This window comes from Zosterops lateralis, assembly GCF_965231275.1.
Source record: "Zosterops lateralis genome assembly, chromosome: 3".
In the NCBI taxonomy this organism is placed as follows: Eukaryota; Metazoa; Chordata; class Aves; order Passeriformes; family Zosteropidae; genus Zosterops; species Zosterops lateralis.
This window is the reverse complement of record NC_139764.1, coordinates 84,030,688-84,174,866: the sequence shown is the minus strand read 5'-3', so window position 1 is coordinate 84,174,866 and position 144,179 is coordinate 84,030,688. Positions and strand designations below refer to the sequence as shown.

The following is a 144,179-nucleotide window of genomic DNA, read 5'->3' as shown; positions in this document are numbered from 1 at the left end:
AAATGAAAAATCTGAATTCTCAAAAGTTTGTAAGAAAAAGAAAACCCAACATGGATGAATCAATGGCCAAGTAAAATAAGGACACAGGAAAGCCATTTTCTAAACATAGCAGGAGTAAAATGAACAGTGATCTTTGTTCATTACTAAATTAATATGAAATAAGTTTCTGTTTCATAAGGATGTAGTAGGACTCAGGTCCTGCCCTGTTTGACTTAACTTTTTCATCAGTGATCTAGAAACACTTATGTCTTTATTGCCTAAGATTCTTCAGGTGATAGAAACATATAATCTTGATACATGACCAAAAAAAACCACACAAAAGGGCAGTAGAAATCTGGGTTGCTTACAAAGGAGAAAAAAAATACCCTATATGTGATTTGTTATAGACAAGTAGAAATAACGTTTCAGCATAAAAAGAATGTAGTAGTGTGAGATTTATATGGGAAAGTCACAGGTTCTGAGAAATGGGTCATGTCTGTTAGCAAGTTGAGTGCAGGCTACATCTTTAGGTGTGGTACCAATACACACTCGGGATGTAGAAAGGAAGGTATACCAAACAGAACTTGAAAAAATATATCTGACAGTAATTCAATTTCTTTTAGGCATCTTTACTTTAATAGAAACACTGAGAAATTGGACATAACACTGAGAAGAAAGCTTTGAGAATGATTAAAGGATTGAAAGAGTGGCTTGTAGCAAGCCACTCAAAATGTCAATATATTTAGATTATCAAAGAGTAGGTTAAGGAAAAGTCTGTTTTCAGTTCAGTAGCACCTACATAAGAAAGAAAATGTTGCTAATGAAGGATCTTCAGAGTTAGTATAAGAAAACGTGGCTGAAATTTGAGGTAAAAAATTCACAAGAGAAGTAAATTGGAAAATTAAGCAGGCAAGATAATTACATCTGGTATGTCACACAGAGGTGCTAGAGCAGCTCTAGGTATGTCTTTCTAAAAACTTTGATCTTTACCAACTTATACTAGATGGAGAGAAACAAGAAATAGTAACATGTTCTTGGAAGTCCCCTTTATATTGTAGCAAGTCTGATTAGAGGGTCAAAATTATTTTTGATGGCTTTTGAAAATCAGTAGAAGAGTTGTGAATTGCAGAAATATAGATATATATATCTTACACATTTTTTATGAAAAGGATACATTTTTAGAATTTGATAACAACCTTAAAAATTCTCAAAAACAGTGGGCATTTTATTTTTGCAATATTTCTGTCAGAATACCCCAAATTTCTCATTCACTTATTTTTTCATTGAACCCTAGAATCTTGATTATTACTTCCTTATTTTTTACCATTTCTCCTTCCTTTCTTACTCTAATATTCAATAAATTGTTTCAAGGAGAAGAGAGGTGAATTAATACTGACACCACAAATCACTGTGTAAGAAATAAAAAAGTCTCTAATTAAAACATATTTTATCTGTGGAGTTTACTTTTTCTTCATATTGAAAGTAAGTCATTATCCACTATGTCAAGCAATTGCTCATCTGATGAGCCTTGACCTGGAACTCTGATGAAAACATTAAGGGATTTAATGAAACCACAAAATTGGTTCCAGGAATTAGCCATTACATGGAGGAGGGAAAATGCAGATAGCAGTGCAAGACTTTGTAGTTCTCCATGTTACACTGCAGGAAAGTAATCTGGTTTTAGAATGACAGCTCAGCCATAGGATAATTGTACTCTTTAATACACAGAAACTCGGTGCACCTTGCCTGGAAAGAGAAGATTTCGTAACAGTTTAGTCATAGCTATTTTCAGTGACTCAGAGGGTGCAATGACATCCATAAAAACTCCCACAAACTCGGGATCAGCTGTGGAGTTGCTGATGAACTGAGCTATGGAGATTTGTGCCTCACTGCTGCCTGTTTGCCTTGATATGCCATGAAAATTCCTCCAGACTGTAAGAACACTAATATTCCTACTGTGAGCAGAATGACCCAGGTAATTATACGTGGGCTGTGTTTGACATCAATCTGAGAGCTGTTTGGGACTTATTAGTTAAAGAATTAAATGTTGACAGTATAATTAATACTGGTAAAGCATGGGAAATAGGCTCAGTCAAACACAATTTCCTCTTTGATAAGTTCGCAAATTCAGTTATTAAAGATACCACCTACCTGTAATCCATCCAGGCTCCTCAGTAAAAGATATCATTACAGTAAAAAAATATGGAGTACAGTATACTACAAACTACATCTCAGAATGGATTCAAAGTTGTCCAGCAATCCAGTTTTAAACAATTTTCAGTGGAGAATCACTGGTGAATATTCTGCAAGTTTGCCTGTGGACTAAATGCTACCAAAAGTTTTGCAAACAATCTGAAGACAATCCAGAGATCCTTCCCAAAATAAACTTTGGATGATCCCACTATAGTGGGAAATATTGAAGGCTTTTGAGAATGAGTCCAAATAACTCAATATGTAAGCTCATTCATGAGACAAATATTTTCATACACCTAATACATCCTAATATACAGGAACAGAAACTTTAGCCCATACCAAGAAAATGGGTATTTATTGGGCAAATCATGGACTCCACAGGGATTAGGAAGGGTGAAAAGAGGCCACCATGACGAAAAATGCCAGTCTTAGTATTAAGAGAGGACACTGAGCTGTGGCAAAGAGAAACTTTTACACAAGAGACAAGTGAGCCTGGTAAGGGGCTGTTCCACATATACAGAACATGTTTTGGCACAGTGTTGAAATATTAGAAAATGCGCATAAAAGTTTCCCAGTAATGACTGAGAGTGGGAGCAAATGCTCCCCAGTAAAAAGATTTTCAGTATTTTACAGTCTACTGCACTGAGCTTTGTGGCACAGTTCCTGTTGCTTGACCTAATTCTTCAAAAGGTCTCTCTGTGTTTTGTATCAAAAGGGAGTTCGAGAAGCAAATTAACTGCAAAGCGTACATCTCTTATTAGGAAAAAATACTGAGGACTACATCTTCAGCCATTCTGGGAAAGTCATGGCAGGAACCAAGGCAGACAAATTTAAATGGGGAACAAGACAGATTCTTAATGATGAGTCTGCTTGGCTATTGCTAAATATTCTCAGTGGTGGCTTTCCCTCTCTCATTGTATTCACATCAGGTCTTGAAGGCATTTAGGAAAATCACTATATTAAAAAAGGAGCTATTATGGCTTACTGTAAAATGCAGTGGGGAGAAAGCCTTCAGCCTGGTCATACAGGAGGCCACTCTCTAACAATGTAATGCTCACTCTGGCCTCAAATTCGGTACAGTACTGCCACTGATTTAAGCTGTTTGAAAAAGGAGTGATCTGGATGCAGAGAAATTGTGTTTTCCATGATGGGCTAATGAGAATATAAATTCCCCTGATCATTCCCTTGTGTTTTCAGACTGTTATGTCTAGCAGTTATTTTTGAACTCTTGCTAATAGACAAGAAAAGATATAGGGGATTAATCAGAGGAAATTCAGGAGGCTCTTACTATTTCCTCTCCTCTTTATTCCCATAGCAATGACAAAGATGAAGCATCCTCTATAAAAATGCCAGAACTGCTAAATCAGGACTCATGTGAACACATTTTTGCTTAGTGCTGCCCTTGTGCTTCTCCTGCTGTTTATGTGGCTTTTATAATTGAAATTATATTGTTGAAATCATATCTAGCATAAGTTTCATGTTTATTCTTTCTCCCTAAGACTTTGGTCTCAGCCTTCTCTGATAAATGATAGGAAGCAGTACGTTCTCTTCCAGCTATTCAAAAACTCATTCTTCCACATGTGCCCAGACACAGCCATTCACACCATCCCCAGTGCCCTGATCTGTCTTCATTTGTTTGCATCATTAAAAGAAGAGACAGAAGCAGCACCCATATCAATGAGAGGGGTGCAAATGCAACTGCATCAAAAGACATAGAATATTTTACAACAAACTAGAAAGTGCTAATAGAGACTTTATAACATCTACCATGCTCTTTCTCTTCCACTTGGACCTCTGGCAATCTCTGACTGGTTAGGGGGAATGTTCTCTGCTCTGCAGGATCTCTGCCACCGAGGTATTAATGTGTTCGGTCCATTTATTCCGGAATAAGACTTCGTAGGTTGCCTAGGTTCAAAATTGAACTTATGGAATACCTTCTTCAAATGACTGGCTCCATATTTCATACACAATTTCTGCCCTTTCTTCCACTTAGTGAAGCAAGTGGTCATGCACTGGTTGCATCACTCAACCTTCCAATCTACCCAACATTTTGCCAATTTTTACACGAAGGAAAATCAAAGCCTTACTCATGGTCACCCAGCATCAGGTTAAGTCAGGAACTCCTGACTCCCCAAAACATCAGGCATGACAGACACACAGCCTACCATACACTTCTTCTATTCCTAATTTCTCACCCAGGTATAGCACAGAACTCAGCTTGTGAAAAGTTTTGTTTTGAAATTTAAATTAACTCCAGGACCAGTGTGTCCTGTTGCATTTTTGTCGTCTTCCTTTTGTGTTTGATTTTGACTCTGGGAGTTTTACTCTGGTCTGAGGTGACACAAGTTTTGCTGGGCAAGCACAAACATAAATATGATAGCAAAAATTGAAGGTTCCTATTGAGTCCAAATGCCTGCAATTTCCGTTGAAATCAGGAATTCTCAGCATTTTACCAGACAGGGTTCTGTATTTCCACACTACATTCCATAGTCCATTATACAAAATGTCAAATTAATCTTGGAGCATCATTGAAGGACCACTTAGCTAAGAATTTGTATTTGATGCAGCACTAAAGACCTGCTGCAGTGTACTAGATAACAGAGAAGTGTAAACATATAAAAATTCTAACTTTCATATGTAAATAGATGTATGTAAAAAGACTATAGGAAGAAATTTTTTACTATAGTTTTGTTAATACACAATGTGTTTTGTTTCATTTGTGTCACGCTTGCTTTTTTTGTTTGAATCATATCTTCTAAAGTGGTGGAGAAATAAGAACTGCAGAAGATATTTAACAGACCCGATAATTGAAGTTACAGTGTTGGAATTAATAACCAGATTAAAAAAATATATAGTGCTTTATCAGGATGAAAAATTGCATTACCCAGGACCAAACAATTTTCCTTCCCAGAACCCCTCTCAGATGGCAGTGTCATGCTGAGCTGATTTTCCTTGGCATATCAATTTCCATTTTGGTAAAAGAAATTTAGTGGTTGCACCTTGGATCCATCAGACCACTGAAAATTAATGTTATTTTGAAAAAATCCGCCTGACTATGTCTGGTCTGTAACACAGCAGGAAAGGAAAAATTAACAGTTGCAAAAATACATTTCCATTAGCCTAAGTAACAGAAATATGACAGTATCTTAAACACTTCTAGTATATTAAATAGATAATAAATGAGCACTGAACAGTGCTTGTCACCAGTAGAGCAAAGTACTTGCAAGGAAACACCTGAAAAAGAGATTTCCCCTGATCTTTCCCCGTAAGCCCACTTCTCAACAGTGCTCTGTGCTTGTGATGGGGATGTGTTGTTTTTGTAAATGTTGTATTTCAGATGACATATGTGAGTCCTGACCAACTGCATACAGAACTTGGCAAAGGAGTGAGAGGGGAAGTTATTAGCCAGAAAACCAGGACAGATTCCATCTTGGGTAATTTCTCTACATTTGGAAGTACCTTCAGGAAATGAGTTTTCTCTTCTTCACTTCCTGTTCTAAAATAACAAACTGCCTTAAAAAATTGTTGGTGTGGAGCTGGATTGTGTTCTCCCAGAAAAAGATTACTTTCCAAGAACAGGTCTCCTTTAATTTAAGGCATTTCCCATTTGCCATGGAGTGTCCAGGCTGCAGTTTGTCCAGGACTGACCAGTGATGTGCCTGCCTATTCCGGGGGTTTTGCTCTGCAGTGGAGCAGCAGTGTGCCTTGTCCCCCTGCATTTACACGCTCACTGAGCAAAACTGACATGGAATGCAGGAATAAATACAGAAAACACAATCCATGAGGAAGGAAATGTCATATTAGATCCGTATCAGGCCTGGCTTTTGATAGGAAGGGATCATGAAAAATGGCATGAGAAATAAGGTAAGCATGACAGTGAAGGAAAGGGAAGTGAGTGGGAACTCAGGAGTGGGAAAAGGGTAAGAAAAAGCAGTGAAGCTGAAGCAATTTGAGGATGTGAGATGGAGGGCTGGCACTCAAGCCTAAGCAAAATTAAACCATGTTTTTTGAATGCCATTGATTTCCTTTCTGCTCACTGTGGCGATTTTTCAAGTACTGTTACTACCTTGTCTAGCTTTAAAAAGCTCACAATGAAACCCTTAAAAGAATACATTTACAAGAGAGTATCTAGGACATTTTGGGAGCTTTTAAATTGAAGACTTCTACATTAAAACTAGGTTATTCACAATAATTACATGTTAAAATTTTGCAAACCTCTTGTTTCTTCATTCTCATTGCCAAATCTTTTTATATCACAAGGTTTTTATTAATTTAATTGTAGCCTTATGCTAAACTTGTCGTGCATTTCATCTAGCTTTAGTTTCTGGAACAATAGCTTATCTTTTTAACTATGTAGCTTTCACATCCAATTGTAGCACTGAGGAAAAGATGAAGATGCTGAGTTGATCCACAATAATTATATTGTTCTGTTGTAAAGAATCACAAAGCACTCTCCTTGAGTTCCTAAACAAAGACCTACATCTAATTAAATATTAGTAAGACCTGTTAAAGCAGTCAACCTGAAAGCTGGTATCCCCACAAAAATACCTATCTTTGACCTCCACTTTGATCACTGTTATATTAGATGCTTTCTATACAAATTCATGAATTTTCTTTCTAAAATATTGTCCTCCTTTAGGCTTTCCATGATCAGCTAGAACAGTGACTTTCCAGCCAAATTCACTTCAGCCTTTTCCCTCTGCAGCTCACTGCAATTCAAAACTACTTCTTCTATTACCCACTTTCACCAGGCTCTGAAATTTGGTCTATATTCAACATCTCCCTCTGGAGATATCTAATCATGGGTTTAACTGAGAAGAATCAAAACTTCTTTTCCCTGACAAATTCTCAAAGTCTCATTATCTACAGTCCTGCCACTGCCACTGTTCTCGTATTGCTTTGGACATGGCATGATTTATTTTCCTCATTTCTCCCAACATGCAGACCACATTCAAATCCAGCAGAAATTCCTTCTAAAGCAATCATTGTTGCTGCTTTGCACATTGCCATTCAGACCCTCCTCACCTCCCATAACAGCAAAGCCTACAGTAACACCTTTGGTTCCCTTGCCCGTATTACTTTCAAACTATAAAAAGGTAAGACAAAAGCCATGTGTTTCTGAGGCAGCAGCCCAGCTCTCCCATCCTGCTGAAAGTCTTCACAAGTTCCTCCTTCCTGCTGCTGAACTTGAGATTTTACACTGAGGCTTTGCACAGTTTTACCTTGTCCTACTTTAGTGATTTTGTCTTAGAACATGTCACCCTTACAGCTTTCATTATCATGCTACCAGCACTGAAGGCTTCCTTCCCTGTCTCGCTCACAAAAGACTGTAATCTTTGCACATCTCTCCTTGTACATGCTGTGCTCACCCCGTGGTGAGACCATGACCCTGCTTAAAACCTTCTTCAAGACATCACTGTCTTCTGCAGCCTACATGTGTAGCCTTCAAGAAATTGGTCATCCATTGATAGCCAATACACACTGAAGCTGATATTCTTGGTGTTTTCTTACATTATACTTATAGATTCAGACTTAGTCGCCCTGGAAGCATACATTTACTAATGTGCTTTATTTAACCACAGCACTGTGATTATTCAGCTCACTGTGCTCTTTTTCCATCTGGTTCTTCATCCTTACAACTTGTTTTGAATTCCATTTTAAAATTTTGGGACACAGACAATGTCTTCACTTGTATGTATAGTCTTTCTAATTCTAGGGACCTTGTTCCCAGTTGAAGTAAGACTTTGGATGCCATCACATCTCAAATTATATTAAGAAACAACAGTAACAGTGATTATGTTCCAGAGTAAGAAAATTAATAAAAGGATAAGCAGCAAACAGGACTGAAGTCAGAAGTGTGTTGCTGTATAAATAGAAATAAAGTCAAGTCCTAGTTTTCTTATTAGTAGTTAGTAAAAATATTCCAGGATAAGCGATGTCCCACAGCTACTTTCTTAGCAGTGATCAAAGTACTTAGAACAGAAAGACAGACGTATGGCTTTACAGTGGTCATAAGGCTAGGCATATTTTAGTGGTGAATTTCCTAGGGAATTGTTCCAGTTACGATCATTTTTTCATACTCGTAAGATACTTCAGATAATGTTAGGAAGCTGAACTTTAGGAGAACAAATAATACTGAAGCTATGCTATCTTATGCTTAAAGGTATAGAATTTTATGTGTTTTAAAGAAACAAAACTGCTCTGACTAGGTTCTGTGTAGATTTGTTTATGGGAGTAGGCAACTTCCATACAGAGAAATAAGCAGCCCTGTGTCGTGCTTGAGAGGGCACATGTGAGCCAGTGGGACGTTCTGTGGCACTGAGGGACAGCCTCAAGCAAAGAACATTGCTTGCAGCTTTGTCTGCTGGATATTTAAGCGACTAAAACTGCACTAAAAATAGCACAATTGGGATCTAAAACTCATTTTGGCTTAGGCTGTAGCACAGCTGTAGCAGGTTGGAAGGGTAGCCTACAGTCATGCTACCATAACCAGATGGGCAGACACGTGGTGACACAGGAAAGCCCATGCTAGGAATGACAGGCAAATGCAGTAACTGCTTTAAAGGGCAGCAGATAAACAAATGTGTTGCTGAATGTGAGATATAAGTCTGCTTTTCTTTAGGAGAGGTAGTGATGTCTGACGGTTTTAGGTTCTGAAAGCTCTGCTTGCTGCTAGAAGCTAGGGCAGAAGTCACATGCATCCTCAAATATTGGTCCCCTGAACTGAGAGTTTGTCTGTCCTTAAGCTGAAGTATTAGACTTACACCTGAAAATAGTACTTAATCCTGCTTTTCAAGATATTATAAAAGGAAACAAAAGGTTTCAGGCGAACTCCCTTCAAATGGCACCAACATCAGAATTTAGTTTTGCCTTTTTACAGAGCTGCTGTTTCATTGGACAAACAGTTGCAAGCATTTCTCAGACATATTTCTCAGACATATTAAGACATATTAAGCCTTATTAGAATGTAGAATATGCTGAATTGGAAGGTACCCATCAGGATCATGGAGTTCAACTCCTAGCCTTGCACAGGGCGGCCCCAAGAGTCACACCGTGTCCCTGAGAGCACTGTCCAAATGCTTCTTGGATTCTGTCAGTCTTGGGGCTGTGACCACTGCCCTGGGGATCTTGTTCAGTGCCCAACCACCCTCGGGGTGAAGAACTCAACCTAAACCTCACCTGATACAACTTCGGGCCATCCTCTCAAGCCCTGTCCCTGGTCACTACAGAGAAGAGATCAGTGCCTGCCCCTCTTCTTCCCCTGATAAGGAAGTTGTAACTGCAGTGAGGTCTCCTCTCACTCTCCTCTAGGTCAAACAAGCCAAGTGTTCTCAGCTGCTCCTCACACAGTTTCCTCTCAAGGCCCTTCACCATCCTCATTGCCCTCCTTTGGACTGTCTCTGACAGCTCAATGCCTTTTTCATATTGTGATGCCCAGAACTGCACACAGGACTTGAGATGAGGCCTCCCCAGTGCAGACTGCAGAGTATCCTTAAAACTAATCCTTGTGCTTCTTCTCCCAATGAGTTTGCATGTAAATGGTAAACAGGGATTTCCAACCACTGCCTGTGGCTAAGTAAAGCCACTAGCCACACTTTCTAGGGAAATGTCTCTTTCATTATGGCAACTGATATAGTTGAGAAAAATTAGCTGGACAAGCTTGCTAGTAAGTTCTTGTTCAGGTGATGAAGGTTTAGAGGATTCAGGGAACCCTGAAAGGAGAACTAGCCTAGCAAACAGCTTCAAAGAGGGTTTAGTGAGGTGAGACAACTCTGGAGATGTTATGAAAAGGAGCTTCTGTTTGTTCTTCCCATCCACACAACGAGCTCCTAAACCTCCCCAATATCTTTGATTGATAGAGAGTGCAGATGCTGCTTTGTGAGCTTTCTACTTTAACTATAGCCCAGTGATAATTTCTGATGGTAGTTGCTCAGGTTGCTATGGTTTGACCTTTTCTTGCAGATAAAAGTGATAACCAATGTAATTTTAACATTCTATGGTCATTTACTTTAATGATAAAACATACATCTGAAAATAACACCCTAAATAACCGAATATCTATAGAATGCAATTGAAGGCAGTCCAGAGTAAGTATTCTTTATTTTAAAAAAATATATATATTCTTGGTGGGCTTTGTTCTGAAACGTGTGATTTGTTCAACCATGTCCTATCACTTGTTATTATAGGCAAAATTATTAGCCTAGGGACAATAACCTTTTTACAAGACTGTGCATACTGGGTGGAAATTTATTGCTCAATAATAATGAAGCAACTATTTTATAATGTTACCTTTAAATGCCCCTTAGTCAATATTTGCTGACACTGTATTATATCCCATAAATGTATTGCTACATATTGGCAATAAAAGCAAAATTTAGAGAAGACAGTGAATCGCTGGTGTCCGTGTTAAGAAGTAGCTTTCTTTGGTATCACCAGAAAAAGCAGTAAGCATGACAGTATCCCTTTTTATACAAATGTAGAAGTCACTTCTAAGTGATCCCAACTCTGGTAACTCAGCTGGAATGCAGTAGTGGCATCCCTTTGGAGGCAGTGAATGAAGAGAAGCACAGAGCCCGGGAAGGGCTCTGACTAAGAGTTCCACCTGGGCCACCTCCTCTTGCTGTACCAATGTGGGCAAAGGCACTTGTTTCCACACACAGGTCTTGCCTAGCAATTCACATCCTGCTCTGCTGAGGACTATTCACATGCCCTTTCTTCCAAGAAAGTTCCTACAGTTCTCAACACAGGTAAAATGATGCTACCTATTCTTGGTTGTGATATGATACATACAGGAAGAGGCCCCAGCTAAAACTTGTCTCCATTGTGCAAAAATAGCAAATGTGCTTGCCTTCTCTAGAGTCAGAATCTCACAGCCTAACTAGCAATATAGGACGCATTTACATCTCCCCAAAGAAATCCCTTTGCTCCTTATGTCAGAGGCTATTTCATCACAGCTGTGGAAGGATTACAGGCTCAGCTCATTAAAAAACTCTCCCACAAGTCCAAATTACTCTCTGTCCTTGATGCCCAGCTGGACTAGTGACCAACCTCGAGAGGAGTGCAGGAGCTGCTCAAAAGGAAACTCCATGTTTTACTCCTGTGCAGGAGTAGATGTAACTCAGATAGGAAGATTTTTCTCCAGAGATAGCCTTGTTCCAACATAGATTATTTAGCTGCTGTTGACTAATTGTTGCTAATGTTGACTAAATGTTGACTAATCCTGCTGCTGTCACCTCACTGAAAGCCCAGCAGGACCTGGAAGAAAGATGTCACTTTCTCTTTTCTGTTTCTGCTGGACAATATCAAATTACTCTGTTCAGTATTTAGTTCTGCTGTTTGTTTGTTTGTTTGGTTTGTTGGTTGGTTTTTGGATTTTGCAGCTGAATTGTGCAGATTAACCCTGCAAAATGCATGAGATTACTCTGAGATCCACAAACAGAGTGTCTGGCTTGGTTGAGATGTTTTCCTTACCCCACACACTCCCATTAGAGAAGGTAGCAGAAGCTAATGAAGACATGTGTGGGTTTGGATCTCTTTACGTGACTCATGTATAATGGAAGAAAAAGGGGAAAGAGCAAGCCTGTGGAAGCTGCCAAGGCTGATAAATTGTGCAGTGGCCAAGGCAACGTGGGGCTGCCAATTTGCAGAGCTGCTGCATGCACCCTGCCCAAATCTGTGATGGGTGGAGGCTACAGGCATGTTGTCCTATTCTTCCTGCATCCTGGCCATGACAGTGGGTAAATCACTTAGCCATGTGCTTCCCAACTCATTTTCTATTATTTCTTTGGGTCTAGCAATGTTTCTGACCCTGCTTTTGTGCAGTGCCTCTCTTTGTATGGGGCTGTCTCCTTTTAGCTGTCCCTGGATATATAATTTTTTTAAATACATATCATAAAGACAGAAATAGGGGGGGTGGTTTACACATAATAGGAGAAAAACCAGAAGACAGTAAATAATAAAAGTAAAGCAGAAGACTACCCATCATTCTATGTATTTTATTTTAGACTAGGAATTGTAATTTATAATAAAGCAGTAAATTTTTATGAATTCTGGTGGTTTTGTTTCACTACCTATTCAAACTTTTGAAATGGGTTCAGTAAAAAGAGAAACAGAGAAGACAATAATCTATACAAGTGCTAGAAATAAGAGCACAGGGGAGCAGTTCAAAGCTCTACTTCCAGCTGTGCAAAAATGTGGTTTCTGCTACTGCTTTAAATTGGTCGTGGTCGCAGGGCTCAATTCACAGACCAGACCTGTATGCCAGTCCCCAGTCCTGGTTTTATAAACAATTTAACTCTGTTTCCTCTGCTCTTTTCTAGTACCATAAGTAACATCAGTAACCCTTGCTGTCTCCTGTTGTTCTTCCCTCCCACCTATCTAGGACCATTCTTTTCTTTTGCCCAAAACAGTTTTGTCAGTCCCAGGTCTTCCAAATTTCTTTGGAAAATCCCTTTCCCAATTTTGCCAAGCACCTGTCTTAGCAACAGCTCTCATCCCTCATGTCTCCTCCACTCCTATCTCATAATCAACATTACTCAATGGATTGTGCCAAATATGGATTTGAGCCCTTGGCAGGCTCTCTGTCCTTACATATTTGTTTGAGGAGTGTAGTGTATATTTGACAACTTGAAAAATAAAGCAGGTGAACCACAATAATCTATCAAGGCATGATATTTAGAGAATGGAGGGTTGGAAATTTCTCCAAAGCTCTGTGGATTTTACAGGCCACTCTCAAACATAAATTTCATATAGATTTCACAAGGATCTCACTCTGTGTCTGGGGCAGGGCTGAGGGGGTAGCCCACAGCCAGCCTGCATTAAGGACAGGAGAGCTATGGCTCTGGGTGCTAGGAGGCAGCCTCTCCCATTTTAGTGAATTCATTTCAAAAGAAGAAACTCTTGAAAACTGGTTTTTGAACAGCCAAGGGCATGGGATTTCCTCCAGGGAGTGACCCAGCAAGGCAGGGTGCCTCTAGCAACAGGTCTCATAGCTGGAAGTCACCCCCAGATATAATCAAAAACTTTAGCAAATCTGGAATAAGATCTACTCTGGCAGAAAAAAAACAAACAAAAAAAAAACCAACCAAAAAAAACCAAAACCAAACCAAACCAAACCAAAAAACAAACAAACAAACAAACAAACAAAAAACCAAACAAAAACCCAAACAAACAAAAAAACAAAACAAAACAAAACAAAACAAAACAAAACAAAACAAAAAAACAAAAAAAAACCAAAAAAAACACAAACAAACAAACAAACAAAAAAAAACAACAAACAGTAAAACCAGTGACCTTGTAAAAGCAGTCTTGTTTTTACCACGAATATGAAGACAGACCCTTGCTGAACACAGGAGCAAAGAAAAGGATGACATGCTGGATGGTAGCACAGGATGTACCCATGCTGATAAAGTAGTTAAAAAATGGTTTAAACCTTGGCAGCAAAGACGTGAAGAGTTTAATTAACAAACCCAAACCTGTTCTCTTGAGCCAATGGTGAATTCGATATTAAAAATGGAAAAGCTTTCTAGCTTCTGTTGCACTTTCTTGCCATACCAGAGAATGCTTTGATATTTCAATTCCCCATTTTGGCTAAAAGGCCAAGAACCTCAGTGGTATGTTCAAGGAAGCTGCAAGAATAAAAGATCAGTTACAGCATCAATATTTTTGTCCAAAACCTAATCTTTACCCTGTTTCTCTGTAACATCTGTGTGTCAAGTGTAGAGATGAGTGAACCTTGCTCGAATATTTCAGATTTTAAAAAGTACTGGGTTTTAATTTCTGCCAGTTTATGGATGAGCTCTGATAAATCCAAACTGATTTCAAATTACAAAGGTGATTCGAACTTTGAAAGCACTCTAAAATACTCTGCAATAAATAATTCTGTGTCTTCTACCAATGCTCTAAGCCCCCAGGGTCTGTGCAATAACCTTTATTGCACAGATAACCTCCTTTATTCAATCTGCTTCATCCTTCAATGAAGCAGATTAATTTAATAACCTTAATATAGGATATTTTGTTTCTTACTAGTCCCTACAAGTTGGAGTTCTCTATACATAGACCCTAGACAGCGACAAATTGAAAATTCATTCAAAAGCAGAGCAATGGAAAGACCAAGGGAAATCATGACACTCATCAGTTCCTGTGGCAGCTCTGCTGCTCTCTGCACTCAGCAGAGCAGACAGGGGGTCAGATCTGAAGGCATCATTCTCTGAGACAGGCCAAAATGTGCAGGGAAGCTGAAGGCATTGAAGCCTGTGAATTCTTCCTTTAGACATCATACTGTAAAGGAAAAATAATTGAATTAGTCTGAGGCTTGGTTGATGTTGACATTTTCAGTGAGAGGAGTCAACTTACAAGTTTCTGCAACCTTCAGGGCTTGGTGACATAAAGTAGTAGTTTGTTCCTTGCAGTATTTTAGTCACTTAACATTCTAGATATACTTTTTGAAATACCTTGGGATCAAAACCTCTCCCTAGATCAGCATAGGCTCCTAACATAGACAGATATTATTTACTAGTGATGCCCTTTCTTCCAGTCTCACTTCAAAATTAGATGTCTGTTGATAAAAATCCACCAGACTAACAGCTTTATAGACTGCACCCCTTACCCACATGACAAGAATATTGCAAATTGCAGGACCCCAGTCACCCTCCTTGCCACACTATCCAAACAAGGGCTTACCAGGAAGGAGCTGCCTCAGCAGAGAAAAGTTCACTCATTGCAACACTCATTCAATATATAATTGGGTTTTTAAAGGTGTTAATTGGTATTCTAAAGTAAGCAGCAAATTACCTTGAGACTGGAGTTGGAGCAGAAAAATGCTGAAGAGAGCACCAGTTTAAGTATTTAAGTATTTATCTTACCTAACTTGAAATATCTTCACCACAGAGATGAGCTACTTGTCCAGAAGCCCTGCACAGTACAGCGACTAAGCAGAACTCTCTAGAAGGATTTGTGTCATGTAAATTTGATCTAACATACCTTGTTTACATGCAGATACCTACATTGCAATAACTTGAATTTGGACTGATAACATTTCAAATGATATTTAGATAGACAGATTTTTTTCTTACTTTTGCTGGTCCACATCAAAATCAAAGTTATGTGATTACAAAGGAAAAAAATATAGTATGCTGCAATTAAACTGTGCTTTTGTGAGATGCTGTTATTCTGCTTGAAGTACTACACTTCAGAATGGAGAATAATAATAATAATTATAATAAGCAAAAAAGGAATACATTTTGCTGATAGAGTGCCCAGTTTTCAGAATCTTAAACCAGTATTAATATTACTTATTATTCTAATTTTACCTGCAGAGCACAAGTAATTTTCATGCAACTTCATAGACCAATAAAGGTGACAGGCCTTGACTTCAGATCTTAAAATATTAATGAGACTAAACACAGAAAATGTTGACAACAAGTGAAGGATTAAGTGGGGCATGGAAGAAATAGGTCACAACAGTGTAACAACACGAGAGAAGCACTTTGGGGCGGCTACATCTCCTTACTTCTACTTTGGCTCCTCCAGCTACTTTGTATGTGTGAAGACAGTGATAGGAAGAAAAGTCAAAGACCTTGTTCAAGAAGAAAGAATGCCAGAATTGGGATAATCAGTTTCAGGAATTCACCAGTCCCACCTCAAGCCACTGTACCAAATTACTTTCTGAAGAGCTCAAAACAGTGGAACAAGTAAAACTCTGAAGGCATATTAAAGTAAACACTTCACTGTTCCTCTTCTTATTGAAAGAGGTTAAAGCAACTTAAATAGAATTACAATCAATCATTCCCACCCTGATGGACAAATTTCAGTCCAATGTAATTGGAAATGACAGTTGAAAAATCTTGATAAAAGGGACTTAGATGAGAATGCTAACAAAGAGCAGTAAAACCTGGCACATCTAGTGCAATTGTTTTTCCTTTTATCCCCACAGTAATTTTCTAACTCAACTATTGAATTTCTCATAATATCCTAAGGGATGCTGTGAAACCTGATATTCAGCTGTTCTAAAGGAATCCTTGTCTGAAACAAGGATACACTTTCAGTTCATGAACCCAAACCAAGTTTCTTTTTTTGCTTCCAAGTTTTTTTGGACAGTCTTTTCCTCATATAATTTCAAATTACAGATCCATTTCACCTCGGGCTCATAACTATGGTTTCAGGATGTTCTGGGAGAACATGATTGATTAGGTGCCTGACAGAACACATGCTGAATTAAGCAGGACCATCTAACCCCTTTCCAGTTAATTACAGTGTCTTCTGGCATGATTTGTTGATGACTCCACTCACGCAGTACAACAATCCTCTCTTCAAGTCTTTAAGATCACCAGCATTTGTGACCCTTCTACACTGATACCCTTTGAAAGGACCTAAGACTATTGTGAAGGAACACACATATGATCATCAATGAAGGGTGTCGGCATAGGATTACAGATACAGCTTCAATCAAAGGATGCCCAACAGCCTGTCTGATAAGCCGGAATAGTTCTTAGTAGCCAGACAGCCACAGGAAGCAGCAAAGAGGGCAATAGGTGTGTATGAACTGACCATGTGCTGAACACAGCAACAGCACAACCGCAGCTGAACACGGGCCAGGGTGTGCCCATGTGGCCAAGAAGGCCAGTGGCATCCTGGGCTGTGTCAGCAATAGTGTGGCCAGCGGGACCAGGGCAGGGATTGTCCCTCTGTACTTGGCACTGGTGAGGCCACACCTCAAATCCTGTGTCCAGCTCTGGGCCCCTCACTACAAGAAGGACATTGAGATACTGGAGCAAGGCCAGAGAAGGGCAATGGAGCTGGTGAAGGGTCTGGAGCACAAGTCCTGTGGGGAGCAGCTGAGGGAGCTGGAGTTGTTTATGCTGGAGAAAAGGAAGCTCAGGTGAGACCTTATCACTCTCTACAACTGCCTGGTTGTAGCCAAGTAAGAGTCAGCCTTTTTTCTCAGGCAACCTGTGACAGGACAAGAGGGCATGACCTCAAACTGCACCAGGGAAGGTTTAGTTTGGAAACCAGGAAGAATTTATTAATGGAAAATGTTATTAAGCATTGCAATGAACTTCCCAGTGAGGTGGTGGAGTCACCATCCCTGGAGGTGTCCAAGAAATAACTGGATGTCACACTCAGTGCCATGGTCTATTTGACACAGTGTTCAGTCATAAGTTAGACTCAAGGATCTTTGAGGTCTTTTCTGACCTAAATGATCCCGTGATTCTATGATATGTGCAAACTAGGGATAGGATGTAGTGAGAAGACAAGTGACAGGAGAGATGGAACTGATGTGATTAAGGCATAAAACATGTGTATATACTATGCTCCCATATACCACATGGAAAATTGATTACTTGTATGAAGTAGCAGAAATAATGTCTACATTTTTAAGAAGCGAGTGAACAGCAACAATATATTGCTCTATAGAATGAAACCCTACAGCATAAAACAGAGAGATTATACAGTTGTGAATTCTATTCCTTTGTATCTTATATGTTAAAATAAAAACTGGTGAGTGAAATCTGAAACCAAAGCAGCCCACATTGCACAGAATTTCTTGTTGCTATGCATCATTTGTTCATACTGTGATGCGAGGTGTTTTGCACTTAGTGTCAAAAAAGGTGGTAATATTCTCCCACCTTGTAAACATTTAATCAGGCAATAGAACAGATAAGCAAGTGCTGAAGATTAACTAGATTCATATTCCTTTTAAATTCCAGGAGAATACTGTAATGCAGTCCTGTGAAATGGACTGTCCCTGTGATCCTGTTCATGCCTTTATGCTACTGGCTTTGTTCTCAAGCTACCAGGCTGGCTCCTATCCACTTAACCTTGTTTTGAGCACAGTAGTTTGGATTTCACTGGAGCAGGTTGTTGTGGTTTAATCCCAGTCAGCAATAGCCACTCGCTCATTTCCCCTTGGTGGGATGGGGAGAAAATGGGAAGGGTGAAAGTGAGTGTCGGAGTCCAGGGCATCCCTCTGGGTGCCCTGGGAAGGTCACAGACCTTGGTAGAGAGGCCTGGGACCCGAGAAAGAGGGTCTGGGGTCTGTGCAGTGGGGTTTGCCTGGCACAGAGCCCAGGAAGACACCGGCTTTGATTTCAGTCCATGAGAAAAACTTCCAACACAGAGAAGAATTACAAGTCACAAATGTGTAACAGACAGTAGTGTAGTTTATCACCGTGTGGAAAGTTTTGTAGTTTTGGATTTTTAGAATGTAGGTGCAAGGGGACAAGATGGAGGAATTAGGGTGTTGCCCTAAGTTCTTCTTCTTCTCCCTTGGCATCCATTTTCTGTAGTGACGTGGGCACAAGGTAGTTTGAGGGGTTTGGTTTAAAGTAGAAATGACCCTTCTTATATAGGTGCTAGGCATTGGCTCAGAATTGTAAATAAGAGATACATAGTTATCTGTATAAAGGCAGAGCGACCTCCCATCATGGGGGGAGTCGCGTCATGTCCGAGCTGCTGTGAACACTTTGGCCAGACACAAAGAACTTGTAAGATAAGAAATAATAACGTGAGAAACCAAGAAAACCAAGACCTTGAGACTCTGCTTCATTCTCGTGCCAAGCACAGACTCAAAGCCTCCAGAGGCCAGAGAGAGAAAAAGACCCACCAGAACCACCAGCTTGAATCTCAGGTGAGAGAAACCTAAACATGAGAGTGAGAAAACTCATGGGTTGAGATAAAGGCAGTTTAATAGGTAAAACTAAAGCCATGCATGCAAGTGAAACAAATCATTCACCAATCTTGATGGGCAGGCAGGTGTTCAGACATCTCGAGGAAAGCAGGGCACCATCACACCTAATGTGATGTGGGCAGACAACACCATCACTCCAAAGGTCCACCTCTTCCTTCTTGTTCTCCCAGATTTATATGCTGAGCATGACATCAGATAGTGTGGGATAACCTTCTGGTCAGCTGTGGGCAACTCTTCTGGCTGTGTCCCCTCTCAGCTCCCTGTGCACCCCCTCCTCACTAGGTGGGTGGCATAAGGAGCAGAAAAGGCCTTGACTCTCTTTAGGCACTGCTCAGCAATAACTAAAACATCCCTGTTATTACCAGTATTTCCAGCCCAAATCCAGAACACTGAAGAAAATAACTCTATCCCAGCCAAACCCAGCAAGCACGTACTTCAGCAAGTCATTTAGTTCCAACCTGAATGTACCAAGAAATGGAGAAGACATCCTTTCCCTCAAAGTTGTTCCCAAATTATTCATTCAGACTGCTTACAGCTGAGAGTTACCCACTCTAGGTTCCAGCTACCTGTTACTTCTGCTTTCTCTTTCTCTTCAGTAAAAGATCTTTCAGCATCTAATTTATTCCCTTATAAAACTACACTATAATCCTGTTATTTTGAGTGTCTCTTGGATAAACTAAATTCACCAAGCTCTGTGTGAATATCACAAAAGGCTTTTTCAGTAGTCACAAAATATTTTTTGTATGATCTCCAGCATGTTGACATCCTTTAGGAAATGTGGACATTGCAAATAGAATGCAAATAATCTAGATTTGATTGTACAAAACACAGATGTCGTGTCTAATGTAATAGTTCTGGCTCTCTATCCAGTCAACAAAGTGAAATAGACAATGCCAGGAGACAATTATTCCCACTTCTCTCAGGTACCTAGGAATGCTGGATGCCCTGTGAAGGTGTCTAATTGAATGCACAGGATGTCTGAGCAGCTAGTTTAGACTATATTCCTTTTTGTTAAATCATGAGTGCTAGTTGAGATGTGTAGAAACACAAAACTGTACAAATTCTCATATCAAGCAGAGAAGATATCACCACCTACTCATTCTACTACTAATACACTCATCAGCAGAAGTAGATTTTTCCACTTGAAATTTATATTCAAATTGTCCTTTGCTACAAGCACAAAATCCATTTTTAGAGTCACGTTTACAGCATATGTTCACACATTCTGTAAATAAGCCTATGTACTCCCAGCTTCTGGATGTGGGTGGCTGTTCTTTAATTCAGTTGTTACAAAAATTCATGCTGTGTAAAGAAGATCACTTTCTCAGACAGTTCCATCAAGACTTGCTTACCACTGTGCCCTTCTTATTGTCATACATGTTTTGCAACTCTTCCTGCTGGTCTGGGCCTAGAAATGAAATATACACAAGGTTGCAGGGTGCTGCCAGTAACATTCACAGTGATGTCCCTGCTTTCGAAAGATTATAAAATGAAACAGTTCATCTGTTCATAATTCATATGATGTCATATCCCATACTTCTTCAGTTCTGAGAAGTTTAGAAAGAAACAAAGAAACAACCTCACCACTGAAGTTTGCATTTCAGACATTCAGGTCTTTGAAAAGGATCATTATCCCAAATCTGTAAGAGAGGATTTAAATGAGAAGAGGATGAGGAAGTCTCAGATCTGTTGGAATGACGATGATGGTAGGATGGCTTTTCTTAATCTGAAGGTTCATACAGCAAGATCACACTTGTTATGGTCTTGCCCATAGAAAACATCTGCTGAGATAACTCCAGCTTCTTCCACATAGTCCCAGTGGTTTAAGCAGAAAATACCAGAAGCTGCTGCTGTTAAAAATATACTCTGTACAAATAAAGTGGCTTGCAGAACTGTGGCTCCTTTTAAATAATACAGAGGACTAATATTAATCTGACTGCAGCTCCTCACAGATAAGCCTGGAAAAGCTCCTACATTACCACACCAAACTGAAGCTCATTTTGATATGGAAGAAATGTAACAAAAGTGTGCAGAAATGCCACTTCTTAAGTCAGTCTTACTCAGCTATCTGTGTTGAACATCACCACATTCAACGGTGACATTGACAAAGCTCAATAGAACACTACTGAAGCACTTTACATGATTTTTAAAAGTAGTCTCCTCCTCACTGAAAGGATTAAAATTATTTAGATGAACCATTTCTGCTGGAGCAAGAGAAAGATTGCTATGTATCTTATTCTTATTTACTAAATAAAACAGTTTTGCATATAACTTCTTGATGGCAGCTCTTTTTCACATATTACAGAATCACTTTTAAGAAAACAGCTTGTCTTTCAAAATCAAATTTGCCACCGGAGTAGTGTTTTGCTGTTGATTAGAAAGCTAATTCTGTAGAATAGAACTGAAACTGAATGTAAGTGAAAAAAAAATTCAGTTCCTGGTTTTTTGTTTTTTTTTTTAATGGGGCCAGTAATAGTGTTGTTTAGATAAACTGCCAAATTGAGAACATGAATACCTAGATGAATACCTAGATGTCTGAGCTAAAAGGTTTAATCTGCAGTTTAATATTGGGTTCAGTTTTACTGTTGTACTCAGGAGTAGAAAAGACATTGCACTTCATGAAAATGTGTAATGTGACAGGCACAAAGTGACTCTGGAAACATGGAGCATTATTTCAGGCCCTAGTACCTCAAGCCTCTGCTCCCTGCAGCCACTCCCATGCCCAAGATGGCTGAAAGGATGTGTGCAGTCCCCACCCATTCCCATGCAAATTCTACGTTTTTTATTACACAGCGGATCAATCTGGTTTAGAATAAACTGGTGGATTTTGTTTTTAAGTGAATTTGGCTGAAAAAAAGAGCAGTCTTTTTCTGTAGAAATTTTAGAATTTCTTACAGATTCTAAGTGGCTCTGTGTGTCCTGGGAAAAGTATAATGGACAAATGAATTCATCACAGCTTTTGTTGTGGTATGTAAGTAAAATTACCACTAACTGCCAAATCTTTAAATGTCATAATTGGAAACAACCCTACTGCCTACCATTTAATCTACCCTGTGATTCTGCATCCCTGTCTGTGCATGGCAGCAGTTGCTCTACTTTGATGTTGGTCTTCATGACCATGTCAGAGCTAACAAATAATATGAGAAAAGGGCTCTTTAAAAAAATGCTCTTTGGTCGCAAAACAGGGTGACTTTACCCAGTGTGTTGAGTTGACCCTGGATGGGCACCAGATGCTCACCAGGTGCTCTATCACTTCATTTATGAGGTGGACAGGAGACAGAAAATGTAACAGAAGATTCATGGTTCATGATACAGCCAGGGAGAGATCATTCACCAGATTCCTGTGATGGGCAACACAGACTTGGCTTGGGGAATTTAATTTATTATAAGTCAAATCAGAGTAGGGCAAAGAGAAATAAAACCAAATCTTAAAAAACACCTTCCATTCCCGCCCTCCCCCTCTTCTTCCCAGACTTAACTTTGTTCCTGATTTCTCTGCCTCCCCTTTCCCAGTGGTGCAGGGGGATGGGGAATGGGGGCTCTGGTCAGTTTATCACTCCTCAAGGGGGGAAAACTCCTCACAGTTCTTCCCCTGATCCAGCATGGGGTCTCTCCCTTGGGACAGACTCCTCCACGAACTTTTCCATGGGTGCTTCCTACAGGCTGCAGTCCTTCATTAATTGCTTCAGTGGGGGTCTCCCATGGAGTTACAAGTCCTGACAGCAAACCTCCTCCATCATGTGCTCCTCTCCCCATGGGGCAACAGATCCTGCCAGGAGTCTGCTCCTGCAAGGGCTGCCCATGGATCACAGCCTCTTTTGTGCATCCACCTGTGGGTGTGGGTCCCCTCCATGGGCTGCAGGGGAATCTCAGCTGCCTCACCATGGGCTGCAGCATGGGCTGCATCATGGGCTGCCGGGCAACCTCAGCTCTGGCATCAGCCACACCTCCTCTTCCTCTTTCCCTGACCTTAGGGTCTGCAGGGTTATTGCCTTCACATATTCTCACTCCTGTCTCTGGCTGCAATTCTGCAGAAGTTTTTTTTGCCCCTTATCAAATACCTTATTCCAGAGGTGCTACCACTGTCACTGGTGGGCTTGGCCTTGCCTAGCAGTGGGTCCATCTCAGAGCTGGCTGTCATTGGCTCTGTTGAACAGAGGGGGAGGTTTCTAGCATCTTCTCACAGCAGCCACCCCTGAAGCTGTCCCACTACCAAAACCTTACCATGCAAACCAGATACACCCAGAGTGCCCACTGGGAGCCTTGTCTGGAAATGTGCAGTTCGAATGAGCTGAAGCTGTTCCATGAAGCATGCTTAATAACTGAACAACAGAGATGGTCCTCCAGAGGGTGTTCAATTCCCTTGTGTCTGGCTGTGTCTGGCACTCCAGGTGTAGACTGGAGGACCTGAAAAGCAGAATTTCTCCCTGCTGAGCAAAGCTGGATGAAAGAACAAGTACATAACCTGTAGCATGGCTTGATACCTGCTCCCTTAGAAAACTTGGGTTCTAATTTTACTTCCATTAGAATCTGCTCAGACTTACAGAGGACATGTTTTTCATTAAGCCATTTATTAATGTTATTGATTTTGAAGTTCTTAGCTGCTTGTAAGTACTGTCTTATTTGGTTCACAAATAACAGAGACATACACTGTGAGCATTAACTTTTATTTTGAACCTTTATATTAAGTACAGAGACTTTCAGATTATATAGGTGTGTACCTATGGGGATGCTTAATAACATTATCAGACAGCATCCTATCCCTCCTGTTCTATGCTCTAGCTGTGGAGCAAAGGCGTTGTATTTAATATTGAGAACACGGTATTAAAAAGACTGGTTTTAGTGGCTTCAGCATGTGTTAAAAATTAAATTATGCTTTTATTTTAAAGAGACAACAAAGAAATAGCTGTGTGTCCTGGTTTTGGCTAAGGCAGAGTTAATTTTCTCCACAGTAGATGGTATGTGTTTTGGATTTGTGCTGGAAATACTGGTAATAACAGGGATGTTTTGGTTATTGCTGAGCAGTGCCTAAAGAGAGTCAAGGCCTTTTCTGCTCCTCACACCACTCCCCCAGACAGGAGGCTGGGGGTTCACAAGGACTCAGGAGGGGACACAGCCAGAACAGGTGATGCCAGCTACCACAGAGACATCCTATTCCATATGGCATCATGCTCAGCATAGAAAACTGGGGGAAGAACAAGGAAGGGAAGGGATCTTTGGAGTAATAGCATTTGTCTTCCCCAGTCACCATTTCACACAATGGGGGATGGCTGAATGCCTGCCTGCTCTTGGGAATCGATGAATGAACTCTTTGGTTTGCTTTGCTTGCATGTGAGGCTTTTGCTTTACCTGTTAAACTGTCTCTATCTCAACCCACGAGTTTTCTCACTTTTAGCCTTCTGATTCTCTTCCCCATTCCACTGGGGAAAAGTGAGTGAGCGGATGTGGGGCTTTGTTGCCAGCTGGAGTTAAACCGAAACACAGTGACAAAGAAAATATCCCTAGGGAAGCATGTGTGAAATTCCAGATGGAATTGAGAAAGGCAAAATGCAGCTGTCCCAGTCTCACATAAAGGGACTTGAGAGGGTGATATATTCTCATCTTGGTAGCTTTTTCCAGACTTCACTTTGTTCCTCTACACAATTTGTTTCTCCTAGGAAGCCCAGGCATGCAGCAGAGCAGCTATTGTGCCAACACAGGGCAGAAAGACAGTGTTCATCCCAAGAGTTTGAAGATAAGATCTAAAATATATGCATCTATTTATTTAGGCAGGATGTAAAGAGGCAAACCACAAATGTGTACTCTTCCTCACAAACTCTTCCTTAGGGACCCAAAGCTGGCTGAGGCAGCTCTGACCTGTATTACATGCTTTTACAAACAGGCTGGTAAGTATCAGCCACAGACACTTCAGCTCTTCTTGCTGGAGCTCCACACCAAGACCTTGTTTTTCATGCTATTCAACAGCTAATACATGTCCTTCCTGCCCCCAAATTGTCTTTACTCAGTTAGTTACTTTCATTATGAAAAGCTAAGCATGGTTTTTTTTAAATCTTAAATCTATGAATTCACTTGTCAGATGGGTCAACAACAAAAGAAGGTTATGCATGTACAATAATTGGTTTTTGCAGATGAGTCATGCCCTTGATTTTCTTCTGAATGTAGATTGTACTTCAAATATTTTGCTCAGGTTCCTTTGTGCTTTTTTCTGCTACCTGCTGTAAGAGTTAAAAACTCAAATTTCCTTTGATTTAAGCTGTAAACAGACAGTTTAGAATAAAGGAAAGCATTGGGAGACACCAAATGAGCCAGCTTTCTGTCACTCTTTTCAGGCTGATTACAAGTTTCACACTGTGCTATGCGCCCTTGGAGCATTTTACAAAAGATTTAAAATCCGTTGAAAAGGTAAATGAAATTCATCCAGGAAAAAAAAAAGAAAAAAAAAATAAGAAAAAGGAAGGAACATTTTTTTGACAGTCTTTGTTCTACCCAGATAAGGTACTGCTTTGGTGTCATTTACAGTCTCCATGCACAGTTAAGCAGGCTGGCATTCCAAATGGCTTTAATACAGTATCACTGTACTTGGGAGACATCCTAGCCTGCACCAGGCTTTGCAATGTTGGAGTCATTCTCCACTCCAAATGGTTGTTGCTGCTTAATGATTAAAAAAAAAAAAAAAGCTATTTTTCAGCCTTTTCACAAAGCATGCATATTATTTTATGAAAAGTCTCATTAAAAATAGGACTTCAACCATCTTTCATTTGATAGAGCTAAAGACTAAAAAATAACAGAGGTGAAACAAACTGTGTTAATACAATTTTAATCTATGGTTTCTTTTAATCTTCCACACATCTGAGGTAGAATTGCTTCTCCTGAAGAATAAAGCATTCAAATACATATTTTGTGTTTTCCCTGCTGTGTTAATGAATCTGGGCAGGTTCTGAGGAAATTGAATTAGTCTCCTCTTTAAATATTCATTAATTTAAACAGGAGGACTGGAAAATTGGTCACTAGCTATTCAGTAAATAGCACTCTCAAATTGGCTGTCCCTATAATTGCTATGATTTTTTTTTAATAACATTGATTTCTTTATGCAGTGAAATAACATATTGATACAAGCACATTCAGGACCATTAGTATGATTATTGTTCAGCTTTTTTCTGTAGGGCTCCTGCTTAAAAAAAGGATAGCTTGATATGACCTTGTACATATTTTGAGAAGATATTAAATAATGTTTCTCTATCGAACTAGTAGCAAACTTCAGGGAGCCCACAGCCATAAACACTGTAAAGTTTAAAACACAAACGATGTAAGCACATTGGGAGAACCTACACTAAATCCTATTTTAATGAAACAAACTTTTGAATGTATGATCCTTGACTATAGACCTTATGCTATTATTTATTTGCTTTTTAAAATGTGACTTATACTGAGTATACCAATATCACAGACCGGACATATTTCTTTCCCAGAGTTCCTGGACAGAAGTTTATGAACATACCCACAGAGTCTGCAATGGCCAGGGTGTATCCAGGCTGCCACGCCTCTACTGGACAAGTGACAAGCATTTGCAGGGTAAGTCTGAGGTCTCCTCCATGTGTTGGGTTTACTGAGGAAGCATTGACCATCTGTCAAAAAAATGAGCTGTATTGTCTGGCCCCTCACCTTTCAAGCACCAAAGAGCTGAGCTCTGTGTGTGTAAGGGACACCTATGAGCAATTTGGGAAGGATTGGAGAGGTGCCTGTCCAATTTTTTACTTAGCTGGCTTTTTGTTGGTCACTGGCTGCTTTCATACAATGATGAATGATACTGTCCAGTATGTTAAAGGGAAATGTCAGAAGACAAATGAGAAAGACAAATATAAGTTACAAAAATAATCCTATTTCTTAACCTTTACGGGAACACAATTCTTTACTAGCAAAAAGAAAGGAAACAGGAGTGTATACATCCCACCACTATGTTTTCTGTTCTATATATTGTACATATTATGGTCAGCTGCATCTACCCACAACAGCTTCTTCAAGTTCCTGCATAGGAATGTAAACCTTCTTTAACAGCAGCTTTGAACAAGTGGAGGATGGAGGAATGAAATTGAAGCTGAGAAGAAGGTGGGGATTTTGGTGGTTTAGTTTCTGTTGTTGTTTATCATCATCCAACTCTATTGTGGCTGGCAATAACTTAAATTAATCTTCCCCATGTTCAGTATGTTTTGTCCATGATGGTAATTGATGAGTAATTAATTTCCCTGTCCTTATCTCAATCCATGAGCATTATTTTCTCTCCTATCTTGTTGAGGATGGGGAGTGAAAGAGTGGCTGGTTCAGTATCTAGCAGCTGGCCGTGGTCAACCCATGAGATTGGGGTGTGGAGAAAATACAGGATCTTCACTCAGCTAGATATTTAGCACAGGGGATAAAAATGTCCCCAAACAACTCCACTCCACCTCTTTTTAACTAACTCACCTAATCCCTTGCCTCACTTCCCCTGTATGATTATGCTTATGGAGGCAGTGGTTGTATGAATATTCATTTCCTTCTTGTGCTTAGGGTTCTGTTGATGAAGACATGTAGCCTGGTAATGTTTTGAGACACCACCATCAGCCTCAGCTAGAGAACACTGCTGCAAAGCAATGTGGAACCTGAATGTAAAACAAAGCTTCCCAGGTATCTGTGGAAACAGGCAAACCAAGGGGACTATTCATTTCCACAAGCAAAAGTCAATTATCCAAGGCTGGAACTCAGGTAAATGTAGCAGGTTGTGGCATTTTGTTCAGTGGGTGAAAACACTTAACAAAAACTCCTTCCTTGCTTCTAGGGGCTTTCCATGTGATAGGCTGCCCACGTGGCTATAGACAGATAAAAGGCCAGTGCTTTAGAAGTCTGTGAAGATATAGAATGCTGCATTTTGGCAATATCTAGCACAAGCATAGACTAGGTGATTTCTTTCCTCTTTGGAACTGTCCAAGTACAGTTTGAAGCATTTTCAGACTCCTACAATGCTTTTTCATTCAATTTGTCTTCTTTCGGTTAATGGTGTGAGTCTGTTTAGTATTTCTTTACAAGTTATATTTTTAGCCATCTCAGCACTCTTGTTGCTCCACATCATCCTCAAAGCTGAGTACAAAACCTTCGCTTGAGACCTCTAGGTTATCCTTTCAGCATTATTCAGTGTTATTAAGGTTCAGATACTGTAGCTCTACAAATCTATTCATACAGCCTATCACTAAATTACCTGTGCTTAAGGTTTCCTTCATGCTTCTATGAAGGTAGATCTGCTTATTTTTGTTTGTCCTCATATCACAGATAATTCCATTTAGAAGGGACCTTGGGGCTGTTCAGCCTCTGCAAAGAGCCTGTCAGTCTCTTGCTCACTCGTCCTGACAGTGTGCAGCTGCTCACCTCCTCTGCAACTCCTTTGTTTGCCAAAGTTCCCACTGCATGTCCTGCCACAAGGACACCATCACTGTCCCCTATCTGAGCCCCAGGGCAGCAACCAGGCACTGCCTGGTGCCGTGCCTGAGACTTGGTGTCCTTGGTTCTGTGGCATCCTCCCACACAACTCTACCTGGAATGAGGTCTCCAGTATGCTGAAGGTCAGGCTTCCTCCCAGGTAGGAGATCATGTCCCATGGCACCTCACCACTGTCTCGGGATTATATTTATAAAACCTTTTTGGCTTTGGCTACATATACACACCATTTGTATGTTTTAGTTCTTCCAGTTGTCTGAAGAAGGCTTTTTCTACTTCTTCCTGTTCAGGTGGTCTGTAGCAAACATCAATCAGAATGTCATCCATGATGATCTACCTTCTAAGCTTGACCCATAAGCTCTCAGCTGGCTCATCACCCTCTCCAAGACAGAGACAGCTGCACCCTCCTTGCTCTCTCATATAAAGGCAACTCCCAGTTGTTCTGATTTCCTAGAAAATGTATGAGGTCTTGTCCCACCATGCTGTCATGTAGACTGACCTTATTTATGTGTGTTCCATTAGGATAGCCCCATTTCTTCTCCTTTCTGCCTTATGTTGGATACAAGATCTCTTGTCTGTATCACCCCATATCCCTTCCTTGCCAATCACTTCCTCACTTGATTACAGGCAATCATCACCTCTCTCCTCCATCACTTCTAGTGTAAAACTTCTCTTCCCCAGGTTGGCCAGCACATTGGCAAAGACATTTTTTTCCCTGTTTGGTCAGAGGAATCAAATCTCCTCCAAGAAGTTCTTGATCATCAGGAAGGCTTCCAAGGTCTTGAAGACATATCTTTGTTGTTGCCACCAGCTATGCAAACCCTTGTGGACATACAGAATTCCTCCACTCTGCCTCAAGACCTTCCCCTCACTGATGGTACCAAGAATACACTGCTTTGGCCTCCTTGCCCTTGTCTACCAACCTTGGATCCATGTAGTCATGCTTGACAGGCTCCGCGTCTCCTCTGACCTCACTGCTGCCCCCATGGAAGAGCAGCAGGTAAAGGTCCCAAAGCTGACAAGACTTGGGAACCTCTCCACAACACACCAGATCAAAAAGTCCCTAGCAAACCTCCACTACTTGCAGCTTTATCTCCAGGGAGATCCCAGGAGTCTCCCTAAGATCCCAAGATTTCATAGATCTCAAAGCTGAAGGCAGCACCTTCTGTTGGCTGCCTGTGTTACCTGTGTTGTCAGCTATCTCCTGCTCTGGCTCCCTGGCAGTGCACAAGGATGAAGGCAGGAGATTTGTACCTCTGAGGACTTTGGGGCAGTAAGAGAACTCTGGGTGGGAGGAACTGTGCTGGCCCCATCTTTGCCCCAGACCAGAGGAAGAGCCAGGGCCCATATAAAAGGAGAAGAGCTAGGGGGTTTTTGTGAGCCATTTCTTTCACTGTTCACAATCTTTTTTGATTAAAAAGTTATGTTTTTTCTTCCCAGTACCATTTTGATTTGAATGGTTGGCAATCTCTGTTTCCTTGCCTAAAGGAAAAGGATAACCTGATGGGGTGGGGAAGGGCTTCAATAATAAAGTAACATGCCATCATGCCCAATATATTTTTCACTTTGTACAAATGTAGGTGAGAAGCTCCTGCCTTCGAGGCCTGATTGAAATCAGAAAGGAAAACCAAAAATGGTGAAGACTGTAACCTCTTTCCACAACAGAATTGAAAGAACAGATGAAGAACAAATGCATAACATAGTTCAAAGTTTTGAAAAGAGGCAAACAAACTGCAAAAGTGTGGAAAAAATAATTCTGGACTTACTGCATTTAAGTACAGGCTCTATCTGGGATGCGTTGGTACACCACTGATCTCAGAAGGCCTGTTTGGTGAAATGAAACATAGCCAGCCAAGTGCTTGGCTTAGCCTCTGTACTTCTCAAAACACCAGGAGGTATCTCAAGCAAACAAAAATTCAATCAGTGGCTTTCCTACAGCCCAGACAAAACATTTTAAAGGATGAAAATTCTGAAAACCTGGATGCAGAAAGCCCCAGGCTGGCTGTTTGTCTGTTAGTTATGATATGATTTAGACATAAACAGTTGAAGAGATGACCTTATTTTTACTTTGAAAAAGTTATATCAGATATAACTAATTGGAGACTAGAAGCAGGGAAGGGCTTAGAGGCACAGTAATTGTTCTTGTCTGATCAGAACAATCAAAAAGGAATCCCTTAGAGAGATAAATTTAAAATATGAGATGCTTGTGGCACATTGATCATACAACTGATTTTTTTCTGGACATGCCTGGACATTATGCCTAATATATTTAAATACAATCTTGTTACCAGTAATCTGAAGGATTTGTTCTTCTAACTACACATATTATTCTATATAATGGTCATGTTTCCATTTGTCTACTCAACAGCAGCACTTAAAAAAAAAAGATACAACTCTTCTATTATTTCAGGAATAATGGACGTGCTATCTGGCTGTGAAATATCTGTGCTTATAGGAATTTCAGTGTTATGGATCTGAGTGAATGATTGCTAACAAAGATTTTAAATCAAATAATTTTTGTTTCAAGAACACATTGGCCCTCTGTTTAATGGCTGAGGACACATAAGGACCCACTCATTCAGACACTAAGTCTCCTGTGCCATCAAGCCCAGACTACTGAGGCCAAAGAGTGGGAGACCTTTGGGAAGCCCAGCACAGCTGGCTGGGCTAGCACCAGCCTGCCCTCTTCATCCTCTGAAACCTGTCACTAGTCAGAATTTGTGCCTGGGAATGTCTGAGCTGCTGCCGGAAGCTGGGGCTTTGGGTGAGGTCGTCTGATCAGGAAAAAGAGAAGATGCTGCTGTCCACTTTATCTTTCCCTCTGTCTGCATATGCCAGTATTTCTAAAACAGGACCATTTTTATCTCTCTTGCCACTAAATGCAATACAAAGTGAATAAACTTCCAGTTTTGTGATGGAGCATTTCAAAATACCCTTGGGAAATGCATCATAAAGGAACTTCATTAGTATTATACAGCATCATTCAGGAAAAGCCTCTGGGGGGGACAGATCCTGGTGTACACACACAAGACATTCAGAACAGGAGGTGTCCTGTGCCCAGGAAGAATAGCTGGTCTTCCCTTCTTTCATGTGTGCCTTGAGATTTGCTATTTTTTCAGCTACAATGAGATTTCATCAGAGGGACATAAAAACTGGTAAAATGGATTAAGTCAGTGTCAGTCTGAAAAATTCCAAGTCCTTCCTCTTGAACCAGAAGGGCAATATCACTTAATAAGGGAAGAAAGATTTGAAAATGCTTCGTCTCTATGAAGTTTCCTTCCCAGCACTCCTGCTCTGTCAGGACTCTTCTATCACCTTGAGCAAGGGATGCCAAATACATATCTAAACAAAGCACTCATTTCAACAGAGCATTTCCCTCTCAAAATCTTCTGTTGTGCAGGCAACTGCTTTGAGTGGCTGAACTTGTCTGAACCTTGCTCAGGATCCACTCTTTTCCATTTGCCTTCTCAACTGCACAGATACTTTTCAGAGACAAACCCTGATCTTGGAGAGTGGAACAGGGCACTCTAGAGCAGGACTATCCCGGGCACAGGTTGGTTTTGCTCTGGGCCTGTTTGGAGAAGAGTGAAAGTTTCACACAGGCTGTGCCTTCTGACCCCTTTGCAGTTCCACTAGCTGAACCCTCTCTTTTTAATGGATGCACAGCCAGCTCACACTATGTTGGCAGAAACAGCTGAAGTTTCCTTCTTTGCTTCTTGATTTAACTTCACCATGGTGCCTGAGTTAGATACATAAACTTGGTCTTCTCCTTAGTGTCATCTTAACATACTAGTTACTGTGCAGTCTCAATGTTGAAGATATTTCTGTCCCCATTGCAGGCTCTTCTAGAGGGATATCTTATAATATAATATAATATAATATAATATAATATAATATAATATAATATAATGTAATGTAATGTAATATAATATAATATAATGTAATATAATCTGGCCAGTGTCAGATCTTTTCATTCCTCTCTGCTGTTGCTTTTATTGTCCATTTCTGCTAACTAAGGACAGCAAAGCTGGGACCCCTCTCTGTCCTTTTGCTTTTGAGGCATTGCAGTCAGTGCAAGCAGGATATAAAATGTAGTTTTGTCTGCTGCTTAGAAGATGCCACTCCATCTTCTCTGGAATTCATGTCTCACTATGCTATTCCTCAGCCTAAGAGGTTTTGTAATTTGATGTACTACAAATACTAGTGAATCCCAAAAAAGAGAACCAGTATGGAAGAAGGGAGTGAGGGAGTGAGGGAGTGAGGGAGTGAGGGAGTGAGGGAGTGAGGGAGTGAGGGAGTGAGGGAAGGAAGGAAGGAAGGAAGGAAGGAAGGAAGGAAGGAAGGAAGGAAGGAAGGAAGGAAGGAAGGAAGGAAGGAAGGAAGGAAGGAAGGAAGGAAGGAAGGAAGGACTTGAAGTTCTAAGCTTCTCTAATGCCTCTCTAGAAGTAAAAACTTTTGAAAGTAAAAGTAGGATTGCTTGAATTTTCATATAATTATCAGATTGTGGTATCAGAAGAAGAATAATTTATCCTTTGGCTGATCTGAAGAAAGGAAAAATGCATGTTATCCCATTTCAGAGATGAAGAACAGAAACATAAAAGCCTAAACTCTTCCTGTCCCAATTTGAGCTTCCAACTAGGACAGCTGTGTTAGGAACAGCAGTGTTCCCTTTGGTGTTCATGAAGCAAAATAGGCAACCTCAGAGAACAGTTTCCTAAGGCAGCAATCACACTACTTACACAAATATGCTCAACACTGACAACTCACTGTTTTCACAATCACATGTAAGAATCCTGAAATCACAAACTGTCTCAAACCACAAACTGTCTCAAATCAGAAGATTCAAGAAAATGCACTCAGAGGTTCTTCCATTTTCTGCAGCTGTTAGGTAGAGGTGGGTCATAGATTTTCTTAATTAAAAGACTCAAAAAATTTTTTTTTAAACTGCGAGATTCTGGAGGAATCTGATATCTACTGATGTTAAGGTTTTCAGGATAAAATTATGTGCCTCTCACAAGCTTCACACAAGACTAAAGATGGAGAGCTGGCAACTTTATATCTCCTCTCTCCAAATGTTAGATTTGAAATGCCAGTTTTCCAGCAGGGCTTCCCTTGCCTGACTGAAAATGTTTCTGTTGTTGTTTCACGCAGCCAGCCTGACCAATGAAGCGGTAATGCATGGCTGGCCGGCTGGTTTCAGATGCTCCCCCTGCCATGTGTTCCTGCCAAGACTCCACACACAATTCACTCTATTGAAAAGCCAGCTCATTTCCACTTGCAGCCAGCTCTATTCATATTCCTCTCAGAGTTAGTGACAATAAATATTATAAAATCACACAAATCCAGATGGTGTGGGTTGGAGTTGCCAGCTGTTCTTCCACTTGTGAATTGCCTCTCTTGTCCTGCAGCTTGGCTTCCAGAGAAAGCATCTCATCAGTTTCCTATGGTCTCATTGCATTTCTTTACAAGCCATCCCCATCCTAAGATATTTGCAACTTTCACTGTAGATATATATAAAGGAGAGAGAGGCAAAGCAAATTGGAGACAGAAAATCAAAGAATCCTTTACCTCAGAAATTGAGGATTGTTTTTCAAATAATGACCTTAGCCTCTCAACAGCTTCCACAAAAAGAGACAATTTCAAGGGTTCAGCTGGTTTTCACTAATTCTCTCTCACAGGAGACTTACATCTAAAAGAGAAGCAAAGGTTCTCTTATCTTGCCCATACAGTTATCCTTGCAAAATCAGGAGGACAACAGTGCCAAACAAACACAGAAATCAAAATGCTGACATGACCTGTGTGAACAGTACTGTGTAAATCCTAAACATTCTGACAATTACCCTGTTTCTCTGCTCTCAGTTTTTCCATGAGTTTCGACTCTTTGAGCCTGGGGTGGTGTCTGCAGGCCTGATGTGGTCTGCAATTGAGCGGAGCTACCATCCAAACGATCACCAGGGTTGGGAGAAAGGCTGTAACACAGCTATGGTTATCGAGACTGGCATTAACATAGATGTGAACATATGCAACTCCACTAGTTTCATCCTCATATTGGGCTGTCTTCTGTGTCTTTTTGTTGAGAAGAGATGCAGACAAAAGTGAGTGGAAGGCAAGGGAGGTGGGACAAGCCCAAAGTCAAGCAGCAAGAACAAGGAAAACCCAAAGTTTCCCAGTAAGAATAGGGAAAGAGAAACCCTGAGGCCAGAAGTTCAAGTAAATCCACTAGCCATGGACCATGATGTAAGTCAGCAGGCTCTTGGGCTGTGGTGCCAGAAGGGAATAGATACCAGTAGTGATGCAGATGCTCACAGCCACTGCTCTGGCTGGTGCCATGGTCTGGGGCTGTGGTGGTGGGACAACGGTGCTTGAGGAGGAAAAAATGTTTTAAAAAAATAGTCAGGGGCTCTCCAGGCTGGCGTCTGAGGCATAAGAGTGTTTTGCCAGCAGTCTATCTCATTACATTTGAAGCAAACACCATTCAATTTGTTTAATTTCCTCTTTCCCTTGTCTAGTCTCCAAATACAAAAAAAACAAACCAATAATGAAGAGGCAGGTCCAGCCAAGCCATGAACCCAGCCATCCGGTTAAGTTCAGTGAGGAGCATGGCTGGACACAGGCAAAGCCCAGGAATCTGTGCCTGAGCTTAATCCCAGCTCCAGTGGAGACACCCAGTGAGGGGTGTCATGGTTTACTCCCACTCAGCTCTTTTCACAGCAGTGTGATACCATGTTAGAGTGCTGCAATGGCTCAGGGCTGCACCTGAACACAGACAACCAGACCCCTCATGGAATACTGCAGAAACTGTTGGTGCTTCAGGTCCAAAAAATGAAGAATCATAAGGATAGTTGTTCCACTTGGGTTTACAAATTTCCACCCTTGTGGAAATTCTGCTCAAGGTGGGCTCAGGACTTTTGAATAAAGCTTTTAGTTCATGTTACAGGAAGGTAAAATTATATTTGTAGATCCATAAATGCATCAGATATGAAATGCAACATAAGCCTCTTTTGAAACACTCATCATTTCTACTTATCTCCATGTCAGTGACATCCAGTCAGTTCTGGATGAGAAAGAGAGTAGGAGAGAAGGGGAGTGCCACCTCCAGTCTGTACACACCCCATCTCACAATGGCATGAAAGCTCTTCTTGTCATTCTCAAGCCATTACTTAAAAAATATCCTTGGGTCAGAAACTCTCCAATTCAATACACTCCTTTCTGTGTCTGCTCTCTCAGCATCCATCTGTGCAGAACCTTGTAATGTTTCATTAATTCCCAGCTGCCTCTTGATGCTGGAATTTTACCATCAGAGACTGCCCACAAGTGGGATATCAGGGATGCTGGAAACATTTCACTTAATAGATAAGACAATTTAGGGTTGAAACCACCAAACTGGAGTTATCTGGTCACAAATTTTACATTTAATATGATATTTTTAAAATTATATGTTTTTATTTTATACCAAAGGACTCAGTCAGCAAAATCCTATTTTACCTTTGCTCTTAGTCTGCTTATACCAAAACACTGGGATTTGTATAATTTCCCAAATTACTTCTGAAAAAGTGTATGATGCTCACTGGGGTTTATTCAGGTGCCAGTGGGAGAGTTGTCTCTGACACAGCTTTCATCCTACATCTAATTTCAACAAACATGTCCCAGAGCAGACAGATTCTATCCAGCAAAGATCCTTGAACTACACTGTGACTTTTATTATAAAGTTACTTTGTGACTTTTATAAACTTATCATTCTTCTGAGTTTATATTAAAAGATCTTTGCAAAGTTCTGTTCAAACTCCATCTTGAATTTACCTGGTAGGAGTCCTATTATCTCAGTAGCAGCGCAGAAAATGAGTCAGCAGAGAATGTGCCACTGGGTTAGTTACTCAATCATTCACATCTGCCGTGTTTGGGGACACATCTGAAACAGGCAGCAGTTCCCAGCCGTGCCCCAGGGAGGCACTTACGCTAAGCGGGTGTGACTCAGCAGCATTTCTTAATTATCTGATGCTCACAGGAGACTTCAAGATTGAAACATTGTCAGCAGCATTTTATCCAAAGTGGTGAAAAGCTTCTAAAAAGCACTTTTGGGACATATTCTTGCCAGCTTTATGGCACTAGGCCTCCATTACCATAAACAAACTCTGATACCTGAATGTGGCCTTCTGGGAAATTTCATATGAAGACACAGGAATGCCCATTTTTGCAGCCTCCTACGGCTCTGTCCTTAAAAGCAATGGTACTCCCCATGTAGGCCAGGCCTGGGGTGGGCTCTCGGTTTCCCAAGGGATTGTGGCCTTCTCTTGCTACTCCTCAGTGATGGCAAGGCTGCGCTGCCTTGGCACAGGTGTCACGGGTTTGTCACCATCTCTCTGGGTGAATTGAGCTTGGCACCAGGTGTCTGCATGGTCCAAAGTGGGGATAACAGCAAAGTTCTTGAAAGTATGGACAATGATTGAGTAAAGAGGTCCCAAAACATGTAACAATGCACAGATGGTCTACTACCTATCATTTAAACAGGGCAATGTGGAAAGCTGGGAGAAGCTGCTTCTGCTTTGGAAAAGGGAGCAGCAGCTGAGCAAGGAAAGAACAGTAAGCAACGGGTACCTGCTGCAGGCTGGAATGTAGCATCCCCTCCAGGACCAGGCAGTGTGTAGCCTTGGGAGGAGATAAGTCCTGGGAGTTGCCTCAAAATTCAACTGTATAAAAGGGTCAAATCTGGGGAGGAGGAGGAAAAAAACCCAGATGCTTACTGAAGGTACAGCTTTCCTCACTGAAGAGCTGCGCATGATCACCTCCACAGCAGTGCCTGAGGCCATGCAGTACCATGGCCAGCAGTACCACCTACACAGGTCACCTCCACGGTGTTGGGCACACACAGCTCTGCTCCAGGCAGGATCACTGGGAAGTGCCAGCTTTGGGTGTCCTATGGTGGTGACTGAGGACAAGTAAGAAGCAACCACCACTGTGGGGTGGTTGCTCATGTGTGTCAGAATAACAAAGGGAGGGTTTTACATTTTAAACTGTAAAAAAACGCAGGTGCCATTATTGTGGTGCCCTTACCATAAAAGAGAAAAGGAGAAAAATAGAAAGAAACATATTTTAAAGAAAGAGTTAAAATACAGGGTTCTATAATAATCTTTTCAAATCTGACTGAAGAACTAGACTGCTTCTGAGCTTCCTCTTGACACAGTGAAACCCTTCACAGGCTTCCTAAGAGCACCTGTTAATTAAGTATCAGCATTAGGTGCCTTGTAGTTTTGAACAATTCTACTAAAATCATGCATTTTCAGTTAACTAAGTACTACAGATCTGCCTACAATGGACTGAGAGTCCCATGTGGGACTAAAGCTCCCAAGTCCTACTTCTCAGAAGTAATTCAAGTCTAATTTCAGCTGCCAGTTTAGATGCTGAGAATTTGAGGCTTCCTTGTGTAAGCTTTCAGAGGAAATTGGAGAAGTGAAAATATGAGGGTTTTTTTTTTCTATTCTGAAATTTGAAACAGCTGTCACAAAATGTTTATAACATAGTGCTCAAAAAATGTCTAAACCTAGAAGGAACTATGCATGAATTATGTCTGATTTATACACTAAATAAAAAAAGAAAGAGCCAGTTGAATTTTAAGCGTTTCCCCCACATTCAGTAAGACTAGAAATTACAATGTCTATGTATACTTCCTGCAAAAATGTCTAATGCATTGCATATACAATATAAAAAATATTTTAAAAGCATCCTGCAAGTTTATCAGATGAGGTAAATACTTGGGCCTAATTAAACCTTCTTAAATTGGCCTTTCATTGTGAAAAATAGTTTTATTTTTAATCTCAGCCCATAAACTGCAGTCCAAGATTAAACATAAGGAAATATCTGAGCTGCCATTAATTGCTGCAAGTCAATAAACACACAGGGCACATAAGTCTTCAGAAATCAGACCCCAAGGGTGAGGCAGGACAATCCCCACCCCAGCCCTGGATCCTGACCAGATCCCAAGCCAGCTCTGAGAACGTCAGATCTTCAGCTCATCTCCTTTTGGGGCAATGAAGTGTGTTGGATTACAGCATCTTTGGAGAGGCAGAAGCAGGGCCATGTTACCACCCTGGCCCCAGATTCCACTGGGCTGGCTGCCTGTGCCAGCCAGGAGTGACAGCCTTCCAAGGTGCAGACAAAGCAGGACACACCAGTGCTTCTAAACATCCAATCTACCTGCCCCCAGTGAAGAGAGACATGTTTTAAAGAACAGGTTTCATGAAGCTGAAGCTCCAGTTAATTTATAGGTACAAATGATCAAAGTCATAAAGTTTTGCCTACAATGTAATGCAACTCTGAAGAGATGTGAATCTAACATCCAGAAAGCAATGCCACTGAAGTGTCTTTATTAAGTTGCAGAATACTTTGGTAGATACCTTTACTGCTTCTTTGGAGGATTATTTTTAAATTGTAGATATTCTCCAGTCATACTTACTGATTTAACTTTGCAGGGATAATACTTAGCCTGATTAACCCTAGGGAATAAAGATATTTAATATTTTTTTCCTTCCAGTTTATTACCCATCCCTGGCAAACAAAGCAAAATAAATCAATTAAAATGTAATTTTAAGAAGAGTATTCCCAGGTTTGGTTAGCTAAATCACACTTTTGCAATTAATGTGGCCTTTATAGATGTTTTAGACCGTTCTCAAGATCACCTGCAGGTTTTATCAAAATAAAACATTCTCATCCCAGTTTTAAGGCACAGCTGTTAGAAAAATATTTCAGTGGAACAAGATCAAAACAAAACTTTGTGGTCAAGCTCCCTAAGCCACAGAGGTAGTTATCATTTATTTTGGCTGTCTCCACCACTGCTCTGTGCATACCAAAATTGCTTCCCAGCTCGCCTTGCACAAACACAAGCGCTGCCACTTCAGTCCCTCTTTGTGTGCTCTCCCCTGTAGTGCAGAAGTGAGCTGCTTGTCACCATCACCCCAGCAGCTGGAAATTTCTTAAATTCTACCCCCCAAAATAAAGGAAAGTAGGTGAACGGATGCCCTGAGAGATAGAGGTGGGAGGGACAGAGCAGAACACTCCCCTCCCACCTGAAGGCCCTGACAGACACGGGCAGGCAGTGGGCAAGGCACAGGGTGCATCAGCCCTTGTTACACCTCCTCCAGAAGCTGGTCAGTCTTAATTTAACTAAGGGCCAGGTAATTTGGGGCATCGGTTCAGGCTCTTATTCTTGGAATGAGCACCAATAAAACTTCACAAGTGGCTCTGGCACCCATGAGGGTCTGTGCTCACACAGGAGCAGTATTTTTACTGCAGAAATGCTCTAAGTCTGGAGTTGCAGGTGCTTCAGCCCTCAACATCAGTGTTTCCACAGAGGCCCTGGATTTTTTTTTGGTGCAGTTTATGCTTCCAGGGCAGAAGAGGGTGACTGCCTGACAGCCAGTCTTTGCCAAGGGGCAGATTAACCCCAGGAGTTACCCCACGGAGCTGTAACTGAGTTTTCTGGGGAGACCAACACATTGACACACCATGCTACTGGCTATGAGTTCAATGCCATCCCTGGGTGACCTGACAACATGGAAGTAGGTTAATAGAGCCCTCTTAACACCAAGCTTGATTTGAGACATGGACCACATGGGAAGTCCTCCTTCAGTGTGAGAAGAACCTGTTTCTTTTCTTTAAGAAGAAACATGTGAGACTAGGAAACCCTTTCCAAATCTGCTGAGCCCTTTATAGAGCTTTATACATCTACAGTCACACCATGTGAATAACAGCTTACTACAAAACCAGCACTGAAGCCATCCAATCCTACAGCTTCTGCACACAATAAATAAAACCAGCAGGTTAAATGCTTCCCTGCTACATTTAAGCAGCAGTGCCTGGTTTTGACACTGCTCCAGACAGTTTACTCCTGCATGATCATAGCAGATATTTCACTCTTTACTGTTCACAGTGTTTTCATAGTATACATTTTTCTTAAATTAAAAAATAAACCATGGACTTCAAGAAAAGCTGACTCTGGGCCTTCCCTCATTCCTCTACTATCCATGGTCATTTTGCCACTGACAACAAAAAAGGAAGGACCAGAGCCTTTAATTACCTACTTTTAAGTGTTAATATATTTACAGAACACTATACAAACAAGCATCAAACAGCAATTGCCCATTATTAGAGCTATACAGTATCTGTATGTTGCTAAAACAATGCTGCTAAATGAAGAAGCTTTATTAGTTCAGAGTTTTTGGCTGCTGTTATTAAAAATATATTTACCTGAAAGGAAATCCAAGTATTTAATTTTACAAACAATTTAGAATACAGCAGAAAGCAACATAAACTATTGCTTTTTATGTTTATACAATTATTTTCTTTTGGCATAACACTGCCATACAGATACAGAATTATAAAATATCTCTTTATAGTGCATTACAAATCCAGAAACTGGTTACCACTCCTACCACATACATATGGTATTGGTACTACCAAACATGCATGGCATTCTGTAATTAAACACTGCACAGGAATACAGAGAAGAGAGCAGGACCATTCATAAAAACTGACATAGAGCTGTTCCATTATGCAAGTAAAAATTTTTGGGCTTTGGGGGTTGTTTTACTGCACTTTTTTTTCAGAATACATTTGAACAATGATATTTTCAAATTTTATCAGTGCAAAATTACACTTAATCATCTGTTGCCGAAATCAAACTGCATAAAGGGCAAACAACTGTGGAATACGTTAAAACACAGAAAAAAAGGGCTAATGATTAGCAAACATGCTTCAGCAGATGCCAAAAATACAAGTGCCATAACCTTTTTTACTGCAAAACAATAATTTTCACATGGTTAGCCACAGTAGTAAATACATTTAGTATATTTCACAATAAACTTTAGTTCATGGATACACCACTGAACTTGTAAGCGTGGTAGAATTAAAGAGCCATATTTCTAAGAAGATACTTCTTTCAGAACAATTTGCCAATTCTCACTTTTTTTAAAATCTTATAGCAAACAGCATAATGCTTTTGAAAATAAAGAAGTGATTACAAGTGTAAAGCTAGACAAGGTCTCTATTGAATTGATCTCTATAGCTTTTGAACTACATTTTAGTAGTCCATTATGTACAGCATGTAGTAAACCTATCATTTAAAATAAATTCTTGCTTTCAAAAGGTCTTAACTAAGTGTACTTAAGAACAAGGGCTGAAAAGGGATCACAGCTTTCAGGAAAAGAAACAGTTCATAGCCAATACTAAGAACAAAAATATTACAGAGACACGATATGCACTCCCCTTGGAGAACTGCATCTAAATACCTGTAAGTAGTGAATCTATGGTGTTGACCATGTGAATTGAGGGGTGTTGTATATACTTAGACCTTTTTTGACTCATCCCTCATTTTCAGACTCTGATAGCCATAAAAAATATCTTTTGACCAGTTACGCTAATTACAATTGGAATTGTGAACAGTATCAAAACAAATTACTAAAATGCAAAATGATGAGTATGGTTTTCAGCAAACTCCAGACATTATTTCCATCTTCTACATGATCATAAAGTTAGATTCATTGATGCTGGTTGCTCCAAATCCAGAGGTAGCTCACTCATATGTGGGCTAGGAATAGGTTTTCCATTTGACTGGTTTTGCATTTAGAAAGGTAAGAAAAACTGTTCTGCAGTTGGAATCTGACTTCCAACATGTAACCTACACTTTTAACACTACTCTACAAAAATATTTATATGCAAAAATGTACTCAGAATGAGTAAATAAGGAAGCATTGTCATCAACTTAGGACAAGTTTCTGCCTAAGCAGACATCTTCTGCCTAAAACCAGAAGATACATGGGACATTTTCTGCCTAAACAGGTATTTTGTCATTAGAATCTCATGGCATTTAAAAACTGATTTGAAGTGCATTACTCTTCATCTTACAGTACTTTTAGTACTGTATTCTAATGCAGTAGCCATTATTGAATAAACAGATCAGAGACAAGTAAAAGATCACCTTCTCCACCAAAATCATTATTAAAATGTGGAACTCACAGCCACAAGGGATTGCAAAGGCTGAAAGAAACCATGAGTTCAAAACCAAAAAATTCCTGGAGAAAAATGGGGTCACTGTATAATTTCTTTGTTTCACAGCATCTTTTGGTGGCCACTGCTGGAGGCAGGACACAAAGCTAGAAACATCTTTGGTTCTGATTCCCACTGGCAATTCTGAGGACAACATACATCATCAGCGTGATATTGTCACACCTTTATTAATGGCAAAACTTGCTTCACATACTTGCATCTTATTCATAAATACAGCTTTTGTCAAGGAAATTCAGTATGATATGTTTCCTGCAAAATTGTGGTGTAAAAAAATTACATTTTCACTTAAACATATATAACTATAAATTGTGATCAGTACCATCACAACAGTCAGAAGAAGAAAGGTGTAAAATAACCTCTCAATTAAACAGATAGACATAAATTTTATTTAATAACAAACAAGAGCTGTTTTCCATTTAAATCCAGTAAATGTCACTTGTCTTACCTCACTGGATCATCCATCAACATTGAACAAAGCTTCTAAGGTCTGTAAAACTTCTGTTTATAGTACAGATATATGCAACTGCAGATTATTAGATATTCTGGAATAGTTCAGGGAGGCTTACACTAGGTTACATGAAATATTAACAATGATTATACAAATACCTAATACATTAGAGTGCTGCAATCTTAGAGCAGGAAACTGAGGTGCTGACCCAAGCCAGGGAACAGCCCTCTAAGGATTATTGCACTTATTTTTAGCATCCTTCAGTATTTTATTTGAACAACATGAACACAAAGATCTCAGACCTGCTCCTAGATACGGGGACACATGTAACTACTCTTCTGCTCTGAATGGTCTGTGCTGCACACCTCATGTACCCAAGCCTTCAGTCTCTACACCAACACAGTATCAGGTACCGAGGCACACTTGTGTCTGGCATAGGGGGGCACAGAGCTGTAACTAACCTTAAAGTGCTGTGTTTTTGCATGATTTGTATGATTGCCTTGTGTGTACTCATCTGTGTACTCAGTTACATTGTTCCAAGCACATTCATATCCCCTCACCAAAGGATCCTTAAAATCAAATTCACAGGTATGTGCACAAACACATTACTCTCACCTAACAGTACCAGAGGCTGCTCCAACACACTTACTTGGAAAAACCTTCATATGGAAGGTTCTGTTCAATTAACATATGAACAGCTGATTCTAGTCTAACACCGGGCCAAAATATACTATTGTGATAAGTACACAGAAATCCCTGAATATTTAAGCATACAGCAAGACAAAAAGAAATTTAACAGTAAGCAAATGACTTTACTTTCTTTGCGTACCCCCAGTTCCTGAAGTAATGGTTAAACAACTATGTACTGGCAACTATGAGAATACAATCATTTCAACACACATATATATACTGTAAACCTGAAAACCAATACTTAGAAACTTCAAGCACGGGGTGCTTCTGGTTGCTAAGGCCATGATTCTGTAACAAAAATGCATACAGTGCACCCACTTGATCCTCACAAATCTCAATGGGACGCTATATGCTGCATGATTGCCCTGCAATAAATCCTTCTTTTTAGTGCTTGCAAAATTAGAAGATACAATTCCTCTATGAAAATAATGATACAGTGACATATTTTACATAGAGCAGAATTTGTTAGTTAAAGCTGAAGTGTCCCATGGGAATAATTCTGTTGATAAAGCTGTAAAACAAGGATTACAGAGTGCAGGAGCCCACCTGACACAAAAATTCTCACCTACATAGTCCCCATAGTTCTTTGTAAGGAACTGATATGCCACTACTCTTCTGTGAAAACTGAAAGAAATATATTGAATCATAGATTTAAAAAAAAAAAAAAAAATTGCAGAGTTAATACAGGTGTAAGTACCAAAGTTCTTGACAATATTTTCAGGTATCTTGGCCCCTTAATACAGACAGCTCTGTCAGAGTAAAAGTATTTTAAGTATTTAATTATGAACATCGAACCATTAAGCATGTTCAAGTGAGAGATGTGTCATGATAACAGAACTGCAGAGTAATCTTCTGGATGCATATCCCAAGAACTTAATTTAAAATCAGAACAAGATTTTAACTTTTTTTTATCTTTTTTTGTTCAGTAGACAAAATATCTTCTGAGGTCATTGATGTTCAATAAAATTACACTATAAATATAATAACACCTCCGGCATCCCTTACTTCACTTCAATACTCTGCATTTTCTGTGAAGTATTTAACATTAACACTAAAGTTCATAAATTGAAGGCTCTGTATAGCTTCTTATGCTATAGTTATGTTCCTTATACACAGGGTATAATTTTCCCTATGGTACTCAAAAAATAACTATGTAAGAACAACTCCATGAAGTTTTCACAGTTAGGCACTCAAGACTGAAAATGTCACAGGCAGAAAATGAAGCGCCCTCCATTTGCATACATGGAGAGGCAGAGTCCTTAACTACACAGACCAGTTTTATCACAGCACTTCCTCCCCCTTCTATTCTGAAGGTCAGAGGCAAACTCGGACAAGGTAATCCCAGTTCATGTCCATGGAATTGTGAAAGGCTTCTCAGGATCTTTCTGGCTTTAAAAAGGTGGTGGCTGGAAATCTTTGGGGCATTTGTGCTCAGAAAGACTTAATGCCTACTTGAATGATCCAGGTTGCCCTAAAAAAATCCATGTATATAAGTTTCTTTCCTCACAAGTCAGCACAGAAGGAGAAATACATCTTCCTTCTCCTCTGCATCTTTGGGATGGAGAGAGCCTAATCTCTTTCCATAGGTACCAATATCCCTAACTGCCACTCTATTTGATCCCAAGAACCAGTGCTACCTGGAGAAAAAATGGATGATGCATTGCCATGATGGGCATTAACAAAACAGAATACAAGGCATTTTGTCTATGCTCTGAAACCCCTGAAAACTTCAACATTTAGAGTTATAAGACTTGAATAAAGTCCTGTAGCATTTTGACACTCAAAACTGTAGTCAGCCTTTTGTCTTATAGCATTTAATCAGGAACACATTAAAGGCAGTGGATAATATGTACACTTTTAAACAGAAAATACATACAGAAGTTTCAGAGTATTTTAGGGCTGTAGGAAGTGTGAATTGTCCCTGCATTATTTTTTAATTCATATTCTGCACAACTAACTTGCTATTGTTTGACTTGAATGGCAGAAAATCAGAAGAAGCTACTCGGGAAGAGCAGAGAGTTCTTCAGTAGAAGCTGGGAAAGATCTTAATGGTGAAATTCCTACTTGCTGGGCTCCAGCCTGGCCAACAGACTGGCCTGCCATAAGTTTCCGCTGATTATCAAAGTAACATAAAACTGAGAGACTTACAATAGAGAGCAAAGAGAAGAAATAGCTGGAAAGAAGCACCAGGACTGCCTTTGTCTCTGACACCAGCAACAGGTGACTGCCTTGTCCAGATTCTACCCAAAACTGGCCAAGAAACATCAAGTAAGACCCAACTTAAGATATCTGGTGACCTCCTCTCTGGTAGCTTTGCTGATAAGGCAGTACTCTGTGGTAAAGACAGTGCTTTGCAGCTGTCCAGAGGCTTTCCAGGTGCTGAATCCAGCTGGGAGAGTCGTCTTATTGCACCTGAGAGCTTTCAAATTGAGACCAAATTTGAGAGATCAAAGAGAACCCTTCCCCCAGATTAGTTGTAACAAATGAGTCAAGAAAAGGGAGAATTTACCAGGGACTAAAAGAAGTCTAAAGTGCAACTTCCCTTGTATCCAAAAGCTGTGGATACAGTTCCTTTGTAAGTTAGAACTTTTATTCAATGTACAGTGATGCCCAGCTGTACAGGACATGATATATGCTATCCATTGTTAAGTGCTTCCAACAATGATGCTAATCTAAGGTAAAAGATACTGTGCAAATACCACTATTAATCATGAGCACAGTTCCTAAAAAGATAACCACTAGGGTAAAAATAGTGTTTTTGAAATAAGTTCTAGTAATCTCCTAAATGGAAAACAAAACTCAAAGTAAACTTAAAAATCCTGATGTTCCAAGGCTTTTTAGTTGTAACACGTTTGTGTTTTTTTTTTTTAATACTGGATGAATTTAAAAAGTAGATAAGCTTTTCTGTGCAATCTGTCTAGAAAAGATAATGAATTTCTAACTTTCAATATGCAGAATTGTTTTGAAGAGACACACCTGGCTGACTGCTGATAAACAGCTTGAAAAAAACAAAATTCATTAACCTAACAGAAGCCTAATCTGATGCATTTGCAACAAGCATAGTCTCATGAACTTACTGTAGATGGAAATTTCAACCTAAATGAAGAAGCAATGAATAATTTGCTTCATTCAAAGTGAAACAAAGATTTTTTAAATCTCAGACTCATAGTTTGAGCTCATCCTTAGCTTTTGTTGTGGTCCCTCCTGAAAGTGTATCCTTATCAAGGTTATCTTGTAGATCTGCTGATGTATCATTTGAAGAATTCTCAGCATTACATAAATCTTCCTCTATAAAGCCTGGGTGATTTCCAGAGTCACTGTTCAGATTTTCATCATCTTTTTTGGAATGAGAAGTGTCCTCCTTTCTGTCTGTATTATCATGAATTTCTTCTGATTTTGAAAGCTGACTGGTATCAGTGTCACTGTTCTTTTCACTGCTGTTCTGCCTAACAGCATCACAGTTCACTTCTTGTTCATCTTGATAATTTTCTTCCTCATTTTTTGAGAATTCTACCTTTCTTTCTTCAGTTATTTTACCAGCTGAGCTTCCACTTGCTGATGTATTCTTAGGCTCTTTTGATTTCTTATGCTTAGAAATATGACTACTGGGAATAGAAACTGGAGATGCTGGCTTTTTATTTGCTTTGCTTCCCTCTGACTTCTGTTTTCTTGGGGGTCCCCAGATAAAATGCTCTGAAGGTGTATAATGTTGCTGGGCAAATCTCAGCAGTTTCCTCCTTTCTCTTCGGTCTCTAATAGTATATACAAAATATTCTAGAGCACTTTGCTTAATGTTGGGAATGGTATCTTCCACAAGAGCTTCATGCAGAATAAATTTTACCAGGGGAGATTTGAAACTCTCATATCCAAGTTCACCGAGACTTTTCAGAATTCGAGTGATTCTCAAGTAGTTATGTTGAGACCTTCAAAAGAAATGGGTAAAAAATTCTATTGAATCAGAAAAAAAAAACATTTTACAAATACAGAACTGGAACTGCAATTCCTCAGTCCTTTTTATCACTTCAGGTATGTACTTCAGACTCCCTGTATTTTAATTTTTCCAAGGTGCTGAAGCTTACAAGCACCTCCTTTGCTAGGATGCTGTGAGTGAAAATTTTAGTGTTTGTAAAAAGCACTGGGGAAGAGGACTGAGAGAAAATAAAATCAAACATGTACTGATTTTGGTTCCTTCTGCTGTATGAGAAGGGCAACAAAGTTGGTGAAGGGTTTGGAACCTGTAAGTCCTATGAGGAGCAGCTAAAGGTAATGGGGTTATTTATTCTGGAGCAACAAAGGCTCAGGGGAGACCTTATTGCTCTCTACTACTGCCTGAAAGGAGGCTGTGGCAAGGGGGGAGGTCAGTTTCTTGATCAAGGCAACAAGTGAGAGGACAAGGGAAAATAGCCTCAGGTTGTGCCAAGTGAAGGTCTGGGTTGGATATCAGGAAAAACTTCTTCCCTGAAAGAGTGGTTAAGCATTGGAATAGACTGCCCAGGGAAGTGGTGTAATCACCATCCCTGGAAGTGTTCAAAAGATGAGTAGATGTGCCACTTAGTGCTATGGTACGGTGGTGTTTGGTCAAAGACTGGTCTCAATGTTCTCATGAGATTTTTTTTTTTCCAACCTTAATGATTCTATGCTGTTCTCTTTCTGGGGAGAAAATCCAGTTGCTTTGTAAACGAAAGCGATTGTAGTGTATTTATAGTGTAGCTACAGAACAGGGTTCATTGCACTTCACTCAAGTTATTTAAAACCTGGGTCTTCAGTTTAGACTAGCACCTGCACTACAGCCAGTGCTGGGGGAAAAACAGGCACCTTTGGAGAGTAAGTCCACTCTTGTAGGAAATATCTGAGAGAAAACTAACAAATTGTCTTCTGGAAGTGCCTGTAAAAAAGTCTTTCCTTTGTAAAGCACACCTTAGTGAGCAGTAAAACTTTTAAGTTTGAATTTTAGATGGATAAAATTAGGTAAAGAGAGCCCCAAATCCTGACTTAAAACTGTAACTACTCACTGGAAAGAACAGGAGTGAAAACACGCAGTAACATTTGGGTTTCCTGAAAACCTGTTTTATCTGTGGTCTGAGTCTGAGCCCACACCCACACTGGCTCATATAACGTTTAAGTAAAATTATTAACAAATTATTCCCACTATTCACCTGGAATCCATCAGCAATTGTACCTACAAGCTTTTATCATGACAGGAGAACAAAATGCTGCAAGAAAACAAACTCTAAGGTCAGAGATATCAGGAAAGTGAGCACAAGATTTAAAAGAGGTTTTGGTATGAGACAAAATTCAATGCAAACTTTGGATCCACACAATACCAATGAAAAGTAACTGATATAATTTACTAAACATGGGTTTGACATAACATGTTTAAACCTTTCCAGATCAGCATTTCAATTAAAAATATTTAAATACAAAGTATTTCATGTTTTGAGGAGGGAGGGAAATCTTGTTATCTATGTTTCATACACGGGTGGAAAATTTGATCTTTCTCAAAAAGAAATGTAAATACAATGATAAGCTACTTGGTTTTTTCCAAGTGTGAAGCAGCACTTTGGGACTGGGTGAAAATAAATTCATTACCACGACAAATTAGTTTAGAGCTGGGATCTTCTTCAGCACCATCTAAAGCTGTATTTTCATGGAATTCAATGATGTCAGTCCAACTGGTAATGAGTGAGAAGAGGTATCAAAAAAAAGGGAAGGAGGAACGTGTGCAGATAGAGGCACAAACCAGGCATCGACTGTTTTCCCCCACCCCTTTTTTTTTTTCCTGGCAGTCTTTGGAAAAAATATCTTTGCTTTCTCCAGAAAACAAAAGGATAAAGAGATTCTATAGTAATTCTAGCAAGTGAAGTGCACGTCATTACTTACTCATTCAAATGCTGAAATCTTTCTTGCCAGTTAGCAGCTCGTGCTACGTTTCCAGTTTTATCAATTAGTTTTATTCCAAAAAACTCCAACATCATTTTGTAAGCCAAAAGGAATCTTCTAATTGCTTCTTTTGTTTTCTTGAATTCCTAATGGACAAAGAATACGTCCAAAATTCTGAGTGGCACTAAAGCAAGTACTTCGCATTGTATAAGACAACTCTACATAACAAAAATAGTTATGTATTAAAATTACTGTGAAGGTTTGTATGGAGCTCAATTTGTATTACCTCAATTTCATATGTAGTTAATTCTTTAGCATAGAAGTTCAGACCTTGTTCCCTCAGTGGAAAAAGCCTGTTAAAAGAAGAAGTGCATTATGGCTCAGTATAAGAACATTTAATCAAATTAATGCTTTGAAACAGAAATAGGTAATAATTGACTAACCATTGTATGTAAGTGTGATTATGTTCCAGTTTTTCATAGTCTCCTTTCCATTTATTTAGGACTTCTTCAATATAAACCCCTGCACAAAAATAATTTGAGAAACTGTTAGGAAGCCATCAAAATCAGAACTCAGTGACACAGAGTACCTGCATGTTAAAATAATGATAGAACAGGTACTTTAATTGTCTTTCACATACTATGTGAAATAAGGTCTATTTCACATAAATGAACTGATTTCTATTTAAAACTAATTTAGTTACTAAAACTTAATTAAAAAATAAAGTACTTATAAAATATCAATATAAACAAAACCAACTGACTTATACTGGGATACTAACAAGTGAAGGTGTGTGACAGCAACCTCTGTAAAATATATCCAGGAGTTCTCATGTCATAGATCCCTTTATCACACTGACTGGGAATTAACAAACTGCTTCCATAAAATACTGCACTGTGAATCACCTGTCATTGCTTTTACAATGCTAACTGCTGCTTTGCAGCTATCCATCCATCCATCTATCCATCCACGCATCTAATCTTCATAGAACAAAGCTTCAACTCTCCCATACCATTATGATTGAGAAATCTTTCTTAATTAATGGTGGCTAAGCATCACACTGAGACTGTGCTCATGAAATTCAGTCATGGGCCAGGGCACTTCTCCAGGTACTACACAGATATACAAAGTACATAAAAAGGATGATCCTTGATCCCAGAGCTGTACAGTATCTTTCCATGAATGAGCACTGTATTAATCTGTTTCTATTCTGAAACCAACATCGGTTTTCTATTCTGAAACCAACAACAGATGCACAGCGTCTCCCAAAGTCAAATAGCATAGGAGCAGCCTAAAAAACCCAAAGCCCCATGTATATGGTCTCCTAGTATACATTTAAGATGCCTCTTTGCCCAGTGAAAATTTCCATTTGGGTCTCAATGGGAAAGGAGGACACATTTGATGCTTTTATTTAAGGAGTGAAGAAAGCAGCTAGTCTAAGGGGCTGCCAAGTACATGGAGTTTCCACTGTAGGCAAAACTGGAAAAGGACCTCGGAAAGAGGACCTCACTGCATTGTATCCAACCTATATTTCAAGTACTGGAAAACTTGCTACTCAGTCCCAGGGCAGAGAAACAAACAGGCCAGCTCTGATCCAGAATCACAAGCAGGTTTATCTGTAGGTCATGGAACTAAACTTCAGATCTAGTATTGCACTAGAAATAGTTTGGGATTTTTTTAAACAACATTTTCCAGTATTTCATTCCTTAACCTGGTAGCTAAGACTCCCTCCGAACACTCTCACAGATCCACAGACTTGGGTCAAGGTGGTGGTTACTCTTTTCCATTCTCAGTACAAACTTCTGTATAACCAAGGCTCACAGCCAACAACTCATCAGCCTCCACGGCTTATCAGCTACTTTTGACATTACTAACTGTGGTTTTCTCCTAGAATACTAAGAGAAATGCTATTCTTTACAAATTTTGGGAGGGAAGCCTTCCTATAGCTTTCATGACTATCTCTTCTTGCAGCTAATCCTCTTGAACTGCTCCTTCATTTTGGACTTTAAAGGAGTTCTTCCCCACAGTATTTTTCTGTCTTTTAATTTCAGAGCCATATGGTCTCCAGATTCACACAGACCTCAGTGTCTTTTGCTTTCTTTCTCTGTCTGTTCTCTGTGTAATGTCTCCTAAATCTGCAACTTCTCTACTGGCAATTCACAGACCCATGTCTTTTTGCAGTCAAGCTAAAACTGACTAAAAGCATCTGCCTGTGGGTATCTAGATAAAGCTCAAGTCGTTTAAAGCCAAAGTCCTATCTTTCTTTCACAACCTGAGTTATATTCTCTCACTTGCTAAGGGTATTACCACTATTTTGTCTATAAACAGTTCTCATCTTCAACTTTCTTATATGTACATTTTTACAACCTTCTGTGTAACATTCCTTTCTATCCAGCTTCCTATCTGAACTCTCACACTTTGCTTCTCAACTTTTTTTTTTCCTGACCTTGAAAAGTGCTTTCTTGTCATGCTTACACCTACCCTGAATGTTGCAGAATGCAACTACCCTGAATGCTGGGAAGATTCTCTTTCTAGACTGCTTTTTATACTGACACGTTTGTTTTTGTTTTGCATTCTTCCATCGTGAAATCCTGCTCTGTAACAACAAACAAAAACTGTACACTTCCAAAGCCTTTGTGACCTGTCCCTTACTACCTTATCAGAATCCATTTGTTGCTATGAGACTGATCCTGCTTCTGACAGGATCCTGCCTCAGAGGCAGCCTACACATCTCACTCCTGCACCCCAATGTGCACTTCACTATTTCCTACCAAGCTGCTCTCATGCTGAGAGTATCCTTCTGCAAATACCTTCAAAGTAACCTTCTCATCATTCTTTTAAGACTTAGAAAATCTTGTTTTTTGCCTTCAGTTTGTCTTTTTTGCTAATGGCTAGGCTCTCATGTGGTGAGACTTCTGTGTATCACCCTAATCAAGATTGCTTTATTGCCTCCTCCTGCTTCCCAGTCTGTCTGCTATCCTATTGTCTCTCCTACGTCAACTGAAAACTCTCTAGAGCAGAGCTTGTCATCTTTCAGCTTCTCCTCTGTTTGTGCAGAATGCTGCATACAAGGTTCCTGCTCCACTACCAGAGCCACTAGAGACGCTGAGAAATGGTTTTATTATTGTTATTACAATAATCTCACACAAGATTAAAGCACATTTTTTTCTCCTTACACAGTTCTAGGGTTAACAACCATAAATCGCCACTCCTATTCAAACAGCAAGCTTGTGCAATACAGTGCAAGAACTTTATCTTTGTTTAATAAAAGGTACTGCCAAAAAACAGTGCTACTAACAACACCTTGTACTACTTCATGCCGATAATGTCTAAGAAAAGCACCACCTTCCTAGAGTGAAAGCTAACTCTGTTTTAAGCACAAACTGCTCTTGTGTTAACAATGTGCTACTCAACATGGGATGTTCATGTTCTACAATATATTACTATACACCTTTAATTTGCCTCAATTATCACCACTGTTTCAATTTGCTACTATCACTAGTGAGCATTCTTTTGTTATCACTTATTGTTACAGATTACTCACCATCGGGTTTAAACGGGATTTTATTTTTGTAAAACCGGAGATTGCACAAGTCATTTTGATACCGAAGATCTTTAAAGTTCTGCTAAAGAAAGGAAATAGGACATTATGAGCTTACAAAAACCTACCAAGACTATCCAGAAAGTGATATTGCACTCTTTGAATAATTTAAAGACAAAAAACTTCAGAGTTTTAGGAAAAACAGAGTTCTACTCATGCACTTAAAGACTCAGTTTATGGATCTGAAAGTTCTTTCTGGTGGTACCTTCCTCTACTGAGGCAGCAGCAAGCATAACAGCACCTCCCCCTTCAGTCTCAAGGAACTTGAGGGACAAATAATCAGTGAAGCAAACTCTATAATCTACTGTCTTTGAAAGCCAAGGCACAAGCCTTTTCCTGGGCTCCTACCTGTTCCCAGGCTTACACATATCATGGGATGAAAAGACATTGCTTCTCTCCCACTCACATATGTCATACCCCTGTATCAGCCTTTTGGTTCTCATTTCTTGTACTTATTGGACAACACAAAGGCTTCAGAATGTTTTTTACTGAAAAGGCAATTTTAAACCATATCTTACTGGATACTGGTGTCGGTACTTGTATAAATCTCTTGCTGCGTAGAAGCTTCTCTTTGGCTTGGCTGTCAGCTCAGTTCCATCACCACTCTGAAACAGTTAGAAAGTAGATAATCATCATACACAAACCCCCTAGGTAGCATATTTGTATAATATTAAAATAATTACTTTTCATTGTGGATTTCAGGAATGTAAATAAATGTAAGTGCATGCATTTGCCTACTGCTCAGTCAAACACTGAAAATTTCCCTGCTCAATACTTAACACATCACACTTTAAACCTAAGTTAAAGACAACCTAAAATACAACAGCAAGACTATGAACTGTCCTTCCAATGACGCTGAATTTGAATTAAACCAACAGTCTGATTGTCATTTCCAAATGCAAGACTTCAAAGTAATCTGGCAAGTGCTAATACAAGATGAAGTAAGAAACTGAACTTGAAAATGCAGAGACACCACCAATCATACTATCAAAAAAAAAAAAAAAAAAAAGTCATGTGTACATAGACTTAATTGCTATTATTGGACGCTGTGGAAGAAAATGGATAGTTACTAAAACAGTTTCATTCTACTCCTTGCCATACATGTGAAAGAGGAAGTTCTCCAGGACTGCACTGGGCTTATCAACTGTACATTAATGACAAACAGGCAAATGTTTATTCCTCCTCTCACAAGACCAGCTTTGACCACACCTGCAGGCAAAACACGCTTGAACAAGAAACAGCCCTTGACACTTGGTTATCTGGCACGAGCATCACCATGTAACAAGCAGGAAAAGGGAAAGAAACTTAGGCTTACTTAATTCTGTATGGTCTCTGAACCAAAACACGGCATGTCTAGCAACCTAAAAAAGACTCAGCTGCTGCTCCCCCCTGCATGGTATTCTAACTCAAATAAAATTATTGCCAAAAGAACACTTTACTTCTTCAAGCTCGGCGTGTACAAAGCTTCCTAAAGAAGAGAAACTCGCTCTGGAAATTCGTCACACCCACCGAGGAGTCGCAATTCCATTGCCACATAGGATCAAACATTCAGATTTTTATGCTGTTTAATAAAGTGGCCATGTTAAATGCACTAGTTAATTTAAAATACAGCCTTCCCTGGAAACAGCACCAGCGGGAACGTCAATGAGACCAAGGCCTCGATCTTCTCCCGATAATGACAGGGGAGGGGTGGGGAGAGATAAACCAGGCTGGTCCTCAGCGGAGGTGCAGCGCCGGGTTATCCCCAGCGGCTCCGGGCGCCGGCAGGTGCCGCCGGCAGCGCCCCGGGCCCGCCCCTGCCGCAGAGCAGCGACCGCGGGGCCGCCCGGACCGCGGGGCCGCCCGGACCGCGGGGGCCGCCCGGACCGCGGGGGCCGCCCGGACCGCGGGGGCCGCCCGGACCGCGGGGGCCGCCCGGACCGCGGGGGCCGCCCGGACCGCGCTCGGCTCGGCTCGGCCCGGCCCGCCCGTCCCCCTCGGCCGCCGGGCCCGCGGGCAGGGCAGGGCGAGGCGGGCCCGGTGCCGGTGCCGGTACCTGCTCGGGGCTGGCGGCGTCCGGCTCTGCCCGCTCCCCGTCCTCCTGCAGCGCTGGCGCGGCCGGCGGCGGCTCCCGGGGCCGGCAGTCGGCGGCGGGCGGCTCGGGCGGCTCTTCCCCGCCTCCCGCGGCGGCGCACACCCCCTCCTGCCGCCGCGGCTCCGCCGCCTCGGGCTCCGAGTCGGTCTCCCAGGTGGAGTCGCAGTCCTCCACCGTGGTGGGCTCCTTGAAGCTGACCCCGCTCAGCAGGCTGCCCATGGGCCCGGAGGCCGCGCAGGCCGAGGGCTGGCAGCGGCCGCGGGCTGCCTACGGCTGCGGCATGGCGGGGCGGGGCGGCGGCGGCCGGGGCTGCTCCCCCGCCCGGCCACAGCCCCAGCCCACGGACACGCGCGGGGCGGGGCCGGAGGCGCCGGGATTTCCACAAGAAACACGCGCCCAGCCCTGGCGGCGAGCGCCGGGCAGCACCGGCCCCCGGCACCGCAGGGCGGGGGGGGCCCCCGGGGCAGGCCGGGCTCCAGGGCAGGGCGGGAGCCTCCCCTCCCCTCCGGGAGCTGAGCCCGCGGGCCAGTCACTGCCCGGCGGGGGCCCCGAAGGCTTATGAGAAAAGCAATGGGTGCGGGGGTTCATGGAGAAGGGCGGGATGGCGGCTGCCTCAGGGCAGCGGTCTGGGGGGGAGACGCTTTGAGAAGTGGCCGTGCCCCTGCAGTCATGGCTGGACACGAGCACGGTGCCGTGGGGTGGATGGACCCCAAGGACCGAACAGGTGCTAGAGAGGGCAGGGGTGGAGGGGGCAATATTGTGGAACCAGCCAGCGTTGGCTGCTTCTAAAATTCCTGCGAGATTGGGGATGAAACTGACATGATATTCAGGGACCAATTTGAAGGGGCAGTGACGATGTATTTTGCATTTGGCTAGTACATGTCTTTTGGACAGAAACACTGCCAGGAGTGAAGACATGATGAGTTGACAGCTTAGCACATTGTTCCAGTACCTACTCTCACCCTCATGTCTAAAAATGTGTTCTCATTTCTAACCAGGGCTGGTAGGCTCCAGTTCACACTCAGGGATTTCTGCCTTCTCCTTAAAGACAACTCCGTGGTATCTGGTGACTACTCCTATCATCACGTCAGTTCTCTTCTTGGTAAACCAAACAGGTGAAGCTTCTTCAGCCTCTCGCCATAAATTCCCTTTCACATTACCTCACTCAAAGTTGTACTTTTTTTGCCTGCTGTGTCTTGAGTGTTTTAGCATCTGTTTCAAGCACAGGTACCCACATTTTAACTGGATGGCAGGGTCATCAGTATAGAGGTGATTTCATCTATATATTCTTGTTTCCCTATCCACTCTATAAACTGAAAGATCACAGTGAAACTGAAAGTTGCCACAGTGTCATGCTTAGATGCACTCATGTCACTCTTGCACAGGTGACATAACGCTCCTTCAGGTTCATTGGAAGCATGTTAGCTGCACGCACTGACACCAAACACAAATTACTGGGAGTGACCTGTTTGTCAGACCTTGTTTCAGGCAAGTGTATTTGCAGTAACAGCTCACCTAGATACAGTCACAGCTGCATGGCTGAGCCAGGAGCCTGCAATACAGCTCAGTCTACCCATGCTGCCCATGCCCCTGCTGCCTCCCACCATCACTTGCCTTGGCCAAGACATTTCTCCTCTTCCTGTGCATTCCATGGAAATCAATGAAGCCCCCTCAGTCTTTCATATACCCATGTATATATATACCCTATACCCTATGTCACCATCATGCCAGCTGCTTCCCTCCTCAGGATCCAGCTACTCCCACTCAGTCCAAGATCAAAGCTGGTGGCCCAAGCCAAGACATCCCCTCCACCCCCAATCCTGTAAGTTTTCAAGGTCTTCTGGAACTTTTTTGATATGTGATATTAAGGAATGCATGTAGCATACAGGAAAGTTGAGTCTCATTTTTGCCAGTGAATATAATTTTAATAAAGAGTAAAAAATCCCCATCAAGCAGGCACAAGAAAGGTTATAAGAGGGCAAGCAGTAAGACTAGATGCTAGGGCTGCAGTTGGGGGAACAGAGTCTTTTATAGCACTCATGTGTCACATTTTTGGAGAGTTCGCTCTTCTTTGACCTCATTTGGGGGAAAGGATTTCTTTCCTGCTTCCACAGTATCTCCTCCCATGTTGTTGGCATAGCTTGAAGGAACTGACTTAAAAACTTCTGACATCTGGAAGACATTTTTCTATACTACCTGCTGACCAGCTACTTCCATTGGCCAACATCTACTGCCCAGTATAGACCAGCTCTGCTTCTTCTCCCCTGCTACAGCTTTTGTCAATGTTCCCTCACTAGGACTGTGCTTATATTGACAGTGGAGCCTCGAAAGCATGCCTTGCATGTGCATCAAAAATCAGGGGAAGGTTTTGACGACATTCAGTTTGCATGGCAGTTAATCCCACAAACCAAAGATCTTCCTAAAGAAAGCTCAATTTCTTGTGCAAATAACTGCACCTTATTATAGAAAGCTCAGTTTTACCTGAAGAACAAGGCTGTCAGCCAAGCCTCAAAGCTGTCGACTAAATCTCATAGGAAAATTTTAGGTAGCTTTTTAAAAGATCTGAATCTCAGAGCACTGATAAAAACTGGGGGACAAATGAACTGGTGGGACAGCTCACCAAGCCACTTCCCATCATTTACCATCACTCCTGGTTAACCGGGGAGGTCCCAGATGACTGGAGGTTAATCAATATGACTCCCACCTACAAGATGGGTGCCTTGGGGTGATTTTATGTGGAGTAGTCTATTCCCTTACCATCTACTGTATGCCCAGAAATCGTTGCTGTAGCTTTAAGGTTGTTCAGGGGGAGGGGGGAGCCTTGGGGCTCCTCTGAGGGCTTTTTCAAAGCCTCACTCCCTAGGCATCCTTGGAGTCGTGTGGACTGTGTCCTTTTTTTCTGCTTAGCTAGCTTGGTTTTTGTTAGCTTAGTTAATAAGTTTTTTTTTTTTTTACTTTTCCCAGCCTTGGAGAGGCTGCTGCAGCAATCCTTGGGTGGTGTTTTTCCGAAGTGAACTGTATGGTTTGGTTTTGGTCTGAGATCTGAGAGAACAACCAGCAGGAGAAGAATTGGCTGGGGGCTGCTCCATCTCGACCCCAAACCTCGGGAAATGTTGAGCCAGTGAGAGAAAGGACACCAAATCCACCTGCTTCACCTGCTGTGAAGAGGAGACCAACACCAGAGATTCACCAGGTTCCCATCTGTTTTGCTGGAGCTGCTGTGTGAACCATTGGGATTCTGGGTTTTTTTCCTTGAGACAGGAGCTGGTGCTGTTTTTTCTCCCCACCAGGTTGCCAGCTATTGTGTTTTTGGGTTTTTTTCTCTTTTCTTTCCCTGGAATTTTGTGGGTGTTGTTCCAGTGGTGAGGGGGATCTGCCCTTTGCCAGGTGTATGTATTTTTCCTGTCTTCTTTCAGGTTTGTGGCTTATTGCTGGTTCTGGTGTGAACTAGAGGCAGTCAGGATTCATGGAGGGGCTCTAGCACATTAAATAGCTTTGTAGTGTGGTACTTGAGACCTTGAACAGATTCTCACAAGACATACCTTAATTAGAAAAAAATAAATTCCATTACCTCACAGTCATAACTGGTAGTCATTTATGCAAAGGTAGCGAATTTATGGCACTTGACTTCACTGAAGTATTCCTGTACAGTGGAAGATGACTAAGTGCTAAAGCCAGGAGGACCTGTTTCAATCAAGTAGTTTGACTGTCACATAACACAGGTGAAAAACAACAGAAGACGTAGGGGACTGCAAATCACTGTACATCAAATACAGACTTTTGTAAGACTTACAAAAAATAAGCACTTGACTGCTGATTATATATATTTATATACATCTTAAACAGCATAGATTAGTCAAAGCTGTTTTTTTGATGAAGACATGGTTTTATGAGGACTTCTAAGTGGAAACCACATTGCTTTCTCAAAGCTAATGTTGTGTGTATATCTGGTGATAACTGTTAAAAAATTATTTTAAATGAGGTAAATGTAATACTTTATCATTATCTTGGGAGGATGCTTTGAATAGGATACCAGAGAGGTCAATTAACAACTGTGGTGAGACTTACCAACCTAATATTAAGGTGATATAAAGCTGGGAGGGATTATGCATCCGTAGAGGATATAGCAGACTACAAAACCACTTTGATAAATGACAGAGGAGGGTAAAATAAATAACATTGGTAAAATGAAATTTAGTCGAGCTAATGTAAAATGATTCATAGTGGATATTTAAACATACAAAGGTAGAATTAGGAAATGCAGAAAGGCATTGATATGACAGAAATGTCTTTGAGCTACCGTATTATTTACGTACATTCAGACAAGGGTCCAAATATATTTGGACACCAACATATATTGGGGTAAGTGTTCAAAGTCATACAGGTATGGCAATGTTTTTTATGCAGTAGCTGTGGCTGGTATTTTAAAGGGATTTGTTACCTCGTTTGCTTATTTTTTGACTATGGTGAATTTTAATTCTCTTATTTAGTCTAGTAATGCCCCAGATTGCTGAATGTCAAAGCTTGATGTAGTAGCTATAGAAGGTGAATCTAATTTATAAAGTTCTCCATAATTTCCCTCTAGTGAGTGTCACTGGAAATGATTAACTAACTGTAAACTCAGAAGTCAGGTTGCATATTTGCCTAAATTTGTTTCTGTTGAAATCTGAAATTAATTTAGAGAGAAGAAAAGACTTCACATAAATCATGCTAGACATGACAGATCAGTGTATTAAGCTCAGTAAAGCCAGTGGAAGTTCTCTCATTTTTGCTGGGTTATGACTACAAACCTGAAGACCTTAACTAAAGCCCCATTTATTGGAGTGTCTTGTGCTACAAGTCTGTAAAAGGTCACTTCAGAACAAATTAATAGAAGAGTGTTTTACTTTAAGATGATCTGTCTAGGTGTTCAGAGAGGCAGTCTCAGTGTAGTCCTTAAGCCTCTAAGATTCTGCTTGTTTTCTTTCAAATAGAGTGTAAGGCTGCAGCCAGTTTCTTGAGAGGAAACTGATACAGTTCTAGGATGCAACATGGTCTAAATGAATTGCTGTGCAGAAACCCTTGATCTATAGTTGCAATCCTACATCACCCTTGTGATGGACTGGAACCAGCTACCTAGGTTGGCACTACCAACTCTTCTGTAGTGGGCTTGCCTACAGTGCATCAACAGGTCAGCTGTCTGACATCACTGATAAGAACTGACATTCACTTGCCAGAAGTTCACACAGGATTAGGTGATGCCGTTAAATTTTGCTTAAGGGCTCCTGGACTGCACCATGCAAGCTAGTAATTTTGGCAGTGGAACCCAGTAAGATTGTTCTCCCTGAAAGACAAACTAAGAGTGTGATGCAGAAGCCCAAAAGCAGGCATCCAAGTGCCTTTGGAGATTGTATCTGTCTTCTGCTGCAGAAGGGTGCTGGTGCTCCATAGGCTCAGCAGGTCCCATGGTGTAGCTGCCAGCCCCATGAATATATTTTGGCTACTGTAGGTCATCTCCAAGGAAATGATGCACCTACTATGTGTTTGCTTATCATATATAAGCATAGGCCAGCTACATCTGTATGGGACTGGTTGGTTGGGTGAATCACTTTGAAAGCTGCTGGTTTGTATTGACCAGAGCTCCATTTATCTAATGGACTATTACACCCCTTGTTATCTTTTGGCATACGTCTTTGTGTAAACAACTAAATTTAGGTGTTTCTTTACAAACTTTATCTTGCCCCTAATGTCCCTGAGCATCCATATTTCTGTTGGGAAGGTGTGCTACAGACTCCTTCTGACAACTGATGTGTAAGTGGACACATCTGACCCAACAGTGCACAGTATCTCCTGTCTTGAACTTCTAGAATTGCTAAATGAGGCACCTGTGCCAGATGTAGGACGTGACTTAGTGTACTCGGAGTAGGTACAACTCCCTCAAAGCTGTGTGATTTTCTCCTCTGAGTCATTAAACAGAGATAGAGACTTACATCCTTCCAAAGCCTGAGAAGGCTTCTCATTTAGGGAATTTATATCCTGAGGTGTCTAACCCGTAGAAGTTAAGCCTGAGCTAATCACACAATACTCTTTGTGTGCTCCAACAGGAAAAAATAGGAACCTCCAGAGGATAATTCCTATCATGCTAAAACAGGCATTTAAAATATGTAAGCTAAATCACAATATTATTTGTTTCTACTGACTATAAAGGAAGCCAAGATCTAGTCAAACTCAGGTTTAGATATCAGACTTTCAAGCTGTAAAAATCACATGACATGACCCAGTCCCACACTCTTGAGGTTTTCTGAAAATACTGACTTTTGAGTACCTAGCTCCCACAGGAACAGAGAAAGCATCCAACTGAGCTGGTGGTGAGCATCCCTTTCCCTGGCATGAAGAATATCTGTAATCAGGTTATATCAAGCAATACACTTCCAGTGAGAGACTGAGAGGACTCTTGTTTCAGAGTGTCTGTTGCTAGGTATGCAGAACTCAAGAGTACAAATCTCTTTAGGAAGAGACAGAGCTTTAACCTTCCTGTCACATCCTATTGCATTTCTTATGCAGAAGATCAAAACGATAAGGAGACGAACAAGAAAACTGCCTCCTCCTTGGTCTCTGAATGAATAGCCAGCCTTTGGCTCTTTGATGAACAGAGAAGTATGAAAGGCTAAAAGATCAGAGCATCACACTACCTAGTATGTCATTTGCTGTGCTTTATTTCCTCACCTAAACACAGCAGAAGTTGTGCAGAGCCCCTTCTCCATCCATAATGAGTAGTAAATAATCCCATTCTCCTCTGCTTGGGTTAAAGGGCCTCACTTTAAGGTGACATAAAGTCAGAGCATCCCCTGGGAGTGCAGCCAAGCAGTACCAACACAGCCATCACAAGTTTGACCCACCTTTGTCAGCTGGAAGTGGAGCATGCACAAGCAGTAACACTTACTTCCGTTTGACTAGACTAGGAGCTCATGCTCTCCCTGTAAAAGATATTGCCAGTAAACCACTATTTGAAGACCACGGACTGCTCATTCTTTCTTAGCTGAGTTTTTATATGATTGTGTGAATTTATGTAGTCGTGATGGTGCAGCATAGCTATTTCAAAGATCTAACTGACGTCAAGATTGATGTGATTCATGGGAGTCATAGGATCCTTACCACTGAAAAAATGTCCAGATTAAATGATATGCATTTGTGCAGTTCTATAGTTTGCTTCTTGGCAGATGATTGTGGATTTCATACACCTCATCAAGGATAATTTGAAAGTGCCTAAAGCCACGGATCTTTGACAAACTTCTCAGGAATTAGTTCCAGCCAGAGGCTGACACAAGACCAAATTACACAAGTGGGACAACTGCCAGCACTGACTCTGCTGCCACCTGCTTTTCATCCTTTTTCATGTCACACTTTCTACATTATTTGTAGAAAGCCTATATAAATACATAAACTAGGGAAGAAGTTCATCAGGGAAGCCATTTTTAATTAGGTCTCTGATGGTCCACTGGGTTTTTAGCTTGTGATTAAGGCCAAGATGCATAGACTGAGATACAAAAGCAAGCAAACACACACCAGAAACAGAAACTATCAACAACTGGATTTCATGTACTTATTGCAGGCCCAGTGATTTTTATGATCATTTGGGTTAGTTCATTTAGTTAAACTATTCTGCACAACAGAATAGTTTATTCCTTTAAAACACAAATCCACATTAGCCCTGCCTGTTAGTCTTTGGTGGCACCTCAAAACAACCCTTCCCCATGCCTGCCAATCTCTGTGTGACTTCAAGGTGACCAGGCTGGAGGGACATGACAGCAGTGTTGAGGAATTCAACTGCTTTGTGATAAGAAGCAAAACATGGCCTACAGTGTGTGATTTGAGATGGGACTGAAGCATGTTGTACTTTACACAATGTGATTCTCATAGGAAACCCTGTCAGCAGTTGGTGCACACATATTCTGGAATGAAAGGAGTGATCTTTTCCCCCCTACCTATCTTCTTGTCCCTTTAATATTCCTCTATCACAGATTTCCTTAGATCACCACATGACAGTCCCATCATAATGCCATTGTGTTCCTCTATTCTGAAGAAAACATGTTAGTAGAGCCTGCAAAAGCCTTTCACTGTTTATCTCTGTGGTGCCATCAGTACATGAAGTGTACTTGCCATCCCAACAGAGCATGCAAGGTGGTAAATTGAAAGAGATTAAATTCTGCTTCTAGTGACACAGGAGAGCTAAGAAGGGATAGGGATGATCTTTTCCTGATATGACAAATCTGAAATTTGTGCTAACAAATAACGTAACAAATGTCCATTTTAGGAATCTGATGCAGTGAACAAAATTATGAGTACAGTGAGCACGTGCACTATTGCAGAATTAGCCCGTTTCATTTTGTAACATGCCCTATATTACGGTGTGAAGCTGCCTGGCAGCTGGAATACAAGCAGCCTTTGACAGGCTCAGGAAAGACATTGCCACACTTCCACACTGTTGTTTGACCAGGATGAATGAACCATCCAAACAGGCTCACTTCTGTCCTGAATAAAGAGATGAGTAAATAAGCACAGCAACATCCTTTTGCATGTGGCAAAGTGGGACAGCAAAATATTGTTGGTAATATGCTAAAATACAGTAAATGCTTTGTACTTTTTAATTTACTGCTCTGGATGAACTCTGTATGCTTCCTTACATCATAATTAGGGGGTTGCTTGCAGCTGTGTTTGGAAGGAGTCAGTTTTTCCAGAAAAGAAAACTCACCTAGGTGAGCTGGGAATTCCAAGATTTGTGGAGGAACAAAGGAGTACAAATTACATGTTGATCAATAGCATTGTTTAAAAATGCTAAAAGCAAACCTAAAAAAGCCCATATTGTCACCATAATTGCAGATGAAATCAGAACAGTGGATAAAACTGTTAAAATACTTCATCAAACATTACATTTGTTACATTACAGGTCATTACAAAGCAAAACACAAACCAGGACATGGGCAAAAGAGAACAGTGAAATTCAGACTCAGCAGACAGAGCTGATACAAAAAAAAGAAAAGGACTTATCCAGGCTAGGGACTCAAAGCAAGGAACAGTTTCCTTGCAGGGTAAATGCAGCTTGGTCAGGGGACAGGAGGATCCTTACCAAGAGGCTAAGAACAACTAAATGATATATACTGTCACTACTGCCATAACAAAAAAAAAATCCCCACACTACAACAACTGTATGGCCAGAAAAGGGGCAAGTTTTCTTCTTGATATCGACGTTGAAAAGGACAGAGCCCCATTGTTTTTTCTTAACTCCATAAAAGCAATGTGATGTTTGTGGTGGTATTTCCTTGTGGCAGGAGGATACAATTTAAGAACACGAGGTACTGTTAACATTTTATGGAACACAGGAGAAAAAAATGCATGATGCATATTTGTGTTTATTAAATGAATTCTTCAAAGAAAACAAGATAAAAAAATATGGATTGCCCGCCTTGCATGAGTAACAATATTGAGTGCTGCAGATGGTTTTTTTGGTTCAAACTCTGATAGATGCAATTCACTCTCATGCAGGTGCTTGCTGTTTCTAGAATGCAATGATCATCTCCTGGTTCTGCTTCAGATGAAAACAATGATTCATTTCTGTATTACATTTCTATGAAATTTGTCACCCTCTAACACCATTCTTAGCTGTCCTTAAGCAGGGAAATACTTGACAGGTCTGAGGGTGTGCCAGAGTGAAAAAATAAAGCACCTATGGTAATGTAAACATCATGTTAGGGCTAAAAAGATAGAATAGGAACAGCCCTTTTCAGCACCGTGTGTTTGAGCAGACACAGCGGTGGGACATGTATCTAACTGCTTTGCTGTGTTCTTTCATTTACATTACAAAGGGATGTTTTTGGCAGAAAGTCAGTGTAAGCAGCATTCATTATTCCTTTAAGGGGCTTGATAATTCAGTATGGTAATACGCTGCAGGCTGTCAATGCTGTCAACCATCCACCAAGAGATAAATTAACTTTGTTCCAGCATCAGTATTTCTGAATGCAGCCCTGAGATTAAATGGGATTGTAGATCTGACCATGGGGTGAGAACTAGTGACAGTTGATATGTTTGTGAGACATTTTGGGTGAGCCAAAACCCACCAGAAACTGAATAAAACACGTGAAAGCACATTAGCTCGGGGTATGAAAATCACAGAAAATGAGAAAGTGATTCCAGCTGACAAAAAAACCCCCTAAACAACACAACCAAAACCACCAAAAACAACAACAAAAATAACCAAACTCAAACCAACCCTCAAGTATATCTTTGAAGTCTGGTTCAAATATGGAAAGGAGAAGTGGGTTTCTCATGCAGCTTTGGATATGTCTAAATGGTTGCTCAGAGTACCCTTACAGTCAGGGACAAAACCGTGAATTTTTTAAGTAACGAAGCACTTAATCCTTAATTACCCATTTAAACTAGGTCTGATGAAATGCCTCTTTCTTTGTCTATTTATAAAGAGAGCACAACTGACTTACCTGCATACAGACAGAAACAGTGAAGATATCTAAAGTCACCCAAGAAGTGATTAATCCTCAGCAACTAGAAACATTTTAATTTACATGAGTTTATTCAGCTTGGCCATCTGATGAACAACTGACAAACTGGCTGCTTTAAAAGACTCTAGAAAAGCTGGTCCTGCCAGGAGGGAAGGTCCACACTGCAGTGGTGTCACATGGAAGCCACAGCATTAACTCTCAGCATTCAACTTTTCTGCAATGAAGTAGCTGCTGGTCTCCACAGATTGGCTCTGTGGGGAATGAAGAAAGGGGGAGACTGCGACAGCAAGAAATTCAGAACTGTAATCTGACAGAATTCAGAATCTGTAATTCAGAATCTGTAATCTGTGCTTTGAGGCTACATCTATATTAGTGTTTCAGCCTGGATCAGAACAGAGCCGAGATTTTAAGGATAAGTTCCCAATTCTTCCCCCTTCTGAGCTTTGGTTTATATTACTCATTCACACAGTCTCAGGAAACGTAAACTTTATTTGGTTTAGATCAAATAGACTGGAAGATGGAGATCAGGAGTGTACCCAATACACTCCGAATACAATGGACATTCAGTCCACGGGACCAGATTAGGACTGGAAAGAAGAAAAAAAAAATCACTAAGTTGGTAGTGTGGGTGTCAAATTCTCAGCACTGACTATTTTGTTCTTCAGGTCTGGCACTGGCTTGCACTAATGCTAATGTATCCCAAAGTGAAGAGGATCCTGGAAGAGTCCATTGTTCCATTAACTACTGGAGGAGTGTAAAAGATGAGATAGCTGAATTAATGTCCTCAAAAGTGAATGAAACAACCACCAAATGGATGGTGGACTAGTTTTCCAAAATTCAGTATCTTAACAAAGGAAATGGAAGGAATGGCAGAAACAAGTATGGCACAAGGCATAAGGTAGTAAATTAACTGATGATGTAAAGTACCTGTTGATTGCCTCTATCTATCAGATATGATCAGTAAATTCAAAATATGCAAAATACAAATTGGGCTTTTGTTTACAGCAGTATTTCAGGGTTCCATCCCAGCATAAACTGTAGTAAACTAACCATGGTTTTATTACCTACCAGTTAACTTTTAATGGCTGCAAAAGAACAGAGCAAACTGCAAAACAAAGTACCAACGTTTCCAGCACCACCAACCTGGCTATCTTATCCACAGACTGCAGGTTGTACCTGCTCCAGATGAGCCTTATCTGTAAGGTACAGTATCTTCAGGGTCATACCTACTGTGGCATAGACTTATCCATGGTCACAGTTCTTCAGAAAAAAACCTCTCCAACATAGCCTTACCCATGGCTGCAGTCCCACTAGGGGTGTAGCTGCTCTCTTGTGGGCTTATCCATACTTTCAGGTGTTCCAGCACGACCTCTTGCACCGCTACTGATGCTTCAAGGTGTACCTGCTGTGGCCACCCTGGGATCAAGAGCCTCAGGGCAGACCTGTGTCACAGCCCCTGCCATCTGGCTGCCCGTAAGAGGAAACAAAATCAGGTTCACAGCCCACATCTGGTTGAGTAGGGATGTTCGGGGAACAGAGTGGTCATTACAATAAGGCTGGAAATATCTACCACGTAGAAGGGAGAGGTGCTTCACTCTCCCCAAAAAGTGGCTGAGGAGAGCAAGGACTGCTGCTGGTTCATAACAGAGTTCTCCAGAGACTAGAAGGCAGTGATGCAAGGGCAAAATACCAGGCTTGGCCTCAGGACCATGCTTTTATTGTAGGTTTCCCAGGCAAGGCAAAACACAATGGCAAACAACACAGGAAGCAGCAAAAGCAGAAAGGAGCCATTGAGTTGCCCTGGAATCAATACACAGGAGGAAAGGGAGAAAGTAATGGAGCAGGTAAGGGAGCAAATATGCCATCATCTGAGCTAGGAAGAGCAAGTACTAGCCTGCCAAGTGACAGCTAAATATCTGTAACAGCTGTAAGCTCAGTCTAGCACACTCTGATCAAATCTGTCATCTTGAACCCCTTAAGCTCCACATCAGGTGCCAAAAAAGACTGTGGTGGGCTGACCCTGGCCAGCAGCCAAGCACCCACATAGCTGCTTGCTCACTCTGCCACTGCAGAAGGGAAGAGGGAGAAAACAGGAAGAACAAAACTGAGACAACTGAGATAAAGATTATTTTAAAAGTAAAGGAAAAAAACCAAAAAAACCCACATCAACCAAAGGAAGTTAGGCTGTCACAACTACAGGTAGACTGATGCCCAGCCAGTCTCTGAACACTGGCCACCTAGGAAGCCACCCCCTGTTCTTTCTTCTTCCTCTACCCCACTTTTTATTACTAAGCAAGTTGCTATATATTGTGGAATATCCCTTTGGCCAATTTGTGTCAGCTGTCCTGGCTGTGTCCCAAACTCCTCACTGGTGGACAGAGTGGGAAAAAGAAAGCCTTCAGGCTGGGCAAGCACTGCTAATCAGTGACCCACTGAAGTGCCACCAACACAACCTTAGCCACAAATCTGAAACACGGTGCCATGTGAAGTGCTAAGAATTAAGTTAACTCCATCCAGCTACTGCTCCAAGTGATCATTACAAGAATTGCTTTATATGACATCTATGAGCGCTTCATTGCTTCACCACCTTTAAGGTCTTTCTCATGCAATCTATTGGCATGCTTTTGAGGAAGTTACAAAGCCCTTTATCCCTCCTGTTAACAAATAGGCACTTTTATTCTCAGTAGGAAAAAATTCATATTTAGCATACCAAGTTCTTTTAGCATCTTTGTTCAGACACTGAAACAGGCTGGCCAAGAAAGTGGCTGAGTCACCATCCCTGGAAGTGTTTAAAAGACGTGGCATTGAGGGACATGGTTTAGTGGTGGATTTGGCAGTGCTGGGTTAATGGTTGGATTTGATAATTTTAGAGGCCTTTTCCAACTGAAATTATTCTAATTATTCTGATTTTTAAAAACTGATTTGGCATGTTTCCATAGTTATTACATTGGTGTGGTTTTTTTTTTTTTTTTTTGTTGTTTTTTGTTTTTGTTTTTGTTTTTGTTTTTGTTTTGTTTTGTTTTAATTTAAGATAAGTAAACTCTTTCAATCCTTCATAGTTTAATCCAAGTATGTGTTAAAATTGAGTTTCCCCCGAGTAGGCTACTCTGAGTTAAATTCTAGCAAAGCTGATACTGAAGAATCAAAATATCTTTTAACTGAAAAAAACCCAAAAACTCAACAAAACATGCCCCCGTCCCCTGCCAAAAGAAAACCAAATCCCAACCCCACAAAAACCTAAACAACAACACAACCTTTCTGAAGTTTATTGGAACAAGGCTATCTCATTAGTGGTTTGCTCTGTAAAGGAGGTGTATGAAGGAAAAAAATTGTAGAACAACTCCAACTTTATAACTATAAAATTGAAAGTATGTTGCACTGATTTTGTGACATAGCATAAAAACAACAGAAAGACTAAATGTAACATTCTATGTGGAACCACGAAAATTTAAATTTTGCATACTCTGTACAAGACTAAAGGGACACAATGCAATACATCTCTTAATAACTAATGTTCTTTAAAATCTAAAATTTAAAATCAATCTTTGTGATTTCTGTTCCAACGTATTCCTAGTTTCCTCAAATATAATCAGACATCAATACTTTTGTATTTTCTCTGTATGGCAATAGAGACCGTTCTGGTCCTCTGTGGGTATCTCTGCTTATAATATGGCTTCACACACTAAAGTAAAACTGCTTCTTCATTCTCTGTCTCTTCCTATTCATTTGCAAAGGAAATATTCATTAAAATAACCAAGATTTTTTTTTTTTACTGAGAGCATTTACTTCGCCCAAGAGTGGTGACAGATAAAAAAAATAAAGGGGTATAACAATTTTTAAAAAATCATACAAGTTCAGCTGTGAACAGAAGTTATATTCTTCCTTGTGTCTACTTTTCATAACAGCAGCATCACTCCCTTTTTTCTTGTAAATGAACCAGTCATTGCTTGTATTAAACTAACATCCAGAGGTTCCAATCAAGGACTTATTGTTCCATGTCCCTGTACAAAGCCATGGCAAGCTACTTCCCTTACTTTGAGTGATACACTTGGGATCTCAGCTCATGTAGGCACTGCTGCAAGTCACACAGCATATGGCAGTACAATAGCTGTGTTTACCTGCAAAACTGCTCAAAACTAAGAGAAAATGCAACCAAGTGATGTGAAAATTGAACATAAAGAGCATGGGAGGATGGATGAGATGGATAATGCTGAGAAAGCAAGGTGGCTTCACTTTGGTGGGCTGCAAGCAGATGGTGCAGGACTCAGGGATGGATCACTTGGTTTCCTAGCCCCAAGGCTTACCTTGGGCTCCCATCAGGCAGACAGGTCTGTGAAACACCATCACCCATCCAGTGCAAGGCTATTCCCCGGCAGCACATCAAGTGCACATCAGTACCACAGCCCTGCCCTCAGGGCACAATCTGTCAGTAGAGCTGACCCAAACTTTTCCTGCTGCCAAGGCAGAAGGTTTGCACCCAGGCTGACACCAGCAGAGGCCACAGAAATGCTCACAGCACTGCTCCCTGAGGGGTAGCTCCCACTGTACCTATCCCCTGCAAAGCTGAGTCACTGGGTACAAAGTGCAGAGACAGTGTTGATTTTGATGTGACACATCTGATGAGGCATTCAAAACAAGAATACCACACTGACAAGCTGTTCAGGTAAATGGTGACCTAAAGAATTTAACTGAGAACGTACTGTGTAGGACCTCTGCCTTCTCAGCCCAAATAAAGAAAATCAGCTTTCTTCCACTCTTACACTGAGTTCTTTGTCCCCAGTGCCATGTTAGCTCTGCATGTATCTAGGCTGACGTCCCTCCAACACTAAGCCATTTTTGCAGCTGCTATTCTTACACCAACACTTGAGGTTACCCAAATGAAGACTGCACACCATGTTTGCAGGCTCTAATCAGATATCTTCAGTGTTAGCAGAGAAGAGGGCTGTGATTCAGCTGCCTGTGCTCAGGTGTCGGGTGACATTCACACAAGAACCACACTGCAAATAGGCATCACTAAAAGAATAAAAGAAATCTAACCTTTCCTTACATATTAGAAATGTTACAAAACAGTCCTTTTTCTTCCTTTATGACAGCACAATGACAGTGTTTGCATTGTATCTCCGTATTGAAATGTTCCAAAGTCATAAAGCCTCAAAAATTCAACTGAAGTTAGACAGTTGCTAAGCTAAGGTTGGCATTATCCTGACCCAGGCTGACTGTATTCCCTGATGCATCTATACCCATCTGCTATTTTCCTTCTGTTGTGCCAAGATTATCCATCATTTGGGGCAGGGGAATACCTTTTATTTTGTGTCTGTTCAGGACTAAGGAATAGGTGCTACAAGAATACAAATCATCAGTACCACAGTGCCTGTGATGATTTATTCTCCCCCCCTGTCTTGCCTTGTCTGCAGGAGACCTGAAATCCTTGCATGCTTTTTATGAAGGGGCTTGTACTTTTTTAACACTTACATCTCCAATAGCTGGTGAAAACAATTCAGCATAATCAAATTATTAGGATTTATGGCTAAACATTAATGTATTCAGCAGAAGTACTGGTTATTTTCTTTAGAGCAGGGACAGCTGGTGTCAGCTGCTCCTGTCAACCAAAAGCAGTTAAAGGGGTGACAGGTATGTGATTCAGCAAACCAGGAACAGGTTTTGCTCATGGCTTGAGCAGGTATGCCAGGAAATAGGCTGAAGCAGAATAAGAAACTGGACTTCCATTGCAGAAGATTTTTGCTGGTATTTGTAATTACACCAGTAATTCTGCTAGAAGGAATCTCTCACAAATCTGTTCTTGCTAAGGAAAGTGCAGTAACTATGGTTACCCAGCAAACAGGGAGAAGAGGCAAAGCTGAACCACTGCTCTGGGCACTGTACACCATTTTTAACATCAAAAGCCTAGTTTTAGCTTTCCAAATAGAGCTATGAGAACAGCCACCCACGTTCCCCATTACAGTGTGTTTGCATATATAACTGTGTGGCTATGCATGTGTGGGTATATATATAGATCTATAGTAGGATGACAGGATGACAAAGAGAACAAAAAAGGAGTCAGCTTTTAGATCATCATACAACTATGAAGTTAGCAACGTACTCATAGACAACAATCTTATACACTTGGTTAGTCAGCCTGGGGCCAGCACCACAGGACTTTCCCCGGCAAACTTCTGCCTGCTACAGGGAGGAAATGTCTTCAACTGTCTTCATTTGCCTCTGAGGCTTGCTCGGATTGCTCAAGACCTACAGGAAATTCCCTGGAAAGGAACTATGTCTACATTGTGGACTTTATGCAATCATTCTAGAAAGCTTCCTTACTTAGGTTAATGTGCATGAATACTACTGTAGTGTAGAAGCAGCAATGTGGAACTTTGCATATGCCATGGCCCGCCCTAAGAAACTGGATAAATACTGAAGCAACTAGTCCACATTGAATTTCACTTAAAATGGCTTCATGTAGTCATCAAGCTCATAAATGGGTGTTTGAGAGAGGGTGGGAATAGTTTAGTGGGCTGTAGCCCTACTCATTTACTGGATTCCCCAGCCATGGATTCAGACCTAGCTACCTTCATATCTTCACTGGAAATTCTTAAAGCCTTACCTATCTACCTGCTAGGAGTCTCCTCCTAAACAGCCAGGAGCAGGGCCTGCTTCACTTCCTCTCCTCTGCTATCCCACAGGCAGTGCCCCAACACTTGCTCTGGTGGAGTCCCCAACACAGCAGCAGACAAAGCACCATGGACACTTGAGTTTCTGGCTGTGCCTTAGGGCACACTTGCAGTCTAGTCATGGTTTCATTAGCAGACCATATACGTGTACATGCCATGGCTGCAGTTCAAGTGAGCCACCCAGGTTTGCTCTTCAGCCATTAAGAAGAGGTAGGCACCATCATCTCACTCAGCTCAGGCATCTCCTCATCACAAAACCCTTTTTATATTACCAAGCTAGTTGTCTAGACTCCTTCTGTAGACTAGGTAAGTGTTGATCTGTAAAGTAAGGTGAAATTAATCCCTTACTACATGCAATTTCCTGAAGTAGAGCAGGCTGCTACTAGTTCATCTTTATGAGCCTCTTCAAAAGGACATCAGGACAGCTGTGACAGATAGAGCAGAGCCCTCTGCTTTGACACCAACTTCTAGATGAAACAGTGTCTAATACTTCTGAGACACTCTGGAGTCCAGACAGACTTCTGAGAGACCAATATCTTTTTGGAACAGTAACAAGGAACCAGAGGACAGCACAAGGGAATCTTGGCTAGCACTGGACACCTAATCATGTCTACCTGAGATCTGGGGATGTGAACTGTGAAGTCACGGCAGACACTGTCAATAGACCCTGGAGACTGATTCAGCTTGATCCACAACAGACAGCACTGTAACCAGAACACCCACACACAGCTGGTAGCAGGACATGGGATTTAATAGAATCTTCTGGAGCAGCAGCTGGAAGCTAGGCAGGATTTGTAGTAAAAATCTGCGCATGAGGATCTGAACTAAATGCAGCCAGACATCCTTGTTGCTTCTGTTGGCTAGTACTGGAAAGTCACAGTAATTTAGAAGAAATTAAATCAGAATCTTTATCAACTTTCATCCACCCATTTCCAAGAAAGAGTGAAATTTAGTCTTCTAATTTTTTCTTCTATAAGGTCTTCCTAGACATTAGAGAGACATTAAGTGTTGTTACATCTACATGGCTGTGTGACACAGGAGTCCTGAGATACCAGTGCCCTTGTGAACCAGAAGCAAAAAGTCAGACACACCAGGGGCTGTATTCGCTTGTGCCGGACAAGCAAGACACATCTTTTTCATGGGTAGGATGAATACAGTTTTAATACTTAATGACATGAAGCTTAAATCACTTGCATTTGAAAATTTAGATAAAACAACACACATTTAGTTTTAGGGCAGGAAGTTTTCCCTGAAGAATTCGTTTCTAGCTTCTTTCAACGTGATCACAGGCTGAACTTAGTTGTAATACAAACAAAATGATGAGAATTCAAACCCTGTTTGTTTCCACCTATGAAAAGAATAAGGCTTCCTATATCCATACCAGTACAGAGACCTCCTGCACTCATACAGAAAGGAAACTTTTTCCATGTTATAAGTAGTTTTAAATCAGACTGAAGATTTAAGAGAAGAATTCAGAGTAAAAAGCATGATAAGGAGTTTTATCTCAACCAACAGAGCCTAAGAAAAATGAATCACAGAAACTCTCTCATCCTGAGAAATTTATGCATTTTATAATTCCCAAAGGAAACAATCACATCAGATAAAAATCTTTAGACCAAAATTACAAAGAATAAAGCTGACAGAACTGCCTGAAATACATATTTTAGCAGAGAGTTATTAGAAAGTCAGCATAAATTGCCTCTTAATAATACTCATCATGCATCTATTGTCAGTAAATCCAAGTAACTCTGGTTTTATATACCTCTGTAGACTTTACTTTATTGCTTACTTGCTTAGTAAATTTAAACTAGGTATGTTGGCAATGTGTTTAGACTGTCACCTAAAAAAGGTAAACTTCCATCACTCATTATGAGCCTGCTTTAAAATATCCAGCACTTGGAACTAAAGGCATGAGTTTGCAAAGCTCAAATTATTGGTCAAAACATTCAAAAGATCCATCTTCAGAATATTTTTTGCAAATGTCTCAGTAACTCTGCCTTAAAGTGCAGTTAGAAGTTTTAACCAGGGGCAGTCAAGATCTTAGTAAGGAAGTAGTGATAAACCTTTAATCCTCATCACTTCCACTTTTAATTTCAAGAGAGTATCTACAAATCTGAGCTGAACAGAAGACCTATATACACTACCAGGTAATGACTTAGCAATATTGTATGTAAAAATGATAGTGAACAAATCAAATAGGCAGTAATGTATTACTGAGCTAAGAGAGAATTTCTGTCAAATTTCAATTATTACATGTTCGTTAACTTTTATATAATTTTTCAGGAGAGAATATCCACTGAAAAACTGCAGGATACTATTTCATAGAGTTATAGAATACCCTGAGTTGGAAGAGACCCACAAGGATCATAGAAGTCCAACTCCTGGCCCTGCACAGGACCATCCCCAAGAGTCACACCATGTACCTGAGAGCATTGTCCAAATGCTTCTTGAACTCTGTCAGGCTGGTGCTGTGACCACTGCCCTGGGGAGCCTGTTCAGTGCCCAGCCACCCTCTGGGAGAAGAAACTTTTTCTAATATCCAACCTAAACCTCCTCTGACACAACTTCAGGCCATTCCCTTAGATCTTGTCACTGGTCACCAGAGAGATGAGATCAGTGTCTGCCCCTTCTGTTCCCCTCCTGAGGAAGTTGTAACTGCAGTGAGGTCTCCCCTCAGTCTCTTCTCCAGGCTGAACAGACCAAGTGCCTTCAGCTGCTCCTCACACAGCTTCCCCTCAAGGGTCTTCACCATCTTCATTGCTTCCTTCGGACACTCTCTAATAGTTCATGTCTTTTTTACCCTGCGTCACCCAAACCTGCCCCCAGCACTGGAGGTGAGGCTGCCCCAGTGCAGAGCAGAGCGGGACAATCCCCTCCCTTGCCCGGCTGGTGATGCTGGGCCTGATGTACCCCAGGACAGGGTTGGCCCTCCTGGCTGCCAGGGCACTGCTGACTCATGTTCAACCTGCCACTGACCAGGACCCCCAGGTCCCTTTCACTGCTCTCCAGCAGCTTGTTCCCCAGTACAAAAGCACATCTAGGGTTGTCCCAGCTCAAGAGCACATGTTGAAACTTCACATGGTGGTTGACTGTCCATTTCTCTAATTTGTCAAGGTCTCCCTGCAGGACCTCTCTGCCTCCAAGTCAACAGCTCCTCCCAATTCTGTATTGTCAGCATACTTACTTAGTATTCATTCAAGTCCTGCATCCATTTGGTATACAAATTTTATGTAAGAGGCTTTGCAAAGATATTTAGTATATTAAACCTTTCAGTTACTAGCAATTCAAACAAATGCTTTAGAAGTTAAGAATCTCTGAATCCCATAATCCCCCGGATCCTCCAGTTCCCTCAGGAATAGATAGATAAGCCTGGACTACTTCCCAGTCCCATTCTTGCTAAAGAGTGAACAGAATTAACATTGCCAGAGCAGGATGTGAGGAAACATGCAATACCTTCCATCAGGCATTATGAAATCCAATGTCAAATGTCACAAAATTTTCCAAGCTATTTCACAGTGTTTTAACAAGCAAAAGAAAAATTAATTCAGTATTTAAAAATTAAACACTCAAGTAGTCATTGTAATTAGTATTAAAATAGGATGGAGAATTCATGTAAAATCTGACAACAGGCTTTTATATGCCGGTAACACACAGTAAATTACTTTTAAAAGACAGTTATTATTTCAAATGTTCAAAAATTTCTGACAAGGGACTAATTAATAACATTGTATTGCTGGTCTTAGTAAAATGGACACTATTGTCTTCTAAAGCCTAATTTTGAAATTATTGTGAAATCTCAGATGCATTATGTTGTCTGATTTAAACTATATTTAAGACTGCTTTGTTATTAAAAAAAAAACAATTTGAAAGTAAGATAACAAAAACTGAATTTATTTGGCCTAAAGGGAAAATAATTAAAGGAAAGAGCTAAATAACTATATAAATATTCACAGGAAAAAAATGACTGAAAGGAAGAGATATATTTTCACTGGGATGAGTTGCATTAGTGTCAAGGGCTGAAACAAAAAAAAAAAAAAAAAAAAAAAAAAAAAAAAAAAGGATTTAAGCTCTGTATTAGGAAGAAGTATTTTTGAAGACACTAAGGTTGGCTGGACAGAGAGGAAACTGACAGCTTTTTAAGCAAATCAGCTTGATCCCCTTCCTTTCCTCTCTTCTAGACAGTTAGAGGTTTCCCAAAAGAGAAAGCGTTTGTGCCCCTTATCTTTTCATGAGTCAATAAAGTTATTTGAATTGTCAAAATATTACAATATTAAAAATTCTCAAGAGCTTTTCTCCTCTAGTTTAATCCACTTCATGGACACCATTAACCAATGGAGAGAGGACACCCTAGCTTCTAGATAACCTGCAGGAAGGTGTGCACTCAGATGAGGAACATAATGGAAACACTGTGTGGTACCTACACAGGTTCTTGGTCAGTGCCAACTCTGAACTTACATGACAGAAAGCAGGTGGCATCCTGCATATCAGAGCCATTAAGGTACTACTACTTTAGAGGAGGTTTTGAGAAAACAAATCATCACTCGACATGACTAATAACTCAGTCCCTAAATGGTGGGCAGATAGTCACGTTGGCACAATATTGGAACTATTCTTTAGTTTATACAGAAACACCCACAGTTAGTCCTCAGGGCATTTGTCTTCATTTTCTGAGTTTGTGCCTGCATATATGGCTACAAATTAATAATTGGGTCATTCTCTCATAAACACAACACAGTAAAATCTGTTGCATTAATTTATTTGTTTTGATTGAATACTGTATTACTAGAAGGTCCATGGAGAAAACACAGAATATTGCATAGATAATGACTTGATTTTTTCTCTCATTTCTGAGAGTCTCCTAATTTCAGGAGAAAAGAGAAAGGAGAAAGAGAGAGAAAGGACAGAAGAAACTGCAACTCCATGAAAATGTTTCTTCTACCTTGCATCTTTTTTCATTGTTTTGTTAAAATTTATGCTAGCTCTTACATGGAGAGGGTCTTCTTTTAAGTCTGTGAAGCTGAAGCTTTGCAACAGACTGCTGTTCCTGTTGATGGGTTTTTTGGTGGGCTTTGTTTTGTTTCATCTTGGGGTTTATAATTTTGTTTCATATTTTTAAAGTTGTTATAGTGACACACATCCTCTCCCAGCTGGATATTATCACCTGGCACCAGTGGCCTGGTTGCAAACTTATGAGCACACTTAATCCTTGCATTCCCTTCATCGCCCCACAGAGGCATCCAGATCTATCATAAATACCCTTGAAGGCTGCATAAAAGAAATGGGTGTCTCATAAAACCTGCTGTGCTGGCTGAGAGGTTGGCAGCAGTTACCTCTAGCAGCAGACTGGAGGTAACAACCAACAAGTAGTCAAAGCAGATCTCAGCATCACAGTGATTTTCACTCTGATTTGGATCACCAGAGTTCCCACGTCCAAAGTTCTGTGTATTATCAGAAATCAGACTTGGAGACTTATGCAATTAAGCTCCTGTATATGGATAGATAACAAATCTCCAATATGTGTCTGTGGATTTTTATGCTTCTCTTCTACTTTCTTAACTACTTTTAGCATAATGTTTTGCTTGAGTTTCTTTGGTTTGTTTCTTACAGAACTTGTGCTTATCATAAGCAGAGATGAAGACTGTGCAGCAAGTTGTTGCCTATTCACAGGAGAGAAAAGCAGGGCTCATTCAATGAAAAATGAAATTAAAACTCAATTTTGTTCCTCCACCAAAGTTCTGAACTAAATGTTCTGAATTGTGAAATAAATAAATGTTCTGAACTGTGACTTTTGATAAAAGAGGGATTACAACATCGTTCTTAATGAAGACAACTAAAACACAATGGTGGTTGAGCTATACCAGTAAACCTATATTAAAGCAGTAAATCATTTTTTATTCAAAATTCATCCTAGTTCTCCTTTCTACTCTACACCAGCTAGATTGAACTGCACACCAAAACTGTATGTTTTATATTCTCAGAGATTTGGAGGCCAAAACTCTAAACATCATTAAGCTTCCTTTATGATGAATATGCTTTTGGGGAGCATGCTTGAACAAGCTTTTTAGAATTACAAGCAATTCACTACTTTCCCTGAACTTTGGATCAGGCCAAGGCTACCTTGGCCAAGATGTAACACCAAATGACTTGGCTCTCAACACAACCTTACAGCAAGGACCCGCAAAAAGGATTTACACCTAAACCCACACAGACTTCTGTGGCACGTGACATGACTGCTCCCACAGGGAGCTACTTCCAAGTTGTGCTATCAAGAAATATTCCCTGCCTTTGGCATAATTGTTCAGTAATGTACATTTTGTGTATGGAATAAAACAGAAATGCTGATGGGCCAGCTTTTATGGTTGCTGACACAAACTTTTTCAGCATAGCTGTATAAGATCTGCTGACACAAACCTTCTCCTTGAGAACAGCTGCGACTGCCTGCTGCTTTGGGGAGGGGATGGGGAGTTCTTTTCTCCCTTTTTCTGCCTCCTGTGGTGAACTCCAAAATGCTAGCTGTGCTGATAGGGATGAAGTATCTACCAATAGCTGGGTATGATATAGATGCAAACACATAAAAGACAAAGTCAGTTCTCCTCTTGGCTTCATCCTTCATTTGTCTTTCAGATTATTCAATTATCCCATGCTCAGCAGTATTTGAATAAGATGGACAGTTATCAAAAGTGCTCCAGTTAAAGCTGCATACAGCATTATGCCTATTCCTCTAAACTGATAAGCACTTGGGATAGGCAAAATTCCTACAAAGAATCAGGTGCAAGGCAAGTTACTTGAAGGTTAGTGAGCATATTCATAGAGGACAAGTGCAGCTTGAGAGAGGGTAAGGCAGCAGCATCTCAGGCTCTGCATTTCAGAGCACAGCTAGCATTTAAGTGTTTTAAAAGATACTCAAAGAGCCTCCCATCTCCCTGGTTCAGCACAAATAATTAAGAGCTCATGTCTCCCCTCATCAACAACAAAATGTTTAAGGATATGCTTAAAAGTATTTTGCTGACTTAGGGCCTCAGTGGCTTATTTGTGAGGATCTCAAGGCTGACAAATCCCCCTTGAATGTAAAAGTGCATTTGGGTCTTGGAGGAGCTGATGTACATTGCAAAGTTTTTCACAGCAGTTGCCACCACAGAAGCCTCACTCCTTAATTTAGATATCCTACAGCAATTACTTCCAAGCTGTGTCTGGGTTGATACAGTCAGCATTTTGCAATTCCAGATTTTCTTGACTTGTGAATGCTCATTTTATTTGTCCTACAGTTGTCTTAACATAGCACAAGACCAATCTTCTGATTTCTAACCACCCTCTTACTCATGTTTTAGGCTCACAGCTCAAGCAGAGCTGGTCACCACTCCCTCAGTAAGTCCATACTCAGGTGTGAAGTCCTAAAGTGCAGCACTCACCAGAAAAGTTTGATCCTGAGCAAAAGCTTGAAGCTTCCTATTAGAGAAATAATTAAAAAAAAAAAAAAACAAACAAAAAAAAACCCCAAATAAACCCCACCACTCCCCTCCAAAAACCCAACTAAACAAACAAAAACCCCACCACAATCATTAGTTACAATAAAAAAAGAAATTAGTACTTGTGTTGTAAGACACACTAAGACCAGGGCGCTAAGCCTGAGACAAATGTGCTTTCCATGGCTGCCACAGAAGTTGCGTGCCAGCAGACATGAGGCACACACACAGAACTGCATTTCTGCATTCCTCCCCTCTGTCCCCATTCAAATGATAAAGACGATTAGACTTTAAATAGCGTAGTCTCTGTCCAGTGAAACCCTTTGTGTTGCAGGCAGAAATCAACACAATCACACTGCTAAACTCGGTTTGAAGACAGAAAGCCGGAGGAGATGGATGAAGTACTGACTGCACTGACAGACAAACCAGCACATTGCACCTTCTTCTAACATAAACTAACAATCCTGATCTTTTCTTATAAGAAGTATAAAAAGTGAGGCCATCCACAGACCCTCCCAAACATTCTGTCTTTATTGCCCAATTATATATGGAAAATTTGATAGAAAAATTTATCTTCAATTTCAGCAAGGTGAAAATAGGAAAGAAACTGTCACTGAAAGCTCCAGGCTTAGGAGTTGTCCTCTATTTTTCCTCAATAAAACATTTCTCTTTCCTGCACCACAGGAATTATTTGAAGTCTCATACCATTCTTCGAAAGCCATCTCAGATGGTATAATGCTATCATCTTGTCCTTTCTTGTCTTTCCTCAAATAATTCTTCCAGCATGTAGTGGGACAGAGAAGATAGTACTTGTGGGGTGACAAAAATAAATTGAAAAAAGCTAGCAAGATGTATGGTGTGATCACTGCTAGTTGTCTGTTGGCTGTGCAGCTTGCAGCTGGAGCTTCATCTGAAAACAATCAAGTTTTGTGCTTTCACTAGGCTGGAAGGTCTTACCTCTCCCTACCTCCAAAAATAGGGACACAACTGGCAAAAAAGAAGTTTCTGAAACCTACAGACCAAATAACAGTAACACTGAGTTACACAGATGCTGGCACATTAAGAAGAATTTTACAAAAGCAAGTCTTGTCCTTTCTGCAAGCTGTTGTAAGCATCTCTGCCTCAAACCCCTCCAAAAATAGGCCAAATCTACTATAATGCACAGACTAGCTAGCCGAAAAAAAAAATAAATTCAGATTGCCTTAACTATCCATTGCCTAAATCCTAAATGAGGAAGGGGACAAAGCAGAGTACAGCATTCACCTTGAAGCAAATAACTTTTCTTGTCCTGAAACAGGAAACAGGAGTTATTAAGCTAGGTCACGTTCCCACTCATTAAAACTGGACTTTTATTACTAGATCATTACTTCCAATTATTGCTGGTTTCTCTTCAAGGCAGTGTCATGCAGTTACTTCATGTATTTGAGCCAAAGGATGAGTCCCTTGGCAGAGGAAGGTTGTGTGGCAGCTGGGCAATGGCAGAGAAGGCTGGCTGGCTGTACCTGACTGTGCCTTGAGACAACAGGTCCCACAGGTGACTGAGGAAACAATTTTATTTCTTTCAATTGCAAGGAAAAAGATTATTTTCAGCTGAATGGAGAACAGTGCTGAGGGAGAGTAGCAGACTTACAAACTTGCATCCTACCAAACCAGTAGGAGCACTAAAGACTGGTTTATTATTATTGTTTTTTAACATTCCGGAGGCAGCAGGGGCAGGCCCTGCCTCTGTCAGTCCTACAGCCTTCAGTGACAAAAAAAAAATCTCCAAACATAAATCCATGTTATTATTTTCTGCTCTGTTTTCACAGCTCTGCCTCTGGTCTCTTCACATCAGCCCACCCTGGGGAACAGCAGAGACACAGACAAGTCCTGTCCTATACCACAGCACTGGATGAACCTTACAGAGTTACCTCCAAAATATTACTCTGGAGGAGGATGAAGTTTAAAGGCACAATATCAGAAGGGTATAGCCCCTTCTGCTGAATGTTGATCTCCATAGGTCCATCACCATCAGCAAGGATCAAGTTGTACCTTTGAAAAATGCCTCTCTACTTTCTGCATTACCAGCCCTTGATTGACTCTTTCCTCAGCCTTCCCTTCCCACATAAAAATTGAATCCCAAATGTACCTGGATGCTTCTATATATAAAGAAATGAGAAATTAAGATGACTTAATTTGAAAAATATACTCTCAAGCAGGCTGAATATCAAGGACTTCAGAGTGTACAAGAACTGTATTTGATTTCAAGGCTTGCTTTTATTTTTGAAACCAGTAAGAGACATGAATTTCAGTCTCCCACATCCCACCTGAGTCTCAGTGCCTGTGCTGCAGGTCTGCCCTCCCTGTTCACACACAAACCAGTCTGGATCCAAACACATTTCTCAAAAATTTCGAAGTAGAACATATTTCCACAAAAAGACTTTTTTTTTCAACAAACTGTCAAGAATTTGTCTCTACCTAAAGTCTGTTAGTATTAAAGCAGAGTGCATTTCAAATACAATGGATGATACAAATATGAAACTGTATTTCAAAGCCCCTGTTCTACTCACAGAGACATCGTGGAGAGCTGTTCAGAATAAGCCCATGTGTAGACGAGTCCCCAAAGCCAGGCCACAAAAAAGCCAGTGTTCCTGTTTGAAACAGTGAAGCTTTCTCCCCTGCTCACCTTTTTGAAGCCTTAGTTCAAATTCTCTTTAGGAAGGCAGACAACTAAAAAACCTCGGATTGCTGAGCCATGTGAACTATCCCTACTGGTGACAGCCATATGCATTTTTCCATCTTTTTGGTTAATATGAAGAGAAATGAACCTGGACATTCCTGTGAAGTTTCTTTCAAGTTTAGCAGGGGTATCAGAGGGTAAGGCTTTGAGGAAGCAGAGCCCAGTCTACTGCTGATGCATTGCTGGATCTTGCTTTGTACAAGTCTCAGAGCACACAGTCCGTGACTCACTCCCTCTCTGACACACTGCAGAATTAATTGCTGGTTTAGTACCCACCCACAAAAGCCTACAAAGGCCTCACCAAAAATCTCTGCAAAGCACAGGAATCTTCACTCAAATGGACAGAACCAAAGTCCTTACTCTTCCTGCTTCCCTAGGCACAAATACAGACTAGAGAGAGAGAGGGGAAGAGGAGTAAAACCAGCTTAATGCTGCTTTACATGATTCCAGCAACATCAAACAGATCAAAAGAACAGCATGATCTACTATAAAAGGATAAACATAAAACAAAACATCCAAACACCCAAACACAAAACCAAAACATAAAAAACCCACCCAACAAACCAAAACTCAGAACTACTTCCCACAGCAATCAAGAAATCATTGTGAACTTTTTTTGCACCTAAAATCCACATATATTTTTCAGATTGCTCAAACTGGGAGATGATGATAGTAGCATCTACCTTTCATGTCATTTCAGATTGAAGTGTGAAATAGAAATAGTATTTGTTAAAATACTCAAAATAAGTCTTGTTTTTAAGTTGCAAACTGCAATCAGAAGTGGGAATATATTCTATTCCTTTAGAGGTAATTACCTTGCTTACTGTAAACAGTGCATTTGGCATACTACATTTGAGCATGCAGAAATATTCAAACTAAATCCCCGTATATGGCTTTTCAAGTATGGAGCAACATTTTTCATTTCCCGCCTCTGCGTTTTCACAGATTTGTTCAATTGTACGTATAAAAACCTTACACTTGCCCCTGAAAGACTTTAAATCAACTCAGTTCAAGTTTCTGAGCCAGACCTCTTTCTTTTTTTGCCAAGAACCTGGAGTTTCTTTTCTGGCTACAAGTAATTACTCTGTTCCTGTGGACAAGGATGTAAATCCATGCTGTTCTCCATTTTGATTTGCCTTTAGAAATTCCATGGCGACCTTAGGGCAAAACTTTCCATTCAGTTTATCTCTGGAGTTTCCTGAACTGACAGCTCAGATATCAGTTTGTCTTTAATACTCCTAATTTTTGATCTTTTTTTCTCCCTGACTCAGAAAAGCTCAGCAATTCATAGAAAAATCTTACCAGGTATTTTCAATCCAACTACTTTTTGTTCTCTGAGCTTCAGTCCTGCTCCTCTCCTATTCTAAGCCATGTGACACGGCAAGCTCACATAGCTCTAGCCAAATCTCCAAACTAAAGGACAGCAATGTCTCACTAAAGAGCATTTGGGTTAACACACTCCCCCACCTCTGCAGGAGAGGAAAAAACTTAAAGTATAGGTTAAAAGGCACTGTTGGAGTAAGATTTGCAGCTGGAAGTATTAGAAAATAGGTCTGCCTTAGCAGTAGAGCTTGTCTCTCAGGGTACAGTGTCACCAAGCTCCCCTCTGGTTACCTGCTAAGACTTTTTAGAGCATGCAAACTTCAGCAAGGCTGAAAAAAGGCAGCTGATAGTTCTAACTTTCAACAGGGAAAGTAAGTAATGAACTGCCTCTGGAGAGCCCTTTCTTGGGATCCGAAGGGCCAGGGCCCCCAGGAGTCAACACGGACATGAGTAACTGTGGGACTCTTCATTAATGTCATGACTTCAGCGAAGAACAGACAAGTTTGGTCACTCCTGCTTTTGCAAATCTACACAATGTGACACACACCTGCTTTGAGTAGCAACAGAGACCACTGGTTTTGTCACTTCTAATTTAAAAGCTTTATGCTACAGACAATTATCCCAAGGCAGTAAAAACATGATCTATTTCAATTTAGATTTGATCTGCTCTTTCATGCAGGCACAAAGCATATTGTAGCTTTTCATCAATTAGAGTCCTAGGATCATTGAATTATTTAGGTTAGAAAGGCCTTTAATATCATCAAGTCCAACCATAAACCTAACACTGCCAATTCTACTACTAAACCTATGTCTCCAAGTGCCACATCTACACATATTTTAAATACTTCATATTAAACTGACCACAGAAAAGCACCAAGATCTTAATTAGCAGCTCCATTAATATCCATGCTGTGAGTATGGTCACATACAAGAAAAAAAATACCACTGTGCATATTTCATCTGTACTTTGTGAACTAAGCATAAAATCTAGTGGCATCCCAATGTCCTTCAACAACTTTGCACATTTGGCAAGTTGCACAAAGTTCAACTGTTTACAAAGCTCAGAGCTACACAGAGCCATCTATTTCTAGCCAAGCTACAGAACATAAAATTCATAGATCCTGAAATTACTTCATTTGTCAACATCAACCTATTCTTTGCCCATCAGAGCTGAGTTATTTTAGCAGCACTTTTTCAGAACACCTGAGCCAGCAGATGCTCTAGGCTATACAGAAATAACTGGAGAAATGCAGCCTTCAAATGATGAAAAGCCCAGAAATCCTCGGTTGGAGATGATACCCAATGTATTTCTCATAAACTGAATAACAAAACAAAGCCAGCTGGACACTCCCACAGCTAAAAATATACCCAGGGTCTCAAAGTGGGGTGAGGATGGCTTGGAGCCAATTTCCACAGTGCCAAAACTGGGCAGATCTCACTCCCTTGGCTGCCCAGGTACACCTGGGTGCCCTACAAGCACACACTTAAAACCACTAGAAGTTCTGTATGCCCTCTTCTCATCCACGGGAGGACAGCATCACAAAAGAAGCACAAGGAGGAGCTCTCAGCAGCCCTTACAATAATCCTGCATTAGTTCTGTAACATCCTTTCTGCTTCCTCAGCAATACAAGCAGGCAATGCAATCTAAATCACAGGAGAGGCTGGAACACAATGAGACAAACCAGCTTGTGATGGCATGATTTTAGAAAGGATGCTTTATTGCAATTGAGACTGATGAACAATGTGGGGTTCTGCCTTTACAGAGGATGTGTCATCTTCTTCACAATGGAGAAAGCAGAGAGTCTGTCCAAAGAGCCCAGCTCTCTGCAGTATTGTTTTAAGAGTTTAATAATAGCACCAAGGCAGCAAACAAAAATCCCCTGTTAACTTAAGCAGGAACAAAACTGGATCTCGTAAAGTAGAGTCGGTGTTGCAAATGTAAGGCTTATGCAACTCTTTTCTTCTTTTTGAAGAGTTAAATAAGGTATAATTTAGCTATCATATTACGCTATTTAAAATAAGGAAGTCCTCAGCTTTGTAGTTATAGACTGCACTGCTCAGCTGAAGTTTGCTTATTCTATGAAGTGTTTGCTAGAAAAGCGTATTTCTATTTAATTCATGCTAACATCCTTAAAACCAAAGGTCAAAACCAAGGAAACAACAGCTTAACTGTAGCTAAGTAGGTCTTGGATGGAACCCAGAGCTGACAAGAACCAAAATCTTCACAAGAATAACAGAAACTTCAGCTTTTGCATTCCATTTAATTAAACATGATTTTTATGAGAATCAGTTTACATTAAAATGTTTTATAAAAATAGAACCTAATTTTGAATAAAACCTGAAACAAACAACGTGTTTGATCAGATTTTAAGTTAATGTATTTTTAAGCTGTAAAAACATTTGTTTGCATATGAATGAATATTTGTACTGCAGATGTTCTACACCTGTTTGCATTTTGCAAAAGGACAGTTGCTTTTATATGTTGTTATCTCAATCACAGCATAGAGAAAACTCAGATTTAGACCTCCATCTCTCATTTCAGGGCAATTATGACTGAAGTCCACATAATGTGGTTTTCTTCTTCTTCATTCAAAGCTCTTTCATTTTCAATTCCAAAATTCTTTTTTCTTTTTCAATTTTGGTTTAGGTCTTCAAAGTAGACTAGCTTGTCATAGACTTTTAAATTCTTCTGTAGTGAATTAGAACCAGTGACAGTGAGATTTACTGCATAAAACAGAACTTGACTTTTGTATAAGCATTAAGGGAAATTACAGCTTTCTTTCACTGCATCATCAAGGAAGTGTTTACACTTAAAATCAACATTATATTACTTTTCACCCTTTGGATGACAAGTCAATACCTCGATTCCTTTCACCTCTCATTTCCCTCACCAGCAGCCCTTTGAAACTTTTAATATAGTATTTCTTTAGTAATTCCACTTGTAAATCTCAAGTTCAGGTTGCAATCTCAGTAAAAGCAACAGCTCTGCCTGAGTACTCCCACACATTCTTTCTCCCTTCCCATGGTCACTCCCTATATTACCAAACGTAATTGATGTTTGACAATTACCTTGAAGTAATGAATGTAATGAAGTAATGAATGTACTATGAATTACATAATCAAAAAAAATATAGCTTAAAAAACTCATACAAACCAAAACCAAACAAAGTTCAGAAATAAAGAAACATGAAAACAAGCACTGTTCTCTTCCTCGTAACAAAAAAATAACAGAAATACAATCAATGTAGCATGTTGACCATAACAGGCAGGAATAATATTGTCCAGGGTGGTGCCAAGAATCACTTGGAACATGTCATTTTTGCATCTTGGCAGAACCAGCCTTCAAGAGAAAAGGCCATGCCTACAATCAGCACTTTCCCAGAGATGACTTGCAGTGGTAGCTATCCAGATTACCTCTCCATGGACCCAATCCAGAACTCATTACTGGCAACAGGCTTTTGAAACAGCCCTGTTACATTTTTTTTTTTCCACAGTGGAAAAACTATAATTGACAGACTGGAAAGAATCTTCAAATCTTTGATGTCTGGGATTAACAAGAGAAAAGGACAAAATGTTTGCCTTTGGCTTGGCAAGCAATACCTCGAGAGGAAAAAACCTCTGTGATCTAGAAATTATGCAATTTCTACAGTGCTCAGTATGGTGCAGGTACATCAGAAGATACCTTTGCAATTAAAGGTCTGGAGATAGCAAAATTACCAATTGCTCCCCTTTAGCAACAAATCTTTTAAGTTAGACTTCACCAACAAATCTTTTAAGAAGCATAAATGGTGTTCAAAAAATCAAACTTTTTAATTAAAACAATTTAATCTGAATTTATTTTAGCACCATGCTTGCCATTGTGTTCAGACAGCATCAACAGAATAATTTAGTATCAAACAAAATATTCAAAATCCTGTAATTTCACTATTTTATTGGTTTAGGACTATATAATCTATCCAAAATAAACACTGTTCTTCTTCAGGAAAGTGGCCATATTCGAAGGAACAAGGACTTTTAGTAGCAGTTCAGGCCACAGGACAGTGGTGGAGTAAGCAGCTGATCCACATAAAAGCTGTTTTGCTTATTTAGTTTTCAGTAGGGTCAAGCCACTGAATTAGTCTGCAGTCTAAACAAGTCATGTCAGTACAAAGCCAGAAAAGCGTGGGCCAGGAAAAATGTACGACAAAGCTGGGACTACTGGAGTCTTACATTGATGACACTGAAGATGGAATTTCACTATTAAATGCACAAGTAATATTAAATACAGAGAAGTATTTTCAATTGACAAAATAATGACTCCAAACCTAAAGCATGTCTAAATAAAAGCAATATAAAAACCCACATCTCAGAAAATCAGGAAGTTATCTCCTTCCAGAGGTTGGCTTTCCTGGACAGAATAGTCTACAATCAATATTGTCATACAGTGCAGGAAGTAATTGTGCTCCATTATCCCCCCATCTACCTCTCTACCAAGGGAACCATGTATATTAGGAAATGCTACCCTCTATCGTCTGATTAGTCTGAACAGCTAACATCTCCTTAAAACGATCATTTTCAGATGTTAACTCTGCTTTTCTTGGAAAGTACTATGCAATCATGAGCCTTCTTTTTACTCATCAACTTAGTCCTTCACTACAGCACTGTGACCCCGGCTTTCCCTCCTACTGCTTCTTCCAATAGGAAAGCAACCCAGAGCCTGAAAAATAATGATTACTTCAGGTAAGTGACTTTTTTTTTTTTTTTTTTAAAAAAAGTTCTGCATAAAAGTTTGAACTCTTTTCCGTCCATTTTGTGTAAGTACTACTTCAAATCTTTCTTTTACCTGTTGTCTTTCCACTCCCATCCCTTTCCAAACCTTGAAAATGAAAATCATCTAAAAGCCTTTATTTCAAAGATTTTATATTTAAATGCCTTTTCTAAAAAGCTGAAGCAGCAGGATCTGAAGACATAAGAATGCTATTGCAAAAGAAACTAGACAGTGATCTTTGAATTCACCCATATTATGAAGAATTTCCTAAAGAGCACACAAAAGGTGTGTCCCTTCCCCATAAATAAGGAAAAAGAGAAAAGAGGGAAACAATATTCTGTCTGCCAGTGTCCCCACTTAAGAAAACCTGCAAAACTCACTTTAAGAGTATTTAGGATCATGCCAGCAGGATATTAGATTTAAAAGGAAAACTATTTTTTCCGCTTGTTCTACATTTAAGCTGAGAAGTTCTACTTGGCTTACAAAAGCATACAAAACATACAGAATGAAAGAAGCATAAGGAGGAAGAGAAACATTGTCAGGACAAAGCACCAAGTATAATACAGTCTGGGCAGCAAGTGGTAGGGAATACCAAGTGGAAAACATAAGGTATAAGACGTTTGTATCCTAATAAAATTTAGAGTTGGAATTGATATTGACACCCCTGATTTTCTTTGAAAAGAAACCGAAATTTGAATTCCTCTAGAACCTTTTTGCCTTCTAACCTCTGTTTCTAGCTTTTTTGGCTAGAAAATGAGAATTAAGTAGACCTTAGAAAACAAGTACCAACCACTTAAGGGTGATTTTGATTAAATAAAATACTGATGCGTCAAGTTGAGGATGTCCACACTGTAACTTTTTGTATCACCACCAATAAACTGACAATGTGACAGGTGTTTTTAAATCAGTGTTTAAGGATGAAAGTATTGCAGTGTACTATTACTACTATTTAAGTTTCCTTCAAGCCAGCAGTACAACTAAAGCATATTATAAGGCCCTTCTGACCTTGGTCGGAACACAAGACATTGATAATGTGATATAATGACATAATTTGTTTACTGACACCATAATGTAAAGTATGAAATACAGGCTGTCAGAAATACAATCAACACAGTATTCCATCCTTGCCCTCCAGATGACTTCCAAGGCAGGGAGAGTAAACAGCCTTCTCCCAGCTTTCTTAGTTTCCACAGCTGAGAGTGTAGGATGTTTACAATACCTGTCACTCAGAGCTTCCAAGAACAGAACAAATGTCAGCAGACCTAGTACTGACTTCATCACTGACTGCTGGAAACATGCAGATGTCAAGTAATGGGAGGAAAAAATCCATACCCATGACCATATGAATCCAAATCAGCGTTAAGTCCTTTGTGAACAAGTTGGAAGGTCTAAGAAAGAAGTTCAAAATAAGGCTGAGCTTCAGCATCTCCAGATGACAGCCAGTGTTATTGCCACCATGGTACTGCAAGGCTTACTGCCAGTTCACTCCAAAGTATTCTTGCATGTCTTCAAGTTTTGCCTGCAGAAAACAGAGAATTCACCATTTTAATGAGTGCACACAGCCGAAAAATGGTCTTTGCATTCTACAAGTAAGAGCTCTCATGTAATTTCCAAAAGTCTGGAAGCTTTTAACATGATTTAGAAGTGATATTTTAGAGTGCTGGTTTACAGAATGCCTACACTATCCAGCTTATGTTTAATTAAGAGAGAAATGATGGTTCAGGGACACTTTTGAATACTGTGAGGAAAAGAATACTGTTAAAGTTACAGCTTGGTAAACTGAAGAGTTTGGTTACATATCAACATGTGGCTCTTCACAGCAGTCTAGGTACATTTGAGATTGTACTTTCTGCTCAGAAACATTTAAAATATTCAGTTTCCTTGAGGGCGTCACCTCTAAGATGGGGAAAAAAAACACAAACAAAATATTTTTTTTAAAAAAAGAGAATCAAATCAGAAAAAAAAAATCTCATGTAGAACAAAAGCCAAAATCCTCAGAAGAGAAAAAAATTCCACTTTAACAGGTTTTAGTGCAACATAAGAAAACTTTTGGGATGAGATTAATAGTTTCTGCTTTAAAAAATAATGCATGAGAAAAAAAATATGTTCAAGTGACCAGGGACCTGAATTGTGTTACAGAAGCACAGCAATATACTTTAAAAAAAGTTAATCTGCTATTGAAAAGGTAGAGGAGCTTTAGCTGAGAGCACAGCCCATAAAAGAGTTGCCCCAATTCTAGTACAGTAATCATCATCATATGAACACCATTTATAGCACAGTATATCGGCCAGCTTTCTGAGGAAACAGCTGCTCTGTGGGCATGAAGTATGTTTCATTTGGACCAAAGTAACTATGTAGTTTTCTTCTCTACCAATATCCACGTATCATTCCAGTACTCCTAAAAATCAGGATAGATATCTAAAAGCCAGTGCCTGGAGGGAATCGATTTGGTCAGGGAACACAGCAGCAGCAGGGGAAAGAAGGGGTTTATGTCATTGTCCATTGCTTGCCCATTCATAAGGAGGCCTGCCTAGGGCCTGCAGGAGGCTCAAAAGTTGAATTAGATCTGAAGGCACCGATCATCTTTACCTTCTAGTCTGCTATAAAAGAATATGGACCACAAGGGCCAAAGGGGGTGCAAATTTTAAGAATTAAAAGTTTTCTTTCTCAAGCTGACTGTCCTCACTAAATCATCTCTCTGGTCAGCAGTTAAACAACCTATGCTAGTTCTGCACTAAGAAGATGCATATTTCCTAACTTCACCAATTTTACATGTCAGTGGGGTCTGTGGGTTGGATGCCCCTCTAGGGCATAAAATAGAAGAAGAAAATCCCTGTCTTTAATCAAGCAGCCACACAATCAGATTGCCAGGTAGCCCTGCAAGAAACAGCCTGACATTGGCTCAACAATTAATCCAGCAGTAGAAACAAAAGCATAAAGTGCAGAAATAAAATCATGGAGCTGCTCTCTCAGAGCAAGGAAAAGGAGTAAATGTCAGAATAATCCAGGTATAAACATCTCAGTAGGTAGTCTAGTCCCAGGTTCGCCTGGAGGCAGAGCCAGTTTTGAATTCCCACATGAACTTCTGCAAGAAACCTTACATTTTTTATTGAAAGTTTTGCAGATTAAGTATGATTTGCAGAAGGCACTTCAGCCATTTACAAGAGAAAGTTGAAAAATAATATTGTGGTAGTCTCTGATGGAATTTACCACAGTACACTCAATCTTTAGCTGACAAGTGTCTGATATTTCTATTGCTAACAGATCCTAACTTGATCCTGTAAGAGCTATGATGATTTTTTTAACATTTAAAACATCAATCACGATATCATCTTGATGTGCATTTTTATAACCATTGGTTAGTATTGCTATTTACAATTACTTTTGCAGTACAATTCAAATTTCAGGGCTTAAAATCAGACAGCTGACTTAGAAAATACTAACTTACTTTATACTCTAACATTAGAACAATTCTTCCAAGTTAAACACATGGAACAAAAAAAAAATGACCCCTCTCCCAATAACCTAGTCCCCAATAAACCCAGTCCCCAATACAAAAAACCCCACACAACTATGTAAATTCAGAAAGCATTGATATTGTACTTGCTAAAAAGTAAGTAGAAGGAAAAAAAAAACCCAAACTGTCTACAGCAAGAAAAAATTCTGCTTTCAAAATAAGCCTATGAACTACTGGAACTGTAGGCCTCATATCTAAGAAAACTGTGAGAACCAGTGCTGTAACAAGCAACATACTGTCAGCACACAGAGAAGAAAACTTGTCAAGGCAAATGATGCAGTGACAAGGAAATACTCAAAACACATGAAGCGAAAAGAATCTGGAGTTTCAGAACAAGAAAAATCAAAATAAAAACTAAGTAACATATTATGGTCTCACAGAATCCCGAACAGTTTTGGGACTTATATATGCCTTAGCATTTAAATGAATGGGACAAATGACTTAGGACTTCAAAAGTCAGTTTTGCATATATATTTCAGATGTGCTTCTGAAAGGTGCAACTTCAAACCATTTAAGGAAATCTGGCAAGAACTTCATTTACAAAAGTAATACATATTCTAAAGGGCTTACAGTCAACACAAATGACAGAAGAACATGACAGCAACTAAATGATGACTTTAAGCATGGATCCACTGTATTTCCACTGCTTCTCTATTGACTGCCTTTGACTTCCAAATTGTTTCAGGTGGCCACTCCCTTTTAACTAATATTTATGTAGTCAAAGATGGATCTAAAGTGACGTGCTTGGGGAGGATAAGAAGCTACATATACCACACTCCCTTGCCAAAATAGATGCTTACCACTTGCCAGGCACAGTTCCTTGCCTATGTCTAGGTACCTAGATACAACAGCCTGCCTGCCCAGCTTCCATTGCAAAGCATGTCCTTCTATAGGTGCCTAAGAAATACAGCTGGTGATTTGCCAGTAAGCCATGCACAAAGATAGGCTAAAATCCTTCCCCTGAAGGATCTAAGAGAAGACACTACCTGCACCAATAGCCACCCAAATGATCATGTTTTAGCAAAGCTATAACAAAAGTAAGGATTAAGTATTGCAAAAAAGGCTATCTCCCCCAGATATCCAAGAGGCAGGTGTTAGTGACATAGTTTACCTGATCCTAAAACCTGCTCTCCCTCCCTTGGCTTCACTCTCCTACACTTGAGGGATATGACTATAAAATGCAGTTCAGAGAGTTACGTTAGAAGCAGCTGCTAAAAGAATGCAAAAGTTTGCAACAACAAACTAACAACCCAAAACTAAAGCACTGCCCTGCCATCATCTGGAAAGAAGAGACTCTGACCCGCCTAGTAAATGCCACACTATAAACAAACAGTAGTCATTAATTTGCTCTCATTTTACAACTAAGCACAAAAGGGAAGGACTGAAAAGAAAACATATTCTCTTCCCTTTGTAGCCAGTTAGATGTTTAAGTTCTGGTTATGACAGTAAGGTGGGGGTGCCAACACGCACAAATGACTCACTCCACACTTTGGAGAATACTTGTTATAGCCAGAACCTCTCAATTGTATCATCCAACAGCAGAGGACCATAAAATAAAGAAAAATTACCCTGCTTGCAAACAGGGAGAAAATTATATACAGGGTAAAGGTTTAGCTCCCCTACAGGCCTGTAAGATGAGCTGACTTTATGCTACTTTCTGTGTACCCACAGCCCTTTAAAAAAGCTGACCTTTCTACTCTGCATCAAGCACATCATTAAAATGAGGGCAACTGTCACTGAACATTTTAAATATTATGCCATTAGCAAAACTAATGATGCACTATTTATGCAGGAAGGCCTCTTACATTGCCTTTTACAAAAATTCAAAACTGTCTCAAAACCTTCCTCAAAATCCATAATGCACACAGGGAAGGCCAGCCTGCCTATGCAGAGGCTTACCTGACCCACCTGCAGTGACCCACTTGAGGGGAAAAATACTTGTGCTGAATCCCCCTTCTGAATACAAACAGCTTAAAGAGGAGCAGGCCCAGAGAAAACTGTGAGCTATTTAAAACTCTTCCTTCTTTGCCGGGTGTAATCCTAGAGACTCTGTGGTCCTTACATTTGGAGATATTCCCAATTTACCTCCCTCACTGCTCAGCCACCCCTCAAGAAGCAGCTGGCATACAGGTAACACCATGTCAGTTTGAAGTAAGAATAGAGATTTGGATTTGGGAAGGAGCAGTCACCGTGTCAGCCACCCCCAGAGCTCAGCTAGAGACTGGTGGATCCCCCTTCCTGTGTCTCCATCTCTGTGTGGTAACCACGAAAACTACAAACCTCTCACTATTGCCGTTTTCCTACATAAGAACAATTTCACTCAAAATTACCAAGTTTTCTTTCTCACCTGCCTTTTCCTGGAAGGCCACACAGTTTCAGTGAACGCCTTGCAAGTCCTGGTAACAATGATTTGCTATCAACTTTCTCAAAAAAAGCCTGGCATATTTCTAAGATTACTTCAAATCCATGAGAACGAATTCTGTTTTTTCCCATCTTAAACGTTCTGTGTTCCACTTTATAAACATGTATTTATATATGCAAAGAGGAACTCTGGAGACACCGTCTCATGGAGAAGACCTAAACACAGGAGGTGGATCTCAGTGCTCTCCTACAGCTCTCCTTTCAGCTTCAAAGAAAGAAAAACATCCCATTCATTTTCTTCCTGAACCTTGCACCTATTTGAAGGGTGGGGAGTGAGGAAGTTTCCTTTCTCATATAACGGCTATAAGACACACAAAAAAAAAAAAAAAATCTGAAAACAAAGTCAATACATTTTTAAACTAGGTAAAAGAAAGTTTAGCTTCAACAATTTTAAACATTTTTGCCTCTGAGAATCAGAAGCAAGACAGTGGGGAAAGAACAGCCACCACACACAAGCCACAAAATAAAATGGAACAGTCCAAAATACATAAGCAGGTATATTCTAGACAGGGAATTAATTGGCCCACCTTTGAATGAAAAATAATTCAAATACTATATCAATATATAAACTGCCACCAGATGTCAGTACAGCCTAGAGAATTGCTAGTACAACCCCCTACTCCAGGCTGATAAGGATGTTTATCTAACATTTCCCCCCCAACTGTCCAGGTACAGAAATCCAGTTCTTCCACTGAAACCCTGAATGGAAAAAATCACACACAACAGATCTCATTTACACTTTATCAACATGAACAAAACCCAACAAAGCTGTAAGAATAGGCCTAAACTTCTACCGCCTCAGGACAACAAGAACCAGCTTGGTACTAAATAATCTATTATTAATGTTCAGTGCCCTCCTCTCATGCTCATCAGATTCTCTGGGAAGGAGTCTTGGCCCCACACATGCACATTCCCTCTGTTCCTAAATAGCTTTAGTCTCCTTAGATTATGTTGCAAAGTGACAGGGAATATTTAGCAATGAGGTTGCTAAGCTAAGTAAAGCTTTTCTGCAAAACAAGCATTACCATGTCTGTCCTTGTGCTACAGCACAGGCTCCCCACGTTCTCCCCATCTCTGATTTTTTACAAGAGTTGCAAAGGAAAGTGTTTCTGGAGCATCCCCAGCTGAGGTGATTTTGCTTTGAAACTTCTAACAGCAGACTTCATCTAACTTCTTCACACAAATAAATATAGAAATCTATGGTTTCTTGATGGTAGAAATTAGTTTCAGCAAGACATATGGCATATAAACTCTTTTTTTGTGCTCCATGTCCAAATTCAGTAACATACTTGGCTACTAAAGCTATTAACTAGGGAGGTTTCACAGGCTACTGAAAGAGCAGGCCTTACTTCAAACCACTGGTGAGCATGTTAAAAAACAATCAAAAAAGGAACAAAATCACTCTTCCATGCCAAACATAATCTACATTATTTAGTCTCAGCAAGAATTTTCAGCTTTGTGAGTTCATAGATTGAGCTTCTTATCCTACCACAATCAACAAGTCTTTGAAGCAAAAATATGTATTAAGAAAACGCCAGAAACTGTAGAAACCAAGAAGAAAATTTTTAAGTGATTAAGAAACATAACTTAAAATTTTTGCTAGGCATATAACTACTCAATATTAGTGACATTGTGATTCCCATTTTGTAAGAAATATTCAGGTAAGCAAAGTAATGCACATTTACCTGTAGAAATTTACATCAGGAAAATTTGCTTCCATAAGAGTAACGTAACAAATGTTTATAATTTTAACACTGGCTGAAGTGAAAACCAGCATACACAGTCTTACAAAATCTCTTTTGTTTTCTTACTAAACACAATCAACTCAGTGCATGTATCTTCTTAAGTCCAATGCCAAAAAACTTTAAAAATTTTATCATTAAAAGAAACTTGGTGAGTCAAAAACCATGAACAAAAAATAAACGTTTTAGGCCACTGGTTTGGAAAAGAACTTACTGAAACATCTGTCTTGCCGTATAGGGCCATTTCAGCACAGCTCTGAGGTTTTAGCTTCAGTTTTCACCCTAGCGCTCTTGGATTTCCTTTGTTCAGTTTCGTATCTCAGGTTGAATAAAACTGAGAGAGCAATAGAAATACAGATATGCAGAGATTTTTTCTGAGCATTTATGTTTTCTTAACATGGACAGCCTGATAACTTAAGATATTAATATGAAAAAGAAATAAAAAGCAGAGAGGCAGCATCCTGAAAGTCATATAATTTTGAAGGGGAGATGGAGTACAAACTGCCTGTAAGTCAAGCAGTAACAAATGCAAAATAAAGAATGTGAAGTAAATTGCTTCACAGGAAACCCTCAAACCACTTAGAGTAGAGCACCTCTTAATTTCATACCCAAACTAAGCCTTGGAATCTCTCTTCAATTCAGGTCAGCTTTGTAGTCTTAGAAGTTTCTCCTGGAGGAGCCTAATCACTGACTCAAGAGGAAAGGGAAGGTTTGTTGCAAATCTAAGTGCTTAATTAAATAGACAAACTATAAGCATGTTTCACCTTGTTTTTGAGTTTCATTAGGAAATCTTTCACAATTCCTATTTTGTTCCATACAACTGCACGTCTTTGCCAGGTTAAAACAAGAGGTAATTTATGTGCACTCTCTAAATTGGAATTTTTAATTCCTGAGTCTTGGCTCTAATTGCAAAAAGGACCCTTGAGGCTCATAGTTTCTTCTTTGTTAACTTCTCTCCCTTGAACTCCCTACACGTAAACACTTGTTTCTACAACGGCTCTTCTGCAAGTCATTTTCTCCCAAATTTTTGCACATTCAAAACATGCAAAAGCCAAACCCAAGACTCTCAGTTTTGCACGTGCCACTTGCTCAGACAAAGTTCACTATGTCCAGATGATAAGCACTATTCCAGTTACTGGATATTCAGGAATCTCAAGAACGTTACCAGCATTGAGAGTATATGACTCAACAGCCAGCTTGCACACTATGCCAGGATAATGGAATAGCTGGCTCCTTTTACCCAAGAAATGTAGCTCCTTCAAAAGCAGAGTTTTAAGAACACAAAGAATTTCAGATTCTGCAGAAGCAAAACTGCAAAGATGCACTTAAAAGTTACTGAAAGTTTTGCTGCTGATGTAAACTTAAGTGGAAAAAAGCTTACAGTCAGTTACTATTTAGCACAACTTAATATCCAAAAAACTTTTAAAGTTTGAGTGTCAAAGGAGTTTTTGGATTCTTCTCTACATTACCTAAATTACAGGCAGCTATCTTCTAGCATTTCCTTTACACCCACCTAGCAGTTAGCTCTGCTGCTGAATGCACTATGGCAAATGGCATTTGAGCTGTGAGACTTTGAAAGAGGCTGGGATTTCAATTGTTACATGGCAGTACTGGCACGCCCATGCAGATGGAGAACAGTGGACACATTTTTTTTCCTCAATGAAAAAAGTTCTAAAGATGCTTTTAAAAAAGGGAAATTGCCATCCTAAAATGCTGTCATTTCTACATGGACAAGTAGGAATAATATTTGGCACTATGCTTGAAATACTTGTACATTTAATTTTTCTTGCCAATGCTGGCTTAAGGGTTCTGTTATACTCACAAGAATTAGGCAATGCGGGAAACATTTCCTACTGCTAGTGTCTTATGGTAATTATAACCATGTTAAAATAGTTATATTGGTTTGTTTGTTTTTAAAGACATCCCTTTTACAAGGACTTACAAATAAGTTTAACAGCAAAGTATGCCTTATTAGGGAATTTTCATCCTTTAATTATTTGGCCTCTCTTAGGTGACTCAATTCTTCTTTAAATACCCAGATTTCCATTTCTTCCCTAAGTACAGTAGTTGCATTAAGTCTCACTTTCCTATTTCCATCCCATATCTTCTTCAGGTTAACTTAGCAAACAGTATTCTCACCCAAGCCCAAAGATACTTGCACTATTCCATCCCTCTGTATTTTGAGTTAAAAATCCTTCCTGTGACAGTCTAGAACCAGGTCTTTTATTCTGCTACTGCCATCCTTCCTTCCTTATCAGAAAGTATTTCATTTGTTTTTAGAGTGGAGATTCTTAAAAGCTCTTCTGGACATTCAGTCTGGGTGGTTTACTTTGCAATTAAAAATCTCCGTCCCCTTTGTGAACATGGCCCAGAAAACTGCCTCTACTCTGTGTCCAATGGCACACATGAAATCTTTTTTCATCTCTCTAGCACTTCAAGAAAAATCTGCCTGTTAACATGTTATTAATACTTGCAACTCCACAGACGTAGCCAAACACCCAGGTTTGCAAATTATTTATACATAACATCTAAACCGAAGTCCTTTCAACTGATCCTGACATTTCCAGCCCATCCAGCAACTCCTTGTCTTCCAGGTTCACTTTTACACAACACTCTCCAGTGAAGGAAAGGCAAAAATCTTGCTGTGACTGAACAGATTCAGAAAACTACTGCCAGAGAGAATACTCTACAAAACCTTTATATCCTCTTAGGGCCACCTGTCCCTTCTCAGCTGAATCAAACAGCAGCTATTGTCATGGTCTAGGCCTATCAAGATCTGCAACCTTCCTTGCCCTCGTAAGCTGCCTTCTCTACCTCCAGTATCACACAAAGACAGACTTGGCACTCCACATTACAGTTTCTATTACAGCTCATTCCTGCTTTCTTCTTCACTGTGTCTTAACAGAAACGCAATTTCCACCCTCACAGCCTCCCTCAGAGTCCTCCTCTTCACACTGTCTGCACCTACCAGTCCCACCAGCACTGCCTCACCCCATGCTCCATCCATTCATGGCTAGGTTCATATGCCCACTGCGATCCAGAACTGTGCCAGGGACTTCACAGAAGTCACTGTGCTCAGCACCACCACATGCTGCAGTCACACTGAACATCTGACTGACAACTTATGAAGTCACTTAACCCATTTTTGACTAATTAGCAACATCAAAGAAAAATCTGAGAGAAAAGAATAGGTATTATTTGAAACAGCAATGCTGAAACTGAAAAAGTATGTTTTTCAGCAATAAAATCAACATTTGACCATGAAGACAGTAAAACATCCCCCTACCTGAACATACTTTCTTTTCTCCTAAATAGACAGTAAATTTAAAACTTCTTTTGTAGTATTTCAGTAAGGCTCATCACTGTGGTATGTGTGCAAGCCAAAGAAGATCAAGTTGCTCATCTGTATTAAACAACAGTTGCTGCAGGTTGAAAACAAGCAGGGCTTCAGTTGTACAGAAGCTCAGCTGAGGTTTCTGTTTGGCAAAGATGATATATTTGAAACAAGGCACAGACCCAGATTCCATTTGATACGGTTCTTCCTGATGCATAGATTTCAGGTAAATTCAATAGCCCCTCTCCTTCCTCTCCATGGAACAAAAAACTTTTCCCTCTGTGTGCTAACAGGATTAAGTGTCGCATTTAAATTTCATCAAACTCCACTTTGTTCTCTAACCCCTCCTCTGAATTAGCAGACTGCTGCTGAAGCAGGCATAGCTTCTCCTACTCCTTAACATCACGGACATGGCGTGGCAGGGATCCAAGCTCTGTTTTCCCGCAGAGGATACAGCTTCTGTGGAAGTGAACAATCTCCAGCGAAAGCTTAACACATCGTCCCATTTCCTCTGTTGGAAGGGAGTCTCCCCATCACGCTCTGAACAAACAGAGCCCTGGAGCCAGCCCACAGACAGTGTTTACAGAAACAGCAACGTCACTGATAGGACAGATTCGGGTACTTTGGAACAAAAATAGTTTGAAAAAAAGAGAAGCAGCAGTATTTTTTTCCATGAAAAGTAGTAAATTAAGCATTAGTCAAATGCTGATACATTTTGTTAGCTATTTCATATGGAGGCTTCCTGAAAAACCACATCTATTTTACTGTGGTTAAAGTAAATCTTATGCTGAACAAAGGAACTGAGAGGTACCAATTTAGCAGCAGTTCTATATTTCCAACCCCACCTGTCCTCTTGCTGCCTAACTTCCAAATGTGCACACACAGGGCCTAAGTCATGCCAGTATAAAATAAAGGAACACTTCTTTTCTTGTGGGATTTGTTTCAATTTTTTTTAATGCACTGAAAGACTTTAGACTATCCAAACATTGTGAAAATATAAAGGCCGAGTACCTAAACTATTTACAAGGGTTCTGTAATTCTGGACCATCTGTAATTCTTCATACACGGACTTTGACACCTCATTTAATTAGTATCAACCTTTCACCACTTAGCATGCTACTAGAGTATTAGTCTATTTTTATTTTATTTATTTTAAGGAAGTGGAACAATACAGTGATCATCAAAAATAGTACATCAAAATAGTACATGCTGTACCCTGTACTTAAACAAATAAATACAGAAAACTATAATCCAGGGGTAGGATATATAAATATAAACTCCAGTTTTCACAAAGTTCATGAGAATTATAACTTTTGGAAAACCCAGTCCATCTGGTAATTGAAGTGGTTTCAATCTCACAGTTACTAACACAGGAATGGAGCAAAAAGCTGCTCTCAGCTTGCATTTTGCCAACGAATCAAACATGTAACATCATATGGTCAATGTATAATACAAGGCAAACAGGCACAAGAGAAAAAGAACCACATTTTTTTCTTGTTTCTACCTCACTTCCAGTCCTACAACCTGCCTGGTGACTATGAGAGACACAGCTCATATGAAGCAAGAGGCAAAGAAGTGTCAGCTAGAGAAAATGTGAAAATCCAGGCTGTGTCCAAGAAGCAAGAAGGAAGAAACTCGAGGGTCAGCTGCAGAGGATAAGGGCAGAGACAGGCTCCAGCACAAGAATTTTTCAAGTAAATGGCTTGGCAACAAAAATAATATCTTAAAAAGTTTCTGTTGCCCAATGCCTCCCACATTGAAACTGCAAAATCTCATCCTGTTCCCCTCTTCAGGGCTGTGAATCGTGCTAACATGGAATGGTGCTACTCATGTCCAGAACTTCTCTCTGTACAAAAATGAGCAGGCTAGTTCTCACAAAACCTAATTTGCAAGAAACTTCTTACAGACCCAAACAAACAGTGGACAGAGGCTTAATTTTCTTTCACAAGTCTTAAACCACTAGGAAATCTAAACTGCTGCATAGGAAAATAATAAGGTAAAATATTATTTTAATGAATAAAGCAACTGCATATAGTTCTGCCTGTGCCCTTTCTGGCTAAAGATGAGGGCAGGCAGCTAGTTATTTCAGGCAGACCCCATATTAACTTCCTGACCAAGCTAAGTGAAAGCTTGCCAAGTATTAAAGGGAGAAGAAAGGGATGTAAGCAGCTCGGGTACTTCCTTTCTAGAGATACTTTTTACCAGCGTTGCAGTTCTACGGGTCTTACGGAGAGAACTAATGAGTTAGGCAGAGTCCAGCAACACCCTGATTTTACCTTCTGAACACAAATCCAGAGAGGACTGATGGCAAGTGGCACACACAGGTTGTTTGTTAGGAGGCTATGTAAAATAGTGAGAACACCTTGTGATGGTGATTAAAAAGCCGTGATACCTACTTTCCCTCCTAGCCTGGCTTATGTTTCTAGCTACACATACTCTACTTCCTCTTTGAAGCTGCAGCAACTGAACTTTGCCTGCTCCCAACCCTGGTAGGCTACACAAACTGCACTGAGGTTACCACTGGATGGTATCAGATATGATTCTGTCATCACCATTAGAGACTTCAGCAGAGGCCAAACCCCAAATTTTAGAAGCATAGTAATACATACACCCTCATCATAACAAAAAAATCTGTCCTGATGCTGCTTATGCCAGTGCAAGGAAACTTTGTTCCCTAGAGCTCAGCAAAGTGACACCTCCTGCCAACACAAGAGCAGTGCCAAGACTTGCAAAAACGGGAACCAAAGAGGAAACTGAAAGTTAAGTTGGGTTCAATTTTTTAAACTAAAAAGTCCTTCATTCTGAAGTGATAATGTGGATGTGAAGATTAAATGATGTTCAATTTTAAATCACATGTCTTCAAATTCTTTGGCAAGGTAGAAAGTCGACACAAATCTTCTGCATTAGAATTTATTGCAACAATAGTAATTTCTGTGAGATGATCTGAAAGCACACACCACGTTTTCTAAAAATGCAAATATTTCGCTCACTGTTTAAAATTTAAAACAAGAGCAAACATGTTAAAACCTTTAATATATACTAGCCTCCAAGAATCACTGCATTCAAGATACATTAGTTACATTTTTGGTCAGCTCAAAGAAATGTTTGTCCCACCAGCTGATATTTCTCTCCTAAGAGGAGAAAACTAGTTCCACAGATCCATTCCAACAAATTAAAGAGTATTAGCAACATAAGCCAAAATGCAATCAAATCAAAGTGATGATTTACTGCTTATAATGAAAACTAGAAGATATATATATTCAGACCTTCTTTTCAGTAAAAAAACTGATATTCTGCAAGATATTCCATAAGAGTTCAAGAAATTCAGTGCAAACTATTTCTCAATATATGATGGATGTCACAACTCTGATTTTAGTTCATGATGCAATTTTAGCACATCCTGTTTCTACTTGTATATTTCACACAGCATAACAGATTTGCTGCAACCACAGAAACATCTTCAAAGAGTTAAAAATTACTTACTTCTAAGGCAAAGTGCTTTATTTGTACAAATTCTACTAGGAGCTGCTGAACCTCTAGGAACAAGGATACCTCACCAGTATCCCAAACAGACAGTAGACATTCTACAGATGCAATCAGAAGCATTTTCTTGTCCTGTAGCTTTCATGGAGGAGAATGCAAATGACGGTACCTTTAAGTCAATACACCCAGCAAGTGTAGTCTGCCATCAGTTCAGAAAACTTCTCTGCAAGAGAAGCACTGACAATGATATGATCAAGTCTAATCTCCTGTGTCCCACGACATCAGAGAGTAAGTGGCAGAAGTCTGAAGGACTTAAAGCACCAATATCCTTTCTAGAAATACTTTAAATCTGTTTTAGCTATGAGTAAATGAGTACATTTACATAGTCAAGAGGAGCTGTCAACAATAAGCACTTGTGTGGATCTTAAGGAGAGTACCCAGGCAGGGATATCTAAGCTTCGGCCCTGTTGTGCAAGCACCTTCACAAACATCAAATATTCCATTGGCAGTGGAGAAAACTGACATATATAACCACAGAAAAGTGGTAGACAGGCTTAGACCTGGGTCCAGCTGACACTAGTGCAAGGAAGATGATTTTCAATACCTTAATTTCATGCTTGCAGTTTTTTGCCTGTGTCTTAAGAGAAGCACTTACACCTTCCTCCTCCTCAATGTATACATCCACTTGGCAGTATAAGGGCTAAACCAGTCTTACATTAGTGATACTGACAGCAGATTCGAAACATTCCAAAATAACACTGCTCTCATAAGCAGCAACTGCAAAATGCCTGAGGCAAAAATGTGTCAAGTTGCAAATTTTAATTACTTAAACCCTGGACTGAAACACTCACGTTCTCCTTTTCCTAAAGCTACCACTTTAATTCCATTTTACTAATGTGAAAAACCTGAAAATCTTCCTCATGAGGAGGGGGATGGTCAGACAAGGAAACTTGCATTTTTTTTTTTTTTTTCACTATGGGTTTGCATGTTCTTTACAATCGGATTTTCAGCTCAGCACACTGACATGGAAGGAAATGTAACAGAAAAAAAAGATCTTTTAGCAAAGCTGCTATCTGCAGTCAGTTCCTCCCAGGAATGAAACACCCAACTTTCCAGGACAGCACCAGATATATTTGTATAAAATATCTTTGTGATAGAAATGAACAAAAGAACAACAAGGCTTCTTTACAGATTTCCTCATACAAGACATGAAATCCTTCTGTGTAGATAGTTGCTATGGTGCAGACTTAAGGGGAAAAAGAGGGGAGATCAGACTTCTTGTTTACAGGTTTCCAATATGTTCCACTTGATCCATCTTGAAATTGAAACCCTTTAGCTTCCTGTCTTAAGGCTGTCAGATGGTAGAGAACAAACACAGTGTTAGCAACTTTTCAAAGCCCCCACATGTTCTGCACAGAGCTAGAGAAAAACATTCACGTGGATTAGGCAACAGACAGGAGGGACAATATAGTTTCAAAGAGAATAAAAGCCATAGTAAATCCTGAAAGACTTATTCAAGGGAAAAGAGACTTACTCTGGGAATGAAATGCCAGATTATCTCTGAACATTGTCAACACTTCACATGGATGTAACACTGCATGGATCTATTAAAAAATACACCATTTTGACATTCTCAGGCAAAATCCTGGGTCTTCTGATAACTTCTTACACAGGTTTTATCCTAACAGGTATGCCTATCTATTTACAGATTCAAGAAGAGTAAGACAAAGACACTTAGGGTAGGATTAAACTTGCAGTAAAACACCTAAACCGTGCAGTCCTTTACAGTCAAAAAGCCTACAGAGAGATTCAGCTTATTCTACAGCAGACATTTGGAGTCTAATCCAGGTACTTAAATAGGTAAGTGCTGTCAGTTTAAATGTCCTGGCAGTTTCACTCAGTTCCAGTTGCCTCTCCTGTGAACTTGGTATCCCTCATCATTATGCAATTTTTACTAATGTTTTAGAGATCCTTGCTGGCATCTAGTTTAGGCAGGTGACCAGAGGGCTACTATCCAGGCCCCACTGACTCTCTACCAAGGACATTTTCACCAGCTGTGAAGACACACAGCACAGAAACTTGGTGCAGGAGTATAAAACTTAAATGTTCTTCATCAGTCATGAACAGAATGCATCCTTCATGCTTTTGATAATTGATAAGAATATAGCTATCACTTTTTAAATACTCAGGCTGCCCTTTAATGTGGTTGGGGGCTATGCAAGAGATTTGGCTTTTGCAGTTACTTCTTTAGGGTCCCATGTTTTAAAGAAGATGCCAAATGAACTTTCTTCCCTAGATCCCTTAGTCACTTGCCAGAAGATTAGACCAAAACCTTTTTGCCAAAACCTTCTCTTTAACCTGTCTGCATGAACTGCCTTAACCAACCTTTTTTCAGTATGGTGTAAAAAACCCACTCATACAGGACAGGTTAGTTCTCCCATTCCATCAGTGACCAGTCTGGCTCTGTCATATATTGTCCTTCCACTAAACATCCAGGGTGAGGTAGAAGCAGCCACCTGACCCAGGCTAATTCCAAGGCTTAGGAAATAAATGATGCAGTCCTTCTAAAAATAGTACAAAATTCCCTGCATGGACAGAGATGCCTTTAAAGACCTACAGAGGGAGATCCTGTCTAATTTTTAGCATTTAAATTTCTTTGAGCATCCATCTTAGGCATCATCAGTGCCACCACCAGCATCTTGCTACAGTAATAATCAGCTCAGTCAGATCAGGAATTCAAAACTCAAAAACAGAAAAGGAAACAAGGCCTGAGAGAACTTTCAATTCTATGGCAATTTTCTTGCTCTCTTTAGACTGCCATGTATTTATCCCCTGCCCCCAGTGCTTCTGTTTACCTTAATCCATTTCTCTTTCTTTACCTGCTTACTGCTTGCACAAAGTGTAAAAATATTATTTTCCATGTTGTCATATATGCCCGGAAAATTTAACGAATGCCCCACTGTTATCAAACAGCCTAAACCGAAACAGTAGCATCTAATCTGTATTTGTGCTACCACATGCACCACTAGAATTTTGAAAAAGAAAAAATTAATACACAGATTACTGGCCTAGACTTCTTTCGATTATTTTTGAGTTCTTCCATCTTCTGGGATTTGTTTCCACGGGAAGATATTAATCTGCTGCCTGTTAACCCAGAAGTCCTTCCTGACTGTGTTCTGCTGACAGAAATCAGACCTTCACAAAGACCAGACTGGGACAGAACAACTACTAAGTTTTAAACACTGAAGAAAGCATTGCCCCTTCGTATTTACGGGCACACTTTCCCATTTATTTAACAAGCATCAGAATGATTCTGCTAATGTAGCTATAACCCATTTCTCACATCTTAGAGATATGGGATACTGCACAAGAAAGGCATCCAATGCTTCTATAGCTATACTCCTTACACATAATCCACCCAATAGTAAGAATATTTAAGAGAGTCACATAGTTCCCATGGAGAGAGAGCTGAGATCTTGTCAGATTCTATTCCAAATCTACTGAAAACAGAAGAGCTTTTGCCAAGTCAATTTTGGCAAGTGTTTCCAGCATTATCCTATCTTGCCAAACTGTATTTAGATTTTGCTGGACTTATTTATTTGTTCAGTATGCTCAGAGAAGTGAAACTATTTGTTGCTGTAGAGAATTTGGCTTACTTTGAAGACCTGGAACATTTAAAAGATGAATCAGAGACTGACTAACTTAGGAATTTGATCTGTTAACCTCAGCTGATAGCGATAGAGCATGCTCAGTGCTAGAAGTAATCCATAGCAGCTACCTCAGGTCTGAGACCAGCCTTGTCTCTGAACTCTCAAATGGAACTTTTAATGTGCTGCTTTTATATAGCCAAGTTTTATCCCTCTCAAAAATACCATCCAACACAAGCTGTAAGATGATGCTGACAATCCTCTTTAGGGGTCAAAACAGCACAATCATGTTTTACGAAAAAATCCCCACCCATCAGCATTCTTTGCTGACTGCATGGAGATGAATCCTCTGAAGGCTTGATTTCCAAAAGACATAAGCATCCAGCCTCTCTCTCTAACACAAAGGTACATGTCTATAAGACACCTTAAGTTAAAGGCTGATCCCTCTCATGCTGTTGTCCACACCCTCACTCCCCACAGAGCTGGTCAGTGCTCTGCTTCCACCCTGTCAGTGAGGCATGCAGGAATGCTTTTGATCAGATGCATCAGAGGTACAGTGGTGACATATTTTGCCTGACAGAGTCATGCTCTACTGCTCAACACAAAAAATGGACTAAAAAATTTAAGTATTTCAAAAATGTTATCTGCAGCATTTGTTTTCAAGCTTTTGGTACTGTTTCTCCCATGCTTGACCATTCCACGTTTTCAGCTTTTTTTTCCTCACTAAGCCAGACATTTATTCTTCATGCCTCCCTCTACTGCCCCATCTCCTGACACTGCCTACTTGCCTTGCAATAGACAGCAACCTTGCCTTCCCTCTTCCAACACAGAAGCTATGTACTAGGCCATAGCCATGGTCCCCCTATCGTCAAAGCACACACTGCCTCAAAAAAAGTACAAAATACCACTAAGGCTTATATAGTGTCACTTTTCTTACTCCTCACTGTTATAAATTCAGCCCAGAGGATGTGTAAATATACCCTACATTTCTGGTTTCTAAATGAGCACATGCATGTAATTTGGTTGCATTCAAGGTGAACGGTACCACCTTGCTTTCCAAGAGATACGAGCAACCAACCATAATGACCCATTCCCATCTTCACTGTACTTTTCCCATATTTAATTCACTTGCAAGCTAACAGGACAATGAGGATTTCTCTAGAAAATAGATTTTCTCTAGAAAAATCTATTTTCGCTTGATTTGCTTTTTGTTTGAAAAAACAAATCAAGAGAAAATATAGAATCAAAGCCTACCACTCTCCACCCCAGGGAAACATAACACTCAGTGACTATTCTTCATCAACAGTTTTAAATCTGTTCACCAGATACATCACATCTAGACTTTTTACTATTTCAATTTTTTTTATCAGGATTTTTTTATCAATTTTTTTTATCAGGACGTTTGGGCTGCCAAATCCAGTATCATGGAATATATCACAAAGGCTAGTGTCTGTAGGAGGCTATTAATCTGCCTGTCTTAATATGAAACAAAATAAAAAGTAACATCACAAGTGAGTTCCATTTCCTGGTAGGATCTACTGAATTTACCTACTTTGGTCTCAGTCCTATTTCAGTATTTCTGTCCAAAACCATGTCAAGCTGACAGTCTACAGTTGTAAACTCTACTCACCCAGTTAAGCCCTGACACAATTTAGTTTCCATCTGTAATCTGGAGTACACTAATTTTAGACTAGGAATCCACAGAGGTTTTCGTATTACTCCTTTCCAATTCCTTGATACAAGTTACTGGTATCTTCTAGGCTATGTCCTATTTTAACAGCAGTTGTTAAACGTCCTCCTGGCTTGCTAAAGTTGAAAGAATGCCATCAATATTTGTATCTGACTACGCCCCAGCTTTTTAATCACAATCCTGACAACTCTATAAAGTATTGTCTTTAAGCACTATATAATTTCGACTTCTACCTGATCTTGAGCATCAACATTAAAATCCTTTTGTGTCTAATAAAAATCTTTCTTTCTCTGCCTGTCCAGCTGTCCTTCCTCCATCCATGACATTTTCTTACTAATTTTATACATTGCTTCATTATCTGCTAATTTATATTCATGGAATAAAAGCTGATACACATTTATTTAGGGATTTCTTGTGGCAGGAGGAAGGGAAAGAATATTTTGAAGCACCATTTCCACCTCTATTCTCAGACATTTTATCTTTGCTATCTCCCTTGATTGTGGATTCTTCCACGACTAGTAAGATTTTTGTAAGCCATTCAAAAGTGCTACACTTTTTCAGTTCATATTTCATCTTTCCCCTTGTGTTGTTCAAAAGCTTTCTACCTTTTGAATTTCTTCCTTTGAGGAAAAAATATTGAATTCATCTGACTACAAACAGACTTCAATGAGCAAAGATATGTACACCTGAGGTAGTTATCCTAGACTGACTTTGAAGCTAAAGGAGAGAAATGAGCAGGGCAACTGGGGACAAGTCATCCTATTCCTAAATACGTATTTAAAATAAAACATATAAAATTGTCATGTAAAAGGGCCTCTCCTTATTCATTAATGTAAGCCTAGAACAGTGCAGCTCAGATATATTTAACTACAGCACAGCTGTAGTAAGTTCAGCAACATGAATGCTTATCATAGGTATTTCCTACCAATTTTCATGAACGACTAGAATCCCACAGCATATTCAAAGGTAATGATAATCCCACTAACACACCATAGGACAGAGAAATTACATTTCCAGTGGATTTCCACCTTAAGCACAACCATATCTATTTTGAGAATGTTAATAATTCCTATTAGTTTCTTTGTGAAGAAGCTTACGTTTTCATAAAATAAACGTTTCTGAGGTACTTCACTGATTCACAGGTACCTGTATTATCGACCTGTCAATGGCTGCCACCTTTGCTCAGAACTCCACATCTGCAGGGTCACGGCCCTGAGCCTCAGCTAACAAGCTCTGCAGAAAAAAATACAGCCACTTCAAGTAAGTCTGACCTGTGTCTTTCAAGTATTTCTAAAGATGCTTCTGTACATGCAAGTTTCTCTAAGAAAGCTGGAGAAGGTTTAGCAGACAGGACATTGTGCCAACTCTGCAGAGCCACGTGAGTGTTGCTTTATATGCTTTTCCCTCTGCTCCTAATTTGGTCTTGCCCTTGCCCTGTAAATCTAGGACCTAAGCCAGTTTCCTTGCTTTCACTGCTTTCCATGCATTACATAGAAGCTCCAATTACTGGCTGGAGCATCTTAAGGGACATCACTACTCAAACAAAAGACCACAACCCCTCAGAGCAGGTGTGATTTCAAGGAGATAGCAAGTAAATATGTCTCACATAGCTTTCTGCCACTTCATCACTGCTTAGTTTAAGCTGTCAAAAACCCCTCTGTATGCTTTGAAAATATTTCAGGATGTTGATTAGGAACATTTATAGTTAGAAAATTAATCACTACTATGAATCCCAGAATCACATCGGGTATCTAGAAAGGCTTTAAGGTTACCTAGCTTTTAACAATCAAAATAGAGGAACTTCACAGATCATTCTAGCCTCCATAAATTAAATTGCTGACACACTAACAAGATCCTTGCTCTAAAGGAACAGCAGCATTTGTACTTAATGCAGGTAGACTAAGTATTCAGTTGCTTTATTTTTTTAAACAACTAATTTCTTTGCAAGAGCTTCAGATAAGCCCCTACTCCATTGAATAATGTCATCAGCTACAGGCAGAATGCTAGCAACTAATTGTATTAAGAAATTCTAGAACACAAGGCTGGTTTACTCTGCACAGCATGCACATCTAGGCAATGGGTAGAAAAAACCCAAGCCATTTGCACAGCTTCCTTTGCCTTTCTTGTCCTTCCCTGATACAGGTGTGTGTATGCACAAAGGTACACACACACTAACAAAAATACAAGGCAGAGTATATCAGCCTTGTAGAGTGGAACTTCTTAATACAATCAGTTTCAAGCATATATATATAAATATATATACAAAGCAACATTAAGGATATACAAGTTGTTATGCAGAATGGTGAAAATCTTTCTGGAGGAAGTAAAATGTTTTCACTGTTCTGCACAGAACAAAGCAGACAGCTTCCCCAGAAATAGCAGCACACATCAGAAATGCAGCTATCAACTCTGCAAAGTCAACAATGCAGTATGAAAATATTAATCCTATTCTCCAAGAACACAGAAGGTGAGGAGGGCAAGAGGAAAAAGAGTACTATGAACATTACTGTAAGAACATCTCTTAAAAGCTGATGGCCTTCAGCAGAGTTTATATTATAAACTCTTCCCAAAGCTTTTACTACAATAAAGTAGTTTAAAAGGTTGTTGACTGATTGACCTTTTATTTCTGAGGCCAGGGAAAAAGGTTTGAAAAGGATTGAAAAAGTTCAGGTCCATAACAGAGAATAATAGCATTACAGAACAACTGGATGTAAGTTATTTCATGTACAGGCCATGATGAAGACAAAAGCAAGCAGTTTAAGTTGCATCTAATGAATAAAGCGAGTCAAGAAAAGGCAAAGAGATGAGTGATATGGTGAAAGACAAGAGACAAGAGATCTCTGCACAGCATCCTGGAGAGCTAAAAACAAGTCCTCTGACCTTGCACAAGAAGAGTTACAAAAGGAGTGCAATGAAGAAGACAGAATGGCTAAGAGCTCCTCCAGATCGATCCTCAAAGACTTACTACTGACTGAAATACACCTGGATGCCCAAAGGAGATTGCAAAGAAACTGCCGTGAGCAATATCCTTCTCTTCCACTGATAGTCTTGCCATGCTACAGGCAGAAGTTCTTGAATTAATTTTCTACGCTCTGCGCTATGAAAGGAGGTATGTATTTAATCAAAGGATGTACAAAGAAGGGGGAAGAAAAAATACTTCAGCAACACAAGACAAAGTTACAGAAAGTATTTCCAATTTGTCCACAAGAAAAATCCAAGTGCCAATAACCAGAAGCTTGAATTGGAGGAAAATGCTGGCTATCCATATTAAATTAAGAGATGTATTCTTAAATAAAAACAGCTACGTTGACATCCACAGCTAAAAAGATGCCTCAAGCTATCATCTGGAAAAACACTATGTCACTGCATGGCACGTGGCTTCCTTCCCATATTCTTTGTTCATTTACTTGTTTCATAATAACTATTTGAAGCTTTAGGAAAAAACCAAAACAGCCTGTATCTGTCAATAGAAAAAAAAATAGTATTCATGCATCTTGGTCTATAAATTAGGGAAAAAAGTTATATGCCAAATTCAACTCAATTCACGTCAATGAAAAAGAATCATGCTTTCTAATTCAGATTTTTTTAGTGATACAGGATTAGTCTTCTTTTATTCTGTTTCTAAACAACACAAGCACATTGTTTAATGCCTATTTCACATATAATTAACAAAGAGAACTCAAGAAACAGGACGATTGAACACTGACTTTTCAAGCAAAGAGCTGAAGTACGTATCTGAACAATATACAGTTTTGAGGGCAGCTTGAGTAGAAACAGCAGCTCAGTACTGAAAATGTTCCATTCACATCATCACCTGTATTTTCTTTATAACAAGTGCATATGTAGGCAGATGGATTAGGCTGTTCCCAACAGTTGCCCTGTCATTTTAAAGATTATTTCCACGAACAGCATGCAGATGTAAATAGCGCTGCTTGGCTTTTCTCTCTTACCTCCCTCCTTGGCTGGCAGATACAACTTCTGCAGAGTCAAAATCAAGACCTCTCAGTCAAGACCTGTTCTTTTCTTTCATACAGGGCTGGGGAATGAAGAAGCTTTTTAAGAATACATTGTTAATTCCATAGATGGGTGAAGAGGGCTTGACTTGACGTATCCAAATCTGAAAGCCAGGGCCTCAAAACAACACCCTGCCTCTTCAGGGAGATGGAGACCTCAACAAGTACTAAGTAAGACAACATACACCAATATTTAAGGTAAGACAAAGCTAGCTGCTATTTCAAACAGAAAATAAGGGCCACTGCTCTAACGTTCTTGTATAGGGTTTGCAGGGCCAGGTTTTGGTAGCAGTGGAGACTACAAGGGTGGCTTTCTGTCAGAAGCTGCCAGAGGCTTTCCCCGTGTCTGGCAGAGCCAATGACAGCCAGCTGTGAGACAGACCTGCTGCTGGCCAAGACTGAGCCAGTCTGAAAAGGTAGTAGTCATGATAACATATGTAAGAAGGAAAAGAAGTTATTGTGCAAAAATAATTTGGCTCTAAGAAGAGAGGAGTGAGACTATGTGAGAGAAACACTATGCAAACACCAAGGTAAGTGGAAAAAGAGAGGAAGAGGTGCTCTAGACACTGGAGCAGAGATTTCCCTGCACTCTGTGGGGATGCAGAGACCCACCTGCAGCCCATGGAGGAGACCCACACCTGAGCAGGTGGAAGCCCAAAAAATGCTGTGACCCTGCTGGAAGTCTGTGCTGGAGCAGGGTCCTGGCAGGGACCAACAGACCCATGGAGAGAGGAGCCCATGCTGGAGCAGGTTTCCTGGTAGGACTTCAGTGTGGGGGATCCACACTGAATCAGGCTGTGCCTGAAGGACAGCACTGTGTGGAAGAGTGACCCATGCTGGAGCAGCTAATGAAGTCCATGGGAAGGATTCACATTGGAGAAGTTCCTGGAGAATTGTCTCCCATGGGAGGGATCCCACACTTCAGCAGGAGAAAGACTCCTCTCCCTGATCACCATCAAGAACAATCTGCGATGAACTGATCATAGTCACCATTCTCCATCTCCCTTTGCCACTCTGGGGGAGGAGGTAGAGCGTGGGAAGGATGGAGGAGTGGGGAAAAGGTGCTTTTAAGCTTTGTTTTAAGTCTCATTATTCTGCTCTAATTTTGAGTTAGAGTGGTAATTTTTGAGTTTGAGTGGTAATAAATTCAATTAATATCCCCAAGTCAAGTCTGTTTTGCCCATGATGATATTTGGTTAGTGACCTCTTTCTGTCCTAATTTCAACTCATTAATCTTTTGTTTTATTTTCTTTCCCCGTCCAGTTGTGGAAGGCAGTGATAGAGTGGCTTTCATGGGTGCCTGGCATCCAGCCAGGGTCAAACCACCATAAAGTCTTCTGAAGTTTAGCCCTAGGCGTTTTTAAGGGGTAGTTGGCAGAAGAGCAGGTTCCGTGTTTGAAGCTGCTTTTTACGAAGAAAACTCAAGTGCATGTAGTGTGATTACAGGCTGAAGAAAACAGTCCCAACATATTACTACACTTTCCAAGAGGCAATATGCTGAACTTTGAGACAGTACGTAATTCAGGAAGAAGAGTAATAGAATGGGCATTGAAAGAATTTCCTGCCAAAGCACAAATATTATCAATATGTAAATCTTCACAGGAGGTACTTAATGCTTTTGATATTAAATACTCTGCCTATGCAAGTCTTTTCCTATTGCTCAATCCTCTTCAAAACTATTGAGAAGCTTTCCAGATGAGGAGATTATGTCAAGAATCCTCTGCCTGGATGGCATTTCTCAAGTGCATCCAAGTCTCAAATTTCATTATAAGTTCACTTAGAAAGTTCTCGTGGTTGTCAATAAAACCAGTTTTAAGCCTAGAAAGACTCCTCTAAGCACTTGTTATTTGTTAAACCACAACTCTGTTCATTACTGTTCTACTTTGTCAGCAGTAACACCCACCTCTATCATTCACAAATGTAACCTGACTGTTGCCTGTAATTCCCATTTTTCTTCCACCATAAATACCAGAAATTCAGCTACCGCTACAACCCATGTAAGCCATACCCTGAACAACTGCCTTGGGCCTGAATTAAATTTGCCATTATTTTAAGTCAAATGCTGTATTTGTTGAATTTTCTTTTTCTGAGTTCACTACAAGCTTTTCAGAGTTACTTAGATCTGCAAGAAAAGGCTTTTGGAAACCTCTGCCCATTACACCTGCTCCATCTGCAGAGAAAAAAATCATCAACCTAAAATCACAGCTTCATCAATATCTCTCCTAATTTCAAATCCATATACTATCCAACTAAACCATCATCTTTTACGTCTTTTACAGCCAAATAAATAACTGGCTAAGAAGATATGTCTTCTGTCTTCCTACATTTTAATTAGCAAGCAACTCAAAGCCACTAAAAATGGGGAGGGCCCATCCCTCTGCACTCTCCTCTCAGTTTTCCATGTGACCCTGCCCACATCATTTAAATTCCACTTTGATGCCACTTGTCTTGAATCAGACTGTAAATTCTTTTTCGGAGACCTCATACCTTACCATGAACAAGAAGAGTGCAAGATGATGTACAGTGTTAATCCTAACAGGACCTTCAAGCGTTACTGAAATACAATACAATTTGAACCTGACAAGTATATGAATCTTCACTGAATGCTATTTGCAAAACAGAGATTAGTGAAGTTCCTCAAATACAAAATATGGAGGGTTTGACATTGCAGATACTGTTTTATCTACCTATATGACAATAATATTTTGCAAGAACACTGACCAGGGCATTAACTCCTTTACAAAAACAGTTACAAAGTCTGGAAAGTCTTAGGGTATCGGTATCTTATGTGAAATGTAAAGAGACAGATTAATGTTTAGATTGTCCTCTCATACTTTTATACAAACATGCATACAAACATATTTAAGATAAAAGGATACTGATGACAAGAAAAAAACAATTAACAACACAACTCACTTTATCAAAAGCATAGATACTTAGCACATGTACCAAGCAGATGCATATATTCTCTACATTGTCTCAAGAAGGAATTCACTAGTGCTTCCAGTATGAACTTAAATCAGTTATGTGCTACAACCTCACTTCTTTTTCTGGTATGACAGCAATCATCCCTCAGTAGTGTCCCAATCACATAAATTGTTTTCTATGTCTTAACGGTCGTTATTTTAGCAACAGGGTCCACCCACGCATATAATTAGTTGGCAGGACTGGAATCTTGAAATTGCCTCAATTGACTTCTAGAAAAGTATGAATTAACTTTTAGCACTTCCTCTTTTTTTTTTTTTTTTTTTTTTTTGTTTGTTTGTTTGTTTGTTTTTTGTGGTTTTTTTGTTGTTGTTGTTGCAAGGGAGGGTAAAGGGGAAGATCACTGAACCTCAAACAGCAGACATGCTATGATACATTAGGGGTAAATCCAGACACACGAAACCCCCCTGGCTTTCATGGGTGCCTGGCATCCAGCCAGGTCAAACCACCATAAATTCTTCTGAAGTTTAGCCCTAGCAGTTTTTAAGGGGTAGTTGGCATCCCCATCATTTTTCAGGGTTGGGCCTCTTTCAGGAAAAATAATTTTTTAATATTTTCCCCCACTCCCCCTCCCCCCACTTTTGTTTACTGGTGTATTTCTAGTTTCCAGAAGTTAAGTGATTATTTCCTACAAGGCTTAGGATTTCAAATTCTAAGTGAAGCACTGGAGAGATGATAAAGATGTGAAATAATCTTGTGAAAACTTTCCAGCAGAGTCTAAAAACAAAGCCAAGCAACCTGTACAAACAAGCAACTCTGAAAACTTTAAACTGAGTTTGCAGTTAAAAATATAACCTGATTCCATTTTTGATTCCTCCTAACAGAGACTGGATGATTTCTAGACATTGAGACACAGACATCACAAGAAAGATTAAGCAGTATGTAGAAAAGTTTGGCCCAATTCATATGCCTGTGATAAATGAAATAGAAGTTTTAAACAGACAGCTATGTTTTAGGTGTCAAACATTTCTTGACGTCTGTGGCAGTTGGCAGCTGCAAACATCCGACTGAAAGCCCCATCTGCTGCTTCACAGCTTCCAGTCGAGGATGTTTACAGTCGCTCACTGTCAACAGCAATACACATTCCTTGGCTGTTTATTTTATATTATTAGCATGCAGAAGCCTCCAAGCAGGTTAGTTAAGATCCCTACAACTTCTGTTGCTGCGTTGCTGCCCGCGGATGTACACCGGACTGTTTTTACAGTATTTACTAATGAAATAATGTACAACTTCCAGAGGAACATTTGCAAACAGCTAGGCATATTTTCTATTCAAGCATTACAATTCTAGTATTATGTTGCCTGTTTAACACCCAGTAAGGATTAAATAAAGACGTACAAAAAGAAGAACTTTCTTCCACTGCTGTATTTGTTTTTGTTCTCCATGAGACTTGACCAATCCTGTCACATTCAGACAAAAACTGCATTACTCGACAACAAAGTTCACTTATCAGCACAGCAACTAAAAATAGCAACCAACACAAAAATAGAACCAAACCCTTCCTAAGGGTATTTCACTAAAGTGTCTGGGATGGCTTTCTTCCTCTCAGAAAAGTGGGTGCAAGGAAATTATATTATACTAGAAGTTAGCTTATGCAATATTTGCTTCTAAATAAAACCATGGAAAAAACCCCACCACCCAGCCCACAGGGGACTGTGGGGAAGAGGGAAAAAGTTGTACAGCAAGCTCTGCAAAGGCTTCAATAAAATTCAAGATTTCTACAAATTATCTGAGCAAACCAGTTGCTGCTACTCTTCACATAGAGTTGGCAGAATGGCATTTCTCAACAAATGAAAAAGCCAAAAAGATTTGGCATAACAACATCTCAGCTGTACAGTTCTGCTGGGTTTTTCTCTTCTATCCCCCGTTTCCTTATTAAGTTAATGATAGGGAAAAGTAAAGATTAATCACTCAACTATTTTTCTGAAGTCATATGAAACCACAGCAGGCAAGCAGAGTGATTATATCACTCTAATTATAAGGTGTTTTTCCTTGAAAGTTTTTTGCCCACAAATGAAATTACCATACTGTAAACCAAGTAGGTTATGAAAAGACTGTAGCTGGAACACAGAAGCCTGTGGCATATTTACTCAAACTGGTAAGTGTGAGGAATCTCTATAAATCACTTTTAAAACTCAGGGTTATATTTTTTATACTAAGGTTAAGAAAATTAATCTTTCAGGCAGCAGGTGAAAACAAGCAGAATTATATATGCCTTTCCCTTTATTCAATATAAACTTTGAGCTACTAAAGCTTCCTAAGGAATCACATTTTCTCAAAGCGTCAAGTCACTAAGGAAACAAAGCAAACTTTATCAGTGCTGCACAACTCTACATTCCAGGAATTCCTAGCACTTGGCATCTATATACCACACCAGAGCCACAGGATCCACTCACCCTCTCCTTAGGAGACCTATCATGACAAGCTATGAAATTCTCAATAAGGTCCTCAACTTTTCACAGAGTTGGCAATACGAGGAGGTAATGGTCTTTCCTGTGTGAAATCTACTGAAGAACAGGACAGTAAGAAAATATATTTACTATAACAATACTTTGGAAGAAAAGGAAAAGAGTTCCTATCCTTGCAAGTTCCATCTTCTTTATCGCAAGCCAGCTAAGAAATACACTTATATTGCCTTGTAAAACAATATGGATAGTAACCAAGAAAGCCAAAAAGACCCCCGTAAAACAAAACAAAAAACCCTCAAATGCAAAACACTGACTGCAGAATGGAAGTACTCCAACCTAATTACACCTACTCATGACACCAAAATTATAATTTCATTTGTAAATATACTGGCCTAATAGCTACACCTTAAAGGGGGGAAATAAAGGAAGGTTATAAAATGGAATTAATTAGATTAAGGACATTATATCAGCAATGATATGCAATTGCACTCCATATATGGCTAACTTTCCATTTTAAAAACACAAACAGATTATATCTGTATGGAAGTCAAAAGAAGGTCAATCTAAAACTGTGACGTACCGTCACACGGTATGGGCTGTTATGCAGTAGAAGGCACTGAGTTGTCTTTACCACTCTGATATTTAATTTGTAAAGTCTTCAGTAAGGAAGTGGTGTTTAATAAGAAAGAGGTGTTTAGTAAGAAAGTGTCCAAGACTCAAACAGCAATCCACAGGGCTTGATACATGCTGATCTTGATAAGGTGGAACATACCTGAACAGGTTAAATACAGGTAAGACAAAAGGAACAACATTTGAACTTTTCAATGTCTTCATGAATTTATAGTTCATGTCCCAGAAGCAACTAAACCAAAACTGGCCACGTGCTCCTAGAATTCAAAAACAGGGCCTCTACCTTTTCTGTTACCTTCCATATAGACGAGGTACTAGGGTAACTCAAACAGGTAAATTAGTTTTTAATCATATGAGATTAACACTAGAATGTCAACAGATGAAAAGGAAAATTAAAAGCTACATAGAATTTCCAAAAACTCATGGAAATTATTTTCTAAGCTGCTTTATAGTTTACATTTTCAAATTTGCTTGTCAAAATCTTTAAGATCATCTTTAAATATGGGAAAATATTATTCCTCCTCTTCCTGTCACTGACAGCACAGGAAGATTAAGCACACATTACTTATATGAACTCAAGTTCACAGCTGTTATGATACAGCATGAGTATCTCCAACTGTTGCAGATGAATCCAATTCTCCCAACTGCATTTTAGTTCTAAAATGCCTGAAGCAGCAGGCTCTCCCTGCACTAAGCAGGCAGTTGCAGACAAGCAGTTGAAATTACGTACCAAACGAGACACAAAACAGCCAAACATTTGGGAACGAGATGTCAAAACTCTTGGTAAAATCATAAATGACACGTCGTGCCTAGTTTTCTTGAGCCGCTTCCCAAAATTCTCTCCTTAATGTCTAATCATTAAAGACTTTAATCAGCTTCTAATCCACTCAAGTGAATGAATACTACAGTGTACCTCACTAGCAATATATCTGGTGAAAAAAGCCGAAGAACTTACTTCTTGGATATCAGCGGATCCTACTTCAGTCCCCTTCATAAGAGATACCCACACCTCCGGGGAGAATTACATTCCTTGTCTGCCAAAGACTGCTCCTCAGATTTCCAGGAATCTGTATCACATACATGAACAGAAGTTATTGTAATTCCAGAAGTTTAGCAGTTCAGATCACATAGTTCTCATTATTAGGACTGTCTGCAAGAAGTCAGATAGCTTTTAACAACCATTATTATTACAACTGTGTCCTTTTCTGGTACTGTCATTTAAAACTCAGAATGTGTTTAAAGTGACACATTACTCCTGAATGCAGCTGCCTCTCAATTTGTGTAGATAAAGGTTAACTGCTAAGGCAGCATAAGTATTCAGAAACAAGACTGAAGAATTTAAATTTCCCACCAGAGGTAGGCATAATGACTTCTCATTTATTATATTAGGAAACATATAGACTACACAACCACAACTAACCACAAAATCAATCTCAGATTTAACATCATTTCAGAAAAGCAAAATCCCCAGGGCCTTTAAGATGGAGAAGAATTTATTCACACAATCATTCTGGAGGAAGAAGGACATAGAGAACTCCTGTGAAGATGGATGAGCAAACAGATACACAAGACAGAATTATAGTATTAAGCAAAACCCAAAGAAACAGAGATTAGGAAGAGCATAGAAAAAACAAAATAAGGAGAACTAAAGCAAACCAATCTGAAGTAGAGGGAGAATACACACGACAGTTCTGAAATCTAAGTTATGAGCACACAACAAAAGCAAAAGAAGTGCAGGACGTAGCACCTATTACCTGAAATGTATATACTCAAAACATATTCATCGGTTTGCACTCCTGACACTTATTGAAGGTATGTGAACCCGTTCTGGATGTGCCATATGAAACAAAGATGCCTTTGATAAACACATCTCCACCAACCAGCTGCAGCAACAAGTGAAAGCAGAGGAGTATGAGCATTATTTATGCTCTGCTATACCATCAGTGAACAGTACAGTGTTTACTCCTCTCCATTTCTATGTCACGAGGGAATCGCTGTGAAGCCTACAAACCTTAAGTAGTGGCCAGAAAGGCAGATGCAACAGGTTCAACTGTTGTTTGGTATCAGCTGGCAGAAGTGGGTGACACCCAGGTGGTTTGAAGCATGTCTCTCTCCTCGGCAGCAAAGCCAAGTGTGTGCCAGTTGCTGCTCCACAAGCAGTGCAGCGTCCGGCCTGAAACCGCCTAACTGCATTGCTGGGTCACCTTCCAGGGCAGAATCATTAAGTTTGTGGCTTCCCATGTCAGATAAATACAAAGTCCACATACTGGGTCAGCACAAGAATAAAGAGCACATATCAGACCAGAAAACAGTCTCCAATGCTAGGAACTTCTCATAGTTTTATGGGAGAAGCACAGTCCAAAGGAGCGTAACATAACAGATCCCAAGCTTAGCAAAGAACATTTACTGAGCTTTAACATTGTGAACAAAATACCTACAGCATTTACAACTCATTCAGCTGCACTGTGCACGTCAAAGGCAAAATACAGCTGCAGTGATTATCCTCTGGCACAGGGGACACATTACAGTTTTGGCACATACCTGAGATCCCTGCACACAGGAGCAGACACACGTTAGGCTGACCAGAATCAGGTTCAAAAACAAAATTCTGCCCCAACATTCTCCAAGAACTTCTAGAACACTTTCATCCTGTATTTTGCAAACTGTCTCCTAACTCACATTTCTTGTTTCCTTTATTCAGGACATGTAATTTGTGCTGAAGTCACACCCCTGAGGAACTATTTTATACCCTTCTGTACTCTTGAGAAGAGCAGGAACTTTAACTCCAATCCAGCCCAGTGATTCATATCTCACATGCTGCAAATTTACCCCCATCTTTCCAATTTCAGGGTCAGGTTGTTCATACAGGGATCATTTCTGCCTGCCTATAGGTAGGACATTGCACCCATCCCTGATTCCCTGCAAATACATTGAAGGCCTGCTTTTACTTCCCATTGCTCCTTTCCTCATTTAGAGCTCAAACACAAAACTGGGACATAAAGATTCTCAAAATAATTAGCACAATCACAGTGTTAGTCCTTCATCTCCAGCAGATCAAAACAAACACAGCCTCTGACCACAACACTATTGCAACTTAATGTGCTCCACAGTGAACCTCACAAGCCCCAGACATTGCAGAAGAGTCTGCAAGGCTTCAGTTTACACACCCTTACCCATGAGGTTGTGCAATGCTTTGATTACTCTTGACCCAAAGGTACTTGAACATTACCAGAAATTAGTTCTAGATGAAAGAGAACTACTGGGTACTACGTGAAGCAAAACATCTATTAAAAGTGTGCAGAAAACAACTTTATTAAGAACAGCATGTTCTAAAGTAATTTAGAAAATGCTTGTTTATTCAAAGCAATAGAAATGCAACAGCAACATTTAAAGAACAAAATTAGAGTTCATGTGCAGCAAATGCACTAACCTTTGCACACATACCGACTGGGGCAATACACCTACTCAAGTCCCATTCTTCATTTATTTCCAACAGCCTCCCCTTTTCTTGGGTGTGACCAGGCTTATGAAATGAGGGAACAGAATGAGGCTGAACATCAGTAGTTAAACACTTGCTTGTTCCCACAGTTTGAAATTAAACATTCTGACCTATCAGATAAAATCCTGACATCATACTGACAGGGCCATGAACCTGAATCTTGTTAATGTTAACCTGCATCTTCATCACTGTGAAAAGGTCTCTCCTCCCAACTTTTTAGAAGCAGAAGTTATATGCACATGACAATAATAAGCACATGACAAAAAAGCCCACCAAGTTAAAAGAGAGGCACAATTCAGACCCGTGAAGCCAGGAGAAAGCATCAGACTGACCAGTGAAGCAAGAGAAGAGAGAGCCAACCAGCACAAATGCTCTAGCTAAGACACTGGGGAAGCTCCAAAGTGCTCAGAAAACTACTACAGAGCAATCAACACTGACACACCAAAGACTGCACACACTACAAAGTTCCGCAAGAGGAGAAAGCAGAGTGAGCTCTTCTGGAACAGCTAAAATAGAGCTGCGTGTGAGAAATGACAGCTAGGAGGAGGGCACAAAGTCAGAAGAAACCCCTACTGCTTAACTTCAGGCATTGGGAACTTAGAATTATCCTTCTTCCTCACCTTCACCCCAAAGTTTTCAGTATAAATCACAAAGAGTTACTCTAAATGCTGCCCCCACACAGCTTTCCACAGATGCAAACAGGTCGTGTAATTGCATTTTACTCCTGATAGCAGAAATAACTGCCCAGAGATTACAGAAAAGGAATAGAAAAAGAAACAGGACACATATGAAACCTTTTTGCATTAAAAAACCCCCACTTTTCTGATGGTCAATAGTGAGGACAACCCTCGGCGGATAAATATAGATTTAGCAGTCAGTTAAAAATTAGAGCTATGAGTACATCTCTTGACAGCTCCAAGAACAGCTCTCAGTTGCTTAGACTCATAGAAAGTTTATAATCAACTTGCTGCAAATGCTTTAATTTAGAACATGTGTCACTTAGGAAAAACACTAAAGCAAGACCTGACTTTATTTTTCAAATGTCTTAACAACTAATCCCCTTGGGATTATGTCAGACATGTCACATGAGGATGGCTTGGGCTCACCTTGACCAGCAAATATGTTAAAATGCAACTAAACCTGTCTACATATGCACTCTTAACACATGCTTCTAAAATTTCAAATGGTTAGAGAGAAAAGGCATCTGTGCATCTAACACAGATCAAGAAACACATATTATCATGTGTTTTATTCAGCATGAGGCGTCATAGACAGAAGCAGTATTACAGAATAATGTAAAACTTATTTTCTACACACCTGAACTTAGAAGGGGAAACTCGTCTGCACAAAAATCTATTTGCTGTGGTAGGCTGCTATGGTAAAATGTATATTTATATAGTACAGGTTTTTGGTACAAAGGACTACATAGGGAAATGGCTGAGTTAATAAACTGGAGTTGAGAATGAGCTTTTCCTGTTCCTGTTAATTTATGAGCCACTGCTACATTCCTTTCAGGCAATGCCATAATCTTCAGAGAATGACTTCACATTATCCTCCTCAGTGTAATCTAGGAATGCAGATAGAAAGAACATCAACCATCACCTTCATAAGACTCTCCCTCCTAACCCTCAAGGGTTTAGGTGCCTGATAAAGTTTTAGATATTATTAAAACTTTAAACACTCGTTCTTGGCTGCTACTACCCTCTGAGCATACAGCTTCCTGCCAGTGGATACTTGTACCAACACTGAGGCCCTCGTAACACTGACTGAACCAATACTGCATGTCCAAACCACCACATAGTTCTCAAATCCCCTGCTCACCCTGTCACTCCTCAACTGCTGAGGTGCAAGAATGTGCAACTTCAAGATCTGTCCTTTATCCCAACAATAAAATAAGGAGTTTGGGATAACACCAGCTGCACCAGAAATTTTTCTGTGCAATACGAATACTAGGACAAGAAGAGTTCAGGTTTAATCCCCCTCTAGGCCTGTCTTAGCCACAAGCCAGAACTTGGCTTTCACTCCCCTAGTTGAATGCCTGTGCCCATGTGTTGATGCCATCTATACTTCGACCACTGTTTTCAACAGGAGAGGCTCAATCCAGGAGCTTCTGCCACCAGGAAAGCCATCACATTCAAATCACTCCTCCAAATCAGTAAGATGACCCCTTTGCAAAAGGGGACCCCACTTAGGCATCTCATTCCAGGGCATTTTGCAACTGCAAAAAACAAATGGATTGACACCTTCACCTAGCTAGACCCAAGACTTAAGCCTCTATAAAAGCTAAGCTGCAGAGCAGATCTCTCTGCATGTCCTGCTGGTCCCTGAGGTGTTGACAATTGTCCTCTGAGGTGACAGAGGACACCTTGCATGGCCTTTTCCTGCAACTCCCACAGACAGAGCTGGTGCCAGCTCTGGCATCAGGGCATCAGGGCAGCTGCAGGTCAGGCATCTGCACACTCCTGCGTGTTTTGCCTCCTCCTTCTGTCAACTGTACAGGAAGTACAGACATGCTCTCGGCACATTTATCGTCCCTCAGCTTTCTAAAGAACCAGTGAAATGAATCACGTGTGGTACTTGTATCTATTTTACTAAAATAAACAAAACTCCACCACAGGATCACTTTTTAGTATTCAAAGCAGTCATGTGCTGGTGGACGCAGGCCTGACAAAAACACTTGCTCAGATGACAACCCCTCCCTCTGTGGGCTTTAACAGCTCCTAACCCAACACGGTGTCAGGCAGGTTACCTGGCTGCGAACACACCTTGAACATCACATCTGTCTTCACAGTCAGGCAAAGGGGATTCCAGTACAAAAGCAGCATTGACAAAATAGCTTAGAAAACTACAACAGTAATGCCAGGTCTCTAACTTTGTAAGTAGATTTATGACTAAGAATAAGAGCTATTAATTAGTTTTCAATAGTAACAGCAAAGAGCTAATGATGTATTAGGAATCACTGACACTGCATTTAACATGTAGTATTTCCCTCATTTCTCATGAGGCAACAGACTCACAAATTCATGATATGTCACAAGAAGTCTCAATACAAAAAAACTATTACAACTGTATTAATCTCTTCAGGAAATCTATCCAGAAAGTGAACCCAGTATAAATTAATCTTTAGCCAGATCTTTTGACAATGAGCTCCTAAGTACTGCTTCCATTCCCTGTATCCGTATAAGTTTGAGTTACATAAAAAGGTAGCATGTGTATTAACATGAGTATATTAGGTTTGACTTTTAGAGCCAAGTCTTTGAGGGCGAGAGGGGAGTTATCTTCTGCAATCAATCCTTTTAAACTCAGCCTTCTCCATTCAAACAGCTGGCATATAGAAGAGCTTAAAACACAAAAAGCAAAGTGACCCATTGTGTTTTGACTCAAAGTAGATACAGAAGTAACCTTCAAGGTTACCTTGCCCTATGTGCGGCCTCAGGAAGGAAAAAAACCACAGTTTCAGCAAAGGAATTTCTTGTCTGGCTGGAGGCCACACCCGCCACAACAACTGATGGCAGGAAAGCATTTGGATTCACAACTCTACCCGTAGCACCCAGCCGGAGGCGAAGCAAAACTTTCTCATTTTCGGAGAAGAAAAGAAACTCTTGCTCAATAAGTAGCAATTATGCTGCAGAATTTATATGCTGAGCACGGCTGAATGTACGAGCACCAGATCAGTCAACCATAGCTTTAGTGCTTTGAGTATGATTAACAGAATGAACTTTCAAAGGTCAATTAAATGTCAACACATTTTAAAGAGATATTCTTCTTAAGCTGGGGCAATGTGTAACAGTACCTTCCAGAGCTGCTGTGCACTTTCACCTTAAAATTTTACCCATCTTATACTTACATATGCAGATACAAAGATGATAACTAATTAACCTTCGATAGAAAATAATGGCTATTTACGCTCCTGGTTTTTCTATCGCTAAGCTGTCTTTATTACTTGTGTCGAAGCAAGTACACAGAGACACTTGCTCCAGAATTTAATTTCAATTGTTGAGGGTGTGAGCAAAGTGAGAAGAAAAGGAGCAAGAACAGTTTGAAAGTCTAATAACTTACTAAACGAAAATGAGAAGAGGCTTTTGATATGCAATTGAGCTGCCTCGATGTGAATCTGGGGGAGGATGGGGGGGGGGGACGGACCATAACTGAATTAATTATGAACGCATTAATCATGACTTTAGGCACACCAGTGATTTAGCTCTTCACTTCTAAACATTTCTGAAAATTCAAACTTCAGCTAACTAGCTCAGGACATCTTAAAACAAACGCTGAAAAGCTGAATGTTTAGTACAATTCATTTAAGTTACCCCTCAAACCGGATGCTCAAATCATTAGTTAGTTTAAAAGTTAAAAAAAAAAAACAAACAACCAAAAACAAACAAACAAAAAACCAAACAAAGTATCCATCTCAGTACAAACTAAAAGGAACAAAATCCCGACCAAGGCCTCTCAACAGCACCATAATCATTCTAACATGAGTAGTATTTATCCAAGACCAGAGCGAAAGAATAATTTGAGAGTTGAGAAAAACCAGCAGAGAGCCGCACTCTGTGCAGACGCCACAAGAAAACGCGCTGGAGTTTTCCTTTCATAAGGGCAGCGGTCCGGGCATCTCTCCACAGGTAGGACTGTAACTCCACGGAACTTCAGGAAGAGTTTTTTAGGAGGTGCCCGCTCCGGCCCTGACAGTCCCGCTAGGTCTGGGCCAGGTGCCGAGGGGGCTCTCCCCAGACAGGGGGACAACCGGGGCGAACAGCCTTCCAAGTTCCGAAAAAGTTTCCCTACGCGGGGGCTGCCTGCCCCCCCGGCTCGGCGGCCCCCCCGGACACGGCCGCCCGTCCCGCCGCACCTGCGGCCGCGGCCGGAGCCCCGGGAGCCCCGGGAACGGGAGCGGGAGCGCGGCCCGGCCCGGCCCGCAGGTGCCCTGGGCCCCCGCCCGCTCCTTACCTGGGCCTGTCCCGCCCAACTTTCCCGCTCCGTGAGAAACTTGCGGCGGACAGCGGACCATTCCCGACGGCCATCTCCAGCCCCGTTCAGCCCGTCCCGTCCCGCTCCGCCCCAGCCCCCGCCAGCCCGGCCACAGGGGCGGGGACAAGGGGCGGAGGGAAGCGAGCCCGCCCCGCGGCGGGCATTGTACGCCCCCGGAGCGCCCTTCCCCGCGCTTGAAGCGGCGTAAGCTCCTCCTCCCCTCGCCATGTTCTTTGTTTCTCCGGCTTTTCCCGGCCGTTCCCGGTGACGCCCCGGCGGGCCCGGCGGAGCAGAGCGGAGCGGAGCGAGCGGGGCCGCCCCGGCCGCAGGTGACCGAGCGGCCGCCCCCACCCCAGCGCCGCCCCCCCTCTGGACGGGGATCCCGGCCCGCTCCGCCAATCGGCTCGGGCCGGGGGGCGCCTCGGCCAATGAGGCGCCGGGGAGCGCGGAGAGTCCCGCGCCGAGCCAATGGGGCGACGCGACGGGCGCGCCCGCCTCCCCCTCGCGGCGCGCGGCGCGGGCCGGGCGGCGGGGGCAGCGCGCGGGGCTCGGGGTGGGCTCGCGCCCCTGAGGGGCTCGGCCCGGCCTGGCCTGTGTCCTGTCCTGTGTCCTGTCCTCTGTCCTGTCCTGTCCTCTGTCCTGTCCTGTGTCCTGTCCTCTGTCCTGTCCTGTCCTGTGTCCTGTCCTCTGTCCTGTCCTGTCTCCTGTCCTGCCCTGTCCTGCCCTGCCCTGTCCTGCCCTGTCCTGTCCTGTCCTGTCCTGTCCTGCCTCGCCTGCCTGCCCACAGACGTGTTCGGAGAGGCGGCAGGGGTGGAAGGGAAAAAGGACTTGGGAAGAGGCTGAGTGACGTCCCCGGCTACGGATCCAGAGAGAGGAGTTGGTGGAGACCAAAAGACTCCCTTGAGTCGCCTTACGTCAGTTTTGGATTGTAGGGAACACCAAGTCCCTTATATACCCAAGAAATGAGCGGAAGATACAGTTATGATAGCTCAGAGATGAAAACCGCCACCTTGGGGTCTCCCTGTCCTTCCCAGGACTCTCACGGAGCTGGCGCGGTTTGGGATCACCCGGCCCGGCCGCACTGTGACCCTGGAGCGCCTCACCCACCCAGCGGCACTCCAGACACTGCCTGAGCACCTCCAGGGACGGTGACTCCGCTGCCTCCCTGGGCAGCTGTTCCACTGCCTGATCACCCGAATAGTGTTTGGGGTTTTTTCCCGTTATCTAATCTGAATCTCCTGTCTCACCTTTAGGCCATTTCCTCCAGTCCTCTGGCAATGTTATGCTCATTTGGTGACCCACAAGTCAATGCAACACTCGGTCCTACATACAATAATTCACGGTTATGCACCTCGAAACTGAATATGTTTATTGTTTATTCTAGAAATACATATTCTTGATGCTTGGTGCTTGAACTTCTGTCATTATTCCCGTCCTCAATTTCAGGCAAACCCTTTTTCAGGCTATCTTGATCTTTCTCCTGGCTGTTCCTCCCAGCCACACCATCAAGAAATGTCGCTGGTACAGTCCCTAATTTAGAGCATGGATGGACCTGTTACACTTTAGATATGTGTGATGCCTGATCCTTCTGGAGCTTCTTTCCGTGGGGGAGCATTTCCTCTGTGGCATCTCTGTTTAGCCAACTTCGTACCCATGCTGCAGCATCTCACATGTAACAGCTGTTTGTGAAATCATGCACCAAAATCATGCACTGGCTGAGGTCTGGTTGTGCTGAATCTCCTGCCTTCACCGTATTCAGGAACCTTCCTCTGCTCACAGAGGGTTCTGGGTTTGCCTCACAGAATATACCTTTGGTAAAGCCCTGTTGCATTTTATCCCACCTTCCACTTGCACCTATTTAATTGTATTCTCCTTACATATTTGTTCTGAATCCTTAGTGACTGATGGCAGCAGACAAATAGTCTGCAGTTGTTGGTGCTGATTATGAATGCTGGCAGTAAAAGCTCACTGGTGGGTACCCCGTGTGGGCTTCCTCCTGTGAAGAACATCTGACTTTTGCCCTTTGATGACAGTTGCCACGGTAGGAGTCCCATGGCATAGATATGACAGTAATAGAGACTAATTTCTGCTTGTATGCCATGCACTGTGTCTTGTGGCTGTGGAAGACTCGTCAATATTATGATTAACAAAACCAGACTTGGCTAATTTGGACTTTTCTCCTGTACATGTGTCTTAGGGTGACTAGGTCCTTCTTTCTCAGCCCTTAGTCTTGAGAGATGAATATCAGTGTGCAAGCGCCCCTCAAAACAGAGCCTGGGCTTAGTTTTTTTTTTTTTTTTTTTTTTTTTTTTTTTTTTTTTTTTTTTTTTTTTTTTTTTTTCTGCATTTCTGTTTCTCAATTAAGATCTGTCCTACTGATCTGATTTGGTACTTTCATGGTGTCTGCAGATTTTAGCACAGAGGTTCAGGCGTTATTATTGTTTACAAGGCTTGCATTTCCATCACAGCCAGGGACAGCCTTGCCATGCCCTTCTGTTACAAATGTCTCATCAAGGATAAAACTGCCCCCAACAACCCACAGCTCAAGTTGGACAAGGTGTAAGGGATGCTGAAGGACCAATGAAATCTAGTATTTTTACTGGAATAATTACCTAAGGATTAAACTAAATGTCAGCAGCGGAGCAGGGCAAAATTTTTGGAATCACTCATATCCATAGTGCAGAAATCCCTCCTGCAAAAGCCCAGCTTCACAAAATGTGGGTGAAGTAAGACACCAGTCACACCAGATATATAGTGATTTGCATTGCCTTTATGATCTGCCTCTGGCTGGCCCAGGGTAATTGGCCATGTTCCTGATAAACAGTTTCAAATGTGAGAAAAACCTTTCCTAAGCCACATTTACAGGAGAAGAGGGTTGTGTAAATGTCATTTCTCACTACTGCCAAGGACTAAGGGCAGGCATGGGCATTGCTGCTTGGCTGACATCCACTCACTCCATCAGAGGTGAACTTTCACAAGGCTTTAACACTCAGATGGATCAATCACAAGGCTGGGTTAGCCCAATCTTGCTGGCCTTTGAAGATCTGAACATTACTGGTTTACATTTAAAGTATATTGGTAAACATATAAAATTCAGCCATATATTTAAGATGTGCAGGCCCATATTTATCACCTTTTTTCACTCACGGTTTAGTATTGTAATATCTGTGAGAGAAAGCTATTAGACTGCCAAATAAAATGTTCTTTGAGCTAGAAAAAAATGGTGTCTATTTTCTAGGGGCATGTCTCTTACAAACATGGTAAGTCAATGTGCTCTTGTAGTGATTAATAGAGAAACCGTTCAGAGTCCTTGGAGTGGAGGAGGTTGGCATTTTTTAATTACTAAGATAACCACCTCATCAAATCCATTGCTCAAAGACAAAACAACGGTGTTTTACTCACTTTCACTGCTGTAGTGAGATGAAAAAGTGGTGATATATTCTCCCCAGAGGTCATCATAGATACAAATAAGGTTGAGGATCTAATATATACACACAGACTGGTGGACAAAGCCCGGAGATTATTGTACTGTAAGAGAAACTGAACAGAAAGGAAGGAGGAGATTAAGCAAGGCATTTGGAAAGAAGAGGTACCTACCCTACATCGCATCTGATTTGCAGTGGACCTACTGGATGGAAGGCTGGAAGGAAAAAAAAGCTCAGTCATTTATTTTTTAATGAAGGACAAACACACTGCAACATTCAGGACAAAACAAGTAATATCTTCTTGCCTCTTCTGATCCAAACTCAAAAAATGTGCCTCACATCCCTTTTGAGCCAATACTAATAGTCTCACATATTATTTCCACCAGAAAACCAACTCTACCCTTGAGCTGGGAGCAGCAGTGACAAAGTTCTGCTTCCTCAAGGAAGAACATACCTTTTCCAATATTTGTTCAGTGCTCCTAGAATTCTTCCAGTCTATTTTCTATCAGAAAGATTGATTCCTCATATTTCCCTAAGTCAGCATACTCCACCCTTCCCTTGCAGCTCTGATCACTTGTCTCTACCTCTTATCTGGTTTTTCCCAGTCACAAACAAACAACACATTCTGGCTGATGTTCTGTTTCTGTATATGTTTCTGTTATATGGCATATACAATCTGAGGTTTTTGGGTGAAATTAATATTACACCACTTTTCTTACTCTAAAAATGTTTGTACTTAAAAAATGACGAAGCTAGGCACCCCTCCAAGCAACATATTTCAGCAGTACAAAATGATTTTCTGCACAGTCCAACTTTCAGAACAGCTCTTGGTTTTATAATGTCTAGCACAAGAGGATCTGATGTGGGTTGGCTGATAGATACAACCATAATGAATCTGCCTAATGAATAATACTAAGATTGGGCGGTTCTGCCACTTCATTTCTGACTGAAACAATAATTCAGAAAAATGCACTGTTCCAAAATTCATTTTCTTCTTCATCGTAATGACGGTTTTTCATCTGCCGGAGATGTAATGGGAATATATAACATTTGGACCAGAGAGGTTACATCTTTGCCCTCCACTATTGTCTTCAGTGCTGGAACACAGCAATGGGTTTCTTTGAAAGAACAGCAGACAGCTTTTTAAAGTGGCCTCTCTGGTAAAGACGACAGCAGCAGATGTCCAATTCAGTACTTCTATTATGCACTTGGTGAGATACAATTAGGGAGAGGTATGTAGTCTTTAACCTTCAAAACACACGATCGAGTAACTGGAATATTGCCTTGCATCTGAATTTCAAATTAAATTAACACAGATTAGAAAATGCTTGGAAAATAATATTTTACCGTTTAAACAAAGGTGATTTTTAGACTTCACACTTTAGACTATAGATCTCAGCTATAAAGGAATATTAATCTGGACTGAAAGGGTTCAATTTAGTGCCTCACAGTGCATGTGATATATATCCCTCCTATTACCAGTTACTCTCTTCTTTCTCCATAGTTATTAAAACCACAGTTTACCTCCATATAGCATAGTAGGAGAAGTATATGCTAACAAAAAATACCTCAGTTCCCTAAGAAAATTACTAGATATGATGTATTGACCATGACAACATATACTTGTCATTTCTGAGCTTCATGGTGAGCTTCATGAGACAATGCAATAGTTAATTCCAGAGAAATGCTGTGGTTGAAAAACATAAAATACAATAAAATACAATAAAATTAAATACCATAGTCAATTTTCAAAAGATGCAGAAGCTCTATCTTTTTTCAAGCCTTGTTACCAAATCATTTGTAACTTACATTTGAAACAACAAAACACTGAAGAGTAATGAGCAAGTCAATGTACAGATATGTGCCATAGAGCTTCAATGCATGTGTTTGCTTCACAGTAGGTGGTGTCACAGCTCTTCTTTTACCCTAACCTAGTAGCTTTGGAAGAGAGTAGGGATTTTTCCACTAGCTGTTTTGAATTGCGTTCTGCTATTGTCTGATAGCATCACTAGCTGAAACCTTAGCCATGAAGTCAAAGTGAAGCCAGGCATGAGAAAAATCTTTAGTACTGAAGGCCAACAATAAGGGCAACGTGACTTTGAATCGTTGTTTAAAGAACGAAGGGCCTGGTTTCGCCCTTCTGGTATCAAAGGAATTTTCTCCTTAAGCTGTCTTGCTAAACACAACAGGACTATTTAGTTAGTGCCACTTGATATTAGCAGAAAGCAAAAAAAGTCTAGTAGTAAGAGGCAAACAATTGCAATTAGAAATGTTTCTAATAAATGTCTTGGGAGACAAAATAAGCTGTTCTCCTGGTACAAGATATTACATAATTATTTAAATTTAAAGCAATTTATATTTATAATACTGTAAGAGAAGAGTAAGTGTCTGTAGCTCTTCACATCTTCCATCAGGAATAAACCAGAAAATATGAAATGTATCATTCCTGAACAAATTAAAATTTGGAGTAGAGGTGAATACAAAAACAAGAGAGGGGAGAACATGAAATACTGTCTTGCAGGAACTATGATTTACTCATTTTTGGACAGTTCTGTGGTGGTAAATGTGTGTAACATGAACGGGCACACTGCATGAGCTTGTAAGGATCAGGGTCCTGTGTACATTGGGGAGATGCCATCAAACAGCATGAACTAACAATTTTGGTTTGCAAGACAAGCTGCTACTATCATATGGGTTTTGTAAGGCTCCTCTTTTCTAGCTCAATGTGTGGGACAAGAAAGCAAAGTAATCAGTCCATGTCCTTTGCTCTTTTCTGAGATAATTTTTCTCATGGTCTAGAACGCTTTTTATTTTTGTCAAAAGATACTTTCAAGCTTCAGGTGTTCTGTGCTGTTCACTAAATGAACAGTAACTACAGTATAAGGAGCAAACAAGTAATGCCACAATATTTTATGACATTCTTACTTTGGTGATATTAAATTTGTATTAAATACAAATACTTGTAATTCATGATAATATTATTTTCTATAGTAAATTACCAAGAAAAGTAAACATCAGCATTTTTCTTAAAAGTCTAGCTGGTGGAGTGTAGTTAAAGATTGTATCATGCAGGGACAAAGAATTAAAGAGCATAACTGTTATTCTAACATTAAATGAATGCTTGATTTTGTGGCTTTCTTTTAATGTAGCATTCAAGTTTCTTCAAAAATTAGAGGAGAAAACCCCCAAAGCATCATGACTTTGGCACAGTGGGGCTGAAATGTTTAGGCTCCCCATAGAAACCACACCTGCTTGAAGCAGCATTTGTTGGGTTTTAGCAGTAGCTTATTCTTTGTTGGAAGACCAGCACAAGAACAGGTCTGCTTGGTGGGATTCAGCAGTAGTGGCAGCCACAGAGGATTCAGGGAGCTTGGCTATCACTCCAGAACCTGCCACACTCTTTTCACATGACAGCTCTTCCATCTGCTCCTCTCAAGGGTGATCTATTGATCAACAGTGCTTCCCTAATTACCTGCCCCTGCCAACTGCCCCAAATCTGCCTCATTCCTTCAATTTATTTTCATTTTGTAAAGTTCTTGGAGATCTGCTGATGCAAAATGATGCTGGAGAGGCAGGTGCTTTTCCCAAACACTGTCTGTGAAACAGATTGGAACAAAGGGAGAATGAACCAAAAATAGGGCCAAATCTGCCTGATCAAGTAACGAGCACCAAGAAGTGAAACCACAGATAGGAGATCATATCCTCCCATTACTCCTGTTGAACAGGTAACGAACCTGTTTTTCAGGTCTTGGTAGTTGCAATAGTAGAGATGCTGAATTTCTGTGTGTCCTTCAGCTTCCGCAACAGCAATTAGATTTTGTGGGTGATTGCATGTTTTCAAGCTAATAAGGAAAGTTCTAGAGTACACTGTTGCTTTCCTGCAGAGATGCTTTTTAGTTGAGTCCTGGTACCTGATGGCTGTCAAACACTAAAGGGCCTAGAGATCCACTATGAAGAGGCAAGGCTGTGTGTCTGTGCTGAGAGAAGGGATACAACTGGTGTTAGGTGAAAGAGCCCTTTCACATGAGCTCCGTGTCTGTCCAGGCCTGCCCATCCCACCCTCATCCTCACATCCTACTCTCACCTCCACATCCCACCATGCTTCTGCATCCTGCCCTCATCTCTGTATCCCACCTATATCTCTACATCCCACACTTGTCTCTACATCCTGCCCTCATTCTCAGCCACTCAACTTTTCATTTTGCTGGACATTTCACCTGGAACAGCTCCAGAATGATGTGCTTGAGTCTCAGTGTTGCCATAATCATTTCATAGCAAGTTTCAAAAGTGCACTAAACTGACAGCACAGTTGTGCTGGAATAGCTGGAAAATTTCTGTATTAAGGCATATAACACTGCCTTAGCTTGCACTCCCATCTCCTAGAAGCCAATTTTGTTAAAACACACAACTCAAAAACTGAAGTCTAGTGAGACCATAGTACATATAATTAGAGTAAATTCTGCAATTTTTTTTGCATCAGCTGAATGATTTAATACATGTTTTTATTCAGAAAGGTTGCAAATGAGCTGCTGTAGCAGTAACTTAATGATGGCAAGCTCTGACAACCAGACAGAGCTTTTTGTAGCAGGTCATTGCTGTCTTCAGTGTTTGAGACAAATACTGGATTCATTGGCAGATCTTTCAGCAGAAGGATAATATGTTGAAAAGCAGGTCTGTCAAAGTGACTTTGCTGCTTAACATTTTGTAGTAGTCACAGAATCAGAAATCTGATTTATTAATTAAATCCTATCAGCACATGCTCTAAAGAAACCAGCATGGCTGAACTATGCCCGTCTTAAGTGAGATTAAAGGACATGACAAAAGTTTGTAATAGCATGCCTCAGCCCACATTTCCTGTAAAGGATATAACATGTTATTTTCAAAATATGCTGAATATATTTTCTTTATATTTTGGTTTATTATGACACATGGGAGCAATCATAAAACTGAAGTATGCAAAAACTAAGTGAAAAAAAAAACTGGATTACACAGGAGGAACTGGCAAATACTGACAGTATGATTCTCCTACAAAGCAACAGAAAGGTATTTGGCCAGATTTTCTCCAAAAGGGACAGAAACTTTGAATGAATCTTTGCTTAAACATTCATTGAGTAATTGTTCAACTAAATCTATCGAGCTAAATGACACATTGAGAGAAATAGAGCATGTCTTAACATGAACAAAGGAATAAAGAAAACCCTATTAATTAATGTAGCTGAGAGTATCATCATATGACATTTCTATGGGATTGCTGTAAATAGTGCCTGGTCCCACAGCATGAGACAAACATCTTGCAGTCTGCTCTGTGTTGGGTAATTACAATGCACTGAGCCTGCATATTCAAATTTGTCCTTGATAGGAAAACAACTTCCCGAGCCCCAGCAGGTTACTCTGTAACCGGACATAGGCAGCTCCGTGCCAGTCTCCCCCAAGCCCCAGGCACACCTCTCCTGTCTTTCACCTTTTTTTTGCTGCTGTTCTGTTTTTGCACCAGTCTGTGCTTCTTCCTGTAACCTGGGGTGGTTAATGTGCAGCTCTGCTTCCCCACTGGCAGACTTCTAGGCTTTGAATTTCATTTGAATTCTTCATGTGCTGGTAGCAAGACACATGGATAGTGGTGGGCTGGTACAGTCTGAGGAAGGCAAAATGTTGGCCAGAACTGCTTTTTCCCTTTGCTGATCTGCACCTCTCTAAACCCCCAGAGAGACGTACTCCAGTGTGGAGCAGGCTGGAGTCTGGAGGGGCCTCTGCTCTGCTGTGACTCTGCTGGGAGGGGAGCACCCTTCCTGAGTGCTGTGTCCTCACAGGGCTCCCAGGAGCCCTGTGCTCACCACAACCTCGCCGTGCTCACCTTCATCCCAGAATCTCACCGTGCCTTTTCAGTTTCACAGAGACAGGGATAGTCCTTAACCCCTGGCCAAGGTGGTTGGAAAGCACTGCATGCAAAACAGCAACATGGAGACAGTTGAGTAAGTCCTGAATTACTCATTTTGGCATTAACATGTAAAAAAATCAGCAGTTTGGTAGTGCAGTAGTTTACTGGGTGTTACTGTGGCACCAAGGTACTGCCTAGCTTGACTTTCACCCAGCCTGTGTAGTTACTGTTGGAGGGGAACTTGTGGGCACCCCAGTGCCACCTTTCCTCTGCTAGAGAGCATTTTCTGGGCTTCTCTTGCACCTTTTTCTGATCCCATTCTGCCATGCCAGAAAAAAAATGCAGGAGCCTTTTTCTGAGTACTTCTTTCTTATGTCAAGGCACTGTCTGGGAGCAGTCAGTTGTCTTTGGTTTCACCACCATTGATGTTCCAAGTGTGTACCTACTTCACACAGGCTGAGTAATGTGGTATTTTTGGCTTCTGGCATCACTTGCTAAGCCTCCTGAAAGCAGAAAGCCACCTCCCTGCTGCACCACCTCCATGGTGCCATCGGAGCCATGACCCAGTGGCTACTCACTTGCTCCGCCAAGGGAAGCTCAGGTCTGGTTTCCCTGCTCTTTGTTCCCTGTGTGGAACAGGTGTCTTATATCCAGAAAGGCTCATTGCAGTTGTTCACCACAGTTGTGTTTGTTTTGCTTCAGCTGCCCCTGTTTCTGATCATGTCTGACTTTGGCTATGAGGGTGTAATCAAAATTGGTTTCAATGTCACCCCCTTGGGCATGGAATCAGTGGCAGAGGCTGATGCCATGTACAGAGAACAGTCTGTTTGCATCCTTCCTCAAGCACCCTCATGACAGTCCACCTTCAGAAACCACAGGAATATTGCAGAGCAGTTGAATAGCTCCTGGCATTAAACATGAACATGCTTGGTATGACATTTTGCCAAGGGTGGATTGGGATTTCATACAACAACTCACCACAGGTACTTACACACTCTGTTGGACATGAATGCTTGGCTAGACAATGCGTTTTGCCTTGGAGGAACCGCCACAAAGCACCGATGCGCCAGCACCTGTGGGAGCAGATGGCTTGCCTATTTTCCTCCAGACATTAAGGCTCCAAATCTGCAGCACATCTCTTTCTCAGATTCACAAAAAGCTGCAGAGGAACTGTCTCCTGTCAAATTTCTTCTCCTGTCTGTTGGGACCAGCTCCAAACTCAGCTATTCACATTGCATTGTTCATTTCTGAAAACTTATGCTCTGGAGTTTAAAACTAAAGGCTGAAAGTGATGGGGAAAACCCAAGGAAACCACAGCATGTGTAACTAAAAGTGAGATGATAATCAGTGGTCCTTGAGGCCTAAACCCTTGTCTTGGTGAATTACCAGGAACTTGAATACAGACACCATCAGTGGGCAGCAAGGGAACAGGATGTGTATGGGTGGTCCAGCAACACCAAATCTGGGGAAAGTAATACCAGAACTTTTCCTTGACATTCTGAAATCCAAGACAGTCTGCCACACATTATAATACAGAAAGTATGCTGAGTGACCATTTCCAGCTCCAACAGGAATTTTCTCTGATCTTCTGACAACTACATGCTGTATCACCTCCCCAGCTTGAAAAACTGAGAGAATAGTTCCCTAACTCAGTAGACAGCTCAGGTTTAAATTTAGTTGCTACTTTTAGAAAATACCTCAGAATTCTTGGACAGGCAGCTTTGTGCAAGCACTTCTGGCTATCACTGCTGTCTCCTAAGGGATGAAAGAAGGCTGTGCTAAATAGGATAAGGATAGCAACAGGGGACTGATACTGCTCTTGGGTGCAGGATGGATGAGATGAATGTCATCTTCCTCTTATTTGCCTTCATAAATCATCTCCCTTTTTCTCTTTTTTCCTTAGTAGTGTTGATTTTCACCTTAAGTGAAATGGCCAAGGTATCATCAGGGAAGTCCAGCTATTTAAACAAGCTGGTAAAAATTGTCATGCTCTTATTTCCTGACAACTGAAAGGACTTTGGATTTTATGCATAACAAAAGTTTGGGTCCACAATGGCAAGAAAATTACTTATATTCTATATATTTGTTTATGTGGCATTATGGTAATTCTGCTTTCAAGAAGCACTTTTCTGTACATATAAACACACAGAATCCCTAGGGAAGAACATCTAAAGAGAAATATAATTTTACCTTAATAAATAGGTAAGATAAATTTGCCATTTAGCGGATCCTTGCCGAGCCTGCAGGAACACTGTGGGTGTTTGGAATTCACTCCTATTGTCCCCAGGCTGAATTGCTGTGAAAAAGGTCACATGAGGAGGAAAGGAAGTTTTGACTTTCACATGCCTGTTATTGCTAAGGAAACCACTTCCTTGGTATTCACATATTCAGCATGTCTCCAGTTTTGGTGCTCTGACAAATGACATCGTGCTGCTGCATCAAGTAACAAAGAAGGGTGGAGAAGACTATTAGACAACTTGATGCGTTTGAAACACCAGCACAGCTTTTGTAGGACTGTCAGACTTCAAGCAGGCTTTGTGAGAGTAAGCAGGGCCCTTTGTTAGCTTCAGATGGGATACCTGGAGTTTAGAAATGAAAAAGAAGTTCTGGTCTGCACCTCAGCAAGCTAAGGTGTCGTTTGGAAGTTTCCTGGGTTGTAACAAGGGCAATATTCTTACACCTCTGGATAACCAGAGACAGATTTTCTAATACAAATATACCTGTGTTATTCTCTGTGTTAAATTTATTTCAGCTTTCAAGCACATGCCTTTTCTTTGGCATCTGGATATCAGGAACTGAGTATTTTTGGTATGTGGTGATTTCAAAAGTACTTGAATTTCAACTTTGGGTATGTAGGACTTTTCCCATCTTTCTGACTTCTTACTCAAGAAATTAGACTGAGTGACAAGCTATGCCTGGTAAGGAATGAAAATCTCTTCATTTTTGGGATTTTTGTAAAGAGGACTGAAGCAAAATTTCTTTGAATTTTTTGTGCAAATCTCAATCAGACATGAGAAAAATGTATCATAATTAGGCCTATTTCTACTCAGTGAAAAAAAAGAAGTTTAGTATGCCTCGGGATACAAGTGGGCTTCACTGTAAATATAAAATAGTTACTGACATTACTGGCACCAAGTGTGAGGCATGCACAAATCACAGGAACTGAACAGCTAAAGCCCTGCTCAATTTACTGAGAGGCTACTGAGCTTTTGATATGTCAAGATCTATTTGTCTAAATGTTATCTGTAAAGACAACATAATGTAGTGAACTGAGCCTGGAACTCAGGAAGCTGGAAATCAATATTCTAATCTTGGCCCTACCTCAGATGCATATGGTAGCTCCAGAGTAGTTGCTTAATCTCCCTGAATGCTCGCCAGAGATAAAACAGTTCAAATATAATAAACTCCACTGAATTGCTGTGCAGATCAGTTCACAGCTTCTGTATACTTCTTTGAAGAACTGAATTGTTATATAAGTATTACCATTACATGCAGGACTTCTGGAGGTTTGTCTCTGGGAAAATACCAAGTATCTTAGGATTTGAAAATGCAGGTCTGGTTTCTAGCAGATGTCCTTGCCCCATAGAAACTTGAAGCACAGTCTGGTGGCAGCCCAGAAGGTACAAAGGCATCTGGCAGGATGCCATCTTCTCCTTCTTCTTTTTTCAGATGTTTTCTCCCAGAGAGCATCCTCATTTTCATTCTGACCATGGCCAGAGTAGACCACACCTCAACAGAAATTATTTGTTTAATGCAGAAATAACAGAGAAGGACCTATGGCCTGTTTATTTAGGCATTAATTATTTAGGCATTAAAACTAGAAAGTAGTTGTGATTTCTCCTGGGTTAAAATACTTGAAAACCTGCTACTCAGTATAGTAATTTCTGAGTGATCATCTTACTGGAGGCTTAGCTGAGCTGTACTTGTGTCTGAGGATCTCAGAACAGTTAGGTGAGCTGAAATAAAAGGTAAGTAAAGTCACAATAACCATCTTCAGCTTTTAAGAAATAAAACCAACAAAACAAATAAAGAAATTAACCAACCAATGACACCACAGATTACCTTTTATAATGTAGAAATGAAGAGATTTACTGGCTGTATCTCTCCTCCACCTACAGAGGACAAGAGCACCCATATCCTAGCAAATCGTGCACTTTTCCAGCCCAAAAGAGCAGTGGTTTATGAATTGTTCTTGAAACTATGAATTTTTTAAATTTTGAAATTTCTAAGCAAAAGAAAGTGCAAAAACAATCGGGTCTCCATTTACTGGTATGTACATTTGTTTTACAGCCATTACTACTTGCAGAAGGGGGTCCAGCACCTCAACAGCCCAGGGTTTTGTCTCCTGTCATAGTGAGCCCCCATGATACTGTTAAAATACACAGGCTGTGGCTGGCAGGTGGTACTTATGCCCAAACCCAGGCAAGATTTTGTCCCAGAAAAAGCTGGAAATATTTGCTATTTTCAGTAGTGAGGCAGCGGGGAAGGCAGTGCATGGGGGTGATGCACTCATGGCAGCTGGGGTTGCTAAGCACACAGCCCGCTATGCCGCTAAGCAGGCAGGACCATTAAGTCTGGAAGAGGCTGAGTATTTAATAAGCTGCATGCTGCCATGCATTTACATAGCTTAAGTTGTAGTAAAGCTCAAGCAGGAAAGGGTCAAAAGTGCAGGGCTGGAGGGCTAAAGCCCACGCAGACTGCATCATAACCCATCCTGTCCTCAGCGGAAAAGAACTTAGGGAGGAACCACAAGAAAACAGCCTCATTCCAATCAAGGAGAACATTAAAGGCCAAAAGGCAAGAATTTTTTTTTTTAAAAGTAAATTTAAAAAATAATTGAAATTATAGCACATGTGACCAGGTCTGGCAAAACTCAATTACACAGAGGTTGCAGGGTATCTACATGCCCCCAATAAACCAAGCGTAAGGAGTGCACTGGAAAGGAAAATGAGATTCCCGTCCTTTGTGGTTTACACATCTAAAACAAAATGACTCTTTGCTCACCCTGTGTGCTCTTAAGGTTCTTTCATGTGAATCATTTGACACTTATTTATTTCCCTGTATGCATATTTAACCATTTCCCTGGGCATCATCTTTACCCTGAAACTGCCAGAGACCAGAGTCCTGTTTCAGGCAGTGACTCTCCACAGCAGGCTATCTGTCGTCTCTATTCTCTCCCTCATTAGCGAAGGCTGTTTCAATACAGAGCTACTGACTTCAGACAGGAGAGCCCATGTCTGATTTCACTTCCTTTAGCATAATCACAGACTTCAGTGACTGTGCTTTCTGCTTTTCATTTATACTGACGTAACTGAGATTGAAATCTGTCCCACAACAAATATTTATCAGAGCATATCAAAGGAAAAGCAGACCAGAAGAGAAACAAGCACAACAGTGAGTGCCATTAAACTTTGCCAAGTTACATTTCAAAGTCAATGAAAACCACCCCAGAGACAAAGAGCTAAAATACAGGACAAAGTCGAGCACTGAAAAAAATGTTTCCAAACACTGGTGTCCTACAGAATAAGTTTTGATTACTTGTAACTTGCAAAGATTATGAAGCAAAACCTACACAGAACTAACAGTATGTGAACAAAGTCAATGGTCACCACCTTGGTGCTTTTGTTAACATGTTTGCTTTGATATGTAGACCCATCACAGCTATCTGTGCATGTCAGGGACCCTTTCTACAGAGTACTAAGAAAACAACAGGGCAACATCCACAACTGGCTTTCTAAGTGATATAAAGTAACGGGATGCCCCACTTTAATTAGATAATTAAAACTGCTTCTGCTTTGCTAGATGCCAAGGACACCCAGTTTCTTGGCAACAGACCTCTAATTTTCTTTCTTTGATATCCAGGTCACAGTCATTTGGATTAGAGGCTCATTTCCAGCAGCAGTGCACAGCAGGGGCACAGAGTTTCCTGTCCTGCTGTTGGTATCCCCACTAAGTTCAGCATCTTGCAACTATGTTTATAAAAGCTGTTAAATGTTAAAGCCCTTATAAAAGGTAGTTTCTCAATATTCACAAAGGTCAGGCAACATGTAAACATATTAAAAAATTAGGCAGCCCTGTGCAACACCAGCAACCTCTTACATCATCTGCAACAGTCTCACCCTGTTCTAGCTGAAGAACATGACTGAAAGGGCTAAAGCAAGAGAGGAAAACTCTCAAGCTTCTTTGAAAATAAAGTCTACCATGCCCCTGACCATTTGCTACCATTTCCCCTTATGAGGGAGAGGAACACTGTCCTGTAAGAGGTCTGCTATCTAGATCAGGTGAGGAAATCACATACCTTTACTGATTGTTGGTCAGCTACCTGGAAGAAATGCATATCGCCCTGAATGCCTGGACCAGTGCTCAGCCTAGGCTGACATAATTTGAACTGTGGAGCAAACTACAGCCTGAAGATTATCAAATGCCATCAATCCATATGTAAGGCACAGGTATGTATGTATATGTACATGTATATGTATATATTCCTGGCCCCATGTGAATTGGAAATGACTGATGCCTGAAGATTTTTAGCTTTTTCACATATTTATAGCTTTGTAGATTTTTAATTTACAGTTGTATGGTTTCTTGTACTTTTCTTGCCATTTCTCACATTTTAGAATAATAAGCCAACTCTTTCTAACACATTCTTGAAATTCTGCTTAGTCTTATTCTTAGAAGGAGAATTTCTGATGAGAATATCTGGTTCTCCACCAGAACTTAAGAGACATAATAAATAGGGCAAAGAAGCCCCTGGACCAACTCCAAGGGACTGACCAAGGGTGGGTTACTGGGGCAACTGATCTCCTATTGGATGTACCTGTTAAATATACTATAAGTAATTAACCTTATAAAAACTGTAGAAATCCTTTATCACATATGCTGGCAGCCATTTCTCTGTACCTGAAAGCCTTCATTAATGATCTGCTATCAGTTGCAAGATTTTGTCTTTTGATTTTAGGCAACATAACAGCCCATGCATATTTTTGAAAACAAGTTTTTATAGGAAAGGAATAGAGAACATGGTACCAAGGGGTGGGTTTGACAGAAGAAATCATATAGAGCAGATGGTAGCCACAGTGCTCAATGCACTGTTGGAAGGTGCCCAGCAATTCTAGTTATGAGTGACAGAAGAACTTATAGAGGATAATGACTCTGTCATGTGCCAGCAATTTATTACATCGTATTCCTGAGAACAGCTGAGGTGAATTAACCACAGTAGCCACACTATTCTTTCTTACATGCCTGAGATCCTGTGTGTAGTGCTGCAGAGGCTGCTGGTGCCTTTTGGGTCAATGTGAACTTGTTCAAAGCTAACCCAAAGCCAACTGTCGGGGTTAGCATCGCATCAAACGGTCGCTGATCAAACACCCAGCAGGTGTATCAGCTTATGCTTGCTGCTACACTAACCATCACTTGAGTTTTGGTCACCTTGGAGCAAGACCAGAACAAAAAACGTTAACACACAAACAGCTTTACAAAGAAGGTACACCAGGTGGTATGGCAGTACCAGGTAAACATGCCTCCCTCCAGCTACTTGAAACAAAGGAAAAGTTATGAGGAGTGTGCCTTCTATGCACTCTTTCATCTGACAAAGCCAGTATATAGGACAAGATATTTGTATTCTTGTGTACAGCCTACATCCATACCTATATGCATCACCATTTAGCTGTACAAAACACACTTCAAGTTGGATTACTTTTCATTAAGAAAAGCCATCGAGCAATTTCTTGAAAATAATGTTGCAAAGTGAATTTTGGCTGAACTCATAGAGGTTATTTTTCTATTGCCTGTCCCCAATTTTATCTTCCACTAGGGACAGGTGAGATAAATAAAGCAGATTATTGGTGACAAATACTTCGGATGGATTTTGGAAATGAAGCTGCTTTTTACCCCCAGAGAACAGCTTGGCCCTACAGGACTGGTATCTCATGCACAGAAGGGGAAATGAATTAATATTTACTCAATAGAAGGCTACTTTTTTCTACCAATGAGCACTTCAGAATTACTGTTACTGTTTTATGAACTTCTGATGATCAGGTAAGCAGCCA

General features: G+C 40.5%; 1 protein-coding gene across 4 annotated transcripts; it reads right to left on the bottom strand.

The window, feature by feature from the left end:
* Window positions 1-40,441: 40,441 nt before the first annotated feature.
* OGFRL1 (opioid growth factor receptor like 1) lies at window positions 40,442-126,914 on the bottom strand (the record flags this gene model as incomplete). Of its 4 annotated transcripts, none has more annotated exons than XM_083858482.1 (8): window positions 40,442-47,443; window positions 49,401-49,546; window positions 49,687-49,753; window positions 49,844-49,922; window positions 52,945-53,026; window positions 53,520-53,606; window positions 119,317-119,428; window positions 126,811-126,914. In XM_083858482.1, 7 exons carry the CDS (start codon window positions 119,353-119,355, stop codon window positions 46,684-46,686), a joined length of 1,260 nt encoding a protein of 419 aa, XP_083714608.1. In that variant the 3' UTR covers window positions 40,442-46,683. The 4 variants fall into 4 exon arrangements, with proteins under 4 accessions (XP_083714608.1, XP_083714610.1, XP_083714607.1 ...); XM_083858484.1 differs by having other exon boundaries at window positions 52,945-53,023; XM_083858481.1 differs by lacking the exons at window positions 119,317-119,428; window positions 126,811-126,914 and adding an exon at window positions 55,037-55,294.
* Between the last annotated feature and the right edge of the window lie 17,265 nt (window positions 126,915-144,179).